At 56.3% G+C, this 140,713-nt stretch overlaps 2 protein-coding genes across 3 annotated transcripts; one reads left to right on the forward strand and one right to left on the reverse strand.

Moving 5' to 3' along the window:
- Positions 1 to 13,709: 13,709 nt before the first annotated feature.
- KCNH1 (potassium voltage-gated channel subfamily H member 1) lies at positions 13,710 to 82,196 on the forward strand. Of its 2 annotated transcripts, none has more exons than XM_056110500.1 (11): positions 13,710 to 13,891; positions 27,635 to 27,758; positions 30,036 to 30,142; positions 32,565 to 32,693; positions 33,467 to 33,585; positions 41,925 to 42,398; positions 63,646 to 64,075; positions 71,532 to 71,731; positions 72,578 to 72,830; positions 76,599 to 76,795; positions 80,947 to 82,196. In XM_056110500.1, exons 1-11 carry the CDS (start codon positions 13,813 to 13,815, stop codon positions 81,802 to 81,804), a joined length of 2,970 nt encoding a protein of 989 aa, XP_055966475.1. In that variant the 5' UTR covers positions 13,710 to 13,812; the 3' UTR covers positions 81,805 to 82,196. The 2 variants fall into 2 exon arrangements, with proteins under 2 accessions (XP_055966475.1, XP_055966476.1); XM_056110501.1 differs by having other exon boundaries at positions 41,925 to 42,317.
- A 2,214-nt stretch (positions 82,197 to 84,410) lies between these two features.
- HHAT (hedgehog acyltransferase) lies at positions 84,411 to 100,330 on the reverse strand. Its single transcript, XM_056110504.1, has 11 exons — positions 100,235 to 100,330; positions 99,540 to 99,607; positions 99,360 to 99,473; positions 98,661 to 98,859; positions 98,129 to 98,337; positions 95,896 to 96,067; positions 94,944 to 95,094; positions 94,146 to 94,181; positions 90,111 to 90,312; positions 86,129 to 86,273; positions 84,411 to 84,716 (listed from the first exon to the last, which is right to left on the reverse strand). The coding sequence occupies exons 1-11, from the start codon at positions 100,323 to 100,325 to the stop codon at positions 84,625 to 84,627; spliced, it is 1,479 nt and encodes a 492-aa protein (XP_055966479.1). The 5' UTR covers positions 100,326 to 100,330; the 3' UTR covers positions 84,411 to 84,624.
- Positions 100,331 to 140,713: the final 40,383 nt, after the last annotated feature.

Raw genomic sequence — 140,713 nt, forward strand, 5'->3', positions numbered from 1 at the left:
ATGATGTCGCTTGGCTGCAGTAGTGGCCACACGATTTTGAAATTTCAAAATTGTAACACTTAAATCTGGAGGGATTTCTGCCAAAACCTGCTGGGTTCCGAGATTTGCTCCTGAGTCTCTGGGATCATGGCCGTTAAGCAGCTTGATCAGGAGCCAGAAAGGCCGTTCGTGGGCGATGACTTGGGGTCTTGTTGGGGTGGGGAGGACAGGGTCGGCTCCACCTCCATCCCATGAGGCCCAACATGTCTTGTCACTGCAGGCTCAAACCTGACTGTCCAATGGCCTCTGGAGGATGACAGCCTCCGAGACACCAAGGGGGAGCAGGTGGAGGGACAACACCCTTTCCCCCCTAGGGTGGCCTAGCGACAGTAACCTACTTCGTGGTCTGAACGCATTTCTGCAAAAAGCTGCTGGGTTTCAAGATTTGTTTCTGAGTCTCTGGGATCATGGCCATTAAGCAGCTTGATCAGGAGCAAGAGAGGCCATTCGTGGGCGATGACTTGGGGTCTCGTTGGGGTGGGGAGGACAGGACCATCTCCACCCCCATCCCATGAGGCCCAACATGTCTCGTCACTGTGGGCCCAAACCTGACTGTCCAATGGCCTCTGGAGGATGGCGGCAACCGAGCCACCAAGGGGGAGCAGGCGTGGATAGTTTACTTTAGAGCAATGTCCTTTTTGTATAGACACAGGAAGACTGTTAATGCTATGCTTTTGTAACTTGGGAGTTAATTGATTTCAAATAATATTTACTCCTGGGCATCTGTCATATTTACTCTACTTAAGCCTAAGTTGCCCTTAGCACCTAGCACCCCAAAAGGAGGGTCCCGATGAAAGGACTTGGATGGACCCAGGGCAAGCTGTAAGCTACCCTGGCATCGAAACAGAACAGGCCAAGTGCCATAAAACTTTTTAAAAAAATTTTTATTAGTGAAACACCATGAGGTTCAGTTGTAGACTTACAAATTTTTGCGCTTGGGTTTCAGTTATACAGTGATCGAGTACCCATCCCTCCACCAGTGCCCAATGCCATAAAACTTAAGACAACAGTCATGGACAAATTCTGTCATGACCCAAAGAGAAATGACTGGATAAGGACCCTGCTGGAGTTAGGAAGGACTAATCTTCTGAGGACTGTAGTCTGGGATCTATAGCGAGATGTCCCCAGGAGAGCCACCCTTTAAGCTTAATATATCTCTTACTGTGTCCATACAAAATGACTAATATTATTAAGAAGTAAAGTTAAGATGACCATTTAAATGTATTTGGACTAAGGAAAGGAGAAATAGGCCCTTAGGTGGTATTTTGCCCTTAAGCTGATCTCCTAGCAAGATCAGGCCTTAGAAGAACTACCCAAAGGAAGGGCTTTATGTGTTGATTGTGCTCTCTGACCTACGTGAAGTTGCTACCCCTAACCCGGGAGGCTGGGCTCTGGACGAAGGCTGTGAGACAGCACAGGGAGACTAGCATGAGAGAAAGCAGGAGACGGGAATGAGGAGCAATGTGAGACTGAAATGGGGCGCTCAGTGAGATTGGAATAGCACATGGGGAGAGTGTGGAATAAACGGTGGGATGGAGATGGGAATACACGGTGATGGGTCACCGGCGAGCTTGGCGGCCCTGTTCCCTCACTAATGCATGATGATGTTGGTGATGATCACAGGCCAGGGTGGGGAAGCGGCTCGTGTCTGCTGAATGTATGTGGTGAGCCCCCCACATTAAGGAGATGGAAACAATGTAGCTTTAATTAACACTGCTACAAAAAAAAACACAACACACCATTATAGAAAGTATAAGGCACTATAGAAAAAATATTGGAAAAAAAAATAAAACTGCTTTAGGAAACATGACACAAAATTGAGATAGAAATTATATTCCATATTTACTCATAGAAATCTTAAGTTTTGAGTGGTCAATTTCTCTGGAAATGAGTGATAGCTTCAAATAAATAATATTAAAAGCACTGGTAATATTGTTGCCTATTTTCACCATCATTTATCTATTTATTGTTACTTGGGTAACATTTTACAGCAGTGTCTGCCTTTCTGTTTTAAAACAGTCACCACACACTGCGGCTTGCTTCCCCATGCTGTCTTCTGGTGGCTTCTGGTCAGCCACTTCCTCCCCATCTTCAAGTTTCTAATTAAGAGCCAAGGATTTGTCCTCACCCATCACTGTTTGCTTCTTGCTTTCTCTATACCACAGATGAGTGACATCTGCTGGCATTTGTTCCTCCCCCCTCTGGCTTTCTTCACTTCACACAAGTGAAGCCCTCCAGTCCAGTCCAGCCAGCTTGCTGCCAGTTCAAGATTCCGTTTGTTGGGGGTATAGTGCTGCCAACAGGTCAACCTGTACCTGTGGGGTGAGTGCATCAGCAGCCTGATGGTGTCTTCAGGCTTACTGATACCCCCAAATAGCTGCTGTTCCTTTTGCTGGATCCCAACAACTTGGGACCAAGTTTACCAAGAAATTAAACTGCCAGAAGTTAGGAATGTGGGAGCTATGCCCACAAACCACCTCTGGTGCAGCTATACAAGCTCATATTTTGGCCTTATTTCAGAGATCCATAGATAAATCTCGAAAGAGATCAAAAGCCACAGTTAATCTCAGCACATGGCTGAACAGACTGGGGTAAATCAAATAGGGGCGAGTTGGCCTGGGGCCCGCCCAAACGAGCCCCCGGCAGCCGTTTGCTTCTACAATCCCAAATCACTGCTGTACCCCTGGCCTAACTCCACTGTCTCAGAATGGACCCCACCAAGATATAATCTGCTGAAAATTCTGGTATGCAGGTTTTGTGACTGAAATCTCCAGGCTTTCTTGGAGTTGGGGTGGGCTATCTCCCCCCCTTCCCAATACTCCTGGAAGCACTGGCCATGAACCAACTCCAGTGCCACCCTGTAAGTTCTACTGCCGGCCTTGCTTCTTTAGAGACCCATAGGTAAGTCTCGAAAGAGATCAAAAGCCACAGTTAAGCTCATACCCGTGCATAGCTGAACAGACCAGGATAAATCGGAGAGGGGTGGGTTGGCCTCTGTGTGCCCTAGCAGAGCCCCCAGCAGCCACTTGCTTTCACAATCCAAAATATCCGTCATACCCCCCACCTGACTCCAACATTTCAGGATGGACTTCACCAAGATATAAAAATATATTTGCTGAAAATTCTGGCATGTGGGTTTTGTGACTGAAATCTCCAGGCTTTCTTGGGGTTGGGATGGGCTGCTGCCTCCCCCCACCTCCCTGTACTTCCAGAAGCCTTGGCAGTCACGTCCACACCCCAAAGCTGCCACCCAATTGAAAAGCTGCTCCAGCCTTACTGTCCTTATAACCCTTATAACAATACTGAATGCCCTGAACAAACACCAGGACCTCTTAGCACCTGTATTGCAAACCATAATGCATAAAAGGAAACAGAGAGAGAGAGAGAGAGAGAGAGAGAGAGAGAGAGAGAGAGAGAGAGAGAGAGAAAGAAAGAAAAGTGCCTTCCATAAAGGGAGGCTGGGGGTAGGGGTTGGGGATATGGGGGATGGTAGTGGGAAAACAGGGGACATTGGAGGTGGGAAATGTATACTGGTGGAAGGATGGGTGCTGGATCATCGTATAACTGAAACCCAATTATGAACAGCTTTGTAATGGTCTCTCACGGATGTCCAATTAAAAAAATTTTTTTTAAAGTAATGTGGAGTTTAGAGCCCAGCAAGCTACCGAGAGTATCCCGCCCATACGGCAAAGCCTGGCAAGCCCTCCGTGACGTATTCAATATGCCAAACACAGTAACAAGTCTCATGATGGAGACGTTACTGGGCCCACTCGAGTAAATCAATGAACAACGGGAGGACAGTGACAGTGACAGTGGACTTTATGCCCAATTCAATCAGCTTAATCAATGGCTGAATAAATAGCAGTACTCCTACATTAAACAAAAAGATTCCATTTGTTTTTATTTGTTTGGGGGACACACCAGAAGTACTCAGGGCTGACTCCTGGCTCTGCACTCAGGAACCAGTACTGGGGCTCAGGGGGCCATATGAGGTACCAGGGATTGAACCTGGGTTGACTACATGCAAGACAAGCACCTTGCCTACTCTACTATGGCTCCAGCCATAGTAGAAAGATTCTGCCTTTCGTTGCTGAACCTTCCCCGTATAGAGGAGTGGGAGAGCCAGCTTGCACTGGCATTTCTGCTGTATTTAGAATTCTCCTCTGACTCTGCACTTCCAGCAGTGGACACTGTCCTGTCCTAGCTCATGGAGCGGTCTGCCCTGCTCTTTCCTGGACCTACAGTATCTCATCCAGTTGTGTATGTGTGTGTATGTGTGTGTGTGTGTGTGCACGCAACTTGGGGCTTACTAAACATCTTAAATGTATGTATAAGTACACTATTCATAATATTTTTGTGTACTCTTAGTCACTGTTTCTTTAAACGAGCAAAAAATGTTTCTTCCATGCACTCTCTCCTCCTGGGATTCCAATGATAAACATTACACCATCTCACTTCTTTAAAAAACATATTATTGAGGGCTGGAACCATAGTGCAGAGGGTAAGGCTCTTGTCTTGCGTGCAGCTGACCGGAGCTCAATCCCCAACACCACATATGGTCTTCGAGTCTTGCCAGGAGTGATCCCTGAGCACAGAGCCAGGAGTAAACCATAAGCACTGCTGGGTGTCGCCTGAAAACAAAACAAAAACAACAACCATCAAAAGTTATGGGAATGTATTTAGAGGGTGAAGAATTTTTGTAAATTTAATCGCAAGCCTGTAATCTCAGTTTTTACCTTCTGAAGCTGGAATGAATAAAAGGACAAATTAAAGAATGTACAAAAAAAAAACAAAGAGCTGAAACCAAAAGAATAGAAAGTGCTCCAGAGACAGATTGATGTGGGAAGGCGGCTTTCTGAAAGTGGCACGAGAATGGACAGAGCGGGAGAGCAGGAGAGCGAAGACCAGGAGCGCGGGCATCACGCTGAGGCCCCGGGATGGGGGCCTGCCCCGCTGCGGTAGCTGTTTCTCAGGATCACTTGAATCGAGTCCTTATGCGTTTCACCATGAGCAACTTGGACTACCATTAAACCCAGTTAACTTGAACAGGCGCATGCTGAACTTTGAGCCATGGATATTCTGGGCCACATCCACACGGCGAGCAGTGGGGTGCCCCTGACCCCACATGCTGCTTGGATAAGCGTGGTCCTGTGGAAATACCAAACATACAGCAGGCTGGACCATGCACTCAGCTGGGTTCTTTCTTCCATTCTGTGCAGTTTCATGCAAACCAGAGTTTAAGTGACACAGACCCCCTGATTGCAGATGTCACTATTCAGCTCCCTGGTCTGGAAATCGCAGGCCCTGTGTTCTTGCTTCTGGAGAGGTCAGATCTCTGCACGATCTGTTCCCAGGGCCTCTCTCGGCAGCATGCGCTTAGTGGGTGTTTAACAGTATTTCTCCACTTCAGCCTTTGCTTGCAATCAAAGTCAGCAGTGCCCAGTCTGAAAGGGAGGGCACGACACTCAGGACTGCAAGTGTGAAGGGGCTTGTGCCTGCATTCTCTCGCCTCTGGGGTGTGTATGCCTGGAGCTCTCTGCACCCAGAGGCTTTTTCTTTTGGGCATTGTGATAATAAAGTCTTCTTGCCTCTAACTGGCCTGAGAATGTACCTTTTTATAAAAGCCATTGCATAAAGTGGGAGCTCTCTGGAACAGACTTTTCAGGTCCTTCCTTAAGGACAAAAAAACTAAAGCCCTAGAGGATATGCTCTCTGCCTGATGGAGAACCAGTAGTGAGGGCAATTTCAGGGTAAAGATTATCCAACTCTACCACTGACCCAACCCTAACCATATGCCTAACCAAACCTAAGCCAACCCTAACCATAATACTGCCTTGACCTCTAACCCTACCAAGTCCTTCCCCTAATCGAACCCTAATCCTAACCCAACCCTACTCCTAATGGAACTCTACCCCTAATCAAATCCAAACCCTAAGCCAACCCTACCCCTAACCCAACCCTAACCCTAACCCTAACCCAACCCCTACACAACTCTATCCCTAACCCAACACTAACCCAACCTTAACACTAATCCAAGCCTAACCATAACCCAACCCTACCCATAACCCTAATCCTACCACTTAACCCAACCTTAATCCTTGCAAAATCCTTACCTCTAACCCTACCCCAAACCTACCCACATCCCTACCCCTACCCCTAATCCAACCCTAATCCAATCCTAACCCAACCCAACCACTACCCCCTACCCCTAACCCTAACCCAGTCCTGACCTGGAGGATCCTGGTACCATGCCCAACCTCGGGAAGTCTGGGCTTCATGGAGGGGCAGGGTTGGGTCATGGGTTTTTGTTTCTGAACAGGTGGGTGACTTTTTTTTTTTTGCTTTTTGGGTCACACCCAGTGATGCTCAGGGGTAACTCCTGGCTCTGCACTCAGGAATTACTCCTGGCGGTGCTCAGGGGACCATATGGGATGCTGGGAATCGAACCTGGGCCTTCTGCATGCAAGGCAAACATCCTATCCACTATGCTATTACTTCAGCCCCTGACTTTCTATCTTGGGATTCAAGTGCCCTTTCTAGGGCTTGTGCCTGGTTGCGGGTTCCTAGGAGGGAGGGGGCATCTCTAGGACATGCATGTCTGAGTTCATACATACTTGATACTGATGTTCTGGGATCCTAGCACAGGCCTGGGCCTGGGAGTCCCGAGCATGACTCTGGGAATCCAGGGGTGCTCCTGGGGCGATAGCCACAGTGGTCCAGGGTGGTCTGTTCACCCTGAGTTCCTGAGACTAAAACCCATCACTCACTGGTGCCCCAGAATCAAAGGGTCATGTCTGAGAGCCGGAAAGTCACAAGCCACCTCTGCTCGCATCCCTTACTGTGCCCTGGCCGGCAAGCTTCAGGGAGAGGAGATCAGGGGCCTGTCAGCCAGGCCCCTCACATCCCAGAAAGCCCAAGTACCTGCATGCTTGCTTGCTCCCTTGCACATGGGACCTAGAAGGAAGATTCTGGTCTAAGCGATCCCTGATCCTCCACTTCCTGCATGCCACATGGCTCTCACCTGCACCTGCCACTTTCCTAGTCTGGACAGTGACTTAAGATCATCTCAACAGTGATTACCTGGCCACAGGGGACTCTTCTGTCCCACTTAGCAATGCTTTCCTGTATGGCTTCAGTCCAGCCTGAGCATGACCTGTCAAATGTATTGTTTGTTCCTGAATCTCAGGAATATTACTGCAACTTTTACTTCTGACACCAACTTGCCCCAAATTGCAGTCAAATTTTAAAGGAAACTGATGATTTCACCTTTGTTTTCCTTTTGTCATTTATTTTTTCAATCTTTGAAGTGGTGCTCAGGTGGTCGGGGGGTTCCACCAGGGACTGGGCCCGAAGAGGCAGTGCTGCGTGCTGGGATGCTGGCCCCCGGGGTGCAGCGAGACTGTGGCATGGGGTAGAACCCAGACTGGTCCATTTTTTCTTACTAAAGTCACTGCTTTATTGCCTGCAGAGTTTGAGGGGTGCAGCAGAATTTGAGGTCCATGTAGGCCTGTGATGCCACGACCTTCAGAGTCAGGTTTCCACCCTCCACTGCATGGCCTACCCCTTCTGCTGGGTGCTCCTGTGCCCCTCAAATCTGCATGCTTGGAAAGGTCAGTGGGATCCCTTGGGTGTACCTTCTTTCTGGAGGTTGTGAGAAGCCGGGCCACCTGGGCAAGGGACGTGGGGGGCAGCATGCGGCACCCTGCAGCCCTGCTCAGGACTAGTCCTGCATGGATGATAGCAGACTGGTGATGACGACCCCACACCTCGGTCAGCTGGGAAGGAAGTCACCTGCCCTGAGACCATCCAGACCAGTCAGCTCATGTCTCCTAGGGTCCCTCTCAGTGATGCATTGTCTCTGGCACCATGGGCAGTGCTCAGGTTTCCATCCTGATGCTGACACCTCACTGGCTCTGCTGGGTCCTTGGTTAGTCGATCTAGGATGTGCCTGTTTCCCAGCAAGTCGTTCCTGCTGATTGGCAGGAGGCTGTCTGGGCATCAGCCTGCTTCTCTGTAGCGCTCCTCTTGAAGCCTGCCTCCATCCCTCTGCCACCCACCAGCCCGTGCCCCTCCTCCTTCCACACTGATGGGGACACAGTGTCTTCTGGCCATGGAATCAGGAACGCTCTGCACTGTTATCGATGGCTAATGTTTTCATTCCCATGCAGTGCCCTAGACTCTGATCACAAAATCCCAGGAACACTGGCCAAACCGGACACCGCGTTGTGATCACACTGCCCTTCTTGGAGAAAGGTCGGCGTCAAGTCAGTGATAATAATGCAAAAAGATGCAGTACATGGTTTTCTTTGGCTCGTGTGGCCATTCTGAGCTTTGGTAAGCGTTTCCAGCCAACAGGGCGCATTCTGATCTGGCTTGCATCTGTGCAGGAGGCTGTGCAGGTCCCTCTTCTGCTGGTGACTCATTTGTTTCTGCTTGTTATTGCTGAGTCACTGGGAATTGGGCAGGGCAGCAAAGCACTTGGATTTGATTTAGGGACTCAAATTTAGTTGCATTTATGGACGGATATGAATTCTGGATTCCAAATAATGTATATAATCTTTAATCTTTTGGAGGCAGAGTTATAAGTATTCTAACAAAATTTGTTTTCTTTTCCAGAATGATATGCATTTCCACACCTGTATCTGGATGTGAAGGTGTACAGGTACAAAGATATGCACACATGTGATAGGAATAAGGATATAGATTCCTCATGAATTCTACAGTGCTCTGTAGAATGAATTCCCACGCAGTGCGGGAGGTTGAGTCATAACAGACAGTGCTCAGGGAGGCAACTCTCAACTCTGTGCACCAGGTCACTCCTGGCAGTGCTCAGAGCACCATGCAGTGCCAGGGTTAGAACTCAAGCCACCCACATGTTATGCCTGTGCCCAGTCCTCTGAGTGACCCCTTTGACCTAAATTCTACAGTCTTTAATTGAAATGTAGAGGTGATCAATTTTGTCTTTGTTTTTGTGCCACACCCAGTGATGCTCCGGGGTAACTCCTGGATCTGTGCTCAGGAATTCCTCCTGGCAGTGCTTGGGGGACCATATGGGATGCCAGCATCCAACCCGCTGCACTATCACTCCGGACCCAAGTGACCAATATTTTTTAAACAAAATCATTTTTTTCCCAGGAGTGTGGATGGATGATGTATTTAAGAATTATTCTTCCAGAAACAGAAGAACCAGTACACGAGTGTGTGCGTGCATGTGCGCATGTGCGTATGTGTGCGTGTGTATGTGTGCATGTGTGTATGTGCATGTGTGTGTGCATGTATGCATGTGTCCCAGTGTGCATGTGTGTGTGCATATCTGTGCATTCGTGTGTGTTCATACATGTGCGTACATGTGTATGTGTACGTGTCTGTGTGAGTGCATGTGTGCGTGTGCGTGCATATGTGCATATGTATATGTGTGCGTGTGTGTGTGCTTGTGTGTGGTGTGAGCATGCATACAAGCACCTATACAGTATTGCAGAGTAAATTTATTTGAAAAGACTCTGTGATGCTTCCTGAATTTGTGTGCCATTCTGTGCCGTCCAATGCCCACGCTGACCCTCCCTGTGCCATTCCATGCGCTGTTGAAGAGAGCATAATCCACTTCCTTTTGTTTAAGATGTGATGATTAACTTTCATGGTAATGCCTGAAAATCACGATCAAGTTACTTCAAACTAAAAAAAAAAATTAGAGGAAAACATGCTTGTACCATTAGTGACTGATTCCAATAATAACCTGGAAAACATGTAGACTTCAGCAACAGGCTTTAAGCCACACTGTTCGCCTAAGCTCTTGTTTTCCTGAGACTTCTCCGACGTGAAGCTCAGTCTTCCCAGAAGGAAGCGCCCCCTTTATCAGTGCTGATGGTGTGGGTGGTCCCTGGAGGGCACGTTGTCCTGTCTGGATAGTCCACCAGCTGGTCAGTGAAGGCTCAGCCCATTTTATGTACATACAAATGTATATGGGCATGCATGTATAGAAGAGTCAGCAGTGCTCCTGGAGGGAGCAGGCACTTGGTGGTGGGTGTAGTGTGCATGAGACTATCACTGACCAAGAGTGCTGTAAATCACAGCACCTTCATGAAATGTTGTATAAGTAATTTCAAATATTTGAAAATGAAACAGAGAGGAGAATCAGGATTTGGGGACCTGACACGCGTGTGCGCATGCAGGGCTTATGTTCTGGAGGTGGTGAGGGTCCCTGCAACACCCACCCTACCCAGCTCCCTCAGGGCTTTCCCTGGCCTGTGCTGAGTCATAATGGGAGTTTTCCTCTGCAGGGAGGAAGCCCAGAGGCCCTCACAGGCAGGCACAGTTCCTGAAGCGACTTAGTTCCTCAGGAGTGCAGCGCTTCGGGCAAAAGGAGCAGCCATTTCCAGTGGTGTCTGTGCTCTGGGAGCAGAGAAGGCCACTGCATCCTCTGGGCTCTCAGGGTACAAACAGGTCCTGCATCACAGGGACAGGCAAGTGCCCTGCAGGGCCTCATGGTGGCCTCCAAGCTGAGAGCCAAGGTTCTGGGAGGTCCAGCGATGCCTCAGCAACCTGTGCCCAACTGCCAGACCAACCTCTTGCTTGGTTCCTGCCTTCTGCAAAGGTCTAAGCAGCACTGTTTCTGGGAGTTCTTGCATGGGGCAGTTTGCTGCACTGTCAGATCCCCAAATCCTGATTCTCCTCTCTGTTTCATTTTCAAATATTCAAAATTACTGATACAACACTTAATGGAGGTGCTGTGATTCATAGTCCTGTTGGTCAGTGATAGTTTCATGCACACCATACTCGCCACCAAGTGCCTGCTCCCTCCACAAGCACTGCTGACTCTCCTGGACTCTTCTCGATTCTTGACTCTCTTGCCTTTTGCCATTAGTCGCTTCCTGACCCTGTTGCCTTATACGAGAGCCGCCCTCTGACTGACTTCACTCAGCATGGTACCCTTTAGTTCCATCCAGAGAGTGGCAAAAATGCATAAATTCGCCATTTTTATAGTTGCATAGTATTCTGTTGTGTAAATATACCACTTCTTGATCCATTCCCCTCATGGTTGGGCATTTGGATTGCTTCCAAATCCTGGCTATTGTACTGAGTGCTCCAATGAATGCGGTGTGCACCTATCCTCTAGAAAAAAATTGTGTGTGTGTGTGTGTGTGTGTGTGTGTGTGTGTGTGTTTGGAGTGGATGCCCAGAAGTGGAATCACCAGGTAATAAGGGAGTTTCTTATTTGAGAAACCTCCACATTGCTTCAGTGAAGGCTGAACCAGCCAACACTCCCACCAACAGTGGATGAGCAACTTCTCTTTAAAAACCCTTCCCGTGCTTTCTGTGGCTTGGCTGGGGTGCACCTCTGAAGGGCGTGGCAGGAGTTAAGGTGGCCTTGTCCTCAGATTGCCCACCTGGCATCTCCGCTTCTGGGCAGTGGGAGAAAGTTTCCTTGGCGACCAGCCCCCTGCAAACCCTGTGCCTCTCCCGCTCTCCTTGGGCACCTCCAGTTCTGCCCCAGTATTGGCGGAGCACACAGGCTTCCAGAAAGATCCAGGACAATCCCGGGAAGTGGTTGCGGTGCAGGCAACCACTCAGTCCCTTGTTAGTCTCGTCAGACACGCTACGTCTTCAGGTTAAAGACACAGGCGTAGCCCTTTCTCCTGGGCCTGCTTCTTGTGGGGCTGGGAGAAAAGGCATGTGAGCACTTCAGGTCGGGTCCTGTCCTCTCAGCTAACTAAGGTGACATCTTCCAGTGTGATGGCCAATAAAGACCCTGACAAGCATGTTCAAGGGCTCCTTTCTGGTGGGGGGAAAATTCTTAATGGAGAGGGTGGTGGCAAGAAACTGGCACCCAAAAGATAGGGTGATTTCTGAATAGATGCTGTCTTTGCCAGGAATCAGAGACCCTGGCCTCAATCCCACAGGCAGGCAGGCTCGAGGGCTGCCCAGCAGGCGTGGGTGCTGAAAAGATTCCCCAGTCTCTCTGTGGCACCCAGAGTTAGGGGTTCCACCTCCCTCCATCCACTCGTCTCTGTCAAGCCTACTAAGCCCAGGCGCATCTCCACCACCCATCCCCTTTCCTTTCCTCTCAGCCACTGCTACAGGACGTGACACTCTGGAAGCCTGCACCCATGCAGGACTAGGGGGCTCCCCTGGGCATGTCTGTGCAGAAAGAGCATCACTCAAGAACGGCAAGTCTCTCAGCACCCCACTCCATCTACGCTAGGATGGGCAGGACCACAGGGTTGGTTGTAGGGATGGAGCCTCAGTTGGCGGTGGCCGTGCTGGGCTCTGCTCCCTCAGACCCAGGATGGACCCTGCGCATCCCCCCGCCCTCCCGGAGACTGTGCTGCCTCACCTGTCTCACACGATCTTGGCGCCCACCCAGAGGCCAAGCTCCTGTGGCTCCCTGTGTGGGGACAGCACGTAGCCATCCTGCTGCCCCGTGGAACCTGCCAGGATCTGCCTGTAAGCGGAGAAGTGGTACCAGGACAAAGTTTCTGCCCTTGGGACCATCTGCACGATGGGGCTCAGCACATGGGGATACCCCAGGAGGTTTTGCCTATGATGTTGGGGGGCAGAGGCTGAGCTGTCTGGAAGAAACAAGAGAAGGGTCTACTCAGTTCCCCTGTGGCTCCCTGATGGGGTACAAACTGGGAAAAGCCAGCCCGGAAGCATGCAGAGAGAGGTAGAGAGCCTGCGAATAAACACTGAGGGAAAGGACCCTCGTGAGACCAGGAGGCTGGAAGTACCTCCATGGGGTCTAAGGTTGACCTTGGGCGGGGTGGTGGGCATTGTGCCTCACTCAGAGACAACTTCTGGTTTTGCATTTGTTTTGGGAGACAACTCTGAGCTGTTGTCTCTGCTCAGAAGTCAGTACCTGCACTCAGCCCACGGGGCTCAGTCTGCTCCTTTTTGCAGCCTGACCTGGTGGGATCACCCATATTAGCACCTACAGGTGCTCCTGTTGCATCCAAGGTATTACCGAAGGACAGATTTGCATGGGAAAGCTAAGAGAAGGAAGACTGGGTTTCAGCCATTTGCAGGGAAACGGCTGAGTGTTCCCAGCCTTCCAATATCACACTGAAGCGTGCCCTAAAGCACATGGCACAAAGGTGGGGTACCCCGAGATGACTCCTACACCTGTGAGAAGGATGCCCCTGGTGACTGTCTGCGATCCCCATCCCTGGAAAAGTGGGTTTTCCCGGGTTCCAAACAGGGACTAAAGCAGAGAGCCAGGTGGCGACGTGGGCTTCTGGAAACCTCAGTTTCCTATTTTTTCAGGAGTGAGCCAGGCGTGCCAGGCCATGGGCTGCCTTACCTATGCTGCTCGGCTGAAGCTGAATCAGGGCCCGACTTCATGAACTGGCAAGGGTACCCCGAGTCTTGGGGGTCCTGGGGCTCTGCTTGGAACAGGAGAGAAAGGCGGCTCATCGTGCCGGCCCCTGGGTGAAAGGCAGTGGAAAGGATGCGCGCCAAACCCCGCACACGGACGCCCCCCTGCCGGGCCGAAACGCCCCGGGGTGGGGTGGGGGGGCCTCGCCCAGCCCTGGGCGCGCTTCCTCGGCGTGGCCAGGCGGGGGCGCTGCCCGCCGGCTGGCGCCTCCCCGGGCGCCCCGGGTGCTCCGGCGGCCGCGCCCGGCAGGGGGCACCCCGGCCGCGCCGCGGTCCCTCCACCCACCCAGGCGCCTGCGGCGGGCGCGGCGGCCGGAGGCGGCGGCGGGCCCGGGCGGAGGAGCGGGGGGCGCATGGGGCGCGAGCAGCCGGCAGCGCCCAGCGCCCGGGAGCCCCGCCGCGACCATGACGGTGGCCGGGGGCCGGCGGGGGCTCGTGGCCCCGCAGAACACGTTCCTGGAGAACATCGTGCGCCGCTCCAACGGTGAGGGGGCGGCGGGCGGCCTGGCGAGTCCCGGGAAAGTGCGGGCGCGGGGCGCGGGGGCGCGGGGGTCGTGGGGCGCGGGGTGCGAGGGTGAGGGGAGCAGGGGCGCGGGGCGCGAGGAACGCGGGGGTCGTGGGGCGCGGGGGCGCGGGGTGCGAGGGTGAGGGGAGCGGGGGCGCGGGGCGCGCGGAACGCGGGGGTCGGGTCGTGGGGCGCGGGGTGCGGGGGTGCGGGGCGCGGGGGCACGGGGCGCGGGGTGCGGTGGGTCGGGTAGCGCGGGGGTCTTGGGACGCGGGGGCGCGGGGCTCGGGGTCGTGGGGCGCGGGGGTCGGGGGCCGCGGGGGGCGCAGGGAGCCGGCGCCGGCCACAGCACGGACCTGCCCGCGCCGTGACCGCGCTCGCCCGGCGCGCGGGGGTCCGAGGACGCGGGGAGGGGGTGCAGCATCCCGGGCGCGGGGCCCAGCGCGCGGGCGCGGCCGGGCAGGTCCGGCGCGGGAGCGGGAGCCCAAGGCGCTGCCCGGGGCGCGCGGACCGGGCCGGTCTGCGTGTGCGGAGCCCCGCGCACCGCCGCCCGGATGCCTCGGAGCCGGCCGCCCCTCACCGCTGCCGGGGGCGGGGGGAAGGGGCTGCAGGTACTTGGGACCCGCGTCTGTCTCGGCAGCCTGTCCGCCGGCACCGAGTGTGCTGGCATGGCTCCCGCACGCTCCCAGGAAGAAGCCTGCGTGCCGGGCTCTTGGCAGGGGTGCTGGAGGTTTGCCCCCGCCCTTCTTGACTCTGGTCTCTGCGTGCACAGGAGACAGGGAGGCAGGTAGGGAGACCCTGCGCACAGGGAGGCGGGTAGGGATGCCTGAACGCAGCATCCCTCTCCCACAGGAGGTGCCGGCGGCCTGGACTCTGTCCTGTGGGTCGGACGCCACGGCCAGAGGCACGTTTTGAGGAAATGACCGGAAACTATGACCTGGGGGCTTTGCATGAAGTTCAGTGCGTTAGAGGGACCCTTGTCTGTGTGGTCAGGATTGCAGGGGCCCCTAACATGTTTGCGTCACTGTGGGTGTCTCCGTTCGCGGGGCAGGAACGGATTGTGACCATCTCGAGAGCCTGGGCAGGCAGGAGGGTCTTCGTCATCTAAGAGCTGATTCCAAGCAGAAGGTGGGGGGGCACCGGCTCTCTCTGGGAGCCACCCCAAACACCATTCCTGGCACCACATGGGCCCCTGAGCGGGTCATGGTAGCCCCTCAGTAGCTCTGATGTGTTGACCGAGTTCAGGGACACAACACAAACAGAGGAACAACTAACCTAATAAATGCAGAAGAGGGTCTTGGCTGACAGCCTTCTGGTATCGCCTGCATTGGAATGAATGTCTGGCTGGCACATCTGGGCGACCTGGTCTCTACCGGGGCTCCTGCTCCTCTGAGAGGACCTGGCGCATACCCCACAGGAGAAGGAGACTTCTGGGCCCAGAAGAGCGCACTGCCCCCTTGGGCTGGGCCGAGAGCCTCCCCATGCAGCAAAGAAAGTCAGTGAAAGGAGGAAATTGGGCTATTTTTAGTGCAATACTTTGATTTCGGCCACCAGCAGCCTGACTTCCGTTAGCCAGTCACCCCTCCTTCAGAACATCAAAAAGCTACTCCCTCCCAGTTAGCCCCCACTGAGGCCCATACACCGTGCTGGAGGTGGGAGCATTTCCCCACTGCCCGTCCTCGGAGGCAGGCATTCATTCCAGTCTGACACTCAGCTTTTATGAATCCCTTTTGTGATAGCGCCTGGCTTAAGTAGGAGAACGATGGGACTGGGAAGCACCCCACGATTGCCATTATTTTGCTGTGATGGAAAAAACCCTATTGAAAAATATTGATTGTCTCCTGCTAAAATCCACTAGCATTGGTTCGGGACGTCCCAAAGTAAATAGTGCTTTCCTCTAAATAGAATCCACGAGCTCATGTCTCTGCAGGTGCTCGTCTCTATTGCTCAGGAAACCCAGTCCTTGGGACGTTTTGCGACTGGGCCATCACTCATCTTCTCCAGCCCTGGGACAGTTTCTTTTCTCCTTCAAGAGTGGCTCTGGGCTGGAGTGATAGCTCAGCGGGTAGGGTGTTTGCTTTGCATGCGGCCGACCCGGGTTCAATTCCCAGCATCCCATACGGTCTCCTGAGCACTGCCAGGAGTGATTTCTGATGCAAAGCCAGGAGTAACCCCTGAGCATCGCCAGGTGTGACCCAAAAAGCATAGGAACCGGGCTGTCGAGGCTGGGTGTGGAGTGTGGCGGCTGGAGCGTCAGGCACGGGCTGCCCTGGGCCCTTGCTTCCTCTCTGTGTGCTCACTGTCCTCATCCTGCCATAGGGAAGCAGAGCCAGGCCTTCCCTCAAAGGTCTGGTGAGACCCAGATCTGGTGAGACCCCGGCCCCTGCCCCGTCCCCACACACCGTAGGGCACACCAGGCCCGGCATGCATCGGCCTGGTTCAACACACAGTGCCACACGGCCTCCTGAGCTCTGCTGGGGGTGTCTGGGTGGCCCCTCGTACCTTTGGGGACCATGCCCCGTCAGAGTAATACGGCAGAAGGGAAGTGGATTTTCTCTGTACAGAAGCATGGAATTTCTCTGACGCGCGCTGAGTTCTCACCAGGTTTGCCAGGTCCTGTTCTCAAGTGCTCGGGTGTCTCAGATCTGCGCAAGGCAGTGGGGTGGGCTGTGTCATCAGGTTCTGCCCCCAGGCTAAGGCCTCCACCTTTGCAGATCAGGGAGGCTGCCATGGGGTTTGCGGCCTGGAGCTCGGGGACCCAACAGGTTAGGAGGCCTCGTTGCCACTAAGCCTCGCTCTCATGACTTGCCTGGAAGTCCCCCAGACCTCCCACCACTACACAACACCTTTGCTTTCCAGGATGTCCAAAGGACACAAGACTTAAGCCTCTTTCATGGACCCCCTCTGAGCCCAGTGACTACTGACGGTGGCCCCACTGTTTGCGGCTTGATAGCGGTCGTGGCACACGTGATCAGATTTGATGTGGCTGGTGGTCATACTGGGCATTGTGTCCTATTTTTAGCCTTGTGGCCACCGACCGAGACCTGCTCTGTCTGTGTCTGCACATGTGGGAGGGTGGTGGCCGACTGGTGTTCGAAGCTCAGACTCACAGCTCTTGCTGTCAGGTGCCTGCCGAAGTTGGGAAGGCCGGCAGCTCTGCTCGCCAGGAAGCTGGAGAAATTCTGGCTGAAACAGCCCTGGCGGCACCATGCCCGCCCAAGGGGCCTGAGGAACCCACCCTGGCGAGCAGGAGGGAAACACCACACATTTTGGTACAAACTCATGTAGATGTCTAACTTGCAGATTGCTAAATCAGCTGTGTTTTTGTAGCATGCTGAGTTGGTTGTTGATATAACGAATTAGCAAACAGGATGAGAGGCCCTGGAATCTGTCCTGGGATGTGTGGTAGCACGGTGGTATTTACGCAACAGAACCTGCTTCTGGTCGGCAGCTGCTCTGACGTTGGCTGTACCATGATGTCCAGCCCGAGTTTTTCGTGACGTACTTTGAGATAGCCTCCACCCCAGGCTGTATTTCTGTGTCAGAAAGTCACACCCTGTGGCCGAGGTCAGCAGGGCACAGCCTGTCCGTGTCTGAAATCTCTGTAGCATCTTCACAAGAGCAGAGGCAGGGAAGAGCCCCTAGATCAGGGGCCTGGGGCTCCCTCTCCCACATACCCCCTGCCCCCCAGTACACACACCGGGCACCTGGAGCCCTTTGGCGCCGCCCCCTTCATTTGTGGTTTGCAGTGAGCTGTAAACAGACTTAAACTGTGACTGTTTGAATGAATCTACAGCTTGGTTGTTCAGCCTCCACACAACACGTGTCAGATCACGCTTGTGGTTTTGTTGTTCTGTTTTAAGTGGCTTCGCCTCTGCTGGGAAAGTGAATCAGGTTCCTGGGGCCTATGTTACAACCCAAACACCTCTGGGGTGTCCTCCCTGGAACCGTGTTAGCAGAGGCGAGCGCGTTCTTCTAGAATGTTCCATTGCCAGCAACTGTCATGAGAATTCTTTGTCTTCTCATTTCTCCCTACCTCCCCACTCTCTGTCTTTTCTTCATGTTGCTTTTGTTTGGTTTTCCTAAGCCTCTGCTCTCCTAACCGCTCATTCTGAGAGACCTAGGAGCTGTGCTGTCCCTGCATGGGAAGATCATGGCCGACTTCTAGGACTTGCTGAGAAGAGAGACATATGTGAGGATCACTTCACCTTGTGCAAAAGTGATCGATCATGTGGTGTAAAACTGTGATCCACGTGATCCAAAACTTGCATCGGTGTGTGCCATTTCCGCTTGAGCAAGATACCCCAACGACTGAGGCATGAGAGCAGGACACCTGGCTCATGGATCTGTTGGCCTACTTTTCAGTCATAGGTCATGGAAATGGGGGGGTTTCCAGTGACCCCACGTGCTGTTCTCCTTGTGGGTTACGTAAGGGCTCATTGAGCTGCCAGCAGTCTTATTCTCACCCAGTTTCATGCCTGTTCTCATTCCCCTTCCAGCCTCTGCCTGCGATTGCTGGGCTCTCATTGTTTTCAAATCCTTTAATTTGGTGCTAAGCAAAGATGGGCTCATACTTTGAAACCAGCTGTTTAGGAGAGATGCCGGAGTTTGCTTTGGAAATTGAAGTATATTTTTCAGCTATAATTTATTAGCTTAATGTTTTAAAGAAAAAGTATTTCTGGGGCCAGAAAGATAGCACCGTGGCAAGGCACTTGCTATGTGCATGGCTGACCCCTAGATTCTAGCTACAATATTACCTCTGGGTTCCCACGCCCTGCCAGGAGTGACCCCTGCACACTGAGCCAGGGGTCCACCTGAGCACCGCTGGGTATGCAAAACCCGTCCCTTCCCCCAAAGCTTTTCTGTAGGACATTAAAATTAGAGACAAAACAACTGCCAACTGGATCTCTGGGGAGTTCAGCCTCTGTTTTGCAGAGGGTCCTGATAGTGGAGAACACTGTAATGATTCTTGTTCTAATGGATCGAATCATGGAAAAACACCATTTGGCCCAATGACTTTGGCTGGTCCTGAGCTGGAGCTGAGATGTGTCAGCTGACTTAGCTTCTGGCTCCTTACCCTCCCACTCCATCCCCACCCCCCATCTTACCAAATCATGATCCATCTTTTAAAAAATTAATTTTGAATATGGATTTTCTTTAGATTCAGGTAAATCAAACTATGTTTCTGGGTCTTGCTCTAGTGCTTATAAACAACTTCCTGTTCTTATCATTTATCTTTGGATAAGATAAATGATTGGGGGGGGGTGTCTTTGAAAGACAGAAAAAAGCCTCACTCGGCGATGTCCTGAGTGTCTGGGGCATGTGTGCGTGCACACCTGGGGATCGGGGAGCAGGTTGTGGGATATTTACGGTAGCCCCCTAAATAACCTGCGTTGGCAGAAAGCGTTGGGTGCATGTGCGCCGCGGCTGAAAGCAGCTTCTATCTGTGTAATTGCCCACACTGAGTCACTTCTCTAAGTCATTGTGCTAGTTACTTTTCCCTTTGTTATTTGCGGTAATTATGATGAAAAGCAATTTTCTAATAATTTCTCTTTTGGACTCTCTGCATTGTGCTTTCTGGGCAAATGGTTGGGTGGATTAATTTGATAGGTGTGGGGACATTGGTGGGGCTTGGCCGTGGTCCTGTCAGCTGGTGAAGTGACATGGGGGTGCAGGGGAATCCTTCCAGGCTCCTGAGAAGGTTTGTTTTCTTGTACGAACTCCAGCCAGAAAAACTGTGTGGGCTGAAACTGGAAAACTTTCCATTTAATTACAAGTCCTCTAGCAGCTAAAGACCCTTGGGGGGCACTGAGACGGAGATTTCAACGCTCATCTGCATCGAAAACTGCACGGGGAGCTTTCAGATGACAGCCAGTGAGTCTAGCCTGGCCGGGAGAGCTGTGCAGGAGGCCCCACAGCCCAGCCGTGGGTGCAGATAGCCTGCTTGGGGGGCTTGTTATCCCCCCCTACTCCAGGGCGGCTTCCAGTCAGAAGGGCGCCGCACCCTCCATTAGTGTCCATGTCCCTCCACTATCGTCCTAGGGTCCTGTCCCCCACCCACCGATGGCCAGTCCTCCTCTCAGCTCCTGATGTCTTTGGGCATCTGTAACCCCCTTCTCTGTTCTGTTTCTTTGTGTCCCACACACGGAAGTGATCATCCTGGGCCTGTCCTTCTCTCCCTGACGGCTTCACTCAGCGGGGTCTCTCCAGACCCCCCCAGGGGCAGTGCCTCATGGTTGCCTCTCTCCTGCAGCCAAGCAGCCTTCCCGTGTGCAGGTCCCAGTCTCTTCATCTGTCATCTATCCTCAGATGCTCGTGCTGTTCCGGATTCTGCCTGTGGTAAACAGCTGCAGCGAGCACGGGTGGGCTGATGTTTCTTCTGAGGAGGGTTCTGGGCCCTCGATGTGGATGCCAAGAAGTAGAATTTCTGGATGAGGTGAAAGCTAGTTTTTTGAGAAGTGTCCATATTGTTTTCTTGACTGAACCTCTAGAGCTTACTGCCAGAGTGTGGTTATTTTTTATGATTGATTTGTATTGGGGATTGGTCTGACAGTGCTCAAATCTGACAGTGCTCAGGGCTGACTCCTGGTTCTACACTCAGAGTCACCCCTGGTGGGCTTGGGAGACAATAAGGTCAGCCACTGTAAGGCGATCGGCCTACGCATTGTCCTCTCTCTGGCCCTGTTCACAGGTCTTAGTGAACACGCAACTCTGCCTAGTACCATGTTAGCTGTCCTGCTGATGTGGGATGTGGCTGTCAGTCCTCATGGTAATGACAAAGATGGGTTAGTCCTCATGTCGCCCACCTCATAGGATAGGAGCTAGTGAATTTTGAATATGTGTATTCCTGATGATGGTTAATTGGGTCATAGGGATGATGGTGGTTCTGATGATGATTAGTGGTGCTGTCAAGTGATGGCTGTGATGGTGGTGCTATCAGTGATCCTATGATGGTAGTTACAAAATGGCGACGGTGGTGCTGTCAGTGATGGTTGTGATGATCAAGGTGATGGTGATGCTGGTGGTGCCATAAGTGATGGTTGTGATGATGATGGTGATGATGCTGCTGCTGGTGGTGGTGGTGTGGTTAGTGATGGTTGTGATGGTGATGGTGATGGTGGTAGTGGTGATGGTGCCATCAGTGATGGTTGTGATGATGATGGTGATGATGCTATCTACCCTCTTTATTGTTGAGGAATAATAGATATTCTATAGTTTCTCAATTTGCTTTCTAAATATCTTGTATCTACGTCAGGCCAGTTCAGAGGCAATCTTGAGAGATTATGGTCTTGTTGCTTAAAAAATATCAGTTATGGGGCTATGCCTGGTAGTGCTTAGGGCTTACTTCTGGCACTGCTGGGGGACTTTGTGTTGCCAGAGATTGACCAGGTCAGCTGCAAGCAAAGCAAGTGATTACCTGCTGGACTATCTCTCTGGCCCTGTCTTTGCTTTTCTGAAGATCATTTTGTTCACATGGTGACTTTTCTAGTTCAGTTCTGCTTGGCTGCCAAGTCAGTCTGCAGGAAGTAGTAGGTAATGCAGCTGTTTGTGTTTGGACGGGCACAGATATCTCTCCCTGGGGTCTGGAAGGGCTTGGCACTGCATGAATGCTCTTGCCTGGCATCTTAGTCCCAGGTATGGGGCCAGCCCTGGGGGTACAGGAGGTTCAGCTCAGGAGGCTGCTGCAGTGAGGTCCTGATGCTAGATATCTCCACTTTCTCAGGGGACCCCACATCTGTGCCTGTTCTGGATGCCAGTGGGCAGCTGGCTCAGGTCCCCTCCTCTCACTCGCCTGTTCAGCTTCACAGATCAGCTCCTTCACGAACCTTCATGTCTCAGGGAACTCTGAACCCAGGCCCTGGCCCCTCATGCTCTCAAAGGGAAAGCCCTTCTGGGTGACTCCAACCCTCTGGGTTATGTCAGGGAGCTGAGGGTGAGCCCTGACCTGGCCTCTGGGGCACTTATCGCCCTCCTCTAGTTGCTGGGGTCTCTGGGCAATTGCCCTTGATGGCCGCTGATCTGTAGGGTTCAGTCTGCACTGGGGAGCTGTTGTGTTCTCTGGGTTTCCACACAGCATATCACCAGACCCAGTGACCAGCTGGCCTGCTGCTCCACGCACGTGTGTGTGTGTGTGTGTGTGTGTGTGTGTGTGTGTGTGTGTAGGCTCCTTTTGGGCCTGAGATCCATCCTGTTAGGTCTTGGTCTCTGTCCTCTGGTCCTGGGGTCCCTTTGCTCTGGGTAGTGATGGCTGCCAGAAGCTGTGGGCAGTGGAGGCTTCTGTGTGCCCCTAGAGATCAGTAGGGCATCTTGCCCACCTAGGATCACTTGGGGCTTCAGACTAGTGTCCTTGATTTGTGTCCTCTCTGCCAGGCCTCGCTCAGCTTCCTCATGTGGGGACAGGATCGTCGGAGGAGAGGGCTGGGTGTGAGCGGGCAGAGAAGATGATGGTGAGTGGAATCCAGGGGCTGATGCCCGCGGGCTCTCAGACTTGGTTTCAGGGAGAAAGGGCTGCGCCATGCTGTCCCAGCTGTGCTGAGCCAGCGGTCTGGGCCCCTGTGATACTGTTCTATAGCACGGAGCAGAGAGCAGACGTGCCTGAAGGTTCTTGTAGAAATTGCCCTTATCCGAACCTACTGCAGTCAGCCCCACACAGCCCGAGTCAGCCCCAGCCTGGACACTGTTAACCCGTATCCCTTCGGAGATGCCAGCACTGCCCCGCCAGGTGTCCCAGGCCAAATGTGCCATCGTGGTCCTATATTGGTGACCCCCACACATATAGGATGTTCTCCTGGAAGGTCATTTGTAGGGCACTGATTTGTAGCTTTGAAATGGGAGGAATCTGGAATATTCCCTAGTTTAGGTAAGATGGTTCTAACGGTGCTAAAGTGTGTGCTATTGATGTCCAAAGTCACTGCACACCTCCCTCACCCCCACCAATGTGCCTAGTACTCGCCATTGCTGGCCCCATGTCACGGCCGTTCCCGAGTGACCTCTGATCTGGCTCCCTCCCCACTGGGTAGTCAGTTCTGTGATGCAGGCCCAAGCATCTGTCAGTGTTCGGGGGCTGTCGTGCCTCTGTTTCCCTCCTGTCCCTAGGCCAGAGAGATCAGCCAGGACCTGTCCTTCTCCTCTGACATCTTCCACCTCACCTGATCCCTCGGCTGCGGCCTGCCGAGCCCCAACCTGCCCGTCTTCGCCTCCTCTCAGCGAGAGACTATTCTCGTTCCCCCCGCCCTGCCCCTGCAACCCTTGTTAGGACCCATGTGTGTGCAGAGCTGGGGCAGGCGCTGTGCGCTTATGTTCCTGCAGGAGGCAGGTGGCTTCAGGACGAGGGCGCAGTGAAAGTCCTCAGCTCACCAGGCTTCCAGGCCTTGCCTCCGAGCGGCCCTGCGCCTCGTGCCAGTCACACGGACCGCTCGCATGAGGGATCAGCTCAGAACTGCTAGTTCCGTGGTGACAGTCCTAGAGGGCGGTCACTGAAGAGGGACAGAGCAGAAGACCGTTCGGTCTTCTGTGCCTTGGCTCTGGCTAGAGGAATTGCTGGTCGTCTTTCCCAGGCTCCTGGGCGAAGGGGCACGGCCCCGGGCACAGCAGCGGCTTCAGATGGTGCCTTCCCGAGAAACTGCTTTGATAGCTGTAATTTGAGGTTTATCCTGCATGCTAGATCAAAAATTTAACCAATACATTAATCACTTCTTATTAAATTCATGAAAAATTGAAGATACTTATTTTTGTCCAAGTAATGCATGTTGATGGTTAAAAAATCAAAGTGAAGAGCTAATAACAAAAACCGACCATCCTGTGCCTGGTGTCTGCCCACCCTGTTCACCAGAGGCCACATGTGCTAATTTTAGCCATTTCTTGGGATCATTTCTGCTAGTCTTTAAATAACATGCATTATGGCTATTTCTAGACTGATCAACTTTAGATGTTCTCCATTGACATCTACCTATTGTAACTGCATTTTTAGCTCATTTTATCTGCTTCCCGCTCTCCTCCAAGTGTCATTCTATGGCTTCCTTGTTTATTGTTTGCAACTTAAATACAAATATTTATCCCTTTCTTTCTTATGGATCAGCTCTAGACCTTTAACCTCTCTTATCCTGAGGCTTTTCACTTGCATTTTCAGAACTGAAGAGGCCAAATGAAAGCATTTGGAAAATGAGATGGTTCATGGTTTGACCCTTGGGTGGTACCAAAAACCGGAAACCAATCAGGAGTTTCCTGGTTCTGACAGTGACTGATGGGGTGCGCTCAGTTTCCTTTTTCTGCTACGTCTGTCTTGCTTTGATTTTTTAACTTCTTTCCTGCATCCCTGATTACATCCCTCTACTGACTTTGTGGTACACCAAGCCAGCCTCTCTGGCCCAGCTCTTTCTTGACTTCTCTTTTCAGTCCTTCCTGGTGTCTGCTTCCTCCCTTCCTGTCTCCCTCTCTCTGCTGCAGCCCCCCCCCCCCCCAAGTAACTCCTCCAGAAAGACTGAGCTGTAACCCCTGGGTCTTTCATGCCTGAGACTGGCTTTATTCTGCCCTACATTTGACGACAAGTATCTTTATTCTTCCTGTGCCTTTGATTGTTTTAATTGCTGAGAAATGATTTTTGATCTTTCTAATCCCATCCTTTTGCTCCTCCTGTTAGATGCTTGTTGTTCCTTTTTAATCAAATTCTGCATTGTATTATTTTCATGTTTCTTATGTCTCCCTGGAGACTTAATTCATCTTCAACATGTTGAGTGTTTGGGTTTTACCTCTTTTTAGTTTTAGGAGCTCTTTATCTGTTCCCTGTGGTTAAACAAACAGCAGGGTCTGAGCTTTTTTAATGAATGTTACATTGGTGGGGTTTCTGACGGCGCTACTTAGTTTTTGAAAAATGTTCTGGGCTGGGGATGTGCTCAGGGGAGGAGGCCCTGGGTTTAATGCACAGCAATGCATGGGCCCCCAAGCACCAACAGGAGTGCCCTGGTGCTCCAGAGCACTGACATCGAGCATTGCCACCATGATCCCACTTCACTCAACAGTGAAATCATTTTCTTTTTTTTTTATAATTTTATTTATTTATTTTTTCTTCCTATATTTATTTATTGAATCACTGTGGGAAAAGTTACAAAGCTTTCAGGTTTAAGTCTCGGTCATACAATGATCAACCACCTTTCCCTTCACCAGTACTCATGTTTCACCAGCAAGAACCCCAGTATACCCCCCCACCCCTCCAAATGCCTGTGAGGCAGATGATTTCCACTTAATTCTTCTCTACATTGATTACATTCATTATTTCGACAAAAGATGCACCATTATTGTTTAGAATTTCACCCCCCAACAATCAGAATTCCTGAAAAGGCATTGTGAAATATTTTGTTTTCTATAGCTGGTTATGAGAATCATATAATGTCATATAATGATTTTGGATTTCTGCAAAGAGCCAGATCATTACGAGATTGGTTTCTGTGCATCTGGTGTTATGGCTGTGCCGGAGAGCCACTTGTGGGGGGCAACTCGTGACCTCAGTAGGGCGTAAAGGACGAGCCGGTACCGCCCCCCCCCCCTTCCCATGAGATTGCAGTTGTCCCGTCACCGCAGGCTCATACCTGGCTTTCCAATAAGCTCTGAGGCGGTGGCCACCTTATATGTGGGCCAGATGCATTTCTGCCAAAAGCCGCTGGGTTTCGAGATTTGTTTCTGAGTCTCTGGGATCATGGCCGTTAATCAGCTTGATCAGGAGCCAGAGAGGCTGTTTGTAGGAGGCGACTCGGGTTCTTGTTGGGATGGGGAGGAAAAGGCCGGTTCCACCCCCATGTGGTGAGGCCCCACACATCTCGTCACTGCAGACCCAAACCTGACTGTCCAGTGGCCTCTGGAGGATGGCAGTCACCGGGCCGCCAGGGGGAACAGGCCAAGGCATGACACCTATTCTCACCTGGAGTGGCCCAGAGTCAGTAACCTACTGCAGGAACAGGACGCATTTCTGCCAAAAGCCTTTGGGTTCCGAGATTCGTCTCTGAGTCTCTGGTATCATGGCCATTAAGCAGTTCAATCAGGAACCAGAGAGGCCATGCCTCCAATTATATAGCTGAGCTGGAGGTGGTTTGTGGGTGTGTCTCCCACATACCTAACTTTTGGCCGTTTACTTCCTTGGTAAACTTTGCTCCAAGTTTTTGGGGTCTGTTCAAAGGCACAGCAGCAATTTTGGGGTATCTGAAAGTCTGACGGTGCCATCAGGCTGCTGATGCACTCGCCTCACAGGTTCAGATTGACCTGATGGCGGCACCATACCCTCTGTGAAATCATTTTCTGAGTTTTGTTTCTTTCATTATTTTTGCTTCACTGTATCCACTTAATATTTTTGGGGGTGATTTTGCTTCTTTTGGGGGGGTGGTGGGGGGCTTGGCCACACCCAGTGTTGCTCAGGAGTTACCCTGGCTCTGTGCTCAAGGATCATTTCTGGAGGGCATCAGGGATGGCTTGTGGTGCTGGAATCTGCTGTGTGCAGGTCAAGTGCTTTAAACCTGTGCTCTCTTGTCTCTCTGGCCCTGACTTTACCTGTCAAAGGTACATCAGCTTTCATTTTTAGTTTTAGTGGTGACTAGATGGGAAAGCAGATGAGCTCACCCGTGTCCACCGTCCTCCCCAGCAGCTGCTCTCCCCTCTGCATGGGCTCAGTGAGGTGCTGGCCAGGGAAATTTGGTCCTGCTCTCCGTCTCAAAGGAGTCAGCAATGGTGTCAGAGGCCAGCCAGACAAAGGGGTGCGGCTCCCGTGACGTGCGGGAACCCCATGCGTGTGTGCAGATTTGTGAGAAGGGCTTCACCCTGCTTTGCGCTTGCTCAGGCTCCTCAAACTCTGGCACTAGTGGGGAGTGACCCCTCTCTCCGGGCATTTGGCCAGGCACCCCTGTCCCTGCCCTTGGCACTGCCAGAGAGCCTCCCGCAAGGGCAGACAAGTGACCAGCTGAGTGGGGCAGCCCTGGGCACGAGTGGAGGCAGAACCCCAGCATTCCCTGTGCGCCTGTGCGTGTGGGTCCCCTCCCCTGCCCTCGGCAAGGCTTCCCACAGAAACCGTGTTGTAATGCAGTGACTGTTCTTCTGGGAAAACATTTCTGAACCCCTGCCCTCCCGGATCAGTGCATCACGTGATTTTACTGTTTTGGGAGGGGAGGTGGGGGACTTGGAGCACACCCAGCGATGCTCAGGGTTGCTCTTGGCTTTGTGCTCAGGGATCATTCCTGGCGGGGCTCAGGGATCGCATGTGGTGCTAGGACCAAACTGGGGTCCGCCACGTGCATGTCAAGTGCCTTAAAAACCTGCCTTACAAACACACGCGAGGCTGAGCCTGGCACATCCCTGCAGGAGTGAGTGGCAGACTCGGGGCGCCTTGCAATGGGACGGCCTTGGCACTGCGCCTCCTCTCGTCAAGAGATCCAGGATCTTCTGGAGTTCGTTTGGCAAAGCCCCAAAACGGGAACCAACCAGGCCTTCAGCAAAGTCAGGGATGAGGGCAGGCCTTCCCTCAGTGGGGGCCCCCAGTGTCCGCGGAGTGTGTGGCCAACTGGCCATGCAGCGGGGCCTGCAAAGCAGCCACTGTTGGGACCTGCAGCTCTCAGAGTGGATTTGATGTGGGACAGCTGGGCTGGAAGCGAGCGGGTCTGGAGGTGCTGGCTAGCAGTGCCTGCCCCACGGAGTCCCCACCCCCGCTCCTTTCTGACCTGCTCCTCCCTCTGCTTCTGACAGACACAAACTTTGTGCTGGGGAACGCGCAGATAGTGGACTGGCCCATCGTGTACAGCAATGACGGCTTCTGCAAGCTTTCGGGTTACCATCGCGCCGAGGTGATGCAGAGGAGCAGCGCTTGCAGGTGTGTGGCCGGGGAGTGTCCACGCAGTAGCCCGTCCCCGCATGCTTGGTGCTGGGAGGGGCGTGCACACAGGCAGGTGCAGGATCGGGGGACGCGGGGGGGCCCTTGCAGCTATAAAACGGAGACCCAGGGGCTGGAGAGATAGCACAGCGGGTAGGGCGTTTGCTTTGCACGCGGCCAACCCGGGTTCTATTCCCAGCATCCCATATGGTCTCCTGAGCACTGCCAGGAGTAACTCCTGAGTACAGAGCCAGGAGTAACCCCTGTGCATCGCCAGGTGTGACCCCAAAAGCAAAAACAAAAAAAAAACAGGGACCCAGAGGTCGGCACAGAGTCCAGCAGTGAGGGCTCATGCCTGGCATGTGTTCAACCCAGGCTCATCTCCCAGCAGCACCTGGCCTCCCAGGTGTGGTTCTGGGCAGGCTGTTCTCGAGCCACAGGGCCCTTGCACTCATCCGACTGCCTGGTTGGCTGAGAAGCCCCTGTGGGGTGCCTGGACCTCCTGGCTGCCGAGTGCCTTGCATCCCCAGTTTAAGTGCTGGGGAGGCAGTAGATACGGCCGTGTGTGTGGGAGCTGGGATCAAGGGCAGGTGGCACCAAGCTGGAGGGGTGTGCGCGTGTGGGGAGCTGGCACCCCGTGGGGAATGCTGCTCTGTGGCTCTCTGCTCTCTGTGATGCAGCCGTGGGCGGAAGGCCGAGCGAGCCCTCCCTTCCCCTCCCTTCGGTCCTCAGCGCCTGGGGCTGGCTCCCCAGACTAGGCACAAGCCGGGCCCGAACCTTCCGCAGAGTTCTCCCAGAACCTTCCTTCTCCCAGAGCTGGGCCTGGGGCCGTTTCCTGGCGGGACTCAGCCGAGCGACTGAAAAGCATGACACTTTTGGGATTCTGAGCCATTTTCTTGAATTTTTGAGGTGGGAAACGGACTGTTTGAGTTCGCTGCTGCTGCCCCTCTTCTGAAAGGCCCCGAGCTGTTCTCTGAGAGCGGCACCCACTCGCCTCTGATGCTTTTTTTTTTTTTTGCCGGGGGCGGGGAGAGGCACATCCAGAGGTGCTCAGGGGTGACTTCTGGCTCTGTGCTTCAGGTTCTCTCCTGGCAGGGTTCAGTGGACCATGCAGTGCAGGGATGGGACCAGGGTGGGCTGTATGCAAGGCAGATGCCTTCACCCGGTGCTGTTCATCCCCCAGGGCAAGATTCTGATTTCCCTTCTCTGGAGGGGGGTGACCGTGTGCCTTTGTGCCCTCGATTCTCCTGCAGTTCAGGCCTGTCATGGCTGCCTGAGGCCTTGCATGCAGGTGCAGGGCTCTGAGCCCTCCCCTCCCAGCCTGCTCACAGCTGCTGTGCTCTCTGCCGCTGACTCACCTCTCATCTGCATGGGGCACCGCAGCTTCAGCAAGCAGCCCCCCCCCCCATGAACCCCCTCCCCTCCTCCCTTCCCTGCTCTCTGTTTATGTCTCTGTGTCTCTGGTCTCTGCTTCCTGTCCCCTCCCCTGCTGCTCCTCCCGTCAGCCCTTCCCGCCTGGCCTGCAGCTCCCTTGCCCCCAGGCCTGTCGGGCCCTTGGGCCCAGCTGCTGCCCACTGGGCCCTCAGGGGTCCTGCTTTTATTCTTGACAGCACGAGTTGTAAGGGTATGTGTGTGTTCATGTGTGTATGTGATATACACATGTGAGCATACGTATGGTGTCGTGTGCTTCTGTGTATGTGGTATATGTGCATGCCTCTGTGTGTGTGTGTGTGTGTGTGTGTGTTTCTGTTGGTTTGTGTGTGTATGTGGTATGAGTGTAGCATACTGATTTGTGCTTATATGCATGTGACAAATGTGTGTGAGTGTATGTATGCTACACGCATGTAGATGGTCATATGTAGTGTATGTGTGTTTGTGTGTTTCGTGTGTATAGAATAGGTATGAGAACGCTTATACACTTATGTGAGAGTGTGTATGTGAGTATGTGTTTACGTGCCTGCATGTCATGGGCATGCTTATGTGCATGTACACTTGTTTGAACCCACAAGGTGCCAAGCACAGTATGCACATGTGCTTGTCTGTGTGACTGTTTGCCTTTTGTGTATGCATGTAAGCGCATTTACGTGTGTGAGCATGTGCACACATGTCTGTGTATGTGTGCGTGTTTGTGTGTTCCTGTTCATGTGTGGGAGTGTGTGCATGGCAGTGCCGCAGCCCAGCAGACAGATGATCCTTAGTTGGGGAAGTGTTCGTGTTCCAGGGCAGTGTCCCCACACTGTGCCCGTCCCTGTGCTGATCGGCTCTGTTGCTCCTCAGCTTCATGTACGGGGAACTCACAGACAAGGACACCGTGGAGAAGGTGCGGCGGACGTTCGAGAACTATGAGATGAATTCCTTTGAGATCCTCATGTACAAGAAGAACAGTGAGTAGCAGCCAACACTCTAGGCCCTGGCTTCCTCCTGAGGTTCCCATGTGTTGACTCCCCGCTCGCCGTACCCCTGCACACTCCTCACCTCACCCCTGCACATCCCTAACCCGCCCCTCACCCCAACCTCCAGTCCTCACCCCAGCCCTCGCCCTAACCCTCACCCCACCCTTTCCTCACACCACCCCTGCACACCCCCTCACCACACCCCTGCACATCCCCCACCCCAATCCTTCATATCCCTTCATCCCAGTCCTCCAACCACCCCATCCCTGCAGTCCCTCACCCCGCCCTCTACACCCGCTCATCCCAACCCTCCACACCTTCTCACCCCAACTCTGTACCTCCCCATTACCCCAGCCCTCCATGCCCCCAGTCTTCCGACCCTGTCTCCCAGAACATTGGCACACTCGATTTTGGGTAGCATCTGCCTGCACTGGTCCAGACTTCTCCCTGTACTGAGGGGACTGGCATCTGCACTTGCCTGTCCAGAAGGCACTGGACGGAGACTGGTGCAGACCCTGGGGTCAAGGAGCAGAGGGGAATGAGCTCTGCTGGAGGACAGCAATCCCTTCAGGAAGAGAGGGAAAAGGAGGTGAGGGCCCCAGGGAGGAGTCAGAGTGCTTTCCTCCCAGAGGAACCCGCTGCCCGGAGTCTGGGAAAGGGCTGCCTCAGGACAGGAGACTGGGCCCTTCCCAGGTGAGAGCCCAGGAATTGGCAGACGTGCAATCAGACCCTGGGACCCAGACCCAGTCTGAGAGGTAGATGGAGATTGGACCAGCTGGGGACCGAGAGATTGTGTGCAGCTGACTTGGGTTCGGAACCCTCCGTCACATATGGTCCCCCACCTCCACCAGTGGTTATCCCTGACCATTGCTGGGCGTGGCCACCAAACAAAAGCAAAGCCAGTAGATTGGATGCAGCAGACCTGACCCAGCTGAAGGGGACAGGAGGTGCCCACATGGGGCTCCCGTGTCAGACCCGCCCGTGAGTGGACTTCGAAGCTTCCAAGCTGAGGGGCATCTTCTGGTCTCACTTCAGGACAAAATCCTCTCTTTGGGGTGAAAGGGCAGCCTTGCCTTCTGTCCCCCCAGACCCTCCAGTGGCCAGGGCGTGGTGTGTCCTGTCACGTCCTGCTGCTCCTTGCATATAGGCTGTCAGGCAGAGCCTGGGCAGCTCCGCCCCTGCTGCTCACTGTGGTCCTGGAAGTGGCTCTTTTTCCAAACACCTTTGCTCCGGGAGACACTGGGATGTTTGTACTGCAGCTGGAAACCCCAGGAAGAAGCCGGACAGCGGCTGTGGCTGCTTCTGGAGGGATCTCAGAGGGCTAGGACTGAGGGGGAACCTGACCCCCTTCCTTCTGTACCCCCAAAGTGCTCCATGTGACCCTCTGAATGAGAGGCCCGGAGTCTCACTGCGGAGAGGGGTCTGCACCCTCTCACGTCTGTGAGGGCCCAGGGGAGAGCCCCAGGTGCTGTTGGGGGGCTCTTCCCAGGACTGAGACCCGGACTTTGTGATGCTGTGACTCCTGGGTTAAAGGAACATGGCAGGAGTGGCACCCGCCCGCACTCTGGGAGCCAGGCTCCCCCACGTGCCCCTGGAGGGGACTCTGAGGCCCTGCCTCAGCTGTGAGTCCAGCATGACTGTGAGTCCAGCACGAGCCCAGGCCGAGGAGAATGTCCCTGCTACATGCTGTTTGGCCTCAGGGGCGGCCGTGGCCCTATGTCTGGGCTGAATGATCGAGGCGGTCCTGGGAGCATTCAGCCTGCCCTCCCTCTGGCCAGGGGCCCTGCATGACCTGCCCCTCTCCTCTGTGTGTCCTGTCTGTTCTCCCAGGCCTGGGAGGGTGCCGGCACCCTCCTGCGGGCCATGCAGGGGCCCCTGGATGGGGCGCTGTTTGGACCCTGTAGTACTCGGGCTACTCAGCCTCCCAGCATGTGCTTGGCACCTCTCGAACCACAGCCCAGACTGCACCTGGTAGTGCTCTGGGCCGTTCTGTGCCGAGCACAGGAGCAGTGTGGCCTTGACCTCTTCACCGTCCGTCCAGCTCTGGTTACACATCAGTCTAGCAACAGGGGTGGGCAGCCGGCAGGCGCCAGGGAGCTGCAGGGCCCCCCGCGCTGTGCCTTGGTGGGCGCTCTGCTGGGAGGCCACTGCCTTCTCGTCCTCCTTCCTGGCCTCTCTTTGTGTTTTTCTTTAGGGGGGGCACTTTCTGCTCCGAATGGGGGTCTGACCGCCGTCTCCAGGGCTGTGGGGGTTTGGCCATGGGTGCTGGTAGGCCTGGCTGCCTTTCCTGTTCCCACAGGCCTAACTCCAGCCAGAAGAGTCTGGTGGTACAGGCGTGCCCAGGTGTGCGGGGCCTCTGTGCCAGTCTCCCCACCCTGAGCGTGCAGGGCTGACCCTCTTCCTCTCTCCTCAGGGACCCCTGTGTGGTTCTTTGTGAAAATTGCCCCAATTCGCAATGAGCAGGACAAAGTGGTCTTATTTCTCTGCACGTTCAGTGACATCACGGCATTCAAGCAGCCCATCGAGGACGACTCATGCAAAGGTATTTGGGAGGGCCAGGGCTGCCCCTCCATGTACGGTCCCTCTCTCCGTGTGCTGCAATTAGGACTCCCTTGGGGGCCTCAGAGGGGAGCACGAGGCTCTCACTGGACACACCCAATGTTGGGTTGTCCCTTGGGCACCAGGCCACCCCACATGGTCAGCTTCCAGCCCTGTGCAGGGACAGGAAGGGCGACCTTCTTGCTGGTCTGTGGCAGAGCCTGCTGCTGGCCATGGCCACTCCACTTTGCAGTGGGTCACCGAGGCGCAGGCATGCCGCGTGGGCGGCCGGCGCGCCCTCTGGGGGCAGAGAGGCCAGGCTCTCGAGCCTCCAGCTTTTGCAAGAGCAGACCTGTCCCCACAGGCACCCCAAATCCAGTCTGGCCCTGAGTCCTAAATCTGGGGCGGCTGCTGGGGCTGATGGGGAGGCACCCTGAACCCCCGAGTCAGAGACTGCACAGCAGGGACTGCCTGGCTAGGCTGGAGCTGGCAGGAGAGAGCAGGTTCTGACTCTGTGCCTTGGTTTCCCTGTCTGAGTAGTGGGACTAGCCTGCCCAGCTCTGTCCAGAGCCCCACGAGGATGTGTGTGTGTGTGTGTGTCTGTGTCTGTGTCTGTGTGTGCATGTGTGGGTGCTGAGGGCAGCTGTGTCTGTGTCTGAACAGTGGGTTCCAGTGGGTGCCCTGGACTTGCTCCCAGGACCCAGTGGCGCTGTCTGGGGTCAGGGTGGGTGTGTGCCTCAACTCTGCCTCTGACCTGCGGTGCCCTTGTCCCTGCAGGCTGGGGGAAGTTTGCCCGGCTGACCAGAGCGCTGACTAGCAGCCGGGGCGTCCTGCAGCAGCTGGCGCCGAGCGTGCAGCGGGGAGAGAATGTGCACAAACACTCCCGCCTGGCCGAGGTGAGCCCCAGCTCGGGGGAGATGCAGTCCTGCCTTCTCTGCCTGTCCCAGGGAGGCCACTCTGGGGCTGGTGCCCTCTGCGGGACACGTTCAGACTGGCCTCAGCGCATTTCTGTCAGTGGGGCCAGGCATGCTCCAGCAGGAACGGCCACTCTAGGGTGTGCGAGGGATCAGGTGGAGCTGACCAGGAGTGCCAGAAGTGTGGACCCCCATCTCAAGGGACCCCTCTGAGATGCCACCCCTCCTCCATGTGCTCAGCAGCCAGTGCTCAGTGGCCGTCTGGATTTCTCCTTTCAGTTCTTTCCCTCCCTGTTGGTGTTCAGAAGGATTCAGAAACAGATTCTGGGGGCTGGAGTGATAGCACAGTGAGTAGGGCATTTGCCTTGCATGCGGCTGACCCGGGTTCGATCCCCGGCATCCCATATGGTCCCCCGAGCACTGCCAGGAGTAACTCCTGAGTGCAGAGTCAGGAGTAACCCCTGAGCATCACTGGGTGTGACCGAAAAAGCCAGAAAAAAAAAAAGAAAAAAAAAGAAAAGAAAAAGAAAAAGCGATTCTGTGGCTCCCAGAGCAGAGTGACGTGGCATAGACCGCTGTGTGGGTTCAGGTGTTCAGATCAGCCAGGCAGCCACCACTGCAGCCTGCATTCTCACAGAACATCCTGGTTCCCTCTTTGTGGTCTAAAAGTTTGGTTTGGTTTTCATTTGTAAAATTAGTTCTTCACCAGATCTTCAAGTGTAGAGGAATACAGTGAAAAAAGTGAAGTGTTCACCGTTCCTCAGGTTTGCACCATACCCTGCAATCTTAGGGATGACTCTTGGTTCAGTGCTCAGGGAACACCCCACAGTGCTCAGGGTTGACTACTGATCACTCCTGTTGGGGCTTAGAGGAACTCTTTGTGGTGCCGGGGAGTGAGCCAGGGTCAGCCACTTGCTTAATATACTTTTCTAAAACAAAGATGTAGACATCCTGTATGATATATCCCAATTTCCTTTTTTTATTACATTTAAATCTGTTTGGGAATTTTCCTTGAGGTGCTTTGAGAGAAGAAACTCATTTTTCCTTCAAAGCTGCTGTGTCTGTCTGGGTGGCAGACCGCACCAGGTCCTGGAGGAGTCTGGATCTCAGGAATCCGGCAGGTCAGACCCGGCCCACGAAGCCTCCTTGCGGGCATCTTTTTTGGTTTTTCCTTTTGGCTTTTATTATTTTTTTGCGGGGGGCACACCTGCAATGCTCAGGGGTTCCTCCTGGGTCTGCACTCAGGAATCACTCCTGGTGGGCTTGGGCTGGTATTTTTGGCCTTAATTTAGAATTCCTCCAGAACATCAGAGAGGTTTCATCTGTCATAAAATAAGCATTTGTGTTTTCATGCTGTTTCCTTCCTCAGTCAGTTCCCAGTTTCTTCCTTTCACAGGCAGCAGTTTTACAAGTCAAGCTCAGAGCTCTGGAGAGTTCAAGCCCGGAACTTGTTTCTCTGCTGCTGGCGGTTGTGCGGTTTCGTCCTGTGGTTCTGTCCACAGGCACGCGTTGCTGTGTGCTTGTGGCTGTGCACACGTGGTCGCACGGTGCCAGTTTCCCACTGGCATCTTATCCTGGTTTTCTTCCGGAAGTGAGGAGAGCTTTTCAGAGTTGTAGAACCAGTCAGGTGGCTGTCCTCACTGTAAACACCTTACATAAGCGCAGCCGGCAGCCAGTCAGGACCCAGCCGAGAGCCGAGAGCCGCCCCTGTGCTGCTCCCATCCCCGAGGAGAGGCTCCCGCCTGGGTGTGCTGGCCGCAGTGGCTTCTCTGACAGGTCTGAGGAGCTGCCTGCCATCCCCCCAAGTGTCCTGCTCCATGTGTCCACCTTCCACGTGGCCCTCCTCCACGTGACCTTCCCCACAAATTCCTCCTCCACGTAGCCCTCCGCGTGGCCCTCCTCTACGTGTCTCCTCCACGTATTTACCTTGCACATGGCCTCGCGGGGCCCCCCTCCGCATGTCCACCCTCCGGTCCATTTTTGCTATCTGAGTCTCAGCCCCTCCTGCCTCCGGTGGCTCCTTTCTGTTGGCCCCAAGTGCTCCTGCGGCCGGGAGCAGGAAGGACGGCGTGTGTGGCGAGGAGGGGAAGGGGGCGGACACCCAGGGGGAAGAAACGGTCTGGCTCCCCTGCACCTTCGCTCTGTCCACACCGTAGCCAGGCCGCTCGGCTGGCTCTGCTCAGGTGCCGACCCCTTGTGCGTTCTTGTGGGGCTCAGAGGAACTCTGTGTGGTGCCGGGGAGTGAGCCAGGGTCAGCCACTTGGTCTGGTGGCACATGTTGAGCTTATGGTGGACTCACATGTCTGCTGCTTCTTTGGGCAGCCCCAGGTGCCTGTCATCTCCGGCTACTCCCAGATCATTGAGCCCTGACCTGCTCTGCTCACCACCCCCATCGGCCGACAGCTGGACTTTGCCTCATGAGGCATTCCAGGGGCCACCTCCCTTCTAGTACCTTCCTTGCCACGGGCCAGGGGCACTGAGCATTCTTGCTGCGGGGGATGTTCTTGATGTATGCAGTCTCTGACCACAGTCTTCCAGGAGGGCTGGGAGCCTCCAGGCTACACTTCCCTCGGACCACTGGCACCACACAAGGCCCAGATGGTGCTGCCGGGCATCCACGCAGCCAGTGAGGGAGAAGGTCTTGGTGGCCACTTCCTCGTGGCCCCCAGGAGTGGTGAGTCGCGCCCCCCGCCCCGTCTCTTCTCTATAACAGGCCTGCACTAGGGGCTGAAGTGTTCCCCAGAAGAGGGAAGGGGTCCAGGGGAAGGAGACTCCCCTCCCCACCGCTGCCCCAGGGGCGGTGCCCAAGACGGGGCCATGGTGTCGAGGCTGAGGGTTCGCAGCCCTGGTTGTTGTTATCTTCTGCAGAAGATCAAATACATCATGGAAAACGGCCTATAAATAGGTGGGACAGAGCCAGCAGGCGGTGGGGGTGCAGTCTTGTGGGTCAGTCAGAGGCTGACCCACACCCGAGCCTGTGCCTGCAGCCCTGGTGACCGGCCATGCCTCCTGCTCAGTTTCTGCCCAGCACTGTCCTCTCCTCCTGGCCACCAGTGCCTCGTTTCTAGGGGGTGTCTGGGTGCCGTGCTTGGAGGAGGGGAGGGCTCAGCGCCGAAGGGGTGCGCAAGGGCCGAAGGCAGCAGGGACGGGTCTGTGGGGGCTCAGGAGCCTGGTGGTGGGAAAGTGGAGAGGCCCTGGACCCCGCTCAGAGCAGCTCTTGTGCCACGGTGGTTGGAGGGGACAGCAGACAGGCCCCTGGGTCTGGGCCCCGCTGGCCAGCAGCACCTGCAGACGCCGAGTGTGTCCTCGGTTCTGGGGTGCCATCTTCCCACAGAGCAGCTGTGCCAGGGATCCCAGTGCGGTTTGCAAAAGAGCCCCCCGAGATGTCCCGTCCCCCTCGCCTGGGACGTTATTGCCCGTTTGACCTTCTTCGCACCCCCACAGGACACCCGCCGGACGTTAGAGCCCCTCTGGGTTTCCCCGGCCCCACAGCTTCGCTGCTGGCCCAGGTGGGCTCCTCCCCCACCCACGGGCCTACTGCAGTGGACGCCCCGCAGGGTCCTGCCTGCTCTCCCCGGCCTTCGCCCCCTCCTCTGCCTGGGCGTGGAGAGCTTGGGGACTGCGTCCTGGGGTCCCAGAGTCCCTAGAAGTGCCGGGCGTGTGGCTCCCTGCTGCTCCCCCGGCAGATGGTGCCTTCGTGCTTCTGCCCTCCTCTCACTCCTGTTCCCGATGCTTTTTTTCTTGTTTGCTTCTGGTGCCCCTCCTGGTGGGGCTCTGGGATTGAACTGGGGTTGGTGGTCTGCGAGGCAACCGCCTTCCCCGAGCTGGTCCTCTGCCCACTCCCTGACCATGCTAACCTTGGGAGGGAGCCCCGATCGCAAGCTGCTTGCTGGAGCTTCCCTCTTCCCACCAGAACCTTCACAACCTGCCTGTTCCTTTCGTCGCCCAGAACCCCGCCTGCTGGCCGGCTGGGCCTTTCTGGGGTTGACAGTGCACATATGCACACAGATCTGTCATCGAACTCCCTCCGCTCCTCCTGGGCAGCCTTCCTTTGCCTGTGGGCCTGTTCCACTCCCCTCTGAGCCGATCTGCAGGGGCTCAGCTTAGTGCCAGGAGGGCCCAACTCAACCCTGCCACTGCCCCACGGCTAGAGCCTGCCAAGTCCGTCCCCACCCCCAGCCCTGCTTGTGCCGCTCACGTGCTCACGCACCCACACATGCGTGCACTCTTGCCTGGAGCTGGTGGCCCGGCCTCCTGCCTGCGCTCAGCGTCGCTCCTGCTCCAGCTCTTGCCCCTCACTGGGACCCAGGGCATGGCACCGTGCAGGCCTCTGAAGCTGGGGGTCCCCGCCTGCCTGGCAGTGCCCAGGGGGGCCTGAACCTGAGCCCGGCAGCCGTGAGGCCAGTCCCTGCTGCCCTTCTGCTTTCGGGCTCCTCTCCAGGTGGGCCGTGACATGCCTGTCGTGGCCCGTGGGTAAAATACCCTCTTCTTCCACCGCGGGCCTCGTGTCCCCTTTGCAGGGCTGGCACGGTCTGGGCAGCCGCGCTGAGGGTCTGGGCCGGGAACTGGTCCCTCTGCCTCTGTCCCTGGGGCCGCCGCTCATGGACTCCGGAACGCCCACACGTGCCTGCCGTCTCAGTCCCAGTGCTGAGGCCCGGGCCCTCACGCACTGAGCCGTCTTCCCTGCTCGGAACATCTTGATCTCCGTTTCCAGCATCTCACGGTGTCCACTGTCTGCGCCCCGCGGTTTCCCACACCATAGCCTGAGTACTGCCGGGGGCTGCTGCCGGTGGGGCCGCGTGATTTGGGTGTTCACTGTAAAGAGGAAAGTGTAGTGGCAGGCCACGTGTCCCGGTGCAGTCACTCAGCTGTGGAAAGGATCCCAGGCACTCCCCAGGGATGTCTTGTGGAGACCATTGTGTGGTTCGCATACAGAAATAGCTTTTTATCTTTCTTCCTGATCTGGATGCCTTCCCTTCTATTTCCCTCCTGTACTGCAGTGTTAGAATCACACAGAAGAAGTGTAGCGTAGGCTTTTTCTTGATCACAGGGGCAAAATTTTCACCATTAAATCTGATTTTATTGGGATGGTATCTTTAGTAGTTGCTATTTGTCACATTGAAGGTCTCCACTCCTGTATTTTTTTTTCTGAGTTTTTATCACGAATGGGTGTTGGATTTTGTCGAAGGTTATCTCTACGTCACTTGATAGGGTTGCCGGGTTTGCCGCTGCGGTGAATGGCACTGATCACTTCTGGAGTATGGAACCAAGCGGTGGGCATATACCGCTCTCGTCATTCTCTTGACATAGCGTGCGATCCTGTTGGCCATTGTTGGTGAAGGAACCTTGCGTCTGTGGGAGAGACTGGTGTGTGGCTTCCTCCTCTCTCCTTTTGTTGCTCTGTCTTTGCCTGACTCACGCTTCCGAGTAGTGTGCTCGCTAACACAAAGAGCGGAGAAGCTCTCCCTCTGCCACTTTTGGGTGAGGATCATGGGAATTTGCTGCTAATTCTCCTCTTAAGTTCTCCTTCCCTCTCCCCCCCTCTGCTCTTTATCTTTATTACCTGTTAAAAGCACCTGCGCCTGCAGACTTCTGTGTGGGCAGTTTCAGAGTGATTCACTGAGTCTTCTGCTGCATTTTCTGAGCGCCATTTCCTCTGTGTTGTCAGATCCACGCAGTTGGTTGGACCTTCCACTGTTGCTGTTGAGTATCTAAAATGGACCTAGAGTTGTGTATTTTTCATTCATCAGATGGGTGACTTGAGTCTCTGCCTTCTCTTTTTTACAGTCTCGATGCAGATTTTCAGTTTTATTCTTGATATTTGTCCCCCAAAAGTGATCTCTGAGCACAGAACCAGGAGTAACCCCTGAACATTTTTTTTTGTTTTATTGATTCTTCAAAGACCACCTGTTCTCTTTCTTTCCCTCTTTCATTCTCTCTCCCTCTCTCCCCCATCTCCCTTTCTCCTTCTCTCTCCCTCTCTCCTCTTCTTTCTCTCTCCCTCTCTCGCCCTCCTTCCTTCTCTTTCTCTTTCTCTCCCTTCCTCTCCCCCTCTCTCCTTCTGTCCCTCTCTCTATTTCTCTCTCCTTCCCTCTCTCCCTCTCTCTCCCTCTCTCTCTCTCTCCCTCTCCCTCTCTCGTTTCAATGTTAGCAGCTTCTGCTCTTTATCATTTCCTCTTATCCTCACCTCGTTCTATTTTGACCTCTCCTCTGAGGTCCCTCGAGTGGGACTCACACTGCAGATCCAAGACTTCCCCCTTCCCTTGAGTAAACATTTTTTTTATTGTTTGTTTTTTGAGTCACACCCAGTGGTGCTCAGGGCTGACTCCTGGCTCTGTGCTCAGTCATCACTCCTGTTGGGGCTTGGGGGACCCTAGGGAGTGCTGGGGACTGACCCTGGCCGAGTAAATGCGAGGCGAGTGCCCTCCCCCGTCCTCTCTCTCCAGCCCTCCTTAAGAAAATATTTCTTGAGAATTTGCCTTTCATTGGCATTCCCCCCAATTTTGATCTGCGGTTTGACTTGCCCTGAGTTTACTGTGATCTAGGCCCCCATCCCCCAGCCCTTCTCCTTGGCCCACAGAGGGTTTGGCAGCGTGGCTTGGACTCGAGGCTTCTTGCTCCCTGTTGTCTCTTCCTGGGAGCAGTCGCTCTGAAGCTCGGTGCTGGTGTGTGTGTGAGGTTTGGGGGCACCGCCCGGTCTGCGCGGATCACCCCAGCTCCTCAGGGTGGTGAGTCTTTCAATCGTGGCCAGTGCTCCAGATTCTCCTTGCTTGTTTTGCGTTCTTGCAGAGTCGGGGAGAGGGGTTCCAGTGATTTATCAGACCCTGGCCTTCGGCTGCGCTCTCTGCGGTGCTTGCCCTCAGGCTGCCACCACTTCTCACCCGACTGCACATTCCACACTCCTGCTCAGAGCTGACCATTGCTCCTGTTTGGTCCTGCCTGCTCTGGCCCTGCCCTCTGCATCCTCCTGGGCCAGCCCTGGGGGCTCACCCCACCCCGCAGTGCTCTGAGTCGGGCCGGGATGTGGGGCCCATGTTGCTGGGCCAGCCCGATGGGCAGTGGAGGGCATTGCGCCTGCCTGTTGTGGTGATCATCAAGGCCACAGGGTTCGTAAGTGTGTCAGTGTTGGGAGAGTCCCTGACACCGTTGCCCCCAGCAGGTAAGAAGCACCTGCTGTTGTTTGTGATATCTTTTCAATTTGATTTTCCTCTTTTCATTTGGGCACCAGAACCGACAAATCTGCTGCTAACAGGGTTCCTGGCATTCAGTACCCCCATGCCAAACACCTGACCCTGTCAGCATTATCTACCAGGGACCCCTGACTCTCTCCTTGCCATCACCTCCGTGGCAGACAGTCTCGCTGGTCTGGGTGGTGTGCTCCATGACTCAGTGCCCCCATTCCTGAGCTGTCTGGATCCATCTCCAGTGCCAGCCTCATCCTGGAGTCTTGTCCTGGTCACATGGGCCCTGGGCTTCGCCATCATTCACCTTCCATGCCCCTGTCCTCTCGCTGTGCCCCCGACCCCAGTATGTGAGCTCCTCCAGTGTCTCTCTTTCTCCTGCCACTGACTTGGCTTAGCAACCCCGTCCCTCCAACCCAGCCATCACAGGCATGTGGTTTCCGAGCAGAAGCCTGGCCCATTGTGCCAGCAGATGGTCATGCCACATGCCACTTCTCGGCGTGTGCCCCCCAGACAGAAGCCTTTAAGGCAAAGATAGACGTAGAGCGGGGCTGGAGGGCAGGGCAGTTAGCGCAGCCGGCAATGCACATCGCTGACCTGGGTTTGATTCTTGCCATCCCATAGGGTCCCATGAGCACTGCCAAGAGTGATTCCTGATGGGGCTGGAGTGATAGCACAGCGGGTAGGGCGTTTGCTTTGTATGCGGCCGACCCAGGTTTGATTCCCAGCATCCGATATGGTCCCCCGAGCACCGCCAGGAATAATTCCTGAGTGCATGAGCCAGGAGTAACCCCTGAGCATCGCCGGGTATGACCCAAAAAGCAAAAAAAAAAAAAAAAAAAGTGATTCCTGAGTGCAGAGCCAGGAGTAACCCCTGAGCATCGCCAGGTGTGACCCAAACACAAACAGAGTAGATCACCACGTTCGCTGCGGCGCTCAGTCCCACGGCCAGGCCAGAGGAGCCACGGGACTCCGTGGATGATGGAGAAAGGGGCTGTAGCTTGTGTGCCCGGGGGTGGGCTGCAGCGTGGGTAGAGGAGCCACTAGCCTTGGTGCCCTGGGCTCACCCAGTCCTCTGAGCCGGGGACTCCCGGGAGCGTCGTGGTGCCTGACCGCTCTCTCTGGCCTGCTCGCGGACAGGTGCTGCAGCTGGGCTCCGACATCCTCCCCCAGTACAAGCAGGAGGCGCCCAAGACTCCGCCCCACATCATCCTGCACTACTGCGTGTTCAAGACCACGTGGGACTGGGTCATCCTCATCCTCACCTTCTACACGGCCATCCTGGTCCCTTACAACGTCTCCTTCAAGACCAGGCAGAACAACGTGGCCTGGCTGGTGGTGGACAGCATCGTGGATGTCATCTTCCTGGTGGATATTGTGCTTAACTTCCACACCACCTTTGTGGGGCCAGCGGGGGAGGTCATCTCTGACCCCAAGCTCATCCGCATGAACTACCTGAAGACGTGGTTTGTCATCGACCTCCTGTCCTGCCTGCCCTACGATGTCATCAATGCCTTCGAGAATGTGGACGAGGTTAGTGGCTCTGTGGGTGGCCTCGGGAAGAGTGGCTTTGCTGAGCAGACCCCGACACCCCTGGAGGGGAGAGAAAGCCAGGTACATGCCACCAGCCTCGAGCGAATGCCGTGGGAGACGGGCGGGGCATGCAGGGTGCAGGGCCTGCTGGCCATGGCCTGTCTGGGGCGGTTGCACGGGCCACAGCGGGTGGGGACGTGGCTGCTAGTGTCTGCCTGCTGGTGGCCCCTGTGTGGCTGACCTGGCTGTTTCCAGAGCTCACCTGGGCATCAATGCTGTCTACTCCTGTCCCCCACATGCCCTGCACTCCTGCCCTGTCCCATGCCCCACTCCTGTTTGGTTGTAAATGCTCAAAGCTTGAGTCGTTTGTTGGAGGGCTCCCCAATGTTGCTCTGGAGGGCCAGGATCCCAGTCTCCCGGCCGTGGCTTTTGCATAGGGGCCCACGGGTGCTGCTTGGGCTTCGCGGGGCCAGGGACCCCCAGGCTGTCCCAGGAGTCCCCAGAACCTTTGGGAATGGAAACTGCTCAGAGGCTGAACTGTTTCCCAGTCCCACGAGTCAGTTCTTGTGGTGAACAGCGGTGTTCAGGGTGGGGTGCCTGCCCCCCAGGCACAGACAGGGTCCTTCTGGGTCCTACTGCCTTGGGAGTGGGGTGTGGCCGGGGTGCTTAGGGCATGCTCAGACAGTTTGGACCGGGGCATGTAGTGACAGTCCTGCTGAGCCATGGCCAGCTCCCAGGTCGGCACGGCTGCTGAGTCACGGCAGGAGAGTCCGACTTGGCCTCCTCCCATATTCTATGGCCAGAGCAAACACTTAGTTCTGCTCTGCAGGGCTCTGCATGTGGCAGAGCCCGGCAACCGGTGCCCCGGGCTGCACACCCTGCAGGACCTGGGTCAGCCCCAGCAGGTCAGCCAGATCCTCTGGAATCAAGACAAGACACGCACAGAGAGTGGGCAGGACAGCTGGCCAGGGCCCTCAGCTTCCCCAGCTGAGGCAGGTGGCGGCCCTGGCCCTGGGCTTGACCTGGCGTGGCAGCTTGTGGACACCTTGTCTGTGGACCAGGGTAGATGCATCATTTGTGATCGTTGCTCTGTGGCCCAAGTCTCCCTGCGTGCGGCCAGTACACTGTGGGGTGGCACTGCCTGTGGTTTAGATGGATCTGTTGGGAGCCTCCTAGACCCACGTGGTTTCCGAGCAGAGGCCCGGCCCATTGTGCCAGCAGATGGTCAGGTTATGGTGGCCGACTGTGTGTGTGTGTGTGTGTACGTGACAGGTGGGTGGGTCAGGGCTGTCAGGGGCTCTACAAGCACAGGGACCCTGCCTGACAGCCCCCAGCACGCAGGTGGAAACCTCAGGAGCCTGCGTGGAGGCTCACAGAGCAGCCCCGGGCTGCCTCCCTGGCTCTGCTGTGTTGGGGACAGCAAACTCGGGTCCGTGTCCAGAGCGTGCTTCTGGAGACACTCCCAGCTGCCTGTGTGCGAGGGTGGGGGCGCCTGTATCTCTGTCTGCCCTTCCCTGCTGAACCCTAGCTCTGGCAAAGACGAGGCTTGGACGGGGGCACGGATGGCGGGAGGGGGTACATGTCCTCATGTCTCACTGCAGGCCTGTCTGTGCCCTCTAGGTGAGGTCTCTGGGAAGAGTGGGTACTGTGTGAACTCAGCAGCTCCCCCATTTCCCAGCGACCCCAAAACCACAGAGGGGGAGGGTGAGGTCATGAGCAACAGGGGGCGCTAGGGAGGTCAGTGGCTGGGCTTGCCCCGGTCTGGTCCCTGAGGCCCACAGCTCATGTCCGGAGAGGCCGAGAGCTGGGATGTCACCCCATTCTGACCCTGAGTCATGTGCTGCCTGGGTGTGTGTGTGTGGGAGCAGGAGCGGGTGGGTGGCCATTTCTTACCATGGGCTGTTGCTGATCTTGGGTGGCTTCCAGGAGGAGGTGACTCTCCACAGAGAGACGGGATTGTAGAGCTGGAGCATGTGGGCCTTAGGCTGAGGGTCACCCTCTGGCACCAGACAGGCTCAGTGGCTGCGTTGGAGCCCTGTCCCCTCTCTTCCAATCCTCTCCAGCTTTTCAGCTTTTCGGTGGTGACTTCTTAAAAGCAGCCTCTCCTCCTTTCCTTGCTCCTCGCCCATGGGGGTGAGGGTGGGGGAGTCTTTGCACAGGGCAGAGCCTGAGAACTGGAAGGGCTCCTATCTGCCGTCAGCTCAGGGGGTCTTCCCTGATCAGGAATCAAGAGGCCCAGGTATGCTTTCTGGAGGGAATGCTTGGGAAAGGACCCTGAGGCGTGTGGAGACTGTGCCCTGAGCTGAGCCACCTTGGTTGAAGCAATCAGAGGTGGGGGCCCCTCTTCTTCTCTGTCTTCTCTGCCTCCCTGCCCAGCTGGACTTGTCAGATAGTGCTCCTGCAGGAGGGCACTTGGAGTCTTATTTGCTCTGTCACTCCTGGCTCTGTGCTCAGGGTCTCTCTCAGAGGTGCTCGGGAGACTGTGTGGTCCCTGGTGGCACTGGGGTAGACTGCAGGTAGCGTGGGCGCTGGCCACTGCACTCTCTTGGGTCCCTGTCCTGGACTCAGCGTCAGTGGCTTCTTGGCCGGTTTCCTGGCCAAGTCCTGCTGTCCTTTTTGGCACGGCCTGGCGGCTGGCTCAAACGTGGTTGGTCCATCTCTGCCCAGCAGCAGTGCAGGCCTGACTTCTCTGCACACTTGGCCCGTGGCCCACCCCCAGCGTGGCCTCCGCCCCCCTCACCACATTTCTGGGCCTCTTGCCGGGTCCTTGGTGCCTCTGCTGGAAACTGCTTCTGTTTCTCGTGCCTGCCTCTGGCCCCTCTGTTCTTCCCACTTCTATTTCCCCCACGACATTCCATTGTTTATTGTTCCTTTAATCTTCTCTCTAGCTTTTTGGCTGTGTTATTCTTTTCGTTCTTATCCTAAGGAGATTACAGTCAGATCTCCCATATTAAAGACTACATTTTTGCCACTTTTCAAAGAGTAGGTTTACAACAGTTCTTTCTAAATGCCTTCTGTACCACCATGTCTGATACAACCCTATAAGCCTTCGTTACTATTGCTTTAACTTGCCAGTATTTTCATATTCATTTGCTTTTACTCTCTTCCCTTGGTTTTCTTTAGTTTTCTTTCAGACTGAAATTGTCCTTGAGTTTTCATCACCGTATGAAAGTCCTCCCGTTCTGCCTGTGTCTTTCTGGCGGGCCGGCCTTCACACTGTCTTTCAGCTGTCCAGCTGTGATCTTGCTGCTGGGATCAGCTGGTGTTTGCCGCAGGTCTCTTGTGCCACTGTCTGTGGCCCCCCAGCGCGCCCTCTTTGCTTTTTTTTTTTCAGTTTTGACTGAGTAAGCAGCATTGTTTATGTTTCTTTCTTCCCATTTGCTGAACTTCAGGATTTTGTGGCTGATGACTCTGAGTTTTGGGCGAATCCCAGCCCATGCCTGCTTGCTCCTTCCTCGGGCCCACGTGGGGTAGCAGCTGCGCCGGTTGTTCTCGGGTGCCCTGTCTCTCCTCTCACAGAGAGGAGGTCTTTGTCGCTTTCTGTCAGGGTGCCTGCGAGCCCTGGGGGCCCTCAGTGGTGCCCGCGTTCCTTCTCTGCGTGCACAGACTGTCTACATCCTTCTGAGAAGCTGTTTCTGCCACCACAGGCAGGTGCCTAGTCCTGCCTTGGGTCTTGTTTGCAGTTGTTTCCCGGGTGCTGAACTTCTGGCTCTGGCTCTGTGAAGGGGCTCAGGGTCACATTCCTGAAGTACAGAGCCGGGGGACAGGCATGGGATGGTGGGTGGGCGGGGGAATGCGGGGTGCTCCTGACCTCCTACTGTGCCGGGTTGGGGGGGTCCTGGCTTCCTGTTGTGCCGGGGGGGGCATCCTGGCCTCCTGCTGTACTGGGTGGGGTGGGTCTCCGATCTCCTGCTGTTCCCAGTTGGTCCCAGTGCTGTGACAGCTCAAGTCCAAGGCCGCAGCCTGGAGCCAGCTGCTGGGGTGGGGGAGAACAGGCCTGGCTGTTCGAAGTCCCCCATCTGTGTGCCCCATCTTGTGCTCTCTGGAGCACAAGGAGGAGACCCCTGCCTGTCGCAAGGACGCTGAGGCTCAGAGACCAGCCTGACAGCCAGACCTTGACGGCCAGGCCTTTGCCTTCCTCTCCCAGAAAATCTCTCTGAGCACTTTCTCGGGCTCTTGTGGGGAGCCCCGGTGCCTCCCTCCGCGGGCCCTTCAGAGCAAGGCTGCGGAGCTGAGAGTACAGGGGTGAAGGTTCGAAGGTGCTCACCTTGCAGCTGTCCTACCCAGGTCCGCTACCCCCCACCATCTAAAGAGCACTGCCAGCCAGGTTGGCTGAGAATCCCCCAGCACCCCCGGGAAGCAAGGGTGCCCAGGGTGGGATTTGGAACCTTCACCCCCCCCCCCCCCCACGGTGCACAGTCTCTCCTGACAGGGTTGCTGAGTAGATGGCCACAGGGGGGCCCTGTTTGGGCCTCTCCTGCCTGTGGCCCTGCAGTCCCCCAGTGGGTCAGTGGAAAGCCCGAAAACCCGGCCTCTGTGCTGCAGACGGGTGGCCATGGGAGGGGCACTGAGTGCGTCTTGCACTCTGCTTGTCCCTCGAGGCGGAGGGAGGTTTTGTTCTTGAACTCCGAAGCAGCCCCTCTGAGTAGCTGCTGCCTGAACCCGCCCAGCCCCGGGACTCATCCGCTGCCCTCGGTGACGTGGTACTTCCTGCCCATTTGCTTCATGTCCCCCTTCGTGTCCCCCCCCCGCACCCCTTCTTCCTTGCTTCCTGGTTCTCCTTCTCCCTCACTTTTTCTCTGCTCTGGGGATCGATGATTCTGCCTTATCCCGCTCCTGCTAGTTCTCCTTTGTGGTTGTCTGTGGTTGCTGACGTCAGAGACCTGGGAACGAGGGAAGCAGCTCCCGTGGAGTGAGCCATGCCCCCTGCACCATGCGCTGCAGTCCTTGTCCCCCTACCCTGGGCTGGGATGTGTCCAGGGTCTCAGAGTGTGACATGGACACAGATGGTCCTGCTGCTCCCAAGTTCCCCCATCTCCACTCAGGAACTAGGGTCTTTTTTTTTTTTTTTGCTTTTTGGGTCACACCCGGCGATGCTCAGGGGTTACTCCTGGCTCTGCACTCAGGAATTACTCCTGGCGGTGCTCAGGGGACCATATGGGATGCTGGGAATCGAACCCGGGTCAGCTTTGTGCAAGGCAAACGCCCTACCCACTGTGCTATCACTCCAGCCCATGAACCAGGGCCTTGAGCTGGAGTCAGAGCAGCTCCTTCAGGCCAGATCCTGGTTTATTCCACCCAAGATCCATGGCCAGCTCTGCCTGAGTGTCCTGGCAATGTGACGTGTCCGTCCGGCTCTGCTGTGCGCCCGCGCCTCTTCCAGATGCCTCAGTCACTGTCAGGTGTGGTGTTCGCTGCCCCAGTGAGCCTCGCACATCTGCGACCTCTGCGTCCCTGACCCCTCCTGCCCGGTCCTGGCTGCCGGCCACTCCTCCTCCGCCTGCCTGGGGAACATCCTTTAGTGTTTAAGTTCTCCGCTGCTGATGAATGCCCTCCAGTTTTGTTTGTCTGTAAATATCTTTATTTCACTTTAATTCATGAAAGATGCATGCACTGGATATTGAATTCTAGGTTGGAAATTATTCTACTGTTTTTTGGACATACTTTCTCCATAATCATCTGATTTCTATTACTTCTTTGAGAATTCAGCTTGTGGGCTAATTTCCATGGTAAGAATTTCTTTTCCCTGTATCTGTTTTTTGCAAAGATACTTTCTTTGCTTCCTTTGTTTCTTTTCCTCCGCCTTTTTCTGGCAAGTTTTTCCTGATTTGCCTGACTGGCCACTCCGTGGTCAGGCCCTTGTGGGTCAGAGATGAATGAAGGGAGGAATTATCTTTAGCCAATTCTAGTAAACGCTGAATTCTCCACAACCCACATCTGAGACCTCACACTGTACAGAGCTGGACATATCTACTTCACGAGCCGGGCTGGTCATTCACAGTGAGAGGGCCTGGGCTGCAGTGTCTGACCTGTGCTTGTCTGGTTTGGGCTTGGTGTCATACCCACCAGAGCCTGGGGCTCACTCCTGACTCTGTGCTCAGGGCTCAATCCTGGCTTTGTGCTCAGGGCTCACTCCTGACTCTGCTCAGGGCTCACTCCTGACTCTGTGCTCAGGGCTCAATCCTGGCTTTGTGCTCAGGGCTCACTCCTGACTCTGTGCTCAGGGCTCAATCCTGTTGGGGCTCAGAGGACTGTTCAGTGCTGGGGACTAGACCTGGGTCAGCCACATGCAAGGCAAGCATCGTCCCTTGCTCTCCAGCCCTTTGCTGCCTCTAACTGTGCTCTGCAGGTTCTGGGGTCAGTGCCTACAGCCTGGGTAGGCACCGTGTTGTGGTGCTCAGGAGGTGCGAGGCTCTGGGGCTCCGAGGCCTCTGCATTGTCTTTGGTTTCCATCTGGCTTGATGCCTTGGGCTCTTCTCATACCTGAGCTTTCCAGCAAGAGCTTGGGAAGGGCCGATCAACAGAGCCTCTGCTCTCCCATGCCCACAGAACTGCACAGCCCCACTCTCCTCACCCCTGCTCTCCCATGCCCACAGATCTGCACAGCCCTCCTCTCCTCACCCCTGCTCTCCCCATGCCCACAGATCTGCACAGCCCCCCTCTCCTCACCCCTGCTCTCCCCATGCCCACAGATCTGCACAGCCCTCCTCTCCTCACCCCTGCTCTCCCCATGCCCACAGATCTGCACAGCCCCCCTCTCCTCACCCCTGCTCTCCCCATGCCCACAGATCTGCACAGCCCCCCTCTCCTCACCCCTGCTCTCCCCATGCCCACAGATCTGCACAGCCCCCCTCTCCTCACCCCTGCTCTCTGCATGCCCACAGGTCTGCACACCCCTCCTCTCCTCACCCCTGCTCTCTGCATGCCCACAGATCTGCACAGCCCCCCTCTCACAGATCTGCACAGCCCTCCTCTCCTCACCCCTCCTCTCCCCATGCCCACAGATCTGCACAGCCCCCCTCTCCTCACCCCTTCTCTCTTCATGCCCACAGGTCTGCACAGCCCTCCTCTCCTCACCCCTGCTCTCTGCATGCCCACAGGTCTGCACAGCCCTCCTCTCCTCACCCCTGCTCTCTGCATGCCCACAGATCTGCACAGCCCCCCTCTCCTCACCCCTGTTCTCCCCATGCCCACAGATCTGTACAGCCCTCCTCTCCTCACCCCTTCTCTCTCCATGCCCACAGGTCTGCACAGCCCTCCTCTCCTCCCCCCTTCTCTCTTCATGCCCACAGGTCTGCACAGCCCTCCTCTCCTCACCCCTGCTCTCCTCATGCCCACAGATCGTTACAGCTCTCCCCCCTCCGCCCCACCTCCTGCTTCCTATGCTCACAGCATCTGCACATGCTCCCTGCCCCTCATAGAACTTCTCACAGCACTGTGAGTCTGGCTGGAGGGGAGGGACTGGGCCTTGTTTCTTTGGAGCCTGCAGACCTCGGATGGTGCAGTGAAGCTAGAGAGCAGGCGAGGGGCAAGGCACTGCAGTCTGCTTATATTATAGCTCAGATGTGCAGCTGGCAGCGGGTCACCACATGGCCACAACCCAGCTATGCCTGTGCCGGACTTGGGACATTCCCAGGGTCATTCTGGCACTTCTGGCTTCGAGTTCATGGCAATTTGCTTTTAACTGTTTGATTGCCTTGGAAAGCTTAAAGACTGTCCCTCATGCTTCAGCGGCCATGCTCCCCTCTGCCCTCACATGCTCTCTGCTTTCACATCCTGTCCCTCTTCAACTCTCATTATCTGTGATCACAGGTTTGCACATATGTGATCTCTGACTGCGTGTGGACATTTGCATGTATTTTCCACGTGTATCACCTCCTGGCTCCCAGAGTCCGAGGCACTATGGAGGTCACAGAACCTTCTCTCCTTCTCCACCGAGACTCAGAATTCATTGTGGCTGTAGGGCCGTTGAATGTGTGTTCACCAGGAGGGACGGGTTTAGCTCAGAAAACCCAGACTTCTGGAACCGCTCAGTGCACAGGACAGCAGCCAGCCGTGATCACAGCTGGGGCCTGGGACACAGACTATTGAAGGGACTTTGGGAGCGGATTCCCCGGGAACTGGCGTCCAGCCTCTCCTGCTGGTGCAGGGAACAGGCAGGGGCCACCGGTGCCAGGAGGAGACAGAGCATGAGCTGTTTGAAGGCAGAGGCTTTGCTGGGACAGAGTCACTTTTGCTGGCGGCTGTGGTGTTTGTGCCATGCTTTCCTTAGAGGCAGAAGGTTCTGGAAGGCAGGAGCTCGCGAGTGTGCCCAGAAGGCAAAGCGTCTTGACCACCACTTTTGGTTGACCAGGGAGCTCCCCTGCAGAGGGACAGGTGGTTGGGAGGTGTTCCCCAGGAGCCTTGTGTTTGGGGTGGCGTCGCCCTGAGGACTGTGGGCCTGATGCAGGCTTGGGGGAGGGGAGGAACGGCCACCGTTGGGGAGAGAGAGGAAGGGGCATGGGGGTGCTGAGGAGATGCCCATCCCATAGAGCCCGGCGGGTGGCATGGGCGAGGAGAGCCAGAATGAAGAGAAGCGTCTGAACTGGAATGGCCTCTGAGCAGTGGCCTTCAGGGCGCTTTCCCGAGAGCAGGATAACAGGGAGGGCCCTTGTCAGGCCCCATCTATAGTACCAAGAGGATCCCCGGCCCAAGCCCCTTCCCCCTCAGGCTCCGAGAGCATCAGTCGGGGACATAGGTACGTGTAGCTACTCCTTGTTCTCCCACAAAGGTCCCTCAGTGCTGGAGCCCCCGAGCGTGGGAGGGACGTGACTCCATGCTCGCCCTCAGGCAGGGGTTCAGCTGGGGTGGGGTGGAGCCAGGTTGCAGGGAAGCGTCGGCAGTGTCTGCTGTGGAGCTGCCAACTCCCGTGTCCCGTGGCCCAGCAGGGCAAGGGACACAGGGTCTGTGAGGCAGACTGCTGGGGGCAAGAAAGGCCCTGTGTCTGCTGGAATCGGGCATGTCTCTGAGCTCTCAGCACAGAGAAGCTTGCAATGCTTTGAAGTCTTCACGATGTCAGGGAGGCCGAACTGGGAGTGTGGAACATGGACGGGACCCGTGGACAAAGGCGGGGCCTCAGAGGTCAGTTGGGGTCCAGGCCTGGGCCAGGCCTGGCCACTGAGAGGTGCTGTGGGGGAGCTTGGCTGGGGCTCTGGGGGCTACTCAAAGTTGCAGGTGACCTCCAGGTGATAGAGCCCACAGGTGTCAGGGTCTGGCCCTCCAGGAGAGAGCCCCCGAGCTGGCCGTGCAGGGCTGACTGGAGGTGAGTCAGGGAGTGGTCCAGCTGCCTGCTGACTGGGTGGGAGGCTGGGCTGCCGTCGCCCAGGCCAGCAGGTGCCTGGACAGCGCCTCCCCTCTAACACCTGTGTTTCTTGCTCCTGTAACTGATATTGCTTCCTGCTGAGTCTCCTGCTCCTCACAGACAAGCTCCTGGGTTTCCAGAACCCGACTCCAAGCTTTTGTTCCTGGAATCAGTCACCGTGGCGTGTGCTATATCTTGGGCTTTCTCTGCAATATTTCCTGCCCGGCAGTGCTGCCTGCCCGAGCCCCTGGGGCTGGAGGCCAGTGTGCACACCCCTTCCCCGTCTGTCCTTGGGCCTCAGGGGACAGGCACACCAGGGCAGAATGCAGAGGCTGGTCCCGAGCCTTCTTGCTGCAGGCCTGATGCCCAGGCAACCCGTCTCCTCAGCTGGCTTCTAACTGCTGCCCGATGGTTCCAGAATGTCACTCTCTGTTTGCTCCGGCCTCTGCCTTTGGCATTCCCTCTCCGAACACACCACCGCACCCCACTCCCCACCTGTCCATGTGCCTGCACTGTCCTGTGACTGTCCAGGATGGGCCCCCGCCTCCCCCCACCTCCATCCTCCTCTGCTACCACTGTCTAACACTGTCTGCCTGTCGAGATCTGACTAGGGACAGAGGCTGCTGGAGCTAAGGGGACAACCCCAGTGTTGGGAGACAGGCCCCGAAGTTTCTGAAGTTTCTCAGAGGCCAGAGGGTGGGGCCTGGTTCCGCCTGGCTTTGGCAGACCACACAGGCAGCTGGCACAGGGTGGAGGTGTGGGACTGTGGGCTGGCCACTGTTGTGCAGACCCAGAAGGCTTCCTGGGGGAGGGTCCTTAATGCCGGCCCCGCAGCCTCCTCGGCCTGCAGGCAGCTCAGTGTGGGGGTGGACTCGGGCTGTTTCTGCACTGACTCCCTCATGCTGGTGTCCAGGTGTCCCCTGCAGCAGGGAGTGGACCTCTGCCCTGGCAGCCTGTCCCAGCATATGGCCCTGCACAGGCGGGGAGGCGGCCGAGATGGGACTGGCCCCCTGCCTGTCCCCATCTGGCCTTGGGCTGCAGTCAGCCATCAGGCCTGCACAGGGACACGTGGGTGGCCGCCACTGAACGACTCTAGCACATGTGGCCCATTCATGGAAAGGATTTGTTCCAGAGCCAGCAAGGGCACAGGCATTCCTGTGGAGTGTGGGTGTGTGTGTGGGGGGGGGGGGGAGGAATCTGCCCACCCAGGGGAGTCAGGAGAGCCCTTAGTTTCAAGGAGCCTGGTTAGGACCCCAAAAGTTGTCCCCGTAGGAAATTCACAGACCCCAGAACTAGAGGATCAGGCTGAGATCCACAAGTGCTCTGATTCCTTGGTTGTTTTTGCGGGTTGCCTTGCAGTGCCAGGGATGGAATCCAGGGCCTCAGGCATGCAAGGTGGGTGCTCCTCGCTGAGCTCCTCCCAGCCTCAACCCTTGGTCCTCGCTGCGTGAAACATAGGGATGTGGGAAGCAGTGCCTGCCATGTCTGAAGTGTGTGTGTGTGTGTGCGCGCGCGCGCGCACGTGTGTACATGTGCATTCTGCACATACACACATGCCTGATAGACAGTGCCATTTCTCTGATGTTTGCCTTGCTGGGTCTCAAGATTCATGGGGCTGCGTTTTCCAGTTGAGGGGCTGGGGCCAGGTATGGCAACACTGCCTCCTTCCCGGCAGAGACATTCGCTCCACCTGGGAATGTCTCCCCAGGCCCGGGGCAGCGCCGTCTCCCCAACCTCAGAGAACTTTCTGGAAGGTGCTCTTCTCTGATCATGGGTCCCTCTGGTCCTCCTATACCCTCTGTAGCACCCACCTTCCTCCCCAACTCCGATAGCAGCTGCTTTCAGTGACCACCAGGAGCAAACGTACAGAGAAGAAAGTGGCTCGTCCTGGGCACAGTGAAGGGCAGAGGGCGCACAGGTGTCGTACAGGCATTCAAGTTCTCGCTCAGGCGACAGGTGTCTTCATGGCTTGATCGGCATTCTGGCCTCCCAGCAAGTCGGCAGGGACGGAGCCACAGCTGAGACAGGGATGCTGTCTGTACTCTTCCTCTGCCTCACCCTGGGTCTGAGCACCAAATGTTAGCGTCCATTCCCGTGTCAGCTGCTTCCCTGAGCTCTGGACACTGCTGTGTGGATGAGCTGGAGCATGGCCCTGGAGGCAGGAGTAGCCCCGGGGGCTGTAAGTTGAGCACAAGAAGAGCAGAGAAGGGAGCTGAGGTCTGGGCCGAGGCTCAGCATTGCCGTGTGCTCGTGAGAGCCCAGTTCTAAGCAGGAAAACACTCCGGGAGATGCCAATAGACGGAGCCTGACCAGGGGCGGAGTGTGAGGCTGCCCAGAGCACAGGCCAGGGGAAGCCCTGAGCACTGTCATGTACTGACCTCCCGTGTCTCCCCAGACACGTGACGGTCATGCATTGCCGAGAAAGACATTGTGGCGAACATGACAATAGCAGCACAGGAGGACAGTAGACCTAGTGGCAGACGACCCCCCAGACTCTGCAGGGCAGTGTTTGAGTGACAGACAACATGCCAGGATGACACAAAGGACCTTAACAAAATGCTAACAAACCCAGTCTGACAACACATAAAAAGACTTTCTCACCAAGACCAAAGGAGTTTATGCCAGGAATGCATGGTTATGTTAACAGGCAAGAATAAATTAATCAAACTGATAAAGGCCATAGACCACCTGGTCATCGTGATAGATGCAGAAAATGCATCAACCGAATCAATACTCTGCATCAATCAAGTCCAACACCCTCCATCAGCGAAATCATCTCCCCTCCATCAGATCTAGTCCCCCCACCAACCAGATCCTGTGTCTTCCGTCAACCACACGGAGTAGCCCTCTGTCCATCTGCTCCAGTGCCTTCCACCAATCAGATCTGTACCTCTCCATCAATCGGATCAGACACCCTTCCATGAAGGCTCTCAGCAAAATAGGAACAGAAGGAACTTGGTAAAGGGCATCTGTGAAACACAGCTGCTGTGGTGGTGAAGATGGAAATCTCCATCCCTAAGATCTGGAAGAAAGGAGAAAAGGAAAGAAAGAGAAGGAATAGAGGGGAAAGGGATGGGAAGGCAGGTAGGAAGGAGAGAAAAAAGGGAGGAAGGGAGGGAAGGAAGGCAAGAGTTATTGGCATCCAGGTGGGAGAGAAATAAACAAATGAAGTGATTCTATGTATAAAATATTTCTAGGACATTTCCAGGCCATGTAACTACTGATCAGCATTGAGAGTGACCCTAAAAAAACCCCAAACATTGCCAGGAGTGTCCCTGCTAAAACAAATGACCAAAAATGACAACAAGGATCGGCAAATAAAGATCAATCCTGTTCCTTTACACTAGCTGCAAAAACTTTAAAGTCTGGAGTTAGGGAGATGATGGCATTTACAGAGCTGTCAGACTAAACAGTGAGTGGCTCAGACTGACTCCAAACCCCCTCATCACCCTTTCACGTCTGATCCAGAGAGTGTGACCAGAGCACCGCTGGGCCCACCGGTTGTGGAACATGGGCTGGAAACTGATCTTTCTTCTATGGCGAGCCGCTCTCATGCATACAGCTTTGACAGTGAGTCTGGTGGGAAGGCCTTTCCACAGACGGCTGAGACAGGTCTTTTCATTCCTCTCGAAACACACCTCAGAGTCAATTGCTATGAAATCACGGATCTAAAATTTCTGGAGAAAAGAAGAAACTCTCTCTCTCCCCTCCCTTTCTCTCCCTCTTCCCCTCTCTCCCCCCTTCTTTCCCTCTCTCCCCCCTTCTTTCCCTCTCTCCCCCCTTCTTTCCCTCTCTCTCCCTCTCCCGCTCTCCCTCTCTCTTCCTCTCTCCTCCTCCCTCTTTCTCCGTCTTCCTCCTTCTCCCTTTCTCTCTCCCTCTCTCCCTCTCATGCACCCTCTCTCCCCTGTCTACCTCCCTCACTCTCTCCCTCCACCCCCCCCTCTCAGATGGCTAAAAAGTTCTTAGCTGCAATATCAAAGGATCGCTACATGAAGGAAAAAATGGAACAATGTAACTCAGAATCAAAGACATTTTCCAGAGACACTATCAAGAAAGCAGCAATGAAAGCCATAGACTGGGAGGAAATATCTGCAGATCATGTACCCATTTGAATATCTGAGTCTCAGGTGCATCAGGAGCTCTTAGCGGTCAATGGGAATGCAGTTCCGCTCTGCTGAGGCACCAGGAAAGGCTCTTAGCATCGAGTATCACGGGGAGCTGCAGGAGAAGAGTGAGCCAGAAATGTACTTGCTTACTCGCCCTCATCAAAGGATGTTATCTGGTGGGTGCGGGGGTGGATGGGGTGGGGCATACTTGGAAAACAGTCAGCAGGTCCCATGTTGCAGGAGGGAGACCTCCTCACCAGGCTGCCTCCTGGGACGTGGGGAGACAAAGGAAACGCATGTGAAGATGGTCTTGGCAGTCCATCCCCAGCAGAGCCTGAAGCTGCACTCACCCATGACCGGTGGGTCAGCACAGGAGAAGCCAGAAACGCACAGAGCCTGCATGCTGACCACACGGCCTTAGACCCGTGCCAAGAGGTGGCGGCGGTGGCCCGCAGGCTCTGTCCACGTGCTCACTCCTGGGGTGGGCATGGCTCAGTGCAGACTCACACTTTGAAAATAGATATGAAAATTACAAATTGAAGATATCAGGGAAAAGAGCGTCACTAGGGAGGTGGCAGGAAAATTTGCGACATGAATGTGGACGTTTGGACTTAACTCACCCTTCAAATATACCATTGGAAATAACTTTAAGGATTTAAAAATCCGCCGCTTGCCCATCTCTCCTGGTGCTGCCTGTGTTCACGGACCACTGGAAGTGACCTCACAGTCTCATCAGTCAAGTGTCTGTCTGAGTAAAACCTGATGTTTTCATTTAAACATAGCTACAAAGACCATGGGCTTTGTATTTATGTCTGTGATGATAAATATGTATCATATTCTCAGAATCAAAGGAGATGGGCTTTAAAGATTATACCTTTGCTATAATTAGATCATGTAAAATTGTGTTTTCTGGGTCCGCTGTCAGGGAATTAAGCTACATGTTGATGACAAGACAGCATTTAAAGAAAGTTTATATTCTTGCTATATAATTGTTAAAAGAAAGTAAAAATGTGGCTCAGTGCAGGGAAAATCATGACAGAGAAGGACAGGCAGAAGACTGGATCGGAGATTTGTTTTTGGGGTCAAGTCGACACAGTTTGGCAATTGTTGAGGCTTCGGTGGTTCCTGAGGCTGCATTGCGGCTGCAGACTCCTTTCACAGAGGCAGACATAATCATGAGCAAGAGGCCGGGCCAGGCTTTCCCATCACTGCGGTGTCCTTGGGGCATGCTATGAAGTAAAGGAAGGCCGCTGTGCTGTGCTGTCCCTCTCAGAGGGCCGCCAGACTGGAGCACTCACTGGGCATGTGGAAGTCTGGACTCTGTCCCGAGCATCCCTGGGTGTGGCCCCAGATGCCTCCCACCGGAGAAATACTTACCATGGTCAGGCTTTGTGTGACATTAAACATGGCCATGTGACTTCCAGGGAGATGCGTGGACAAGGGGCAGCTGTGGGAGCTGGGACACCACCCAAAGCAGGCTGTGGGGGACAGAGGGGTCACGCGGGGGTGAGGCATGGCAGACCGTGCATGTGGCCAGCGTGAGCTCAGTCTCTGGCCTAGCCAGAAGGGAATCACTGAGCACCGCTGGGCGTGGCCCCCAACCAAAAGCTAAATGAAAAATAAAAACCTGGATTTGGGAGCACCGGGCAGGTGGGTGTCAGAGAGCCAGGAGGGCACGGGGCCTAGAGCCTGGAGCCTGTCCTCGGGATGGCAGCAGACGCAGACGCAGAGGGCGCGAGCCTGCCGTGGCGACTACAGGCCTTTCCTGCCCAGGCTGGCCAGAGGGCCCCTGCAGTTTTCAGGACACAGGATCTCTCCTGCTGTGGAGGTCAGCTTCCTGGCTTCTTGGGCCCATTGCCTGGTGGGTTGAGGCTGAACCCTGCAGAGCGAACCCAGCCACAGTGTTTCCCGGAAAAGGCCCTTCTCAAAGCCTGTTTCTCCTTTCAGCGCTTCTCACTGGGCCTAGTGTGCCTTTTGCCAGCCGTGTTCAAAGCTGGCCTCTGCTTCCCTCCTCTCCCAGGGCACGAATAGGCCTTTTTTTTTCCTTTTTGGGTCACACCTGGCGATGTACAGGGGTTACTCCTGGCTCTGCACTCAGGAGTTACTCTTGGCGGTACTCAGGGGACCATATGGGATGCTGGGAATCGAACCCGGGTTGGCTGCGTGCAAGGGCAAGGCAAACGCCCTACCCGCTGTGCTATCTCTCCAGCCCCCATGAATAAGCCTTTTTAACGAGTTCCCTCATCACGGGTGAATGCTGACAAAGGTCGGGAAGTATCCTGCGGCGGGCCAGCCACCAGAAGCGAACCCGGGAGTAGTGCTCGTAGGCGCAGTCAGAGGGCCCAGGCGCGCCCACACGCGCAGGGGCCCACAGCCTGCTCCGAGCCTCAGGCCCCAGACTGGGGGCCTCCTTGAGGCACGCCTCCCCACCAGACGGGAGCGTGCCGGATAGAGAGAGCTAAAACACAACCCGTTGAGATTGTTCAAATGTGTGAAGTTATTATTAGAGTGTGGTGGGTAGTCGTGGGAGATGAAGCAGCACCAGAGAGAAGAGAGCAGCACAGCTGGTGCCTGGCCGTCAGCGCCGTCCCCGAGAGCCCGGGGAACCAACTGGGAAAGAAGAGCAGACAGGCACGATCCCCTGACAGGCGGCCATGAGGGGCCATGGGCAAGTAAACCTCATTAGCTGGAAAGGGATTATTTGGGGCATTCATGTTCCAACTCCGGCAGTTATATGAGGTGCGTTTGTCTCCAGCCAACAAATGAAGCCCAAGGAAAAGTCAAGCAAAACAGCATATTATTGAGCCAGACCTAAGATCTGGTCGGGTTCTGCTAGTACTTCAGAGAGCAGGGCACAAAGGTGTGAGAGGCATGTCCAAGGAATGGCATCCCAACGCTCGGGATAGTGGTGGCTTAGGGACACCCAGTGTCTGTTTTAGGGCAGACTGTCCCAATCAGCTTCAAACAGGAGAATGAGGGCATCAGGGGGATCCGAGCAAACAAGACCCGACTGTGACTTGAAACCAGTTCACAGTTGGCAGTCCTGGGTCTGAGAGGTGAGGAGACTCAGGGGGCAGGAGTGGGTTTTGAGAGGCAGAGACCTGCAAGCTCCTGCCAAAACGGGTAGACCGTCTCAGCACAAGCAGGCCAGGACATGGGAGAGTGGGCGACTCCTCACATCTGATTCAGTGTTCCCCAGGGCCCACACAGAGGGAGAGGCATACCCAGAAAACATGTGGATTTTAAAGAGACTGTTTAGGGGGGCTGCTTTTGGGTCCCCCAGCAACTCTCAGGTCTTCCTCCTGGCTCTGTGCTCAGGGCTCACTCCTGGTGGGACTCAGGGGTCCCTAAGGATCATTGGGGATCAAACTAGGATAGGCTGCATGAAAGACATGGTCCAGAACCTCGGTGTCATCTCTGAAATTCTAAGAGAATGAGAAGACAAGCCACATGCTGGGGGAGGGGAGCTTACCTATTAGTTCTCTCACTCATAAAGGCTTTGCCCCCAAACGTCCCAAGGGCTCTGGGAATGGAATGACAAGAAAGAGTCGTTGTGGGCCAGCAGCATGTGAGCACCACGAATGTCAACATCGCGGCTAGATGCAGGAACACGTGCAGCCCATCGTCTGACACTGGGGAGCCCTGCCAGGGTGGTCAGATCAGATTGAGGGCAGCAGCACTGGGCTCTGCTGTGGGCACAGCCCACTGCTGTAGGGGATACCAAGGGCAGTGGTCACTTTGGTGAAACCATTGGGAGATTTCTTTTCTGTGTGGGGGTTCTGGGGCCACTCCTGGTGATACTTGGCCCACTTGGGGGAACATCCAAATGCTAACACCCGGAGGAGACACTGTGACAGCGCCACGTGCAGGGGACCTGACTCCCAGGTGCTGGGACTTGGGGTGCTGTGCATACAAAGACGGCACCCCTGACCTCTGTGCTCTCTCCCCGGCCCTGAAAGAGTGAATTGCAGTTACTCAGCTTGCTTTTGCCAAGGAGAAAAGACAGCCGCAATCATGCAGAGATTGGGGTTCGGCTCCGGAGAGGTTCACCAGGAGCTCCTGGGTTTCCATGGCAGCAGGACAGATGGGGCCGTGCCCCCACAGTCGCACGCAGGAGCCCTGCGGAGCTTTGCTTCGTGAAAGAAGCCAGTTTACACAAGATGGTTGGTGAATATGAAGGTTCCAAGAAATGAAGTGAAGTGAGCGACTGTGGTGCCTGCCCATAGGGAGCAGGGGGCGCAGAGGGCGGACATGCTGGGTGAGGGGGAATTGCTGTGATAAAGCCATGGGAGCTAGGGCTGAGCAGTAGTACAGCGGGCATGGCACCAACCCGGGTTCAATCTCAGATGGTTCCGTAAGCACTGCCAGCAGTGATTCCTGAGTGCAGAACCAGGAGTGTTGCTGGGTGGCCCCCAAACCAAAAATAAAATAAAGCCATGTTGACTTAATGGAGTGACTGAGGGTAGATGGAGGTGATCTCCCCTCACTGACTGGCGTGATCTCCCCTCAGTAACTGGAGTGATCTCTCACTAACTGGGGTGATCTCCCCTCACTGACTGGGGTGATCTCCTCTCACTAACTGGGGTGATCTCCTCTCACTGACTGGCGTGATCTCCCCTCACTAACTGGAGTGATCTCTCACTAAGTGGGGTGATCTCCCCTCACTGACTGGGGTGACTGGTGTGATCTCTTCTCTCTAACTGGGGTGATCTCCCCTCACTAAATGGGGTGATCTCCTCTCACTGACTGGGGTGACCTCCCCTCACGGACTGGGATGACTGACATGATCTCCCCTCACTGACTGGGATGACTGGCATGATCTCCCCTCACTAAATGGGGTGATCTCCTCTCACTGACTGGGGTGATCTTCCCTCACTGACCGGGGTGATTTCCTCTTACTGACTGGAGTGATCTCCCCTCATTGACTGGCGTAATCTCCCCTTAGTGACCGGGGTGATCGTCCCTCACTGACTAGGGTGATCTTCCCTTACTAACTGGAGTGATCTCTCACTAACTGGGGTGATCTCCTCTCACTGACTGGGGTTACTGGTGTGATCTCTTCTCTCTAACTGGGTTGATCTCCTCTCACTGACTGGGGTGATCTCCTCTCACTGACTGGGGTGATCTCCCCTCACTGACTGGGGTGATCTCCCCTCACTAACTGGGGTGACTCGGGAGCACTGTGATGGGTACAATCTGATAAACCCATCAGATTGCACTGGAGCGATAGCACAGCGGGTAGGGCGTTCGCCTTACAAGCGGCCAACATGGCCGACCCGAGTTCGATTCCTCCGCCCCTCTCGGAGAGCCCGGCAAGCTACTGAGAGTATTCGATATGCCAGACACAGTAACAACAAAGTCTCCAATGGAGACGTTACTGGGCCCGCTCGAGCAAATCGACGATCAACGGGAGGGCCTTTACCTTTACCTTTACCTTTAATTGGGGTGATCTCTCACGGACTGGCGTGATCTCTTTGACTGGTGACTCAGATACCTGCTGTCAGGGCGGTGAGGAGCGCCAAACAATGGTCCCTCTGGGTGTGGGGACAGATGTGTGTGTCCCTGTCTCTGCTCAGTAGCGGATGGCTCTGCCTGGCTCCCCTATCCCTGGGGACACAGTTCAGAAAGTTTGGAGGCTGACTGCCACCTTCTGCTGTTTCCCAACAAAAGGACGGGCCAACCATCTGGGTCCCAACTATCCTGGTACCTTTACTGCAGGATGGGCAGGACTTTCTGAGAGGATGCAGAGCCTGTGGGAGCTCAGGGAAGGGCCAGCAGTGAAGGGGGGACCCGGAGACAGACTCGACCTTGGTGCATAGGTCACATAGTTGTGTCCACCCCTGGGAGCAGCTCGTCCATTTCCCTGGAAAGACATCCTCCCCCACACTGAGAGCACTGAATTTCCAGAAGCTTCTTTCTGGGCATGTGGATGGGATTTCTGTTTCCTTGCACATCCTAGTCCAGAATGATGACAAATTCTCCAGAAGGTTCTGTGACTCAAGGCAGGGTTCTGGAAGTGCCCTGGGAGCAACTTGTTCTTGGCATGAGATCTCAGGAAGCAAAGTATGCAGTGCTGGAGGGAGGCAGACACCAGGCTCCTGGTGCATCTGGGCTGGGCAGGGCGACCTTCCCTAGCTTCGAGGAGTAGCTGCCCATCCCCTCGGACTCCAGAAGTGACTTGCAGAAGTGTGCCTACATCCCCCACACAGAAGTGCCTCTCTGGCTCCCTGTCGGCGCTCAGTTGCCTGGCTACACTTCTCCTGATCCTTGCCAGAAAGATGCTGTTCTGAGATTCTGTGAGGGTGTGATTTCAGGGGGACGTGGGACATCTGTCCTCAGAGGTGTGGTTCCTTCTGTAGTTGAAGAATTGCACCCCCACCCCACCTGTGGTCTATGCCCTAGCACCCCCACAGCCTAGCTGGGCATGCAGTTAAGCCTTGTGCCAGGAGGGGGCTGCTGACATGGTGTCCTCTCTGCACCTGTCCCTGTGGGCATCCCAGGTGGCCAGGACGGGATGATTCTGGGTGAGGTGCCACCACTGTGGGGGCTCTGCTCTGGGAGGGGGCCAAGATCAGTGCCAGATGGAGCCACATGTCCTCATGCTAGTGGATTTGCCTCTGGGGATTTGGGGACTGGGCTTCCCTAGCAAAGGGGCATGAGGGCCACATCTGAGGGCGGGGTGTGAGGGGCACATGCGTATCAGGGCTCTGCCTGTCATTCTCTGGTGCCAGGCTGGCCGCTGGGGAGACAGATGCGCCAGTTACTGTCCACACAGGGACAGACTCCTCTGGAGACACATTATAGGGGCGCCTGGCAGCATTGACCTTCCAGGGTCCAGTCCGCCCTTTCCATGCTCCCGTGTGCTTTCCTCTTGAGAACCTCTGTGGCTGCCCTGCAGGAGCAGGGGAGGCGGGAGCCCCTGAAGAGCAAACAGCTAGACGAGCACCCCAAGACCCTCATTTCTAGCAAAGGCTCTGAGTGTTGTTCCCCTGCCCTCAGCAGCGTCGGCAGGTCCCTTCCCTCTTGGTGAGCCAGTGCAGGCTTTCAGGTGTGCTCTTTCAGGCCCAGAGCTAGCCGCCTGGACTTGAGGGAATCAGGGCATCTGCTGCTGTGGACACTCTTGGTGTGATGATGGGTGTGATGACAGGAGTGAACAGTCACAGTGTGATGGTGGGCGCGAACACTTGCAACGTGACAACGATTTGATGATGGTGTGAACACCCACAGTGTGGTGATGGGTGTGAACACTCTTGGTGTGATGGTGGTGTGATAACGGGTGTGAACACTCAGAATATGATGATGGATGTGCTGACAGGTATGAACAGTTGAAGTGTGGTGACAGATGTGATGACGGTCTCCTTGGCCAGTGTGGCGACTGCCCTTCAGCATTCCCCCTGCCTTCCCTGTGCCTCCCTGACACTTGCTCAGTGTGTGAAGCTGTGTGTGTGCACGTGCAAGGGGATGGACCCCATGCTCTGTGGGGGAGATCCACATACAACCCTCCAGTATTTTGTATTGCCTAATATGAAATACAGCATGAGTCTGAAAAATCCTGTTAAAGTCAGCCCTGACCCTGGGGAAGGTGCCTCTGCATTTGTAGGTGCGTGCCCAGCACCATCTGCTGTGAGACTTCGGGGTGTCATTGGGTGTTTGGGGGAAGCGGATCGGCACGTCTCTTACTCGGGGAGAGCTCAGATGGCGTGTGTGCATGCCCTTGCTTGTCCTGGCCTTTCTCACATCACAACCCCTAACAATGCTTTTGGAGGGCTGCTTCACCTGCATCTCAGATGCACAGCCCGTGCTGGGTGGGGTCAGGGGAGCATGTGTGGTCATGCCTGATGCTGCGCCCCCCTCCTCATCTGATGCTGTGCCCCCCCTCCAGGGCATCAGCAGCCTGTTCAGTTCCCTGAAGGTGGTGCGACTGCTCCGGCTGGGCCGCGTGGCCCGGAAGTTGGACCACTACATTGAGTACGGGGCAGCTGTCCTGGTACTGCTGGTGTGTGTGTTCGGGCTGGCCGCGCACTGGATGGCCTGCATCTGGTACAGCATCGGCGACTATGAGATTTTCGATGAGGACACCAAGACCATCCGCAACAACAGCTGGCTCTACCAGCTGGCTCTGGACATCGGCAGCCCCTACCAGTTCAATGGGTCGGGCTCCGGGAAGTGGGAAGGTGGGCCGAGCAAGAACTCTGTGTACATCTCGTCCTTGTACTTCACCATGACCAGCCTCACGAGTGTGGGCTTCGGCAACATCGCCCCCTCCACAGACATCGAGAAGATCTTCGCCGTGGCCATCATGATGATCGGCTGTGAGTAAGAGGGGCACTGGGCTGGGGGTAGGGGGCTCGTGCACTTGGGCCATCCAGGGGGCTGCAGGGTTGGGAGGTTGTCTTCGAGAACAAGGGGTGTGACTTCCTTGTCAGTTTCTCTGTGACTGGAGCAGAATCTCACGGAATTGTCTCGCACACTTCGCTCATGGCAGAGAAGTACGCGTTCCGGGGAGCTGGGGAGGGAGAGGAGCCTCCCAGAGGGGTCTTCCTGCTGGTGTCTGCAAATGGGAGAGGGATTTCCAGAAAGTTCCATGAACTTAGGCCTTGCAGTGCGGATAAAGGAGAGGTCCTGGGCAGGGAGTGTGCCCCTCCAAGTCCCCTCGCCCACTCTTGGCCACAGGCCAGCACTGCAGGAGGTGAGAGTGGCAGATGGGGCGTTGGCGTGGGGTGTGGATCAGTGAGGGAGACGAGCTGGCAGTGGTGGATGGTCAGGGACAGCCAGAGCGGGCTGGAGGGTTCTGGTACAGTGAGTGTCTCCTGCCCCTTGTGGCGTTCTCCACGTGGCTCCTAAGAAAACGTAAAGCGTGGCTTGTATTGCACCACGCTGGTCTAGGGTCCCATGTCTCACGCGTTGACCACAGGGCCCCTGGGCATCCCCAGCATGTTCCTGTGGCAGTCAGGGTCACAGCTTGAGACTGGAGGGCCCAGGGAGGAAGCTTGGCTGGAAGGGGCCACACTTGGGAAAGGCTGAGGGACCTGGTCAAGAGGAATGCGTGTCCTGTTTGACTTATTTGGGGTGAGGAGCCAGGCCCATCGGTGCAGGGAGGGGACTCAGGGCTGGCGTGGGCAAGGCTGGTCTCTGCCCCTTGATCACTGCCCCTGCTGTTTGCTAGAGAGCCGAGGCTTCACGAAGGCTGCACTCAGGTGGGAGGGACGGGGTGGGTGGAGGGGCTGGGCCTGATGGGAAGCAAACAGCCCTGCTGTGGGGGCCCTGTGTGGTGGGGCGGGGCGGGCAGGGCAGATCCGCACTGGTGGAGACTGAGACGCAGGGTGACGGGGGGAGGGGGGCAGGAATGGCCCTAGGGACCAGCAGGTCCCTGTGAGTGCCGGAGTATTGGACTGATGGTCCCCTCTGTGGCCACTGGGGCCAGGCCTGGGTGCTGTCAGCAGACATGGTGGCTTTGCGCTAGGAGCCCAGGGGCTGTTCTGCCCGCCTTCTTGGGCTGGTGCCGCTGCCCTTCCCTTCTGCCCACGGCAGCAGCCAGGACCACAGGGTCTCCTTGGAGCCAGTCTGCAGGGCTCGGTTTGGGGAGCAGTGGCTGCTGGCACGTTTGGCCTTTTCCTGAGCAGCCTGCGTGCCTGTGGGTGGCTGAGTGCTTTGCTGAGTCAGACTGGAGCGGCAGCCCCAGTCCTGTCACTTTTCTAGAATCATCTCAGAATTGCTTGGCTCACATCCCTGTGTGCCTGGGGAGATGCTCAGACCGTTCCTGGCGTCCCTGTGGATGAATTTGGGGAAGGTGCTGCACTCACCTGGAACTCGGAGCCCAGGCCAGGCTCAGGGCCTGGCCTGTGACCTTTCACCCGGAAGAGGAAGCAAACCCATGTCTGTGGTTCAGAGAAAGACTGGGTTTGTCCTTGTTTTTCCAAAGCAGCTTCCCTGGGGGCATCTCGAGAAAACTCAAGGAGCCTGGCCTTCCTCCCAGCTGGCATGGCCATTCCGTGTGAACGTGCACTCCCTCCCCGCAACTGTCCAAACGCATGTCCCCCTAGCTATTTTCTCTTTCAGGGCAAAGGCCAGGGGCAGGAGAGTGGGCACTGCCAGGGCTCCCTGCCCAGGGCCACTGTGGGGCCAGACAGCTGGGCCGCACCTGCCACAGGGACCGTGTTTGTGGCTGCTTCCATCCGAAAACAAGACGAGGGCAGGCAGGGGCCCAGGTGCCCCTCAGACACCAACACAGCTGTCCCTCTGTGGGGGACATGGCCATGTCCTTGTCCTGGGTCATATGCCATGGCCACTGGCCGCTCTGCTTAGATGAACGGGTGCAGCCGTGGGATTCCAGGTGCTTCTCTGAGCACCCACTGAGCAGGGGACCAGGCTCTGCTGCCTCAACTGCTTCTGCATATGGACAAAGCAGGCTGATGGATGTGTGTGCACCCTGGGTCCCCTCTGAGCACCGAAGGTCATTTCCAGCAGGATGTGGACTCTGCTTCCCGTAGCTCTTGGTAGAAGTGCCCAGTGCTTTTGCTCCAGGTGGCTGCTGGGGCATCCCGCTGTGGAGCAGTGAGAAGGCTCCAGGGGGCCAGAAGATCTTGATGGGGACTCACACTCGGACCCAGTGCACATGTGTGGGCAAACTGCCACGGTGAAGCTGGGAAGCCCAGAGAAGGGGAGAGGAGAGACGGGGTCTGCAGGCCCTTTACCCTAACAGGCTCGTGGTTGCTGACGCCCGCCCCGGGCTCCCCTCTCCGCATCTCCCCCCAACTTCGGCATGTGCCCAGCCCCGGAGAGCAGGAGGAGGGGCAGGAAGGAGGCTGGACACGGCGCAACCGTGACTAGTGAGCCCTGTGGATCGTCCTTGTCCTGTTCGCTCGAGCTAGACTTGGTGACCTGCCCCCAAACCCCCAATGGCTGAGGGGCTGGGAGGGGCTGTTTCAGGCTCTTGTGCCCTTGTGGAGAGAGCTGTGGGCCCTCCACCCAGCTGCGGCTCCCCCTTTATCCCTCCTGAGTCCCTGGGCATGTCACCTCCCTCTGGGCTCAGAGCAGTTCTGGGCTGGGGCTGCCCCTTCCCAGGGCGTGGGGGGTAGTTCTCGTCCGTGGGAGCCAAACGGGACCAATGCGGGACGGAGCCCGTCAGAGCCCCCCTTCACGTGGTCCCTGTAACTGCAGAGACGGTGCCCTGCGCCCTTCCCATCCTTGCGTCCTATTCTTAGAGAGAAGGAGGATTGTAATTGCTGCTTCTACCCTGCCGGGGGCCGCTCTTTTTCTTGGGGGCTGTGTTTATTTTGGGAGCTGGGCAGTGTCCAGGATGCCAGGGAAGAAATAACTCTTGGGTCCTCGTTTATTCTTAGAGTTCTCCTTCCTCGCCACAGACCAGCTGGCCGGTTGCAGAGCACCATTCTGTCTCTGTGCAGTGCTCTTCAGTGGGGACCCCACTGCACACCCACCTGGGCTGCCCCTCACCCCCAGAAACCCCCCACCTCCCTGCTGTCCCCTGGCGTTGTCTACACCACCAGCTCCTGCTCTGAGGCCATGGTCAGGGTTCCCCTCACGGTGTGGTCACTGCCCTCACGTCTCTGCCCTTGGACTGCCTTTCAGGTCCATCTAAGTGGGCAGCACCCAGCTCCCCCCCCCACACACACACACCTCTGTTGCAGACAAAGACTCTCAGGGACCTTCCTGAGACGGCTCAGCCACCATGACCCCATAATGGGGAGACTGAGGATGCCCACAATGGTGGGCTTCTCTCGAACCCGCTCTGACCTCTCTCAAGCACTGTCTGTCCGGGGTCAGAAGGTGCTGGTGCTTGGTGGCCTGGTCAGTCTGCCCTTATGTCCTTTCCTCGGGCAGAACTGCACACAAACCTTGAGCCTTGCTACAGCCCAGTCCTACCAGAGCAGGGATGGAGGACCATGTGGTGCGGGGCCTCATGGGGCTGAGGAATCAGGGTATCCAAGAGAGAAGGCTGTGCTTGTGTGTCTGCACCTGGACTCAGCAATCAGTACCTGAAGTCTGTCCCGTACCTCGACCCAGCACCTGGACCCCCTGCCTGTCCTGCCTTGCCTCCAGATTCCCTGGAAACCAGCGCTCCAGGCCTCTCAGGGGTCAGGGCTGAGCAGGACCCTGATGTTGAAGGCTACCAACTCGATGGTCCCCACGGTTAGAGTGGAGGGCTTCCTCAGCACCCAGTGGTTAGAGTGGAGGGCTCCCTCTGGAGCTGCGTCCCTGTGGGCCCCGCCTGGGGACTGGGGGCTGTGGAGAACACTGGAGGAGGTGCTGGGGGGCTTTGGGGGACTCTAGGGCTGTGTGCAGCCTCATGCTGACCCCTCCTGCCCGTCCCTGGCTCCCGGGGCTTCTCACATCTTCCAGGGCCAGGGCTGCCCAGGCCATGACCTAGGCGCCGCATCTGAGGATTTTGTGTCAGGGCTGTGGGTTGCCCACTGGAGTGTCGGCATTACTACTGCGGGAAGGGAGTGCACAGGACAAGTCCTGTGTGCCTCTGGAACCTTCTTCAGCTAGCGCTTGCAGTGTACAGTGCCTGGACCACAGGTCCTCCACTCCACCTGTGGGGTGGGATGGTGAGGAGAGTCAGGGCTACCCCTCCTGGCTCCACGGTGGGTGGGCGCGCGCTCTATGGGGCCCCCTGGCTCCCTCCTCTGCAGTCATCTCATGACTGAATCACCACCCAGCGTCGCACATTCATAAGCTAATGACCTTAATTGTGCACACCTCAGCAGGCATTTGGCAGGGCTGTGAGCTGCCTCTTCACAGTGGCAACTGGGTATGCCTGTCCTCCCCAGTCCGGGGCAGGGGGTGGGGGGGATGCAGACTGCATCTCTGGCCCTCCAGAGCCCCCCGGAGGAGGGTCCTTTGCCCAGGCACCTCCAGACCTCTCAGCCGCGTTGCTGACTCCAGCTGCCCGAGTCCCCACAGACCGTGCCAGGAGCCTGGGAACCTTGTGGGACAGGCCTGGAGCTTGTCCCTTCCCGCCGAGCCCCCAGCTGGGCTGGAACCTGAAAACCACATGTGGCTAGCAGTAGCCAGACTCTGTTAGAGTCAGGCCAGACACTTGCAGGGGCCCAGAGAGGGTACTGTCAGAGAGAGGGGGCCGTGGGAGGCTTGCAGGATCTGGCTGAGCAGGGGGTGATGTGCTGCTTTGGGGCCAAGACTGTCAGACCCTTCCATCTCTCGCAGCCTCCTGCTGGTCTGCTCTGCTGGGTTGAGGCATTGACGAGGCACGTCCCCCAGATTCCTTCCCAGGTGCCTCCTGCCCTGCCCTGCCCTGCCCTGCCCTTCCGGCTTTGGCGCGTGCTGGAGGCACCCAGAGTCCCGGCGAGCCAGATGCCAGCGCTGGCGGAAGAGGTGGGGGAAGGCCCCCACTTTCCATGCGCCTCCGCCAGCATGTGTTTGCCGGCGCCACGGCTCCCATCACGCACCCACACCCTCTCGTCTTTCCTCCACTCTGGCTCCTGGGTCCCGGGCTCCGTAGCTGTCAGGGCCCTGGGAATGAGGCCTGCAGGCCCTGTCTGCCAGAGAGGGGAGTGGCCCCGCACCATGTGATGCCCCTACATCGCGGAGTCCCCTGCCGGCTCCTGCGGCCGCAACACGAACTACAGCCTCGCCAGGCCTGTCCCTGCCCTGTCTGGCCAGGGTGCCCGTCTCCAGGCTTCCGTCCTCCCGCTCCACCTCCTCACCTGAGCCCAGCCCAGGAGCATCTAGCTGTGGACCCCACTCTTCTCTCTTCCACCCCTTTCCTAGGCACCAGTCCTCCACTGTGGACAGGGGGCCACGGGAAAGGTGAGGGTGGGACTGGGCCCATGGGGTGCAGGGTGCTTGAGCTGGGTCATGCATGCCCCCTCACGGTGCTCCGGGCTGTTCCCCCTCCCACTCACAAGGGGAGAATCTGGATGAGAGCCAGACTCCTGTTTTCCCCAGCAGTGGGGTCTCAGTCCTTGGGGGGCGGGGACATGGCAGCCACGGGAAGAATCGCTGAGGGTGTGTGTCTGGAGGAGCTGGAGAAAGTGGACTCATCTTTACAGACCTGGGTCAGACGCACAGGATGGAGCCCATTTTCCAGCCTGGGAATAGGGGAATGCGTCCAGTCTCCGAGTTCCCGTGGCTGGACTGAGGCTGCCATGCCCGCTGACTAGCTCCCGACCATGCTCTGTGCCGACGTGCCTCCCACAGGGACTAATGCCACATTAGCTGTGCCTGGTGTCTGTCGGTGCTCACTGAAGTGCTGTTTGCTCAGACCCCAGCCCGGTGCTCGGCGGCGGCACTGCCGTGTGGTACACGGCCTATTTCAGAGCATCGCCATGGCCTGGGCTTGTCTGTCAGCATGCGCTGGTCATCCATGAGAAGGCTGGCAGGATGCAGGGGCCCAAGGCTCGAGCAGCCCTCAGGCCCCATCGGTGGCCTCAGAGCCCCCCGAGGGTGGACACTCCGCTCTCTTACTGGGTCTGGATGAGTTGCAGATTGAGGTGGACGGGGTAAGGTGTGTGTGGGGGGAGGAGGGGGAGGAACAGTTGGTCACGATGAAATGTGGAGTCTCCGGAACTGGCAGTAACATTAGCATCCCCAGGGATTCTGGCCTCCGGGCCATGGGCAGCTCTTGGTGTGACTGGCTTTGGGTGGCCATGGCTGTCACCAAGAGACTGTGAGCAAACAGAGCTGCTTCCCTGCCCCCCACTGCTTTAGAAATACAGGGTGAAATGAGGCGCCCCCACGTGCTGCTAGCCGCCCCGAGTGGGAGACAAGACAGCACTGAGAATAACGTCTCTGTGGCAGGAATCTGGCTTAAGTGACGGGGGCCAAATCCACACTATTTTTAGCAGCACGTCTTCAGGCTTGTTATGAAATCAGGGCCAGAGGTGTTTGAGTCCCTGCTGTGGGCGCGTGGTGTGCCATTTGGGGTGAGCAGTGCCCAGGCCATGGCTGGCAGGGGCTCAGAGCTGAGCATTTGCCTGCCCACACTGTGACCCAGTGCCAGGGTCATGCCCTTCGCACCCCCAACTCCACATCCGCTCCCCTACCTGCTGGCCAGGTCAGCAGCCTCCATGCCTATTCTTCCCCAACACGTTTTTCTCTGCCTGTGGGAAGATCACCTTGACATTAAGGTGACCTTGTAATCAAGCATTTAGGGCTTTTATACTTTGGGATTAAGTACTTTATGATCGAGGACCTAGGGATCAAGTACCCTAGCACTGTAGCACTGTCCTCCCGTTGTTCATTGATTTGTTCGAGTAGGCACCAGTAATGTCTCTGTTGTGAGACTTGTTACTGTGTTTGGCATATCGAATATGCCACGGGCAGCTTGCCAGGCTCTGCCGTGCGGGCGGGATACTCTCGGTAGCTTGCTGGGCTCTCCGAGAGGGATGTAGGAATCAAACCCGGGTTGGCCGCGTGCAAAGCAAATGCCTTGCCCGCTGTGCTATTGCTCTAGCCCTCAAGTGGGAGGAGAGACTGCTTCTCCCAGATCACACATGAGTTGTGAGCGTGCATTTCTGGGTGCGCCCTGAGGTGGGTCCAGTGGTCCTAGGGGAGCCTGAGGTCAGCTTTTCTCCCACACACCCAGGCTGGACACTTGGAGAAGCCCCAGATCTCTCAGAGGGCACAGTGCCGGGACCCCCTGTCTGATAAAGAGGCAGGACTGGGGAGGGAACAGAGATGCAGGTGAGGCTGTGCGGGCCGCAGACGGTCACCCTCTGCTGTCCCCTGTGCAGCTGTGCAGGGCCGCAGATGGTCACCCCCTGCTGACCCCTGCTGTCCCCCGTGCAGCCCTCCTGTATGCCACCATCTTTGGGAATGTGACGACCATCTTTCAGCAGATGTATGCCAACACCAACCGCTACCACGAGATGCTCAACAGCGTTCGTGACTTCCTCAAGCTCTACCAGGTGCCCAAGGGCCTGAGCGAGCGCGTCATGGACTACATCGTTTCCACCTGGTCCATGTCCAGGGGCATTGACACCGAGAAGGTGGGCATGTGGTCCCCCGGAGCCCCCGTTCACCATTGTTCCCACAGCAGCCTGAGCCAGGAGTCAGCCGTTAGCACTGCCGGAGTGACTCAACCCCCTTAACTTCCTGTAAGAACAGCCACTTCTGTGACAGCTCAGATTCAGCATATGACCATAGAACCATCCAGAAAACTCGAATCTCACAGGAAGATGCCAAGTCCCGACTTCACAGAAAGACACTGGGGAAAAGGGCTCTGGGTGTCTCCTTCAGATGCCACTTTTTGGCTACCTCAGAATCGAGTCCCCCTGAAGCATGTAGGGCCTGCTCTCGGCCAGTCTGCTCTCCTCATCGGGACCCAAACCCTGGTCACCATCCCCCCCCGAAACGATGTTGGCACTGCCCCTCCATGTTCCCAGTGTCCCCAGGATACCCCAGGCATTGCATTAAAACCAAACCCTCAGGGCCAGAGCTAGATCACAGGGGCAGGGCCCGGACCCAGCACTGAGTCACGCGGGCTCTGATCTTCCAGCACCATATGTGGTCCCCAAGCCCTGCCAGGAGCACCCCTGAGCACGGACAGGAGCCTCCTCCCTGAGGCCCCCCAGGAGGAGCCAAACAAACAGAAAGGCCAGAAGGATTTCCCCCAGGTCTCAGCCTCTGGACCCCCTCCCCCTCCACACTCCGTGCTCAGCTCCCCTGACCTGCAGCCTTTGCTGTTCATCTAGGATGTTCTTTCCCTGCTTGCCTGACAGCCACAGGCAGCACCCATCGGGGACCCTGCCCCCAGCTTTGTGGGTGGGGTGGTTATGGCCCCGTTGTCCCTCCCACAGGAAGAGGACAGACCCTGAGGTTTCTCTCGCATGCAGGTCCTGCAGATCTGCCCCAAGGACATGCGTGCGGACATCTGTGTGCACCTGAACCGCAGGGTGTTTAAGGAGCACCCTGCCTTCCGGCTGGCGAGCGACGGCTGCCTGCGGGCTCTGGCCATGGAGTTCCAGACCGTGCACTGTGCGCCGGGCGACCTGATCTACCACGCAGGCGAGAGCATCGACAGCCTCTGCTTTGTGGTGTCCGGCTCACTGGAGGTGATCCAGGATGACGAGGTGGTGGCCATCCTGGGTGCGTGCCCCTTGCTGCCGCCCGGGCTCCTGTGCTTGGGGCAAGCAGAAGGGGGTGTTCCCCCACTGCCCCAGGGGAAGGGCCAGGATTGGGGGAAGTTAAGGCCAGAGCTGAGTCTCCTTGGGATGTGAAATGTAGATCTTAGTGTTGGGTGAGTGCTCCATCCCTCCTGAGGAGTTCCTCACACAGTGGTCAGGAGCACAGGTAACTCTGAGGCATCCTGTGAAAGCTGGAAGGGCTTCCTGGAGGAGGTGGAGGGACCCGGGGGAATCTGGGGTCTCGAGGCGGGAGGGTAGGGGGCACATTCAGGACCCGCGAGTATAGGAGTCCCACGGAGATGCAGCTGCTTCTTGGCCCAGCCCAGCCCTCCCTGCAAGGGCACGAGCATCTGCCTTCTCAGAATATCCTCCCCCCACCCCAGGGCATGAGTGACTGCAGTCACTGGGTGGTTGGCCAACGGAAGTGGGGCTGTGGGAGCTGGGTCCACGAGGCCCTGGGCCTCACCATGGACCCTGCTGGTTCCAGCTACAGCCCGGAGCAGCTGCAGGGGGAGGCCCCAGGACTTGGGGGTGGCTAGTTGGTGGGCCGGGATCGGGGATGTGTGTGGAGCCAGGTTGGGGGCAGAAGCACAAGGCTGGTCTCATACCCAGAGCCCAGGGGAACAAAAGGTGTGGGGAGGCCACTGGGGCCCCGTGGACATGACCGATGCCCAGCTCAGGGAGGTGGGTAAGTGGGTTTCCGCAGAGATGAGAGAAGCCAACCCTGGGCAGAGTGACTGCAGATAAACCCGAGATCCAACGTGAGCTGTGAGCCCATGGGGACGGTGGCTGAGCTGGAGCCTGAGGACTTCCTGAGTGGCCAAGAGAGGGCTGGGGCAAAGGACTCACCTTTCAGGGCCAAGGCCCTGATTCTACCTCTGGCCCTGCATGCCCCGCACCCATGGCCCGGGGGCCTTGGATCCCCTGGAGGTTCGAACTCGAGCTTGACCGGGTCCTGTACTGCCTGCCCACTGCGCCTGTCTCTGGTCACCGCAGAAGGCACGGGTAGGATGCAGAGCAGGTGGGACAGGCAGGCGTGTCTGAGTGGGCTCCATGGGCCACAGCTTATTCTCACAACCTGATTGGTCAACACTCTATGGGCCACACCTTACTCACACAACCTGATTGGTCACACTCTGGGCCATGCCTTATTCTCACAACCTGATTGGTTACACCACATCAACCATGGCTTGTCCTCAATTCCTGACAGATTACGCCTGGCTGCAGCCAGGCGGTGGTCTGTGAACGTTATCCTGAGCCCCTCCATTGTGCCTTGCTTGCACCTATGCTCTCAGCAGTCTCTGTCTTTGTCCCTGGGGCAGGTAGGAAGAGCAGAGCTTGAATGCTGGCGGAGGAGGAGTTCCAAGTGGAGAGGCCACTGCTCCCGCAGTTTATTAAACAGCCCCCCCTACCCCCCGTGGGTCCTTCAGACAGAGACACTTCCTTGTAACCTGGGAACGCTGCACTGCCAGCCTGAAACAAGCCTCAGTAGTTTCTTCGAGCCTCTGCCAAGCTCACACACTCATGGGGTATCCCAGCACCCCATTCGTTGACAGCTCCCCAGCAAGAGGAAAAAAGCAGACCCTGGGATCAGCACAAATATTTCTGCTTGGGAGTCTCCTAACTAAGGGAGGGAAACCACGTTCTTGCCTAAGTCTGTTTCTGCTGAAGCAATTAAAAGAACAACTTGTCGTTGACCCCAAAGCCACGTGGGAGTAAGTCTTTGTGGAAGAAACTCTCCACCCCCTCAGGGACTAGGGAAAACGTTTGGTTCTGTAGGGAATTAGCTTCAATCAGGGTGGAGGTTACCATGACGATAAGGAGAAGTTGGGTTGGCATGCAATATATTTCAAATACAAGGGGGAAAAAACACCGCAGAACCTGGACGTGTATACAGTGTATACAGTGATCTCAGCGACATAAAAGTGGCATATTTGAAGGCTGGAGAGAGAGCGTAGGAGCTAAGACACTTACCTCGCATGCAGCCAACCCAGGTTCAATCCCTAGCACCACATAGGAGTCTCCAAACCCACCAGAACTGATCACTGAAACACCACTGGGATGGCCCCCCAAACAAAAGGTACATATTCAAGTAGACAGGAAGACACCCCCAAGCTCACAGGGTGATCTCTGGGGGACACCTGGAGGGCGGTCTGCTGCTGTGGCTCAGTGCATCTCCCATAGTTTCACCAAAGCTCTCAAACCCTTTCGTAGACTGGAGGGCATGAGAAAGCCCATGCTCACTTCTGCTCCAGGGCGATCTTGGGGACAGCGCCCTGCACTTGGGGGTCCTGGGTGGGGTTCTACTGGAGAGACATCAGCTCTGGGAGGGGGAGTCCATGTGGCTGGGGGGGGGGGGCAGGAGCAGCATCCATTTCCCCAGGGACCAGGGCTGGGTGCAGGTCTGGGAGGGGCAGACGCCGGCTTCCCTCCTGCAGAGGCAGGGCACAAGGGCCAAAGGTAACCGTACAGGCCAGAACCTGCCTCTCCCACTGCCGGGCCCTGTCTCTGCTATCACCCAGACCCAGAGCCACTGCACAATCAAAGCCTGGAGGGGCCCAGGGAGGACACCCTTCTGCACCCAGCCAGTTTCCTTGGCCACTGCTGGACTGTGAGGAGCTGGGGTCCAGCAGCAGAGAGCAGGGCTTGGGGCAGCAGGTCGCTCAGGACACAGTGCCTGAGTCGGGGTTCGGTCAATGCTGAGGGCATGCCTGGCCCCCACATGCTGATGCGGCCCCCGTTTCTGAGCCCTAGTAGCTTAAAGGGGAAGCAGGAGGTGGGGGCAGAGCTGTCCCTGTGCCCAGGTCCTCCACTTGTTCTGTGACTGTTCTTTACCCATGAAGACGGGGACTTGGGGGGGGGGCAAGCTGATACCCTGTGTCACGCACCAACTGGAACACTCTGTCCCTGGCAGGCATCCGGGAAGCACCAGATCAGTGAGCTCAGCGAGTCCATTGCCAAGTGGTGCCGGCACCTTCTGTTCTTGGGAGGGGGGGAGAGGGAAACTCACGGACCAGTCCTGTCCCTCCCTCCCTCCCTCTCCCAGCTTACAGTGCCCCACATACGCCTACCAGGCTGGGGGGAGGAGGGGTCCCACCAGGCCCTCACCCCACGGACCAGATCATTCCCCCAAAACACCCTGCACAGGAGGGAAGGGAAGGAACATGGGTTGGGCTGAAGGTCTAAGTTCTCCCCCTCCCCATTTTTTGGTTTCGGGGCTAAACCCAGCAGTGCTCAGGGCTTACTCCTGGCACTGTACCGTATGTGGTGCCGGAGATCAAACCCTGGTCGCTGCTTTCCCATCTCTCCAGCCCAGGTACACGTTCTGACAGACGAGTGTCCCCACAAATGCCCCAGGAACCCTGATGTTCTTACCACGAATCGCTTTTCAGGAGGGAGCTGTTTGCCCCCATTCTGTGTGTCTGAGCTCTTGCCGTGCCCAGGGTCCCAGGCACACTTGCTCACTGTGGCTGGTGGCGGCCAGGGGTGGCACAGCAGAGGCTTTCCTGCTACACCCTGATGCTAGCAAATCTCTGTCCTGGTACAGCACCTCCGTGTCCAGGCTCAGACGTCTCAGAGACTGGAGTGGAGGGGAGGATGCAGTGAGTGGTCCACACTCAGTTGGTTGGAGAAGACTCGGAGTTGGTGGAGGTGTCTGCCCGCGGGGGTGGGGTTGGGGCCTCATTGGCCTTTTCTGGGTGGTTGCCAGACTCACCTCTGTCTCTCACAGGGAAGGGGGATGTGTTCGGAGATGTGTTCTGGAAGGAGGCTGCTCTGGCCCAGTCGTGCGCCAATGTCCGTGCCCTCACCTACTGCGACCTGCATGTTATCAAGCGCGATGCACTGCAGAAGGTTCTGGAATTCTACACTGCCTTCTCACACTCCTTCTCCCGAAACCTCGTGCTCACCTACAATCTGCGGAAGCGGGTGAGCCATGGGGGTGCGGGGTAGTTTTGAAGGGCAGGGCGGAGGCACCGGAGAGCCTCGAGGGGAGGCTGGTGGGTACGAGCACCTGGGGCTCCATCAGGGTGTTCTGCAGAAGGACCTCATGGCGCACCCCTGTCGTGTCTGCTACATCCTGGGCTCTGCCCAGGGGCCCAGGTCAGAGAACACAGGACTCCATGCTGAGCACCCCGCACAGTAGGGCCTCAGTGCTAAGTTCACCCGGGAAAGCCGCAAAGTGCTGACGCTAGATCCTTGGCACAGGGAGAGGTGTGGTGCTTGCTGCTGAGTACCCCACATGGGGAGGGCAAGTGGTGCTGGTACTGAATACTTCATCTGGGGAGATGCACAGTCCTCGGTGCCCAGTGTGGCTGGGACACTGTCAGCATCAGGGAAGGGGTGGGGTCAGATGAGCCGTGTCTTCAAGAATGACTTTCCAGCAGGGAGCAGGGCTCCACCTCTGTCCTCCACGTCCCTGCATGGAGCCCATCCCTGAGCCCAGCAGTCAGGCCCGGGTCACTGGGCCACCAATCTCGGCTCCTGCAGGCCTGATGCAGGGCGGGGGACAGTCATGCGGCTCTCTTGGGTCCAGGGCAGCCAGTGACCGCTCTGGTCACTGCTGGAGAGGACATATTTGGCACAGGTGGGTCTCTTGTGAAGAGGACACTTTCCCCTCACAGTCCCTTTTGACCACCCAGAACATACTGTGCGCAGCTGTCTCGCGGCTGCACCGCCTTCTGTCTGCCTCCTGCAGCGGGTTCTTGGCGCAGCCTGCAGATGGCGCCATGAAACTGGGCTGTGTGGGGAGGCGGCTGGCCCTGCAGGGGCCTTGAGCCTGGCAGAAGCGGGGGGGCCATCAGGTAACCATGTGCAAAGACCTTGGAGCTGGTGAGTGACAGCAGGACAGGAATGGTCACCTCCCCACCTCAGCCTCCTATGCCTGCCTATCCCAAGCCCACCCCCGGCATTTGGACCCCACCAGGACTGACCCTACCCCTGGCAAGCTGAGATAGATGGGTGGGAAATGTGGAGCAGGATGGGCTGGGGGATGCCTCTGCCCTGGCCCTAAGAATATCCCATTGTGGGGCTGGAGCAACAGCACAGCGATAGCACAGCAGGCAGGGCGACCCGGGTTCTATTCCGAGCATCCCATATGGTCCCTCGAGCACCGCCAGGAGTGATTCTTGAGTGCAGAGCCAGGAGTAACCTGAGCATCACCAGGTGTAACCCAAAAAGCAAAAACAAAACAAAACGAACCCCCCAAAAATAGCCCATTGTTCGGAGACTAAAGTCCAGTTGTGCCGGGGCAGGAAGACAGCGCCATAGGCAGGTTGGGACAGGGTGGACAGCTGGCCTTTTGGGGGCGGCACTTCCTGGGGTGCCATGGTACCCAGGCTCCCTGTCTGATGCCCTTCCTCTGTCTCTCCAGGAAGCTTCGTTTGTTTGGCTCCTGCTCATTGGCCACAGACCCTCTGGAGTCTCCAGGCTGTGTGTGTGTGTGGCGGGGGGTCGGGGGTGGGCACTGCTCCCCTGAGGCCCATCCTAGGCTCAGCACCCACTAGTGGTGGGACAGTGATTCTCGGGAGCCACTATCCACAGTGCTGAGCAACGCTGCTGCTCAGGTCGACTTGGATCCCGAATCTGATTTATTTTGTGGTGAGGGAGATCAGCGATCACTCCTGGCTCTGTGCTCAGGGATCACTCGTGACAGGTCTCAGGGGATCCTGTGCAGTGCTGGGGGTGGAACCCAGCTCCCGTGCAAGGTGAAAATGCTGTGTCTGCACTGAGTCTGGCTGAAGCGCAAGGCAGCTTCCAGCATTTTCCACAGCACATGACAGGTATGGGTGGCCCCCAGGCCAGGCTGTCCTCCTTCCTCCCTGTCGCGGCCAATGGGCGAAAATGAGAGTGAGCCTGGCACGGGCTCAGTCTCCCATGGGTGGACGGGTCTGCCCACATCAGTTATGTCTGAGGGTTTCCTGTGACCAGAGGTGGGTAGGGACAGGGTGCCCTGGAGGTCCCCACTGTCGCTGGGGGCTGATTCAGCCTCCACCACAGTGTGTAAGAGGTCAATCCCGGGCTGCAGGTGGGTGCCACCTGACCTCTGACCTTGAGGCTGGGCAGGGGTGTATGAAATCAACTAACCATCACGCTGCTTTTCATTGGCCACCAGCTGCGTCCTTGACTCCACAGGTTCCGCAGGATGGAGGGCCCCATTTCAACCCCGTCGCACACGGGGGGCTGCCGCTCACTTCACAGGCTCGTGGGGGTGGGCAGCAGGGACTTGCTGCTGAGTGTTTTAGGGGGCCGGGAGAGATCATTCTCAGTCTGCGCCCCACTGCCCTGCAGCCATGCCCCCCATGCCCTTGGCCGGGGGCTGAGCTCCCGGTACCTGTGGCGTCTTGTGCCTGCCTGTGGGGACATGCCGAGTCACTGAGGCAGATCTGTGAGGCACCTGCTGAGGGATGGGACATCTGACTGTCTCAGCACCGCACCTGCAGCAGCCGCCGCCGCAGGATGGGGACCTGGAGAGGCACGGGGACGCGCGACACTCCGGCTGCAGATGCTGGTGCCCCATGGACCCCGCAGCACCTTCAGCCTCAGCTGGGCCTCCCCGGCCTTTGCCTTCTCACGGTGGGGCCGGTGCTGGCTTTGAGGCTCTGCCCCTTGGCTGGGCAGCTGAGCCTGTTGCCAGCGAGACCCGTGCCTGCCTGCTCATTGCTCGAGCTATGTGTGAGCCCAGCTGAGGCCCAGCCTGGACACATGCTCACACGTGTCTGTACATGTCCATGCCCATGTGTGCTGCGTGTACCTGCACGCACCTCTGTGCTGCTCCAGAAGCGCCCACAGAACCAGGGAGAAAAACTTCATTTCCTTTCAGTGCTGTGGCGGCTGCTGCCAACCCCTGCTTTCTCCTCAGCCGCCTTCCTCCTCTGTCTCCTGACCTCCTGAATGACCCCTAGGGTGCAGCCTGGGTATAATAGAAAGTGGGCACCAGGCTCAAGGCCATAAATGGGCTAGGCCTAGGGATGTGGGGCAGAGGCCTGTGGGCCTGTGTCCAGCTCTGGGCACCCAGCCCGTAGCTCCCTGCAGTGGCGAGACTAGCCTCATACTGGGCGGCACCTGTGCCCGCCGCTGCAGAGGCTGGTGATGGGTTCCAACTGGGCACCTGCTCCTTGTACCTCAGTGGACACTGGGCCCTGTGAGATGGCACTTTCACCTGTCCCAGGGCTCCGGGCCAGCACTAAGTGCCAGCAGGGACATTGGGGACCGTCCCTAAGAAGTGAGCAGGGATCCCAGCAACACATGGTCCACCAGGCCAGTGCCAGGGCTGGGAACCACAGTGCGGGTCACACTTGGGCTTCCAGGTGCAAGGCCTGTGTCAGTGCCTGTGTCCCAGCGCCCCGAGGGACACACTTGGAGCCTCGCCCCCGCCTGGGTGAACTGCTCAGTCCCGTGCCGTGCCTGTGACTCTGCCGCTCCCAGGGCGAAGTCTCCATGCATGCCGTCTCCAGGTGCCGAGCCAGGCATTTGCCGTCCATCTGGGTTTCAGCACTCCAGGACGGAGCGTGGACACACAGTCCCTGTCTGTCCCTGCACCCAGTACATGAGCTCCCCTGCCCACACTGCACCCCCATGCACTCAGTGCCCTCCCCCACACGGCTGCTCACGGAAGGCAGCCCAGGTGGACTCCTGCTCCCAAGCCCGCAGTGGGTGCTCAGGGCCTTCCTGGGCAGCAGTGCAGAGCCTGTCGGTCTGCGCTTCCCAGTGGGCACCGCCCTGCCCCACCCGACTGCACCTTCCTTGCTGCGGCTGGGGTGCGTGGCATAATGACCCGGGTTGGTCAGGACATGATGGAGCTTCCAGGAGGTCACGGGCAGTTGGGCTGGGGTGCACGACAGCCGTGACAACACGGGTTCAGGAGTTCAGGAAAGGCTGGGTCTGGCCTCACACAGTCGGGGTGTGGGCAGTGGCTGCACTTCACTGTCCCTGTGGTGTCCCCCCTCGGCCCTGCTGCTCCCGGGGGCGGTGGGGGGGGGGTCCAGCCCGGCTCCCAGCAAGCTGCGTGGACAGCAGGGAGGCTCCGGTTAGACCCCTGACCCCGCGTGTCCTTCCTCTGCTCCCCCCCCGCCCCCCAGATCGTGTTCCGCAAGATCAGTGACGTGAAGCGGGAGGAGGAGGAGCGTAGGAAGCGCAAAGACGAGGCGCCCCTGGTGCTGCCCCCCGACCACCCGGTCCGCCGGCTCTTCCAGCGGTTTCGGCAGCAGAAGGAGGCCCGGCTAGCCGCCGAGCGCGGGGGCCGCGACCCCGAAGATGTGGACGTGGAGAAGGGCGGCCGCACAGCCCCCGAGTCCTGCGTGGTGCAGGCCAGCGTGGTGACCGTGCGCGAGAGCCCCGCCACACCTGTGGCCTTCCAGGCTGCCCTGCCGGGCGCCTCCGACCAGGCCCGGCTGCAGGCACCGGGGGCTGAGGGCCTGGGCCCCAAGGCCGCCGGCGTGGAGGGCGCCAAGCGCCGGGGTTGGGCCCGCTTCCGGGACGCGGCAGGCGGGAGGGCTGAGGACTGGGACAAGGTGTCCAAGGCCGAGTCCATGGAGACGTTGCGGGAGCGGGGCAAGGCCGCGTGCGAGGCCACGCTGAAGAAGACGGACTCGTGTGACAGCGGCATCACCAGGAGCGACCTGCGCCTGGACAGTGTGGGCGAGGCCCGCAGCCCGCAGGACCGCAGCCCCGTGCTGCCCGAGGCCAAGCACCCCTTCTACCCCATCCCCGAGCAGACGCTGCAGGCCGCCGTGCTGGAGGTGAAGCTGGAGCTCAAGGAGGACCTGCAGGCGCTGGGCGCACAGGTGGCCCGGCTGGAGCAGCAGCTGGGCCAGGTGCTGCGCCTGCTGGCTGCCCGCCGGCCCGCTCAGTCCCCACAGGAGCTCTTCGACGTCTCAGGGCCCCCATCCCCGGCGGTGGCCGCAGAGGAGGACCAGGACGACTTCAGAGCCAGCTGAGGCTGGGACGAGCCGGGTGGCGCCCTGCGGTGTCCAGGGACTGCGGGCTGGGGAGGACAGTGTCTTGTGGCATCCCTGGGCCTTGAGCTCAGGTCCTGCTGAGCAGAAACCGCCCCGGGTCAGGGGGGCTTGGGTATGTAACAGGCATTGACTCACGTAGGTACATACGTGTAAATACTCATGTACATACGTGTATACTCATGTACGTGCACACATGTGCACTCGTGTATGTACTCGAGATGGCTCCTCAGCAGGCCCCCGGGCCCCCACATGGCTCAGTTCTCCTCTGCACAGACTTTGGGGTGCTGGTATTTGCCCCTGGGCTCCTTGGGTACTGGGCTCTGTTTGCAATGTCCCCCTTTCCTTGGGGCTCAGGGCCCTTGGGGAGAAAAGCAGAGGAAAAAAGGGAGGGAAGGTGGGAGGGAAGGAAGGAGAGAAGGAAGGAAGGAGGGGGAGAGGGAGAGAGGGAGGGAGGGAGGGAGGAAGGAAGGAAGGAAGGAAGGAAGGAAGGAAGGAAGGAAGGTACCCTACAGCCAAGAGGCGGTGACTTGGGTCCTGAGGTCTGGCCACCCACCTGAGGCCTTTCCCATGGCAGATCCGAGTCCTATGGGGCACCTGCCTGACCCCGTGTATAGGGGAGGGGGGACTCATGCACTGGCTCAGTGAGCAGAGGAGGGACAAGTCGAGAGCAGGCTGCGGGATGCTGCCTGGGCATGAGCCAGCTTTGGACATGCCCCCTTGCTGCTCTGAGCAGGACCGGTCCCCAGACAGGCTGGCGTGGAGCTGCGGGACAAGCCTTCGCCAGCCCCCGGGCTGACGATGGAGGCCGCTGCTGCCTGCCCTGTGCCTGCAAGGGTCCTTCTGGCTGGCTGGGCCCAAGGGCAGTCTCCTGTCACTTTCTCAGAAACCAGCCAGACCATCAGGTGTGCAGCTGCTCTGCTCGGCTGCCCAGGAGCGCAGGACCCAGTCACAAGCACTGCGCTGCCCTTTCCAGGCACAGGGGACGGGGTTCTCGGTGTCTGTCGGGAGGTCCCTGGCGGGACGGGCTGTCACATTAGCCCCCTTGGCTGCCCCCTGAGTCCCAGAGGTCAGCTGGAGCCTGCCTGGTGCCCAGCCCTGAGGGTTCAGAGCTGGCTCTACAACTGGCTCCCCTTCTCATCCTCACCCTGGGTGGGCGCTCTCCTGGCTGCAGACCTCCGTGTCCCCCAGACTGCCTGGGGCCACCCAGATCACTGGAGATTTCACAATAACAGTGCTTCAGCCTCCAGGACCATGAGTGGGTCTCCTGTCCCCCTCCCCCGTCACACAGGGGTCCCCTGTGCCATCACCACAGCAGCTGTGGGAGAAAGGTATCAGGCCTCAAGGCACCCAGTTCTAGCAAAGAATGTGAATTTACAGCTTCTGTTTTCCCTCATATCCCCGGGGGACCCGAGTGGCGTTCCCCGTCGCTCCCCAGCCCCATCTCTGGGACTCACCACCCTCCGGGGCGGGGCTGGCACTGGGGCCCCAGGTTGGGGGAGTTGCTTCTGCAGGAAGAGCCCCCAGCTGGGCCCCCTGGCTCTGCGAGAACCCCACCCTGAGCAGCCACCCCTAAGGGCCCCCCCAGGAACTGCACCCCAAATGCTGCAGCAGCAGCCCAATGTATGAAAGGCGTCATCTCCACCTTTTTCAACAAGCACAAGGATATTTGTAAAACAGAAAAGTCTACTTTTATTTATTACAATAATAAACTATTTTACACAGACCCTCACATTCACCCGTCTGTTCCCCTCACACAGTTACAGAGAGGCCCGAGAGGGGCTGAAGGGGCTGGAGGGTCTGCCCAGGGGCTGATGGGAGTTGCAGCCCCATGTTCCTGGGCTGCAGACAGAGGCACCTCCAGATGGGAGCCAAACCTCGGTCAGCGCCCGCTGAACCCCCGAACACCAGTTTCTTGGGATGAGCAATTCCCATGGAGACCCACAGTTCACAGTGCTCCAGAGTTTGCAGGTGGAGTGTGGGGGCCCAGAGACAGCCCTGAAGCTGAGGCACTGGCCTGACACATGGCTGACCCAGGTTGGATTCCCGACACCCTACAGGGCCTCCTGAGCCCCCCGTGAGTGATCCTTGGGCACTGCCAGGTGTGGCCCTAAAAAAATAATTTTTTTTCAAAAAGCATGAGGAACACCTTGGGACAAGCATGAGTATCCAAATGCTCAGTGCTGACCACCTCTCCGAAGGGGCAGGTCCCTGCCAGCCCCAAGGACAGACCTACTGTCCCAGAACAGTGTCCAGCAAGCTGGACCGGCCCCAGGGCTACAGTGCCCGGGGCAGGAGGCCTAGCTTCTGCCCCACGGCCCGGCGGGGCCCCAACCTAGTGAAATCCATAAGGGCTCAGAGCAAATCAGGACTTTCTGTACCCTAGAAAGGCTCCTCTGTACTGACCACAGTCATGTGACTGGCTGGCGGGGAGTGGGGGGGAGGAGAGGAGCATCCCCCACCCGGCCATGCCTGCAGGCGCTGGTTCTGTGAGTCATGGGCTGTGGCTTGTGGCAGGTGCGAGCTAGAGTTCTCAGGCCCAGGGGGGCTGTCCCCCATTCCAGATTGAGGCTGAGCTCCCCAGACACTGGGGCTCTCCCAGGCCACTTCTGGGCTGCCACCAAGAACTGCCTGCCCCATAAAGACAGAGGACCAGGGCGTGAGCTCCCGACAGAACGAGGTTCTGGGACCTCCAAAGGTGAGGCATCATGTCCTCATGCCTGGACCCTGCTCCCTCGCCCAAGGCCCCATCAGATAAACAGGGAGCATGTGCTGGAGCTGTCTCGGGGTGCAGGACTGGGGTCAGTCCAGCGAGCATGTGTGGGCCCAGGCGATGCCCACGTGAGCGTAACAGTACAGAAATCCCAGCACCGACAGAGTCACCCAGGGCCAGCCTGCGGGAACGAGAGAAGAGCTGTGAGCAACATGGTCCCCAGAGGGCACCCTGCCCATCTGTCACTTCACTCCTGTCTCCCCCGCACTCCCGCCACCCCTGGCACCTGAGAGGGCACCCCCCTCCAACTGTTCTCCCGCACCCGGTGTGGGACAGGGCGTGATGAGGTGTGAACAGGGTGCAAACGGGGCTGTCAGCAGTCTGGGTCTTTGAGCCCTGGAGTGACATGAGCACAGGCCCGGACACCCCCAGCTTGGCTGGGGCCCTTCTGGGTCAAGTCAAACAAGAGCAGGCTAGGGTGCTGGGCAGCACTGTGAGATGTGGCTGACCCCAGTGACCCGGGAACAGGGGAGTCTGGCTGTGCCACCACTGCGGGCCCCTGCAGGAAGTGGCCCTCTCCCAGCTCTGAAGGGCACGGACAGCAGGCAGGGCCCGAGAGGCGCAGGCCTGCGGCAGAACCCTGGGAGTTGCCGGTGCCTGAGCACCCACCCCCAAGGCTGGGGTGAGAAGTGGGAGGAAGCGAGGGGTGTTATGGGAGCTCAGCAGGCACTGGGAGCCCACGCAACTGCGGGCAGGGTGTGGGTAAGGGTTCCAGAGCCTCCTGCCTTTCCCATGGCATCTGGAGGGCTCAAGATGAGCTGGATCCCCACCCAACCTTGGAGGCACTAGACATGCACCCCCAGAGGCTGGGGCCCCTCCCCCTCCGCAAGCCTCTCCAGCTGCATACTGAATGCGTCTGGGTTCCTTAGATCCGCGAGACCCCCTGTGGCTTCTGCACAAGGTCCTGCACCAGCTGCATCTACAAAGACCCTTGGGAGGAACCAAAGGCGAGGGGGTCATGTGGATCTGGGGGTGCAGTCACCACAAGCCGAGTCCCTCTGGAGGTGCCTGCCCGGGACTCAGGGCCTTGTGGGTGCTCCTGGAGCAGCCATGCTTAGGGCAAGATCTCAGCAGGTGTTTGGTTTTTGTTTTACTTTTTTTTGCTCTTTGGATCACACCCATCGATGCTCAGGGGTTCCTCCTGGCTCTGCACTCAGGAATCACTCCCGGCGGTGCTTGGGGGACCATATGGGGATGCTGGGAATTGAACCAGGGTCGGCTGCATGCAAGGCAAACGCCATACCTGCTGTGCTATCGCTCCCTCAGCTGGTGTTTGGTAAATGGGGGCGGCACAGGGCTAGCCCGGGGGTGGGGGCAGGTTGGGGGACCCAGGGTGCACAGAGCTGGGCGACAGGCACTCAGGGCAGAGAGAGGAAGGGGCTGCACTCCGCCATGCCAGACCACAGCCACCCTGGTGTCAGGTCACACTGTTGTCCACAGACAAGCATCACGCCATGCCAAGACCAAGCCGTGCCACCTGCCCGTGCCCTCCTCCCCTGCACAAGCCTCCCCTCACTCTGTCCCCTCCTGTACCTTGGACGAAGATCCGGTCCCAGTAGATCTGGCCCACCTGGCTGCCACCCAGGAAGACCAGGTTGGACAGGATGAGAGCGGCCGTGGCACAGGAGGCCAGTGCGGCATGCAGTCGGCGGCGAGCGGGGGCTGACAGCAGCCGGGCCTGCAGGGAAAGCAGGTCTCAATGGGGGACCCAACCCCCAACCTCCAGGAGAGTGTGGGCCACATGGTCCTTGCTGCTGCTGGAGCTCCCCGAGCCTGAACCCTGCATGTAGGTGCAGATTTGTAAGGGGGGGGGGGGGCTGCCATAGCTACCAGGCACAGATGCTGTTGAAACTGCTCCTAGCCTGGAAGTCTGTGGAGAAGGCTAAGATTAGAACAAAGTCATGCCAAGGTCAGCTTCTGAGCCCGCACATCTATGGGGCCCACAACCAGGAGTGCTGTGGAGGGGGCAGGAGAATCCATAAGGTCCCCGTGACCTGGGCAGAGCGCAGTGTGCCAGTGACCACCAACCCCCTCCAAGTACGAGAACACAGCTGCACCTGGAACCGGACCCCCAGAGGGGTCGAGCACCAGGACAAGAGCCCGCTCACCCCTCATAATTTCGGCTGCACTGAACTTGTGTCAAACCAGCTGGCTTTTCTGGGCAGGCATTTATTCCCATCTCCATGGCAACCCCAGCCTGGAAATCACGTGACCATAGGCTTGAGAAAGCTGTGGGGTGATGGTAGCCAGTGTGTGTGTGTGTGTGTGTGTGTGTGTGTGTGTGTGTGTGTGTGGTGTGGGGGGCCCCTTGTCCATGGTGGGCTGGAGAGCCTGGAGCATATGGGCGGTGGCTGCACCCACATGCTCCCATATACCTGACATGGCTCACAGGGAGCTGCTGACGTTTTTCTAAGTGGGAAGAAGCTAAAAACGGACAGGGGTGCTGAAACAGAGGGAAAGTTTCCATGGACCTTCTGGAAGCTTCCTTGAGAGGCTACACCCTATCCTACCCCAGAGCAAGAGATGAACAGGGTGGCAACTGTGGGACACAGCAGGAGGGTCAGAAGGGGGACCACGAAGAGGCGCCCCTGGCTGTGCACAAGAAGAGGGGCTAGGGCCAGAGAGAGCACAGCAGGGAGGGCACTGGCCTTCCACGCAGCCGACTCCGATTCCGTCCCCAGCACCCAGACGGTCCCACGAGCCTGGCAGGAGTGAGCACAGTCAAGGCATCCCCAAACAAACACAAAATCTAAACAGAAGAGCTGCGCAGCTTCCTAGAGAGGCTCCTTAAGAGTCATTCCAGCATCTGTGGCCTCTCCCCTGCACCCACCCTCCCCACCCTCACTCATTCCTGCACCTGCAGCCTCACCCCTATATTCATCCTCCCTACTGTCTCTGAAGCCACCTTCCCCCACACTCACCCTCCCCTGCCCTCACTCATCCTTGCAACCACCCTCCCCTGCCCTCACCCTTCCTTGTACCCACCTTCTCCTGCCCTCACCCACCCCTGCACTTCCCTGCCTTCACCCCTTCCAGAGTCCCTGCACTCGTTCCTGCATTCACTCCCAGATTCACTCATTACTTTAGTCACTGTTTAATCATCAATGTGCTCCATCCATCCATTCATTGCTAACTTAGTCCCTCATTCATCTGCTCCATCGCTCACTCACTGTCTCATTCATTCATCGGTCCATCATCTCACAGTGGCTGCTGTTGATTCCCGAGTAGATGGGACAGGATCCCCGGTTCCAGCCTCAGGGCCTGAACAAACATGGGTAAATGACTCTCCAAAGAAGGCCCTGCACTGAGCGGGAGTGGACAGACATTCTGGGCAAACCCAGTTTCTCAAACACCAGAGCTCTACTCTGTTCTCCCAAATGCTTGAACACCTGTCTCCACACATCTGGACTTGCCAGATTCTTCATGCTGCACGTAGAGGTTGAGGGGTCTGGACTCTCTGGAACCCAAACAAGCCCACAGAATGAAGGCCTTGGAGACCCAAGACTCATGGAAAAGCTGGTGAACCTGAGATGCAGGATCCTAGGCCCAGAGCATGCCTGGACGAGGCCCCACCTGACAAAACAGCAACTGGACCATCCACATCTCCAAGCTTCCCCTGTTGTCAACTCCCAGGCAATGGACTGGGGCAGGAGGGCAGTTTGGAAAAACTGTATGGAAACTAACTCAGCAGAGGAGAAGAGGTACATTTCCCCATCCCGGGGGTGCCACTTCTCTATGAGATGTGGGTGCATTTCCCCATCCTGGGGGTACCATCTCTCTGCTCAGATGTGAACTTTCTTCCTTTTACTTTCTTTTCTCCATCGTGGGAATTTGCAGGATGGGGAAATGTACCCCACATCTCATTTGTTGATCCTCCCAACCACTTTCTACCCTCATTAGAAACTGAGATGTGGTGTAGACATTTTATCACAAGTGGCTTATGTGAAGTCGGGGGAGACCTCGACTCTACTTGGGATGTGTAGTTGGCTCTATGTAGTCAGGAGAAGCCAGCGCTCTCTCAAGTGCTAATTCCCTTTCTCCTTCCTCTTGTTTCCCAGTTGAATATATTTTCACTATTTGCTTTCCGCCAGTCTCTCAGGTGATGCGAGCTGTGGGCTAGCAGCTTGTGGAGTCAGAGCTGAGCTTCGAAGAATCAAGCCACCCTGGATACATAAAACTCTCAGCAAACAGGGAAGGACCTGCTGGGGGGTTCGGTGGCCTCAGAGTGCAGACAGGCCATGATCACAAGAAACTGTCTGGGAACCAATTCATTTGTCTCCATTCCTGTTGCATGGGAAAGAACTACCCAAACACACGGAAGCCTAACCACTAAGACACAATGTATCTGTGTGCTTTTCTGAAAGACAGCCCTCCTGTAAGTGAGCATCATTTCAGAAAAAGAGCTGCTAGAACAAAGCCCATCACTGCAGGAATGTGACTAAGCCCAGATCATCACACACCATCCAGGTCAGTGTCACTGCCTGCAGTGGGACGAGCCCTCAGTGGCAGCCAAGATTCTGGGGTCTCTAATGGGTGAGGTGTCCCCAGAAAGGGAAGGTAGGGTTGGTAGAACCTCAGAGGTTCTGCTCTCCACTATCCCCCAGGCCAGCAACGCTCTCCTGCCAGGAGCACACGCTCTATCTCTAGAACAGGCCCCACACCTTGAACCTGAGGTCTGGCATGAGCCCAGCTGGGGCAAGACTCTCATCTGAGTCCTAACATGCTAGAATAAAAGGGAGGAAAGGTGCTTAACTGGTTGTGAGGCTTTTTGTTAAATAAGAAGGTGACATTTGGAGAAAAAGAAAAAACTAAACAAGGGGTGACCTGCACCAAGCTCGGTATACTCAAATTTGGGATAAGACAAACTAAGGTGGAGGTGGCAGCAGCTCCGTGTCTCAGGAACACTGCTCTAGATGTCACAAGTATGCACACAGGAAACGTGAGAGTCAGCTGTGGACAATGCTGAGCCACGAGGGTCTGGTCTGAATAGCTGAACTTCAGGGGCGGAACTTCCCCCCGCCCCACCGAAGTCCACTTGTATATTTATCTCATCCTCCATGGGCCATAATGATACAGGGATCCAGGCAACCAAGGTGCAATTACAGGCAGCACCATCTCCTTTTACACGCTAAGCTCGCCCCAAGTTCACACTCCAGGCCCAGCTCCACCCTGTGTGCTAAGCCCCGCCCCGTCCATTATACTAAGCCCGGACTATTTGCATACTAAGCCCCACCCCACACACTAAACTGTTATTTGCATACTAAGCCCCACCCCACCCACATACTAAGCCAAACCTATTTGCATGCTAAGCTCCGCCCCATCCCACATGCCAATCCCAACTATTTGCATGCTAAGCCCCGCCCCACGTGCTGTGCCAGCCCCGCCTGTTCTGCAGGCGGTGCCCAGTCTTACTCTATGTCTGGGCTCGTGGAGACTTGAATGGCCATGCTGGGGTCCACTCGTGACCACCTTCCTCTACCTTTCTCCCACCCAGTCTCGCAGGGTCCAAGCTCACCAGGCTGTCCCGCACACGCGGGGTCTCTGCCAGTCTCCGCACTGCGCCCTCCACGGTGACGCCCAGCCAGTTGAGCGCTGCCCAGCACCATAGATCATCGTGTCCGCCATGCCAGAAACTCACGAAGGCAAAGGTCAGTGCTGTGGACAGCAGTGTTCCCAGCAGGCCGTGCCGAGACCCGCCGGCGGGGATGTACACGTACCTAGAGAGAAGCCAGACGACTTCTGCAATTCTGCAGTGTTTGGTCCCGGCCCGTTGCCACCCCTTCTGCCTGGTCACCTCCTTGGAGGCGCCCAGCACCACAGGGGCAGCGCGATCAGGCCAGGACCGTAACTCAGCAGCCACTTGGGAATCAGGCCCTCCAGCCTGGTGCGGCTGGTCTGCTTCCCAGGCGGGCTGCCCACTAGCAGCCCATCCCAGCTCCACACCAGGGGCCACAACAACCCAAAGCGAACGTGACCCCAGGCACTGCGCAGCACCCACACTCCCACCCTCATTCTGTGTGTGGGGGTGCAGGGGGAGTATCTGAGGTGGGAGGTGGGTGCTGGCAGCAGAACCCCAGCAAGCTAAGGGAACACACTGCTCCTGCCCACTACTGCACGGGGGTGTCAGGGCACAGGGCAGGGGCCAAACCTGTCCCCACCTGCGACCACGCAATGTGGCGAGGAGGCCCACGGCCAGGCCTGGAAAACCGCTTCTCTGCCGGAAATGCCTGGACAGCAGCAGGCCCCTCTCCCTCCTGGGAGCCTGACCATCCTGGTTCCATGGCGCTACTGGGCCCCCAGCCCCCTCTACTACAGAACAGCCTGGGAACCTTCTGCAGCCAGGGCAGAGGGGGCCGAGTCTCCGCGGGCCTGAGTGGCTGCCCAGCCCTGCCCTAACCCGAGTTTCCTGGCCGCTAGCCCGTGTCCCCACCACCTACCCTGAGGATGCTAAGAGTGCTTTTGAGCACGGGCAAGGCAGGGGACACGAGGGCAGCTGGACCGGGGGGGGGGGGGGGTCAGATGCATATTACGGTGGGAAGACTCCTCTCACACGGTGGGTGAGGGGCGTGGACTCCAGGCTTCCTCCTCCCTCCTCATGCCTGAGCAGCCCACTGAGGAGTTTCAGGGCTGTGGAAGGGCTGCCGAGGAGGGGTCAGAGGCTGAGCTTGGACAGTCTCAGAGAAGCCACGATCACTCACACGGGCCAGAGTTGCCTGTGGGGCCAATCCAGGAGGGTAGAGATGCAGGGAGACCGAAGCGCAGTGCACAGGCAGCACTTAGTACTCAGTACTCCACGGGTCCCCAGAAACACCCTGCTGCTGGGTTAGGACCCTGGGGCTGCAGGAAGTTGTGACCACAGCAGAGGGTGTGGGAGCTACAGGGGCTATGAGGGATGGGCAGCGGAGGGGAGGCTGCGGGGGTACACGGGGGGGCATCAGGGGGAGGGGGTTTCAGGGCACATGGGGGCAGCAGGGGGAAGGGCTGCGGGGGACACAGAGGGCAGCAGGGGAGGGGCTGCGGGGTACCGGGGGCCGGCAGCAGTGCCAGTGACTGCAGCCTGCAGATCAGAGCTTGGCCATCCTGTGGGAGATGTGTCTAAAGCACTTCCATGTGAGCCTGGGCACCTGGGCAGCTCTGGGGCACCCATGTATTAGCAGGGCCTGGGGAAGCCAGTGGGACCTTGGGGGAGGGGCAGCGTCCCCATGTCCACAGCAGAGGGGCCAGGGCAGCGTGGGCAGCCCTCCCACTCCATGCACCTGCCCTGCATGAGGCCGCAGTCCCACCCCCCAGCAGGAGCACAGGGAGCATCCAAGAGCCAAGAGCAGGGTTCTCTGAGTGCAGGCATGGCCCCGGGGTGCTTAATACATTCAGCACCAGACACTGAGGGGCTGGGGCCCTCCCCTGGAGGAGAGGCTCAAGCCTTGGGGGTCTGTGGGGTGGGATGCAGAGATGGGGGGATCCAGCATACAGCCGGCAGTGTGGGGTCCAGGGGTCCACACTGAGAGCCCACCTGGATGCCTCAGGCCCAGCTCCTATGTCTACTGTGTGTCAAGCTCAGGGACAGGTGGCACTTTCTAGAAGGACAGCATGGGAGATGACACCCAGCTGATTTGGGACCGTGTACAGAGGAGCACTCACCAAGCACTTGCTTTTGGGGTGCAAATCTGCCCCCAGGGTACCAGAGGGGAAAGGGATGGAAAATTCCAGACCCAAGGCACTTTAGAGCCGTGCTTCCTCTTCCCTGTCCCCATGGCAACAGGACAGGCTGTCCCGGAAATGCAAATGGGGGTCACCAAGACTGCAGGTGAGAGCAGCATGTCTCCTTGGCCAGGTCTGAACCACCTCTGGGGGCCCAGGAGTGGGGACAGACATGACCCCTGACTCATCCCAGTCCCAGGAGTGCCTCTTGGCCCTGACACAAGGCAAGACCATGGGGCCTCCCATACCTTATCTCCCAGCAGCCCTCTCCCACTGTGCACGGGTCTTCCCCGGGGTCCATGGTCACCCCGCACCACCTCACACAGCAATCTGGACAGAGTCTTGGAGTCCGCAACTCCTGGGGGCTGGCCACAGAGTCAGGCAGCTCTGACCCCGGTCTGCTTCTGGTTTCAATACGCCCTGCTGTGCCCACCCACATCAGCTTCCCTGCCTGATCCAGACACCCATGAGGCAGGCTGGGGGCCAGCCCTGTGGGGACCCAAATTTGCACTTCCCTACCATCAGGGGCCCAAAGCTCATTGCCCGCCGCCCCCTTTTCAGAAACAAGATCGCCCAGTCCTCCTGAAATCTACCTTCTTAAAGTGAATGAGCAGAAAGTCCCGCCGTGTACCACACTGCAGATGCCACTTTTGGCACGTGGGAAGCTCAGGGACCACAGCTCCTGATGCCTTTGTGATTCCCCAGCAAGAAACATAAAAGTGGGAGCGAGCGTGTTCAGTCCTGCAACCCTGCAGAGACCCTCAGCATAAGCGAGAAATAAAGAGGTGGGGTGAGGGCCAAAGCCCAGACCCGTCAGGAACCTGCCTGGCCGGAGACCTGCCAACATGGGGCAGAGTCCTGAGCAGACGCCACCGGTTCCAACTCAGAGACCTCCTGGCCAATGGGAGCAGCCCCAGGGGCTTGTGCAGAGTGGGCACAGGTGTGGGCATGTGCACCCCACTTTCCATCACCGTAGCCCCCCACGGTAGGTCCCATCGCCTTCCCTGCTACCCAGGCGCTCTGGACTCGGCTTCGTGGGACATGGAGGGACAAGCTGACCACACACTGCAGGTAAGAAAAGTGGCCCAAGAGGAGCATGAAGGGGAGCACAGAAGTGTCAGGAGTCTCAGTTACCAGGGTCCGACAAGCTGGTGTCAGACCAGCCAGTGGCCTGCACAGGGTTGGCCTGAGTCTTCACACCAGAGAAGCTGCTGGGGCTGACCCACCACTGACAGGTCAAAGCTGAGGTCAGGCCGGTGTTGACAGTAAGGCCCCACAGAAGGGGTCAAGTGACGGGAAACGCTCCATCATCTCCAGCTCAGCTGAAGAGCCGACCTCTGCCCCCAGCCCTGCAGCACTCACAGGGACCCACAAAGCCCCGGCCAGTGCGTGGGGAGCCGGCCCAGTGCACCAGATCCCCACGTGTGCCCACATGGACCACAGATGGCTGGTCCCTGGCAGAGGGGGCCAATCTGGTCAGACAAACGGGGTTCATGAAACCTGGGGCTGGGGGCTACAGCTAGGGTGACCCCCAGGAAGGGATCCACTGAGGGGGGGAGGGAGACTGCGTGAAAGGCCTAAGTGTCCCCAGTGCCCTGAGCTTGGAGCTTTTTCTAGGCTCACAGCTGTGGAGCCCAGAGCTGCTGGAGTTCTGCCATTCCGGTGCCCTTTAAAGCAACACGCTCCCAGGCAAAACCAGCCCGGCCCCCACTGCGAGGGTTCAGAGAGGGGCCCCGCTCCAGGGACCACGGCAGGGACCATCACAGGGACTTGGGCAGGGACCACCACAGTGACAGCTCAGTGGGGCTGTGTCCCTCCCAGCTTCCCCGCGTAACCCCCCGCCGCTGCTTACCTGATGAGGAACTCGTGCAGTCCGACATCGAAAGTCCTGGTGGAGAAGATGCATCAGCCGGACGCTGGAGCCCGGGATGGGGCTTCTCGAGGCACGGGGCCCTGTCACACCCTATCCTCTGGGAGAAGAGGGCTCCCTGGGCCTGCCACCCACCTCCCCTCCAGTACTAGACCCCTTAGCACTGTCCCTCTGGTGGGAAACAGTGCAGGCAACAAAGGCCTCTGGTGGTTTTTTTTTGTACTTTTTTGTATTTTGTTATGTAACGTCTGTTGATTCCCATACCCGGCCATGCCCAGGGCTGCTCCCAGCTTGCATCTAGGTACTCACGCCCCACTCAGTGCTCTGGGGATCAGGCAGGGTTGGGATCAAACCAGGGCCTCCACCAGGCTGAGGCCCTTCTGGGGCCTGCTTCCTCCCTCTCACATGCAACAGGCTCTGGCCACACCCCCAGCTGCAGGCACCCGGGGCTCCCCTGGCCCTGAGCCCCCACCATCGCGGGCCCGTCAGTTCCTTTGTGCCCAAAAAGCAGACAGCCACGAAGGCCCGAGAGAGCAGCCCGCTACAGCGAGCGGTGAGGTCACAGCCATCTGCATGTGTGTGCTCGTGTGTCAGTACCTGCATACGTGTGCACGTGTGTTGGTGCATGCATGTGTGCGCACGTATGTGTGTGCAGGAGTGTGCACTGTGTGACACATGTACATGTTTGGCTTTCCTCACTTATCTTGCAACCGGATTCCATTTCCAAGAGATTCCCTGGTGTGGCTGACCTGCACAGCCCCTCCCCGGCCGAGCACTGACCTCCACATGCCCGTGAAGCTGAACGTGGTGCTGACACAGCGTGGCAGGGGCGGTGCCGTGAGCCCATCAAGGCGCATGAGCAGAGCAGGGACCCCAAAGAGCACCAGGTACTTCACATAGAAGAAGAGCACCTGGGCCAACGCTAGTCCTCCTGGAAGACAGAGGGACCCCAGGAAGTAGGATGCGCTGTCCTGGGACAGCTCCCTGCAGACAGGCACCCCTGGGCTCACAGACACTAGATCTCCCGTGTAACAGCCAGGCTCTGGAGCTTCCGGGGAAGGGCGCACTCACAGTGCGGTAGGGAATTCAGAACCCGAGCCGAGGGCCCGGGTGATAGAGTGGGGTTAAGTATGCGGCCAACATGGGTTCAATCACCAACACTACATATGATCTCCCGAACACTGCCAGGAGTAAGGCCTGAGAGCAGAGACTAAATCCTGGGCACTCTCTGGTGTGGCACCAAAGTAAAAAAAAAAATTAGTCTATGCCCATAGGGAAACGAGAACCAAAGAGGTGAGCTGAGGGGAGCAGGCTGCTGGGCTGAGGCAAACGGGGTGGGTGTGTGACCTTCTGCGCTGCCCATGCTACCAGCTCTTCACCCCACAGACACGGCCTCTCATCCACGCCAGATCTGGGTTTACAGTCTTCAAGAAAAGCTGGCTGGGTCTGCACTGGCTCTTCCCCCCAAGGAGGGAGCCTGCGATGTGCTTCCCTTCAGGTCCAGAACACCGAAGAGCCCCACGACTGGACCCAATGCTCAGAGGTGTCTGTCCACCTCGTCCACTTGGTGCCAGGAGAAGCAAGACGGAAAAGGTGTGACAACGGCCCGTGGCCCTGCCCCTTGTCGCTCCTCCCATTTCCCTGCCCCCAGCCCTGCCCTGTGCCCCGTGGCCCCCACCAGCGTCCACCCCGCCCCCTCGCCCCAGGCCAGCACAGCTCTAGGGATGGTTACCTAAGGTCCAAGCGGACACAGCACTCAGCAGGGGTGTGCTGCTGCAGATGGCGTGTGTGTACATGAGGTGTACCATGAGCTCCGCGAGCCCCCACCAGCACAGCAGGCGGCCCAGCCCCGCCGCTAGGGCCAGCAGGCCCACCCTCGGGGGTCCTGGCTCCTGCTGCTGCATCTGCAGGGGAGACAGGTATTAGACGGACACCCACCCCTTCCTTCTAGAAACTTCCAAACAGTCCCTGTGGCGTATGTAATCGACTTCCCACAACTCTGCCAGGGCCAGGAGAGGAAGGCAGGCAGGTGGCTGGGCACAAGGTCAGAGCAGACGAGGCAAAGTTCAGTACGAACTGGCTGCAGGCCCAAGTCTGCCCAGTGCCAAGCGCCAAGGCAGGCTCTGAGTCCCCTGCCCCTGCCAGCCACCAGCCCCCCTCCCTGCCACTGCCACGGGGTCCTTCCCAGGCTGCAAATTTGTCCTAGACAAAAATGCCCACAGCAATGCCCCCAGACTGTGGCTATTTTCTTATTGGGGTGGGGGGTGGGGGGCGGGAGGGGGTTAAACCAGCATTTGTGTCAGACTGCCACCATAAGGCAAAGTGGGCCAGAACCAGATTCTGCTTCCAGTTCCCGTCCAGAAACAGAGTATGGCCACACTGGGCTTGTCTGTCTGGCTCCTTCTCCAGGACATGAAATCAGCAGGACGGCCTCTTCCACTGCACACACCCCGTGGCCACCTCTCTGGACAGCACTCTCCAGCTGGTCTGAAACTTCCCCTGAAGCACCACACGCTGGGTTCAGCGTGAGGAGAGATGGTCGCAGTGGGCTCTGTCCTCCAGGCGAGCACTGCCCAGCCAGAGGCCTGGCCCAGGAACAGCGGGAGGGAGGGAAGCTGAGTCACGGGCGTTCCTTCACCCAAACCCCTGCAGCCTGGACTCAGCCTTGCAGCAGGGCTGGCTCCCAGTCTGCTGAAGCAGTTTGCGGGACCAGGCCCCCCCCCAGGGGGAAGCTGGCCTCGAGCTGGCCCCAAGGCCTCGGGGCTGCTCTGGGCCATGCACAGGGTGCGAGGCTCTTGTTTCTGGGGGTGGGAGTCATCCCAGAGGCCCTGGGGCTGTCAGACCACTGTGGGGCTCTGCTGCCCCCTGCTGGACTCCGAGGACCTTGCCGTGCACAAAGATCCTTACATCCCGATGTTCCTGCCTATTGCTCCTGCTGCCATCCTTCTTTCAGAGGTCAGGCCGAGTGAATGTCCCAGCTGAGGCTCTCCCGGGAATGAGGACACTCTCAGCCCCAGACTCCTATTCACGTCTAGTCCCCACTGCTCTTTTTCTTCCAGGAAAGTGGCTGCAGACTCGCCCGTCGGCACCGGCCCTGCAGCTTCCCGGCCTCCGCTCACAAGCTCTGCCCCAGACAATGTATCAGGGCCCTCCCTGGACACCCCCGGTCTCGGCCGGACCTGTGTGTGCACATGTATGTTCATGTGCTGGGTGTGTAAACACAGCCACATGTGTACAGTGTGGCAGTGACAAGTCTGTGTGCATGGACTGTGCATGAGACATGTATATGAATCATATATGTGTTCATGTGTCACATTGCTATTTAGACACCACTATGTGTGGTGGGTACAAGTGTAGACATGCCACGTGCGCAGGTGTGTTCTTGTGCAGTGTGCATGGACTGAGTTATGCACGTACATGTGTGGGGGTCTGCAGACATGTGCACCCATGGGCCTGCATTTACAAACATGGGTGCTGTGTATATGCAGATGTGTGTTCTGTGGGCCCAAATCTGGCCCATGTGTGCACAGCTCCCTCTGTACACACACATCCATGTGTGCATCAGGATGGGGGGGCTGAGCTCTCAGAACCAAAACCTACATCATGGCCACAGGGCAGGACATGAGAATGGAGGCTGGGGAGAGGATGTGTGAGACAGTGGAGGGGGCCCCGGCTTCACCCCAGGTGTCCCGACAGGCCCCTGCACCCACGACAGAGCTGATGCAGCTTGTGAAAGTCAGAGACCGTTCACAGGAGTCACCCGTAGTGGCCTGTGCAAAGCTCATCAAGTGCCCCAGCTTCCCAGGCCCCTCCCATCACACTAGATACCTGGGCTCTGTGGACACGGGACAGATTCAGGCCACACACAGGCAGGGAAGAGCCAGGGCTCAGGCCCGGGGCAGGCAGGGGAGAGCAGGGACCCAAGGCCCAGGACAGGCAGGGGAGAGCCGGGGCAGGCAGCCTACCTGGCGGAGGAAGCGCGGAAAGCTGAGGAAGGGGCCATTGTGGAAAGCCGGGTAGTAGAAGACGTAGGCCAGCACCCAGGGGAAGCAGTGAGCGCGGGGTCCAGTGGGCGGCCGCCAGCAGAGCTCCAGGCTGCAGCCGGTGCAGTGCAGGCAGCGCACGGCCAGCGTGAACTGCAGCAGGTAGAACTCGTCCTCAGAGCCATACCAGCCTCGCTGCAAAGGCACACGCAGGTCAGGCCTGCCAGCCAGGCCCTCGCAGCGTCCCGTGCCCCGCAGAGGTGGGGGAGGGGGTACTGCCTGGGGACTGGATGTCGGCGCCATCCATGTCACCAGGCTGGGAGAAAGGGGCCCTCCCACCCTGGGCAGCCCCAAGACAAACCACACAGGCCTGTACCACCCCACGTGGCCACCAGAGAGAGCCCATCATGGTTCCTGCATCCACCTTGCATGGCCACCAGGAGACCCCACTGCTGGCTCCTCCAGCACCTGTGCCCCCAATGTCAGCAGGTCCAGCTCCCCTGGAAGGAGACACTTGCCTTGACCTGATCCACATGCTCCAGCCGTAGTGAGGACAGCAGCAGCAGAGCACTGAGCCAGGACAGGAGAGGTGAGTGCAGCTGGGCCACGCAGAAGGCCACACTGGCATACAGGACCACCATGGCCAGCCCCGCGGCACCCAGCACGCACCAGCAGGCCCAGGCTCCGTAGGTGGCAAGTACCCAGGGCCGGAGCTGGGGGACAGAAGGGAGAGATGGGGACAGAGCCAGGCACACCCCCCCCAAGGGCCCCTCACTATCCAGCATGTGGACATGACATCCACAGGCCCCCTGGCACCCAATAACAGCAGCTGGACTGGACCCAGAAGGATCCTCTCTCAAAGTTAAAATGACTGCAGATGCTACTGTGACAGTGACCGCTGCCTCATGGACAGTCACCATAGTCCCAGACAATTACCACAGCCTCTTGGAGAATGACCACAGCCCACAGACAGTGACAACAGCCTCACAGTGACCACAGCCCCACGAACAGTGACCACAGCTCATGACAGTGGCCACAGTCCCACGGTGACCATGGCCCCACAGACAGCGACCACAATCCTGCAGATAGTGATAGTGACCACAGCCCCACATATTCCCCTGCCCCACCAACCACACTACCCTCGATGCACCCCCCTCACCTCCCCCTGCCGGGGGACACACTGCAGCCCCGAGTCCTGCTGGCACCGGCCTACCTTTGGGATAAGCCAGCTGGCGAGCTGGGACGTGGCCATGTGGCCCAGCAGCAGCCAGGCAAGCCGCCGCCGCCCCCACTCCATCCAGAAGCTCCACTCAAAGTCAGTGGGGTCCTGAGCAGGAAGACGAGTCAGGGGCAGCCCCGCTGGGGCCCCACCCCCCCGCCCCGCCCATCGTACCCTCTTGAATCCTCCAAACAAGGTGCCCGGCTCCAGCTCAAACTCCAGGTCCAGCTCGGCGGCGTATTCTGTGGAGGCAGATTCCATGAGGGCAGAGAGGCAGGCAGAGGCATGGCCAGGCACTGCCCACCAGAGCAACTGTCCACCCCGCAGCACTCCATCTCCTGGGAAGGTTTCCTGGGGCCCAAGCTCCCAGACAGACACACGTATACGTATACATTGTTGGGTGTTAGGTGGGGTGCTTTGGGGATTGCCCCTCTCACAAAGAGGTCAGGGAGACGCAACCAAGGGGAGCCAAGGGTGAGGGCCAGCGCCCCCTGCTGACAAGATGCTGCAGAGCAGAGTGGGTGCCCCTGGGAAGGGGCTGGCGGCTGAAGAACTCCCACAGGGCAGCCGAGCGGGCGGGTGGGCAGGTGGGCGGGGGTGTGCAAGGCACAGCCGCAGCTGAGCAGCCTGGCTCCACCCTCCAGGTTACCCAGAGATGGGCCAGACAGACTGATGGACCAGAAGCAGCTGGTGGCAGGTGCAGTGGGCAGCAGTGCTGGCTGAAGGAGCTGTGTCCCAGGGACGGTGGGCGGCCACCTCCTCTCTTCCCACTGCCCGAGCACCACAGGTAAGACAAGACCCACAAACTACAAGCCTGAGGCCCATGATCCTGCACCAAGACCAGGCCATGGGAGAGCGACCTTCCTCACCTCTGGAGACTTTGTACACCTCCCGGAAGGAGTAGAGGTGGAAGCCAAGCGAGGCCAGCAGGTACAGGCCCAGCTCCCAGCGGGGCACCATGGCTGCCCCACCTGCAAAAGAGAGGTTGACATCAGCAGTAGCCACCGATGACCCCTCCTCTGGACAGAGTCAGGTCACATGTGCCATGTCAGCAGGCCTTGCCCCATGGACATATGCATGAGTGTAATGCACACACATGTATGTGTGCAGGGGCCAGTACAGTGATATCCCACTGTTAAGACAGTACAGTGGGACGGGCACTTCCCGACATCCCATATGGTCCACCAAGCACCACCAGGAATGATCCCTGAGCAGAGAGCCAAAACTCAGCCCTGAGCACTGCTGGCCCTTCCCTCCTAATGTTTTTAAACATGTATGCACACATATACATGTCTATACAGAAGGAGCACTGCATACAGAACTGTGCATATTCAAACATGTACACATGCACAAGTGAGCACAGCACACACTCATACATGCATGCCCACAAGTGTACATATGACCACATGTACATGCAAGTGTACACATAAGCTTTGGTGTGTGTGCATATACATGTACATGCATGTGTTCACGTGTGCATGCACATACACATGTGTTCATCGCTGCCTCCTGGCCCCACCAGCATAACCAGACAGCCCAGGCTCACCCAGACCTCACCTGGCTGAAGGGCCTGGGACAGCAGGGCCTGCAGGCCAGCCCCGGGCATGGGTGTCCCCCACTTCAGCCCACAGCCATCACCTCCTCTCCAGTCCCCTCTACCTGCTGGCTCCGCATTCTGGGCAGGTGTGGCAAGGGGCTGGCTCAGGGCTGTGGCCTGGCTCCACCTCACCTGTGAAACCTGCATAGAACTCCGGCCCCAACTCCGTGTATCCCTGGAGCTCCCCTGGGTACAGCTCTGGGTACCCTCAAGCTCCATGGCTACTACCAGGATCACCTGCCCAGGAGTCCCCCAGGCCCTGCACTAAAGCCAGCCCAGATGGCCAAGAACCTCAGAGCCCCTCAGATCTTCCCGCCACTGGGAAGATCCCCAAAATCGACTTCCCAGGAGAACACAAACAGTAGCTAAAGCCTGGGGAAGCAGAGGCCAGCTGGAGGCTTGGCCTTCCCTTTCTGGAACCTTCCTTCATTCTGTCACCGAAAGACAGATTGTTGAACCCAGAGCTAGTGGAGGGGGGAAAAGGGTGCGACAGGCGGTAGTGCCCGTCTAGCATCAGCTAGAACTAGAGGACTCGGCTCCACTGCCACTAAGGCTACCAGGGCAAGGGGGAGAGAAACTGTTCACGTTCTAGCTCTCAGGGAGGGACACCTCCAAACTGCTGCTGCTGCCACTCACAGGCTGAGCCCCCGACCGGGATACCAGGGGGCAGGACAAGCGGGACGGCCCCCGCCCGGCGCCGCTCCCTGCTTCGGGAGACTGGGGGTGGGGGGATGGGGGGTGGGAGCTGAGAACTTTTCCCCATAAACACTGATGCCTCCCTGTGGGCGAGGCTTAGAAGAAAGGAGACACCGAGAAAGGAGAGAAACCAAGTCCCCAAGACAGGAAGCGCCAACTTGGGCTGGTCCAGCTCCCCGCACCCGACCGCAGCTGACTGACCATAAGCGCCCACCGCAGACTGCCCACCGCAGCCAACCCCGCCTGCCCAAAACATCCCGCCCGCCAGGCGCCGCAAGCCCAGGCCTCGCCCCGCGGCCCCGCCCCGACGGCCCACAGTCCCGCCCCGCCCCCTGCCCCGCCCGGCCAGGCCCACAAGCCCCGCCCCCACCCGCCCGGCTCAGCCTACAAGCCCCGCCACTTTCCCTCCAGACCCACAGGCCAGCCCCGCCCCTTACCCCGCCCCCTGCCCCGCCCCACCTGGCCCACAAGCCCCGCCCCCACCCCGCCCCGCTAGGTCCACAGGCCCGCCCCGCCTCTTACCCCGCCCCTGCCCCGGCCCACCAGGTCTACAAGCCCCGCCCCTACCCGCTCGGCCCGGCCTACAAACCCCGCCACCGTCCCTCCAGGTCCACAGGCCAGCCCCGCCCCCCTACCCCGCCCCTGCCCGCCCCACAAGGCCCGCCCCCGCCCCGTCAGGCCCACAAGCCACGCCCCCTCCCCGCCCCGCCAGGCCCACAGGCCCGCCCCGCCTCTTACCCCGCCCCGCCCCGCCAGGCCCACAAGCCCGCCCCTACCCCGCCCCGTCCACAAGCCCCGCCCCTACCCCATCCCACCAGCCCCACCAGCCCCGCCCCTACCCCGCCCCGCCTACAAGCCCCGCCCCCGCCCCATCACACCAGGCCCACAAGCCCCGCCCCCGCCCCATCCCACCAGCCCCACAAGCCCCGCCCCTACCCCGCCCGGCCTACAAGCCCCGCCCCCGCCCCGCCCCGCCAGGCCCCGCCTGGGCCCCGCCGCCCCTTCCCAGAGCCGAGCTGCGTGGGGGGGGGGGCGCACGTAGAAGCCGGCGGAAGCGGAAGGCGCGCGCTTCCCCGCGGCCCGCGTGGCCCCGGCCCGCACGAACCCGGTCCGCGCCCGCCTCGGCCGCGCAGCCGCGCCTTCACTCCTCCCGCCCCCGCCCCCACCCTCACCCGCGCCCCCCCTCCCGCACGCACTTCGCGGCTCCCGGACGCACCTCACGGCCTCCTCGCAGCGGCCCGCGCGCGCCCCCGGAGCGCGGCCCCGGCCAGGCCCCTCCCCGGATCCCCGAGGCCGGCGCGGGGGGCGGTCCCGGCCCGGGTAGCGCGCGGAGGCTCCGCCGCCCCGGGGTCGCGACCTGCCCGGGTCTCCGCGCTGCGCCCTTCCGAGTCGCAAGGGGTCCGCAGCCGCAGGCGTGAACACCGCACCCTGGACGCCGCACGCCACACCCGCCGTCCGAGGGGTCTGGCGGTTCCGGCGGAGCGAGGGCGCCCAGATCTCCCTGGTGGCCCGAGCTCGATGCGCCCCTGCCTGCGCTGCCCCGCTCATCCGGGACCTGGGTGTGGGTCAGAAGCACCCGTGGGTGCGCCAGGTTGCCCCGGCAGACGCGCAGGTGCTGAGCAATGTCGAATTTCTCAGTCACAGTCACAGACTCGCCCCAGGACCATCCAGTAAGGTGCAGGTGCCCCCCGAGGCCGAATTTCAGAGAAGCCACCGGGAGGCTTTTAGCCCGAAACAGTAAAAGCGTGCTGGCCTCGGGCGTGGGGCTTCCGAGTCCACGTTCTAAGCTCTTGTCGGTGCTTCCAAATCAACCCATTCTCTTGGTAGAATCTTCTGGTTGCAGCCCAGTGCACCCCGAGAGGGCCGCATCCGAGTGCTGTGTACACAGCACCCTGCGAGGGCCACCAAACTGCTGCCAGGCCCCCCGAAGGCGAACCCTGTTCTGTGTTCCCAAGAAAGTCCGGCAATGCTGGGTTGAGCATCCGGTGGGAACGGAGGGGCATAGGAGGCCACTGTCCAGGGCGTGCAAGGCTGTGCGGGGAGGGGGGGACGGCCGGCACTGGACATGTCCGGACTCGTGCAGCCCCACGGCACCGCTGCGGGCGGGTGAAGGGTCCGGGTCCGGCCACACCCTGGCAGCGAGGTGCGGTCGCTGAGCTGCACACACTCAGGGATTCGTGATGGTGGGAAGCTCCCGAGTCCCATCCGGGCTGCAGCTCCACCTCCCCACGTCCCCAGCCTCGCTCCCAAGGGCCGCTGTGGAAGGAAGGCGAATGGCAACTGGGAGTGGAGGCGGGCTAGCACCTCTCTACCCGGGAACAAGGTCCTCTGTGTCTGTCCCGCGGGCGCTGGGCCAGGGTCACCGCGGAGCCGAGGAGGCCTTGACATCACTTCCTCTGCGGGCAGCCCCGAACCCCTAACGCCTCCACCCACCCATTCTCCACCCTGCCTGCTCCGGGGCGGCCCCCCCACCCCTCCTCTCCTGTCCTGCAGCCTCCTCCAGCGCCACTAGGGGACAGCACAGACCTGTAGAGCCCAGAGGCTTCAGCCAGTGTCACTCACTGTGGGTCAGAGACACACATAGGAGGCAAGCACTTCATAGCATCCTCCCCACAGCTGTGTCGGCCCCTTCCCCAGACTCCGTGTCCTATACTCTGGCCCACTGCACACACAGGGTCAGGCAGGGCACAGTCTCCTGGGGGAGCTGTCAGGGGAGAGTCCCCCTGCTCCACCTCGTGATGCAAGGCTGGAGGGACCCACCAGAAAGACATGCTGTCCCTTCACCTCCGCTGAGGGCATCACTCCGCCACAGCTCAGCGCCTCGTAGGGCCCGGGGTTTGCTGCTGTTTGGCAGTACCCTCAGCATCAGTCTGGACCCGTACGAGTTCTGCCAGCACATCTTTCAAGGACTGGCCAGGACATGTTGGGTAGCGGCCCCTTCTGGGGACATGCAAGCTCAGATGAGGAGACTGAGACAGGCTATGGGCCAGCAAGTTCTTAGGATCCTCCTAGAATCAGCACCCAGGGAGCACCTTGTCCAGTGCTCAGCACCCAGGGGGGAGTGGTTTGGGGACCGGTGGGGAATGATCACACCACAAATCCCATGGGGAAGTGGCATTGGGAGCCCCTTAAGGGCAACACCTTGGAGTCTGTTGTCTTTCTCACAGGGTGCCCAATCTTCCTGGCACTCCAACAACGCTGCTTAATAAACCTGCAACTTTCACCTGTCCCTAAGGAAGAACAAAAGCAGCCGCTGGAGGCCAGTTGAGTCTCAGCCGCGCTGCCATGGGCGGCCTGTTGGTGGGTTCTCTCAGAAGTTTATGCAAAGTACCGCTGACACAAGGGCCTGTTGATACTGACCGTCCTCAGTCCCAAGGGACACACGCTACTGCCAGAACTGTCCCCGACACCCCTCTTTGTACCCCAAGTGCCCCCAGAGCCACGGCCTGGACCCATAGGCCCCCTCAAAGAACACACTGTTGCAGCATCCAGCACCAGTGGGTGGGACATAGAAACAACCTCACCTGGAGCCTCAGCCACAGCCCCTGGGCCAAGAGTAAGTCAGACAAAGATCTGGGCTCCCCAAGTGTGGGCCCCGCAGAGATTAGCTGGGAGTCAAACCAGTGGCTCAGTCTCAGTGACAAGCAGCCTTGACAACTCTGCCAAGGGCCTGGGCCATCTGGGCTGCTGGAGTGGACAGGTCTAAACAGACCCTGGCCTTCAAAAGCAGGACTTTGGTGTCTGGATTTCATTGATGTGACTTGAGAGAAAGGGCCTGGGGTGAGTGGGGCATCAAAGCATGGGTCCTTCTAGAATATTCTTGGGACCTTTGCATGGATGTTGCTGAAAGGCAGATGAATGCTCTGGAACCGCCTCCCACGAACAAGCTTCCTGTGCTGGGTTAGCACAGGCCTGGCCACTGGGACTGTTGACAAGGAGCATCCTCAGGGCCTGCCTGGGGCACTGGTCCTATGGCAAGGCAGGAGTCTCAGATAAGTCGGGTCAGAGCAGTAACCAGACTAGAGATATGGGGAGCCCAGACCAACGAGTGGGAGTAGCAAGCAGGACTCAGCGCTTCAGGGTTGCTGTTTCAAGGGCAGTGTGAGGCCGGGATTCTGCCTTGTTCTTGTACCAGGCAGAATCTGATGCCGATGACCAGGTAGAGGGCCCGGAGACTCGCCCTCCCCACAGCGGGAATATGGGGCAGCAGAGAGCCTGGGGGGGTGGGGGACTGTGAGCTGAGAGGCGCCTCACTGCAGGCTTTAGGACTTGGGGGTGCCCAGAGACGCGAGTGGGGGCGTGGGGGGATGGGTGTGTCTACCTGAGCTGCAGAGTTCACCCTGCTGTCTCTTCCACTCTCTGGGGCCAGACACTCCGTGCAGACCACGAGGACCAGTGACTCCACAAGGCAGGCGCATGGCTGGAGTTTGAAACTGGCTCAGGGGCCAGAGTGAGAGGGTGCTTGGCTCACAAGTGGCTGACCAGGGTTCAAGCTCCGGAGTATTCAAAAAAGGAGAAAGTTTTAAAAAGGAAAGAAGAGAGAAAGCAGAAACTGGGGCTGGAAGCTGCAGCCTGCCCTGTGGGCCCAGCGACTGAACCATGCTCTGTCCACAGCCATGGAACCTCCGTGGCAGCGCCCTCTGCTCTTCTGGCTCTTCAGGGTCTGGAGTGAACAGGGGACACCCTGTTCAGGCCACAGGAGGTGGGAGTGGACTTCCCCCATCCCATGTCCCCTCACAATTGACCTTTCCCTAACAGGTGATAAAAATGAACAGAAAGATGCACTCTTTTTCCGCAGGGACTGAGCATAGGTTTTGCATGTGGGCGCCCTGGGGTCCCTCCTGACACCACGTGGGAGCTGCAGGAGTCCCAGAGCACTGCCAGGCGTGGGCCCAATAAAATACCGAACAGCAGCTGAAAGCCAGGGGATGCAAGTTTGACTCCGCTCATGGTGCCCAGCCCGTGTGTCCATCCCACCTTGGCCACAGGACCCAGCAGAGCTCTCTCAGAAAGGAGCCCCAGCCCTGCAGAGATTAAGCGATGGCCAGACATGGTCCCTGATGACTCAGTGGCCAGAACAAGGCCTAGAGTTGGATGCCTGGCTCCACTCACGTGGTTCTGTGCGCTTAGCTGCCACAGTCCCATTGGGTCACAGCTGATTGAGGGAACAAGAACAGAACAGATCTGTGCATCTCTAAATTTTTTTTCTTTTTGGGTCACACCCAGAGATGCTCAGGGGTTACTTCTGGCTCTGCACTCAGGAATTACTCCTGGCAGTGCTTGGGGGACCATATGGCATGCTGAGGATTGAATTCGGGTTGGCCACGTGCATGGCAAACGCCCTCCCCTCTGTACTATCGCTCCGGGCCCAGCTTTGTGCATCTCTAGATGTTGCATTTATTCCCATCTCCATGGCAACACCCTGCCTGGAAATCACGTGACCACAGGCTTGAGAAAGCTGTGGGGTGATGGCAGCCAGTGTGTGTGTGTGGTGTGGGGGCCACTTGTCCATGGTGGGCTGGGGAGCCTGGAGCGCATGGGCGGTGGCGGCACCCACATGCTCCCATATACCTGACATGGCTCACAGGGAGCTGCTGACGTTTGTCTAAGTGGGAAGAAGCTAAAAACGGACAGCGGTGCTGAAACAGATGGAAAGTTTCCATGGACCTTCTGGAAGCTTCCTTGAGCGGCCACACCCCACCCCCACCCCAGAACAAGAGATGAACAGGGTGGCAACTGTGGGACACAGCAGGAGGGTCAGAAGGGGGACCACGAAGAGGCGCCCCTGGCTGTGCACAAGAAGAGGGGCTAGGGCCAGAGAGAGCACAGCAGGGAGGGCACTGGCCTTCCACGCAGCCGACTCCGATTCCGTCCCCAGCACCCCAGACGGCCCCAGGAGCCTGGCAGGAGTGATCCCTGAGCACAGTCAAGGGATCCCCAAACAAACACAAAATCTAAACCTCAGAGCAGCGCAGCTTCCTAGAGAGGCTCCCGAAGAGTCATCAGCAAGGTCACTGGCAGAACGCTGCCCCGGCTCCCACCGGCACTGGTGGCAGGTGAGTTGCTGTTTTATTCGATAACCAGAACTGAACAGTGGAAACCAGATCGGGAAGTTACACTTGATCTGTTTACAGCAGGTTGGGGAGCACTGCTGGGCATGGGGGTGCAGACGCCGCTGGTAGAAGTGGGCAGGGTGTGTGTATGTATGTGTGATGGAGGGTGTGCACATGTGTGGTGTGTGCATGTGTGATGGAGGGTGTGCATGTGTGCGACCTGCATGTATGTGTCCACGTTTTCTCACCTTCTCTCCATCAGCCTGGAGCTCTGCAGCGGTGGATGACGACGATGCCTCCTCCCTCAGACTCACAGATCCCTGGGTTGCTGTTTGCACTTACCCCATTGATCAAGAGACACGCCAGATCTCAGGCTGGGGGCCTCTCTGAGCCTCCTCAGGGACAGTGGGGGAGGGGGGAGGAGCATTTCCAGTGATCCCAGGACAGAGTCAGCAGATGACAACCAACCCCTGGAGCTTGACCACTCTGGAGTAGTAACTGCTCTGAGGAAGAGGGGCTGCTGTTTGGCAGGGAATGACTGGACGAGAAAGCACCTTGTCCCTGCAGGGGCGGCAGGTCATGTTCCCCTCTGGCGTCTGCTTCCACCACTTTTTAGCAATGACATCCCAGTAAGAGTGGCTTGGGCTGTGTGGGAGCACTTAGGACCTCGGAGAATGAGGCTTTCTCTGAGGACCCACCCCAGCTCCCTAGGAGCTGTTTCTTGATTTTCCAAAGATCCAGCCCTGGGCGGGAGTGGTCCAGCTGCCAGACTTTCCTGAGACCCTGCTTGGGGCAGGTGAGGAGGAATGAAGAGCCGCACACAGCTCTGTAGCCTCTGGGAATAGACGGACATGGGGAACCTCCTCCTCAGCTGCACCTGAACCGAGCAAGTGGAACCTGAGGGCAATTTCTTAGGGGGATCTGTGAAAATTTGGGGCTCCCTCATTGGGGAGGGACTCTGGGGGCTTTAAAGGGCCCCAAGCCAGGAAGTGCTGCTGGTCCCCCACTGGGAAAGACCCGGAGAAGATGCCCCTTTACCCATACAGGGGTTTACTGGCCTTGGGGTGACCTTGACATTTCGGAGACAGACCTTGGCTGGTGCACCCGTGGGGATCAGGTTGCCCCGTAGAGGAGCAAACCAGTGTGACAGTGTGAAAGTGTCTCCTGGACCCAGTGAGGGGGCGAGGGGGCTCAGAGTGGAGGGGCAGAGAGACTCTGGCGGAGACATGCGGTGAGGAGATGGGGATGCAGGACCTGCTGGGGTCAGCTTAGGAGGTCTGGAGCTTCACATCCCAGTTCATGTCTTCCCCCATACCCCATGCAAAGCTGGGAAGCAGGAAGAAGAGAGGAAGTGTGGGTTCCCCGTGCTGGACAGGGTAGGAGTAGAGGTGACTTGGTGGCTCGAGGCCACAAAGCTGTGCATCCCACAGGAAGTGCGATTGGTACAGCTATGCCTGGGCCCAGCCAGCACGGAAAAGAGCCCCCAGGGCCAGCCCTGGGGAACAGGGACAGGAGGAGCTTGACTCAGCCCACAGCTTGCTCAGGAACTTAAGCTTGGGTGGGAGAGTGTGAGGGCCCCCCATGTCCTGTTTGCTAGTCTCTCCGCATCCCATCTTGCTGCTCTGGTCTCTCTCTCTCTCTCTCTCTCTCTCTCTCTCTCTCTCTCTCTCTCTCTCTCTCCAACTCTCGTCTCTCCGCAACTCTCCACATTGGGGGTACAAACCACACCCCATCCAGTAGCAAAATCAATATATCAAAAGGGCTCAAGGGTGGAAATACTCCCTAGGGTTATTTCTCCTCTCCTTAGTCCAATAACTTAAATAATATCTTAATTCTACTTAATATTAGTTATTTTGTATGGATACAGTAAGAGATCCATTTTTTTTACTGGATTTATTACTGTTCTTCCTGCATTAACATACGCCTCAGAGACCTGGGCCCTACGCAAACAGGATGAGAATGCTATTCGGGTCTCTCAAAGAGGAATCGAAAGAGCTATGCTTGGAGTATCACGCTTCACTCAAATGAGAGATAGAATCCGGAGTTCTGACCTCCATCAACGCTCAAGAATCAGGGACGCTGTCTTGTTTGCCAAGGCATCAAAAATCAGATGGGCTGGACACGTAATGAGATTTAGAGACGACTGCTGGACTAGAGCCATTACCGATTGGATTCCACGGGACGTCAAAAGATCACGTGGAAGCCCACCTGCGAGATGGTCAGACTTCTTCGTCAAGACCCTGAATGATCGGTTTGAGGCTCTGCATGTTCCTAGAACGAACAGATACCACTGGGCTACGCTAGCACACAACAGGGATGAATGGAAACGTTACTGGCGCCTGCCCAAGCAAATCAATGAGTAACGGGGTATCAAGTGATCAAGTGACAGTAAGAGATACATTGAGCTTGTAGGGTGGCTCTCCTGGGGACATCTTACCACAGACTCAGACTACAGTGCTCAGCCTGGATTAATCTTTCCTAACCCTAGCAAGGTCCGAATCTAGTCATTGCTTTTTGGATCATGACAGCATTTGTCCATGACCATGCTCTTAACTTATAGTTAAGCATTATGGCACTTTGGCCAGACTCATTTCAACATCAGGGTAGCACACAGCTCACAGCTTGCCCTGGGTCCATCCAGTCCCTTGTCAGGACCCTGCTTTGGGGGATCTAGGAAATCCCTATTAAGTCCCTACAACTGAGGTTTAAGTTGAGAGAACAGATGCCCCAAAGTGAGTATCCTTCAGAGTCAAGCATTAACTGTCTTCCTGTGTCCATACAAAAAGGACGTTGCTCTGAATTAACTACGTAAAGGACTTAGGAGAAGAGGAAAGCAATATTTACAATTTAAACAGAGCACAAAGAAGAGGTTACAAATAAACACAAAGGGATGGGGGCACCGTGATGGGAGTAACCCAATAAACCTAAGCTCCCTGCGGGAAGGCAGAAAGGACAAACCAATGAAGAAGTGCAGGTGCAGGGGGCAGCAGGTGGAGGGCTCAGCAGAGAGTGGGGCACCGCTGCCACCAGCTGAGGGGTGCAGAGAGTAGCAGGTGAAGCGGGACCCAGGAGATGCTGGGGTGTGGATGGTGCAGAGGGCAGGAGCAGACGAGGCGGGGATTCTGTGTAGTGTGTGTAGAGAGGTGGAGAGAGGTAAAGGGAGGGGCAGAAGGGGAGGGGGCGCCGGGGACAAGGAGTGCCGAGGAAGTGGACGAGAGGCACAGGTGAAGGGTGCGGACGGCAACATACGAAGGGGTGAGGAGATGAAACGGTGATGGTTGGGGGGAGTCAGGGGCAGGGGGGAGGTGCGGCCAGCCCAGCTCCCAGGTCTGCAGGAGCCTGAGGGTCTGTGGGACGCATTCCTGGAGCAGCTCGGAGTTGAGGCTGGTGGGCGCCCGCAGTTGGCCTGGGGCGAACCCAGGCAGAGGCTGGAGAGGGTGCTGAGGCGCCCGCTCAGCGTGGGCAGGTTCCTGGGTCCCAGACGGGTGACGAGGAGAGGGTTGTGCATTGTCAGCTCAGGCTGTTGGCACAGAAAGGGGAAGAGCGAGTATCAGAATCACAGGGTCCTGCAGAGGGTTGGCATAAAACTCAGCCCCTTTGCGTGCAGGAGGACCCATGACTCGGAGCCAGGGAACAGGGTCTGAGGAGCCCAGAGGCGAGATGGGTGTCCCCAGATGCCCTGCAGGTCTGTGTGTGTGTCCCCTGTCTCCTGCCTCTCGTGGATGGACGCTGTTGAAGCCGGGAGTCCCTGCACTCCCCCTCCCTGCATTCGCTCTCCGGTTGTTGCTCTCTGCTCAGTCCACCACCAGGGAGCTGGGAAGTTTTCAGGGACGGAGATCTGAGGTGTTGGCATTTCGGGAGGGGGGGGATTGGGGGGGAGACCCCACCCATGGCTGGGACAGGCCAGCTCCTTCCTGTGCTTGGGCACCCAGAAAAGTCATTCGGTCCATGCCGGCTTCCTCTGACCTTCTCCACCACCCCTCGGGGTGAGCCCTGTTGCTGGGAGTGGACACAGGCTGGCCTCAATCTTCTTGAAAGGACACAAGGGTGGACAGAGGCCAGCGGTGATCTCCCTCTACTGTGGGTCGAACACCAGGCCATTCCAGGTGCATGCTGGGTACAGACACAGGGGGTGGCTAGCAACCAATCTCCTGGCTTCTCTCCAACAGTGACATCCAATGTGACTTATAGGGTCCATCCTGCCCACTGGCCCCTTTCGGGAGGGTGGGGTGCCCTTGGAGGTGACTGTGCTGAGGGCACATAGCTCAGAAGAATCACAACTGGGGCGGGGGCAGGGAAGGGTGCCCTGGACCAGGGAGCCAGGCACAGATTCCCAGGGGTCCTGGTGGCCGTCCTGGGCCACCTGGATGTGAGGCTGTCAGTTGGCCCCTCTACTGTGTGGTTTGGCTAGAAGTGGGGGGTGAATGGCCCTCCTGGGGTGTGCAGGACAGCAAGAGCCTGAGGCTGTGCATCCCTGCAGGGAAGCCTGGCAGGTGGCTCAGGAGAGCAGGGTGTGGCCTTGCTGACCCTGGTGGGGGGGTGTCCTGAGCACCCGACAGCGGGCAGTGCCACGGGCTGTGCCGCCCCCTAGTGGTTTCTGCCTCCTACTGCAGCTCCGAGGGGCACATTCCCTCTCTAGCAATAGGGAGAGGCGTGTGTGTGTGTGTGTGTGTGTGTGTGTGTGTGTGTGTGTGTGTGAAGGGTCCCTGATCACTAACTAGCCCTGGTGGGGGTGGGTGGGGAACTGGCTGTGTTCAGTCACGGAAGATTTCCAGGGGGACTCTGAGTGACTCAGGGGCTGCCTGGCCAGATACTGTATTTCATCGCAGAATTGGGCAGATTTCTTTTCGCCAACCAAAGCAGGGCTGGATGGTTGTGTGTAAATGTCCCCACACTCGAGGAGCTGTGTAAGCCCCTCACACGCGCGGGGATTACATGTGAAAGGTTGTTCTTGGTTCTCTGGGCGCTTCTCTCTTGCTGCCCACGTTTGGTGCTCTCGGGCCGCTTCTCCACGGGGACGGCTGTTGCCTTGGATGGACAAAGGAAGAACGAAGGCCAAGCTGGTTGCTGATTGGTTGTCATTTATTCAATCTCTCGTCTCTCCCAGCTGTCTTTAACTCTCTCTCTCTCTCTCTCTATTTCTCCCTAACCGCACAATTCTTTCTTCCCGCTGTATCCATCCCCCCACCGCTGTCTCCTTCACCGTCTCTCCTTCAATCAATCAATTCCTTCATCCATCCAACAATCCATCCATCCATTTCTCCAACCATCAATCCATCTCCCCAACAACCCCCTTCTCCCCGCAGCCGCTCTTTATTTATTTATTTATTTATTTATTTATTTATTTTTGCTTTTTGGGTCATACCTGGCGATGCTCAGGGGTTACTCCTGGCTCTGCACTCAGGAATTACTCCTGGCGGTGCTCAGGGGACCATATGGGATGCTGGGAATAGAACCTGGGTCGACCGCATGCAAGGCAAACGCCCTACCTGCTGTGCTATTGCTCCAGCCCCTGCAGCCACTCTTTTTTAATCCTCTCACCACGCCTCCCCAACCACACCTCCCCATGGGAAGCGCGATCAAAAATGTTTTTCCAGACTTCCGGACCACCTGTAGCCCACAGGGGCAAAACGGCCCTTAATGTGTTTCTCCTCTCCTTAGACCAGCCACTTACTTAGCATCTTTAATTCTCCTTCCTAATATTTACCATTCACACGCTACCTGTCTGAATGCAAGGTTCCATCCCAATGGAAAACCAGCAGGACTGTACTACTATACAAGAAAGGAGACATCCACGACATTGGCAACTATCGCCCAATCTGCCTATTGTCTGTCATCTACAAACTCTTCACTCGAGTCATCCTGAATAGGATTAGCAGAACACTAGATGAAGGACAACCATGTGAACAAGCTGGATTCCGAAAAGGATTCAGTACCATCGACCATATCCACACAGTAACCAAGCTCATTGAGGTATCTCGGGAGTTCAAGATGCCACTCTGTCTAACGTTCATTGATTTAAAGAAGGCCTTTGATTCTGTTGAGACGGAAGCGGTCATAGAAGCCCTAGCCAATCAGGGCGTACAAACTCAATACATCAGGATCCTTCGTGAGCTCTATTGCGGATTCACTACCAAGATCTCACCATTCTACAAAGAAGTAATCATCCATATCAAGAGAGGGGTTCGGCAGGGTGATACCATTTCACCAAAACTCTTCAGTGCCACCCTCGAGAACATCATGCGACAGCTGGAATGGGAAAACATGGGAGTGAAGATAGATGGTCGGCAACTACACCACCTCCGCTTTGCTGATGACATCGTTCTAATAACACCAAACATCAGCCAAGCGGCACAAATGCTGAACGACTTTGACCGTGAATGTGGAAAGGTCGGACTACAGCTGAATCTTGCGAAGACAATGTTTATGAGAAACAGCCTTGTTCCTGACGCTCCATTCGCTCTCAACGGAACCACCATCTCCGAATGCAACAGTTATATATACTTAGGTCGAGAAATCAACATGATGAATGACCTGGCACCTGAGTTGCGCAGGAGGAAGAGAGCGGCTTGGAATGCCTTCAAGAGCATTGAAGAAATAACTAAAAGGACAAAGAACCTCCAGCTACGAGCACATCTCTTTGATTCCACTATTCTTCCTGCATTAACATATGCCTCAGAGACCTGAACCCTACGAAAACAGGATGAGAACACTATTCGGGTCTCTCAAAGAGGAATCGAAAGAACTATGCTTGGAATATCACGATTCACTCAAATGAGAGATAGAATCCGGAGTTCTGATCTTCGTCAACGCTCAAGAATCAGGGACGCTGTCTCATTTGCCAAGACATCAAAAATCAGATGGGCTGGACACGTAATGAGGTTTACAGACAACCGCTGGACTAGAGCCATTACTGATTGGATTCCACGAGACATCAAAAGATCACGTGGACGCCCACCTATAAGATGGTCAGACTTCTTCGTCAAGACCCTAAATGATCGGTTTGAGGCTCTACATGTTCCTAAAACGAACAGATACCATTGGGCTACGCTAGCACGCAACCGGGATGAATGGAGACGTTACTGGCACCCGCTCGAATAAATCGATGAATAACGGGGATTAAGTGATTAAGTGATTAAGTGATAAGTGAATATTTACCATTCTGTATAGACACAGTAATAGACACTTTTAGGCTTGTAGGGTGACTCTCCTGGGGGCATCTTACCACAGACTCAGATTACAGTGCTCAGGCCGGATAAATGATTCCTAACCCAGCAGTGTCCAAATCTAGTTATTACTTTTAGATCATGACAGATTTTGTCCATGACCAAGCTCTTAACTTAGAGTTAAGCATTATGGCACTTCGGCCAGCTGTTAGCAGTTATGATTCTAAGAATTCCTCGATTTCTTCTGGGTTCACTAGCTTAATGGCCTCAAACCGTTCCTGTACACCTCTTAGGAGACAGTTTTGCACTTCAGGAGTGTTTGTTGTAGCTTTTCCCTTTTCATCATCATTTTTTGTCTTCGCAAGTCTAAGTGGTTTTCAATCCTGTGTGCTCTCTGAGACACCGAGCTCCTGATTTCATTTTATCATTTGTGCTGCGTTCTTAATTTGTGTATCACTGATTTCTGCTCTAATTTTTATTATTCCCCACCCCCCGGGATTCACTTGTTCTCTAGCTCTCGAGCCGCGAACTTAGTTACTTAGTCCCGTGTGTTCATGGTTCCGTGTAAGCCCGGATAGCTACACACTCCCTGTCGTACTGCTTCTGTGGTAGCCACGTTGGTCCTCATGGTTTGCTTTCCTGCTCATTTGTTTCGAAGCATCTTCTTGCTTCTTCACTGGCTCCCACCCTGATTCAGCAACTGTTTGACCATACCGTGTTGTCGTCCCCCGTGTGGGTCCCAGCCTCTCTAACCACGTGTGGGGTGGCCTGATGACAGGTCAGGTCACCCTGCGGGCACTGGGGCACCCTGGGTGGTGCTGGCGATGGAGCAGGACCCCAGAAGGTAAATGCCCCCCGGTCTGCCTGTCCGGGCCTGGTCATGCTTTTTTGAGGACCAAGATTTTGGCCCTTGTGAACTTGCCGAGCAGCTGTGAAGCGGGAATGGGACCCCCTCTCCTTCTGCACTGCCCCGACCCCTTGCCAAGTCTGGCCCTTCTGGGCAGTCCGACACACAGAGCTGAGCGGAATGGCCCCTAGATGGCGCCCTTGCCACTCTCGCCCAGCAGTAGAGCCAAGTGCGGGTGGGGTGTCTGGGCAGCACCATGTCCAGCAAAAGGCGTTTTGGATGCCCCCAACAGGGGGCCAGTCAGGCCACGCTGATGCATGAGTGGCCCGTTTACATCTGTGTACACATTCTTACACACGCGTTCTTTCCTTGAGTCCACGTCTGCAAACTTGTCTTCATACATATTTTCAGACACGGGTCGGTATGACTGTGCGTGAGTCTTGCACACACATGTTCATGTGCATTGCTGATGTCGTGCAGTGACTGAGGCATCAAGACCACCAGGCCCCGTGGCTGGGCTTTTGGGGAGCTGCATGTCCAGCGGGCACCACACACACTTTTCTGGAGTATAGCCTGCCTGTGTTGGGCTGGAGCAATAATACAGCAGGTAGGGTACCTACCTTGTATGCAGTTCACCTGGGATTGGTTTCTGGCATCCCATATGGTTCCCCAAGCCCCCCAGCAATGATCCCAGAGTGCAGAGTCAGGAGTAAGCCCTGAGCATCGCCGGGTGTGGCCCAAAACCTATAAGTGAATATTCCTGCATCATTTATAAACACAGAACCCTCCCTCAGCTCATTCTTGAAGACCCTTCATCTGCCACCTCAGCCCTTCCAGTGGACACCTCTGCTCAGGTTACATATGGATGCCCATGACTCCCAGCTATGATGTCTTGTGCCAGGCCAGACTGTTTCTTTCAACAGTGAAATCTGCAGAACTTGGGCTCTATCATGTGGTTGGTTTCTGAGAGGTTGGTGGGATGAACTGGAGGACTTTTCTGACCTTCTGCACCCAGTTTTTAATTTTCATATGAAAAGGTGTGGACACAGACACACAGGAGTGGAGTGAGACACTCAGTGCAGCTCACTGAGCAATGCTTGCTGCTGGCGGCAGGTCTGTGCAGGCACAGCCTGTCACTGTTGCTGGTGCTATTTCTGCACAACCCCAGCCCTGGTCACTGTTCATCTGTCTTTTGTCTTTCCCTCGGTGCATCCTGGGATGTGTGGATGAAGGAGGCCGGGATCATCTGGCCAACCACGGTGCACTGCACCTGGGCCCCACAGTGCAGACCAGGACTACCGCAGCAAGGTTCTCTTCTGGGACAATGCCTGTGAGTTCCACCTCAGTGCCCGCAAGTGAGTGTGGTGTTGAGCGCAGGGCCTCTGGGACAGGTGACTGGGAGAGAGTCGCTTGCTCCTCTCACACTGCACTGGAATTGGGTCTGTGGTGCTTTTAAGTTCTCTGTGTGAATATGTGCATACCTGTTGGGATCAAGAGGGACCTGCTTTCCAGTCCTGGTGGGACGGAAGCCCACAGAGTATGGGGCTTCCACTGCTCAGGAGAACCTTGTTGCGTTGGCATCTACACATGAAATTGTCACAGTCACCACTTAGACTTGCAGTGCCTTGTTAGATCTTCAATTCTATTATAAAACGATGAACATGGGGATGGAGAGACAATGCAGTGGGTAGGGCATTTGCCTTGTATGTGCCACACCTGGGTTTGATCCCTGACATCCCAGAACTGCCAGGAGTGACCCAAAAGCAAAAATAAAGAAATGAAATTTAAAAGAGAGAGAGAGACGTGCACTTGGATAAGAGTAGCCAATCATGTGAACACTCAGATCACAAAAGATTAAAGGTCACCAATATGTATCAGACTGCAGTGTCAGTCATACTTGGAACATAATATAAAATCAGTGCTGTTTTGCCCATGAAACCAGCAGGGACTTAAAATGGATCCTGTACCACAGAGCTGAGGTGTGGGGCCTTTCCATGAATATCTAGGTATCATCTTCAGAGCCTGTGGCTGGGTTTTGCCACAGGGCATGTTCTTTTTCCCATACCCACAGCCCTGGAAGAGCTGCCTGTTGTGTGCTTAATGCAATTTCTGTCAGTGAACTGTTGTACCCAGTTGCTTTCAGGAATGTCTGATGATGCTATAGTGTTATGTATTGGAAGGACAGACACAAGCTCTTTATACAGAATGGCTCATAGTCTTCCTGCACAAAAATGTGTTCTGGGGCCAGAGAGCTAGCACAGCGGGGAGGGCATCTGCCTTGCACGTGAGCGACTCAGATTTTGTCCCTGACACTAAATATGGTCCTCTGAGCCCACCAGGACTGATTCCTGAGTTCAGAGCAGGAGAAGCCTTAGAGCTCCACATGATGTACTCCATCCCCACCCCCAATCTTTCTCAGTAAGAGACCTAGGACAGTGGGCAAGGTTCTGGCTTTGCGTGGGGCTGACTCTGAGCATAACGTGGTTTTTCTATCCATTGCTTTCTGGATGTGCTCAACCGGAAGTTCCCAGAGGGAAACCCATCTGCATGTGGTCCTGGGGTTTTAGAAGCAGATTCTAAAATCACTCACCCTCCCACTGAGACGGTGGGGCCACACACACAGTACGACTTTGGGGGAGAATAATGGTTATAAAAATGCTGAGACGTATGGAAAAACTAAATTCTTGCCTTTTTGGCTATTCCAAATTCTCGGAATATCATTTTTATCACAAGAATATTGAAAATCAGTAAATATGTAAGAATCTGTAAAATATATTTGATTGGCACTGGAGCGATAGCACAGCGGGTAGGGCGTTTGCCTTACACGTGGCCGACCCAGGTTCGATTCCCAGCATCCCATATGGTCCCCGAGCACTGCCAGGAGTGATTTCTGAGTGTAGGAACCAGGAGCAACTCCTGTGCATTGCTGGGTGTGACCCAAAAAAGCCAAAAATATATATTTGATTTGTTATATCTGAGTTACTCTAGCTTTTAGTATTTGGAACATTTCTGTGGACAATGAGAAATCTTGCTGGGTAATGTGGGGTTGGCTCAGCATGTGGGATAAGGCTCTAGACCCTGTGTGTGGGGCCACCTGGCTGGGATGCTTTCTGTCTGCTGTGTTTGTTAGTGCTGCTGTTGAGTGACTCCAAACAGGGTGATTCTGGGGCCTCCAGAAGTCCATAAGCAGATTCTAAAACCAAAGGCACCATACCCTAACTAATAATGGCAGATGTGGTGACTATTGCTTTAAAATGTCATACACTTATACTTCTGCCCTGGAGGCCCAGGTGGCATTACCCTGGCATGACCCTGGGCCTCATAAGATGTGGATATTTATAGTAAGAGCCACAAGTTTAGCAATCAAGGAGTTCTTTTCGAGCCCAAATGTTTTGAAGCCTGAAGACTGTCTCTCTGACCCATCCACGTACTTCAGTTGGACATGAGGACTATGCAGATCGCTGATCTGGAGGTAAGCAAAGAGGACGGCTTCCTTGCACACCAGTGGCCCAGTCATGCCCCGTTTAGACACATTCATGGGTCTTTTCACTGTTGATTTCCAGTCCAGTCTCTCTTGTATTTACTGTCCTTCTTGCTTTTCTCTTTCAGTAGTCATTTTGGTGATGTCTGGCATCAAACCCATCACCTCACAGACATGCAAGGTAGTGAGTCACATTCCCAGTACCAATGTTTTCTTACATTTTATTTTTGTTTTGGGGCCCCACCCAGTAGAGTACGGGGCTTACTCTTTGGTCTGTATTCAGGGATCACTCCTGCAGTGCTCTGGGGACCATATGGAATAACAGGGATTGAACCTGGGTTGGTCACATGCAAGGCAAGTGCCCTGCCTACTATACTGTTGTTCGAGCCCCTTGCCGAGGTTGTCTTTTTCTTAAAGCTTCTCATTATATTATTTATAGTTATCCCCTAAAACATCGTTGGTTATTTTTGGTTAATCTTGAGTGTTTGCACTACCTTCAGATTCAAACAATTGTTTTTAATTGTGCAATTTGAATAGATTATTCCCTAAGATGCTTTAGCTCTATTGATGACAACATTCTTTTTTTTTTAAAATTTTTATTAGTGAGACATCATGAGGTACAGTTGTAGACTTACAAATTTTTGTGCTTGGGTTTCAATTATACAATGATCAAATACCCATCCCTCCACCAGTGCCCATTTCCCACCACCACGGATCCCAGTATCCCTCCCACCCCCCAACCCCCCCATCTCACCCTGCCTCTGTGGCAGGGCATTCCCTTTTGTTCTCTCTCTCTCTTATTGGGTGCTGTGGTTTGCAAAAGAGGCATTGAGTGGCAATCATATTCAGTCTATAGTCTACTTTCAGCATGCTTCTCCCATCCTGGGAGGATCCTCCCAACACCTTTTATTTGGTGCTCCCTTCTCTATCTGAGCTCCCTTTTCCCTAGCATATGTGGCTGGCCTCCAAGCCATGGAGTAAAATTCCTGGTACTAATCTTGGCCATTCTTGGGTGTTAGTCTCCTGTTTTGCTACTTTATGGTCCCCAGATGAATGCAATCTTTCCATGTCTATCCCTTTCTTTCTGAGTCATTTCGCTTAACTTGATACTTTCTATGTAGTACCGCTTGTATGTAAATTTCATGACTTCCTCTTTTCTAACAGCTACATAGTACTCCATTGTGTAAATGTACCAAAGTTTCTTTAACCAGGATGACAACATTCTTAAAATACCTGATTGCTCTCCATTTGCCACCAGTTGGCTAGTGGCTTCAGGAGCCCCCAATTAGAGCTGTGCTCCAAGGAGGAGTTGAGGTCACACCTGATGGATGGCCAATCCTGGAACTTTATATATATATGTGAGAATTGTGTACAGAAAGTTTTCTGCAGTACTTCAGAACAGGAAAAATCATGCAAATGAGTCCAAGATGTTTGAAAACGGTGTTTTTTAAAATTTTATTTTCTGCAACATTTGCATTTAATGGTTCAAGTTGTAACATATTTACTTTCCCTCGGAGAATTTTTCATTTCTTCATGTGGTTGGTGAAACCAGCATCTATAGGTTGGTGCCACTATTGCTGCATTATTATTGCTGAAGATGGCGTGGCTGTCACATAGAGGAGGGTTTTTTTTCTTGCTCGCAGACCCATTGGCCTCAGGTCACCTGCACATGGAATCCATGACTGTTTCTGGTTTCTCTGCCTGCACACAGATGTTGAAAGGTGAGCTGTGCTTTGATATCCAGAAAGCTGGCACTCTGCATGAACTCACAGCCTGGTTTAGTGTTCACTTTCAGAACCTGGAGGAGGATGAGCCACAGCTGGTGGTGAGCACAGGCTCCTTTCACGCGTGAGTGTGACGTGGGGTGGAAAGAGATCCTCCACAGCTTCACAGGGCCCCGGGGTGTCCACCAGAAAGAGGGTGGTGGGGCCAGAGTGACAGTACAACGGGTAGTACGTTTGCCTTGTATATAGCCAACTCAAGGTTCAATCCTTGGCATCCCATATGGTCCCCAGAACACCTCCAGGAGCAATTCCTGGGTGCAGAGCCACGAGTCCTCCCTGAACATTGCCGGTGTGATTAAAAAAGAAATAAATAAATAAACAGAAAGAGGGTGGTAAGCCTGGTGTGCAGCCATGGACGAAATCAAGGGGTGGTTCCTGGGAGGGCTGTCTGTGTCAGGGGACACTGGCCAGGGCTGTGTGTGTGTGAGGGATCATGGGGCAGGACTGTCTGTGAGGGGCTACCGGGCAGAACTGTCTGTCTGTGTGAGGGGGCCACAGGGCAGGGTTGCGTGAGGGGGCATGGCACAGAGCTGTGTGAGGGGTCATAAGGCAGGGCTGTGTGTGAGACCATGGAGCAGGGCTGCCTCTGAGTCGGAAGGGGCAGGGCTGTTTGTGGGAGCGTTCTGGACAGGACTGCGAGGGGTATGGGACAGAGCTGTGTGTTGTAGGTATAAGGCAGGGCTGTGTTGGGCTAGACGGGGTCTCATGTTCCAGTACTTGTTCCTCAGTGCTCATGGGTGGGGGTGAGAAGCTTGGAAGTAGGAGAACCAACCTTGTTTTTTTCATTCGCTTGAACACTGCCAAAGCTTTCCAAGCTCTTACTCAGAGAAGTCAGCAGATTGTAGGTGCTTCTGTCAGACTCGCCTGGGGGGGTGGGGACGGGGGCAAATGCTGTGAGACAGACTTCTTGTGGGGGTGATGCTTTGTGGCTGTAGACTTGTGCCTATGGGGGAGCCTGACGTGTCAGTGCCAGACATAGTATTTCCTCGGGAGTCCCCAATTCTCTTCTTTTTGTTGTTTTTATTTTTGTTTGTTTGTTTGTTTTTGTTTTGGGGTCACACTCTGTGATGCTCATTGGTCATTCCTGACTCTGCGCTCTCAGGAATTACTGCTGGCGGTGCTCAGGGGATGCTGGAAATCAAACCCAAATGCCTTGCATCCAGCCCACCTGTTGTGCTATCTCTGTCTGGCCTAAAGTTCTATCTCTGAAATGCCCCTGGATCCCCTTGTACCTGGACGCCAGTTCCAGTGAAGGGTGCATGGAAGAGTCCTACAGTGTGGGTCAGACGTTGGCTGTGGCATCTAGGCCAGAAGCAAGGAGGTGGGGCTGCTGGTCACACTGTCCGGTGACTTGGCACCATCTGGCTTTCCATGGCCATGGATCAGATGTGTGCTGTCCCCCAGGACAATGAATATTGTCTGCATATCTTCAGAGGGGTCCACATGGGACCCCTGCAACTGGGGCGGGAGGATGACTGGAGTGGCCTGTCCAGTAAAGGGCCAGGCTGTGCAGGAGGTGATTGGCAAGACAGCTGTGGTGCTTCCTGTGGGGATGTGGCTGTGAGGCTCCTCCAGGCCTATTGGTGGCCAGAGCCACCTGAGTCAGGAAACCCCAGGCGCCATTGTCTCCTGACTATCACCGTCATCCTGCTTACATTCTAACTGACTTTCAGAGACATCATGACTCTCTGTGTAGTGTAGATTGTGCTTTAAACGGGCCAGCCACAGCTTAGAGAGTAGAGTGGCTTTGGGGCACACTTCAGTGTAGCCAGAGAGGGTCTCCCTGGGACAGGACGAGGAAATAGGCACATTTCAGGAACTGTCTCAGTAATCGGGGTCCTCATGGATAGCCACTCTTGGGTTGGGTGGAGTCAGCCCCTACAGGGCTGTGACCCCACATCCAATGTGGGATTGCCCACGGGTTGGGGTGGGCCCCTGATGGAGCAGCAGTTCCCGACACGCATCCCTTGTCACACAGAGCTGCTGACCGGAAGCGGTGCTGTTCCTGATGGATGAGCCCGTGGCCGTCTGCACAGGAGGAGCGCTCACAGGCCCTGTTGTGCCGCAGAGAAACACAGTGTGGAGGAGGCACATGTCTGTGTCCCCTCCAGACAAGATCCTCACGGCACGGAAGGTAAGGGATCACCTGAACTGTGTGCCATGGTGCTGGTTGGGGACTGGGTCATGCCTTGTCTTTCTCCGGCCCACTGACAGGAAGTGGGAACAGTGCAGAGGTGACTCGGGCTGCTGTGAGAGCAGAGACCCTCGGCCTCTCATTCTGCTTCCCGGTGGAGGGTGGTGTGATGATGTTCTGACTGATTACACCTAGACAAAGGCTGAGACCCCATGCAGTGGGTCGGGACCACATCGTACAGAGGCTGCTGAAACGGGCTCTACTCTAGACTCTGGGAAGAAAAGGACCAGATAGCTGCTCTTTATTTCATTTTCTTGTCCTCAGGCTGTATCTGGTGGCATGCAGGTGCTACTCCTGGCTTTGTCCCTCTCCCCACCGCCCCCCTTCGTCACTGGTGGTGCTCAGGGGACAGTATTCAGTGCCAGCATTCAAAGAGGGCCGGTGAGTTGCAAGCACCTGCCTCAGCCTTGTGATGTTTTTCTGTCCCTCCCTTTGTTTTAGCTACTTGTTTCATGCTGTGCTTTGCCCTTTTTATTTTGGTGGGGGTTGGGGCAACACCCAGTGGTACTCAGGGCTTACTCTTGACTTTGCACTTAAGGTCTCTTATGTGGTGCTTGGTATTGAACTTGGGTCATCCGTGTGCCGGGCAAGTGTCCCACCCACTGTAGTATTTCTCCAGCCCTGTTTTATAATCTTTCAGTTTTAAGAGTAGAAGTGTTGGCCAGGGAGATAACTCAAAGGGCTGCAGGGCATGCTTTAAATGTGGACTGCCCAGGTCCTCTGGGCACTGCTGGAATGAGCCTTAAGTATACAGCCAGAAGTGAGCCTTGAATAGTGCCACTTGTGACCTAGAAACAAACAAAACCCCCAAACATTTCTGTATTTGGGGGATGGCTGGATAACACAGGGGTTAAGGGAATCCAGTTCTGCCACTGACACTGTGTATCTCCCGTCCCACATTGAGTGTGGACATGGTGGTCCTGGCACTGCAGAGTCTGAGCAGCACCATCCGGGCAGGTTTTTGCAGAACCATCAGGCCCAGTTGGCCGAATATTGTGGGAGTGAACCCAAGGCCTCTGAGTATTGCTGGAGAGCCGTGACCCCCGTTCCCCCAATTCTGTACCTGAGTGCCATTTGTTTGTCTGATGGTAAATCATTAGGAAATACTGGGTAAATCTACCTAAGAGGGGTTGTAATTGATTGGGTTATCTTTGGTTTCTTTCAAGCTGGAGAAAAAGTCTTTCCAATCTGGAGAAGACAGGCCAAGTTGTGCCAGGAAGAATGAGTGTGAGTGGGTGGGGACATTTCCTGGACACCACGACATCTCCTGTTTGCGTATGCACGGCTGGACTGGCCACCGATTCACCTGGCAGCCTGGCCTCCTGAACATCGCCTGGTCACCGACTGGTCTGGCAGCCCAGTCGACTGACAAAGGCCTGGCCTGGCGGACTGGGTGTCTGGTTACCACCAGGCTACCGCCTACCCTGGCTGACTGGCCACAGCTTGGTCACCCATTGGCCCTGCAGCCCGGCCACCTGACCACTACATGGCCACTGCTTTGCCTGGCAGCCCAGCTGCCTTTCCACTGCTTGGCCACCACCGGGTCATGTAGCCCGGCCTCCTGGCCACCGCCTGTCCATCACCTGGCCACCGCCTTGTCTGCCGGCTCAGCCACCTAGCTACTGCCTAGCACCGCCTGACCATTGACTGGCCTGTCATCCTGGCTGCCTGGCCACCACCTGGCATCACCTGACCACCGCCTGAACTGGATGCTCAGCCACCTGACCACCGCATGGCCACCGCCTGACCTGGCAGCCCAGCCACCTGGACATGAACTGACCTGGTGGCCTGGCCGTCTTGCCAACTCCTGACCACCGCGGGGCCCTGCGGCACGGCCACCTGGCTACTGCCTGACCATTGCCTGGTCTAGTGGTCCGGCAGCCTTACCACATCCTGGCCAACTCCTGACCTGTTGGCCCGGCCGCCTTGTCAGTCCATGACAACCTGGATGCCAAACCACACCCTGTTTACAGCCTGGCCTGGCAGCCCCTCTAACTGTCAACCACTTGGCACCTCCTGACCACCATCTGGCCTAGTGGTCAGGCTGCCTGGTTATCACCTGGCCACTGCCTGGTCTGGTGGCCTGGCCATCTGGCCACTGCCTAGTCTGGTGGCCTGGCCATCTGGCCACTGCCTGGTCTGGTGGCCTGGCCATCTGGCCACCTCTGGGCCACCGCCGGTCCTGGAAGCCCAGGTGCCTGGCCATGCATCGCCACCACCTGGTCTGTCGCCCTGATGGCCTTGCCACCGCCTGCCAAATGCCTGTCCAGGTGACCCAGCTGCTTAGCCACTGCCTGGCCACCACCTCGCTTGGTGGCCCAGCAGTTTGGTCACTGTCTGGCCTTGAGGTCCGGCTGCCAAGCCACCGGCTGGCCATGGCCTGGCCTGGTGGCCCTGCTGCCTGTCCACCGCCTGGCAAATCCTGACCAACCCCTGGCCTTGCGGCCCAGCAGCCTGACCAAGGACTGGCTACCGCCTCGCCTGGCAGTCTGGCTGCCTGGCCACAGCCTTGCCACCGCCTGGTCAGGTGGCCTGGGTGCCTTATCACTGCCTGGCCACCAACTGGCCTGGCGGCCTGGCCGCCTAGCCAAGCCTGGCCACCGCCTGGCTACTGCCTGACCTGGTGGCCCGGCTGCCTGGCCACCACCTGGCCACTGTTTAGACTGGTGGCCAGGATGCCTGGCCGCCGCATGTCCTGGAAGCCCGGCCACCTAGCCACAAGTTGTCCACCGACTGGTCTGGCAACCCAGCTGTCTGGCAACCACCTGGAGACTGCCTCGCCTGGCCACCTGGCCACACCTGGCCACCGCCTTGTCTGACGTCCTGGCCGCCTGACCAATGCCTGACCTGGAGAACTGGCCGTCTGGTCTCCTGTCTGGCCAGTGCCAAACCTTGCCGCCTGGCCCAGCTGCCTGGCCACGCAGCCTGGCAGTCAAGCCACCGCCTGGCCTGGCGGCCCAGCTGCCTCTCCACTGCCTGGCACCTTGTTTCCACTGCCTTGTCTGGTTTCCTGGTCGCCTGCCTTGTCTGATGGCCTGGTGTGTGTGTTTTCAGAAGGGTCTGGTGGCGCTCTATCTCTCCCGCCACTCATGTTCGGTAGTCTCGAGCCGTCTCCCCCACTTCAGGGAGGTCGATGGCGATGGGCAGGTGAACCAATGAACAAGGGCCAGGCTGGTCGGTATCAATTGTAGTTTATTCCAATCTTGAGCCTCTGCCCGAGCCTCCGTCTGAGCCTCAGTCTCTGCTCTCTCGAGCCCCAAGCCCCCTTCAGGCTTACAGTCTTAGTTTATATAGCAATCATGTAGGGTGGTGACACAAATGTGGGTTGAACATTAACAAATCAGCAAAGAGAGGTAAGACCACTCCTCGAGGAGATTAGCTCAAGGATTAAATCTCATCTAAAGAGATTTATTCCAGATTACTAGGAGATCTGCTCAAGGGTGGGATCCCAACAAGGGTGTGTTCTTTCCTCAGCTAGTAGTCTACTTAAATAGTTGTAGTAAGTCTACTTCTAATATTTCTAGCAATGTCATTCTGCATTAGCACAGTAAGAGATAAACTTACAGTTTGGTTCTTCCTGAGGAAATCTCACTATATACTTCGCTATATATATATATATATATATATATATATATATATATATATAATATATATATATATATATATATCAGTCCTCAGGCCAGGTTAGTCTTCCTAGCCCAGCAGGGTCCTAGTCTTGTCGTTACTTACTTTTGGATCGTGACAGCATTTGTCCATGATCAAGCCCTCAACTTATAGTTGAGTATTGTGGCGCTTTGGCCTGGCCCATTTCGATGCCAGGGTAGCTCACAGTTTGCCCTGGGTCCATTCAGTCCCTCGTCGGGACCCTGCTTTTGAGGTGCTAGGAACTAAAGGCAACTGAGTCGAGAAAGCAGATGTTCGAGAATGAATATTATTCGAAGTCAATTAACTCCCAAGTTTCAAAAGCATAATGTTAACTGTCTTCTTGTGTCCATACAGAAAGGACACTGCTTTAAGGTAAACTATGCAAAGGACATAACTTACAATACAAGTTCAGTGTCCCTAGAAGGATCTGATCTTACAAGCTAACAGAATCTGATTAGGGAGAAAAGGTGATTAACTGGCTGGGGAGGAGAGCAAAGAGAAGAGTTTACAGATAAACAGAGAAATGGGAGTGACTCAGGAGCACTGTGATGGGTATAACCTGAGCTCCTTGTGGCAATGTTATTCTACACTGGCGGACAGGCCATCTGGTCACCGCCTGGTCACTGCCTACCCTGGCTGCCTGGCCAATGCCTGGCCACCACCTCACATGGCAGCACTGTGATGGTGGTAGCACTGAGCTCCTTGTGGTAATGTTATTCTACATCTCCCCCTTTTCTGTTTACAAAAACACAAAAATTTGAATTAGAGGAACAATTCCAAATCACAATACAGTCTTATTGGTTGTACTAAGATTTCAGTCCAACCCTTCACCCAGAGCAGTGCTTGTAATAAAGCGTCCAATTGTCCTGCACTGTCCAGGATGATGAGAATCACTTTTCTGCATTTTGATGGTATCACAGGTCTCGATGAGGTTTGAAGAGCTCTTCCACCAACAGCAATGGTATTGGTCATATCATTGAGTCTCTGAAGAACTTCAATCAGAAGTCTAACAAATTGTCAGACAGTCTTGTAAAGAAGCTAGAAAACTTTTTTGCACTTTTTCTGTTGCTGACTCCTCCAATTTCCTTGTGACTTCCAGCTGAAATCAGTTTGGCTGAATGGAGTTTAGAGGGTTAAGTAGTCTCTGATGGTTTGAGGGTTGAATTTGGTGAATCAATTCGACTTCTGATGAGATTTAATGAGACCCAAAGTTTCTTTGTGGGTCTGTTACCTGTGATAATACAAGCATAGACTTTTCCCCTACAAGGAGTTTCTCTAATACATTCAAGTGGGGAAATACCTCCTTTTTTTGTTTTTTACTTAACATGCCACATATCCACTGAATATGGAGAGGTGGTGGGCTTAAAGCCACAGTGTTCCATTAATAGTCAAACTGCTTTCCCTAAGAGTAGGCCCATAGTGCCTGGTGGAATAGGTCCTTACACCAGAGTTTAATTTGTAGGGACACTGGGCAGGGGTTATAGTAACCATATCAGGGCAGAAGATATCAAAAACTGTGCTTCCTGTCGTGGCTGGTTGCAGTGAATCTATTGGCTGGAGTTCTGAAACTCCACATTGGGGAAAAGGGTCACTGCTGGGAATGTCTCCTGATTCTGCGATGGGAATGCCCCCTGATTTTGCGGGGCCTGGGGCTGGCCCCACTGCACATTTCCCGAATTTGAATCACCCGACATGCCAAGATTGGAGGGACAATCTCTGGCCCAATGGTCTCCCCTTTTACACTTGGGACAGGGCCCAGGAGGTGCAATTATGGCTCTGCAGTCTCTGGCCCAGTGGTTTCCCATGCGGCATTGTGGACAAGGTCCAGGTAGTGCTCTCACAGTGGCATGGTTAGGATGTGCCCTGCAGTCCTTACCGAAGTGGCTTGATTTCCCACAATTAAAGCATTTGCCCTGACCTTGCCTCTGTACTGCATAAGCCTCAATAGCATTAATACGGGTGGGGGGCCCCCGCCAGACCACTCTCTGGCCCGCGGAGGTGGCCCTAGGGTCCGTAGGTGCAGGGAGGAACCGACTGAATGAACACAAGACACAAGAGACATAATGCAGAGAAAACAGGACAGAGCAGACAGGACAGCAGACAGGATAGGACAGGACAGGACTTTATTCAGGGCAGCAGGGGTATTATATACTTTGTGATGCAGGAAACTATGCTTACATCACGGAAGGCAATTACATCACTAGGTCATATCATATATGGTTAGGAGAGTTACAAAAACTACATGTTTCATATGCTTGATTAGTCAGTGTCAGTTACTTCTTATTCTTGGGCTAGCTGTGACAAATGTTTTCTTTTAGATAACCATACATAGCTCAGGATATGCATAGGCTGCGGCGAGAGCAGACGCAGTGCCAGATTTGCGCTAGTCAGGACCCGCTTGTTCAGGGTCATGTAGGCCAAGATAACCATACATAGCACAGGCACGTAGGCCCTTTGTCAGTTAGGCCCTTGGTCAGTTAAAGCGCCAGCTTCCCACATCTCCCCCTTCCTTTATTATAAAAGACACCAGCTAGGGGGAGCATTGACTAACTGGACCCCTCCAGGATATCAAGAAGACCTCTGTTTTGCGGATGGGAGGAGAGTAAACAGAGCCCGTTTCCCCTGCTCACCCTACTAGCAGAGGGGAGCCGCGGAATAAGGCCAGGCTAGGCAGAGGAAACCTCCATGCAGGCCCAGTGTACTCCACAGGGAGTCGGAAGCAGCCATGAGGCCTCCCTGGCAGTGCTTTGCCAGACACCTAGCGACTGAACAAAATTGGAATATGGTAAAGTCCGACTCTTTCATACCCAGATGTCAGATCAGAGAGGGGCGGGGGAGCTGGCCATAAACAACTCAAGCTTGGGTCCAACCAACCACGACCCGTGAACCATCCTCTGCAGCAGCAGATTTTGCGGCCGCATAGTCCAGGGAAGCTTCTTCCATTGCCAGGCGGTGGTAATGCACTTGTATGGGGTTGGCAGATAGAGAAGCTATCTGTTGTCTAACAAAAGCACTAAGTCTAGTAAAAATGCATGGGACAATAGTGGCAAATAATAAAAGAGCAGTAAGCGGTCCTAATAGGGGTGATAAGTAGGGTAACAGGGAATGGAGGCCCCATCCTGCAATGGAGGACTCACGCTCCCTTTTTCTCTGCTCCAAACCTTCTCGAAGCTTGCGCATGGAGTCTTTAATCACGCCACTGTGGTCAACATAAAAGCAACATTCCTCCCCCAGGGCTGCGCATAATCCCCCCTCCCTCATAAATAGCAACTCCAGTCCCCGGCGATTCTGGAGAGCTACTTCCGACAGGGAAGTCAAGGAATCCTCAAGTTGTGAGATGGACTGTTCGAGCCGCTCCAAATCAGCGTCCACCGCGGCACGAAGTGTAGCTAAACTAGAGTGCTGTGAGGTCAGGGCGGTGATGCCCATACCGGCGCCCGCAAGGCCAAGGGTGAACAGGGCAGCGACGGTGAGGGCCGTTATAGTCTCACGTCGGGACCGGTGGGGCAAAGTGATGTCGCGTGGGAACCAGTAATCATAGAGGGTAGAAGGAGGGTGGTATAAAACACGTGGGAGCACCAAAACCGTCATACAGAATTCCAAAGAGGAGTTAAAAGCAGAGGCAGCAAGATGAGGAGTCAGGCCCGTCACTGAGCAAAGCCACCAGGCATCGTCAGTTGGGGTGACCCAAGAGGCGGGGGAGAAATGTGGGTCGGGAGTAATCACGGCACAGCGGCTAAAATAGGCTGGAGGAACGGAACCAATGCAGTTGCCGGAGCCAGAAGTCGAGGACAAGGAAAGGCGGGGATACCGAGATCCCCAAGCTGGTCCCCAGTTTGAGGGGGACAAAGAGGAGATAAGATAGGAAACATTGTGACCGATGGCATCAAAAAAGGGAGGGGCTGGCTGAAGGCAAAGCCAGCAGGATTCAGTAAGCTCGGGGGAGGTTCGATTCAAGGAGTCGAAGGTGGCCGACACGAGCTGAAGCAGTGCAGTTGAAGAATCATGAAGGGCCAAGTCAGCAGGGGAGGGTGAGGAGGTGGGCCCCAGGGGAGGAGTCGGTACCAGGGTGGCAGGAGTCAAGGTAGGGGGTCTAAAAGTGAAGGGGGGCTGCGCCTTCGAATTGGAACTCGCAGGTAAGGACCGGGGGAAGGTCCGGCGAATACCGAAAAGAAGGCCAGGGGCCGATAAAACATACAGGCGCAATCCCCAAAGAAGTCCGTCTCCAGTCCATTGCAGTGGCGGGAGCGTCCTGCCAGCAGTGGTGAATGAAAAGCGAAGGAGCTTACAGTAGCGATCACCAGCAGGGGGCTGGCATGGAATAGTGCCAGGATACCTCTGTGCCGAAGAAAGAGTAATCAGGTCGGATGTGGAGGCACGAACCCAATAAGCCGTACCAGCGGTCTCGCAGCCCCAGTGCTTGCAGAAAAAATCAGTGGCATCTCCACATCCTGAGATCTTCTTATGGCCGGGGCAGATGTAGTTCTCCGATTCCCATTTAGCTTGACAGGAGGGTTGCCATGACAGGGGAATGAGAGAGCAGAAGTCCACCTCTAAGTCAGGAAACCAGGAAAGGGTTTGTAAGGCGCACTGAGAAAGAACACTCCGGTCTCCATCTGCCTCTCGCACGAAGACTTGCCAGCAGACAGGAATTGCCCGATGGGGTTCAGCAGGCAGGGCGTAGGACTTATGAAGGTTCGATGGGGTCAGCAGAATCAGAATCAGAGGCAAAAGGACGTTCCTTGGGGCTGACATCTGAAAGAGAGGGAGAATGTTTTTCAGGGCCTTCAAGATCCCTGGAAGGAATTATAAGATCTGTTTGCCAGAGCAGTCTCTCTGGGAGTCAACGTGCAGCCCCCTCACAGGTGTCATAGACACAGGCATGTCCCCTGCCCCAGATCAGGAACGGGTCTGGGCCATGTCACTGTGCAGTGAGGGGGTCCTTCCATTTAGCCATAGCATAGGAGTTTTTGGAGTCAGAATGCCAGAAACGGTCCGCAGAACTGCGGCCATCCTTATCCAGGCTCAAGAAATTGAGCACAAACTGCACGTGGGATCGCAGTGTCTTAGGAGAACTAGCGACAGCATACAGGTCCCTTTCCTTCATCAATTTGAAGATATACATTTTAAGGGTAGAGTGGGCTCTTTCCACAATGCCCCGGCCTTGCGGATTATAGGGGATACCAGTGGAGTGTTGAATTTGAAACTTCCTACAGAAGTTCTGGAATTTCTTTCCCATATAACCTGGGCCATTATCTGTTTTAATGTACTGCGGCTTCCCAAGTATCGACAGGCAGTGAAGAACATGAGTAATGACATTCTTAGAAGCCTCGCCCATGTGCACAGAAGCACATATATATCCTCTGAAGGTATCAATTACCACATGGACATACTTAAGCAGTCCAAAGGAGGAGACGTGGGTGATGTCCATTTGCCACAGGGCATTAGGCACCAATCCTCTGGGGTTGACCCCCAGGTGGGTGCTGGCAAAAAGGTGACACACGACTGGCTTTGCTTCACAATTTGCCAGGCCTGATCTCGAGAGATTTTAAACATCATTCTTAAAGTATTAGCATTAAGGTGATGAAGTGCATGAGCCTTAGTGGCCTCGGATACGGGGTCTGGTAGTAGAGGCTGCAATCAGCCGAGTAGCCCGATCAGCCCTGTCATTGCCTTCGGATAGTGGGCCGGGGAGCCCAGAGTGGGCTCTCAGGTGGCCTACAAAAAAGGGGAGATGGCGGGAGCGGATGCACTGTTGGATCTGTAAGAACAAACGGGTCGCCTGAGAGGATTCCTCAATATAGCTGACAGTCTCAAGGAGCGGAACGGAAAAGGCTACATAGGCACTATCTGTGTATAGATTAAAGACTGTCTGGGGGAAGTCCTGAAAGACTTTACAGACGGCTGACAGCTTCACCAACTGGGCGGATGTATAGTCCGTGTGAGAGGAGATAATGTTCTCTCATGCGAGAGGAGACAACATTCTCTGGGTGCACATAAGCTGCCACACCATTAGACGATCCCTCGGTAAAAAGATAGTGGGAGCCCCGGGAATGGGGTTCTTTCTAGTGACCGTGGGGAAGGTCCATCTGTGGATCTTGCAGAATTGAATCAGTCTGTCTGGAGGTAATGATTATCTATGAGTCCCTCGAAAGAGACACAGGCTATGGACCAGTCATCGGAATTCTGGAGTAGCCAGGTTACCTGGTCCCGGTTGTAGGGCTGAATAATGGTGGTAGGCTCCAAGCCGAAGTATTTTCTGCAAAATTCCCTCCCTTGCCTAATCAATGAGGAAACAAGAAAGTAATAGGGAGTGAGGACTCGTCTGGGGGTCGAGGGCAGAGACAACCAGGAGACGGGATGGGTCTGCCAAACAAGACCTGTAGGAGAGTGTGGGGTCGCAAAAATTATCAGAGAAAAGGGGAGCTCATAGTTCAGGGCAATGATAAACTGTTCATCAATGGTGCGCTCTACGAGAGCAAGGGCGTGTCGGGCATCATCCGTGAGTGTCCGGGGAGAGCTAGGATCAGGATCACCCCAAAGAGTGTCAAACAGGGGCTTGAGGTCATCCTGTGTCAGCTTAAGGCAGGGTCGGAGCCAGTTAATATTGCCTAGCAGCTGCTGAAAGTCATTTAAAGTCCTCAATTTGGAAGTCATGAGCTGAGCCCTGTGGACTCTGACCCTGGATCGATTGATCTGAAAGCCTAAGAAGGAGTAGGGGTCACTCATCTGAATTTTGTCTTGAGCTATGGAAAACCCCGCGTGAGTCAAGGTGTCAATCATATGTCCGCAGCAACGCATAACTTCATCTGGGTGCGGGCCAGCAAGCAGAATATCATCCATGTAATGGACGACACAAAGATCTGGCCATTGTTCCCTAATTGGGGCCAGAACACTCGCAACATACTTCTGACACAAGGTAGGGCTGTTGGCCATTCCTTGGGGCAGCACTTTCCACTGAAAATGCTTCATGGGGCCTCTAAAATTAGTTACCGGAACACTAAAAGCAAACCTGGGGCGATCATCGGGGTGGAGAAGTATAGAGAAAAAGCAATTCTTTAGGTCTATAAAGATCTTGTGCCATAGGGCGGGGATGGCTACGGGGGATGGCAAGCCAGGCTGTAATGCTCCAAAGACCACCATGGTCTTGTTTACTGCCTTCAGATCTTGGAGCAGGCACCACTTCCCCGATTTCTTCTTGATCAAAAAAATGGGTGTATTCCAGGGGGAATTGGTTGGTTCTATGTGTCCAGCAGCGAGCTGCTCCTGCACTAGCGCCTCCGCTGCGGCCAGTTTTTCTGAGGACAGGGCCATTGATCTACTCACACAGGGTCATCTGATCACCAGATGATCTTGTCAGTGTGGGGTACAGGCAAGTCAACAGCCATTATGGTAAATTTCCCAGTCCTAGTCATCCCACAGAGGGGGAAGGCATCACGGGTTCAGTGAGACCTTGGGAGTGCCTTCCCAGACCTTGGCCGGAAAGATAGCCTTGCTGAAGCAAAATATCTAGGCCTTTGGTATCTACTAGGATCAGGTCCATTTGGGACAGCACATCCCTCCCCCACAGATTAACAGGCAGGTCGGGGAGGACATAGGGGCGGACGTGGCCTTCCTTTCCTTCGGGGGGTCCACCACTTGAGCTCAGCCAAACTTAACATCAGGTTTTTTTGAATGGCCAATCCTCTGGAGGTGTGTTAAAGAGGGGGAGAGTGGCCATTCAGGTGGCCAGTCCCTGGTAGTAATGATGGTAGTATCAGCTCTAGTATTTATAAGGCCAGTAAAGGGTCTGCCTAAGACGGCGAGGGTCAGGAGCGGCTTACACTCCTTTGTAGCCTGAGCCCAAAACACCCCCGGTGGCGGGGGGGCCAGTGGCACTAGGGGCGGCACCGGGTGGGATGAGGAGCAATTCAGCAATGCGGGCACCCAGATCTATACTCAGGAATGAGGACGTAGAAACAGCCATAACACTAAGCTGGTCAGTGAGAGTATCGTCTATAGTGCTGGGGAGGACCTGGAATCCTTCCAATATAAGATTCCCCCTCCTGATAATGAGGCCAACCATTCCGGCAGGCAGGGGCCCCTGGAAATTGACGGGATGGGCTAAGGTCCCTGCGCCTGGGTTAAGATTGTGGGGGAGGTGGTACAGAGGTCCAATTTGGAGCTGCCTGGGATGGCACGCAGGAAGGAATCGAAGCTGGAGGTGGAACAATGGCCGGAGGCGTCAGAGTTTGGGGAGGAAGAAACGGGAGTGCCCCCGCTGCCTGTTGCATTACGGGACCCTGGGGTGGCCCTGCGACAAGTTTCCTGGGCGAGGGGCAACTCCAATCTGGCACTCGGATGCCCAGTGGTACCCTCTCACACTTGGGCTTAATGTCTGAGGCACATGCGGCCACCCCTGCTCTGGGCAGTTGCGCCGGAGATGACTAGGCTTGTTGCAGCCAAAGCAGACTCTAGGGTCGGTCAGACTGGTCACGGGAGTATTGGTCAAACCTTTAAAGGCCGCCCTGATAGCCAGTCCAATTGTGTGAGACATGGGGTCTACGTTGGTGCACAGAGAGGGTCTTGCCTCGTTTGTGAGGGCGAAGGACGCCCTGGCAGATAGAATTGGCATTTTCATAGGCTAGGTGGTGAATGAGCTCATTATCAGTATTTCCTCCCCCCAGGAGGCGTTCAGCAGCCTCCATCAGGAGGCCGACAAAGTTATTGTAGGGTTCGTTAGGGCCATGGCGGACCTTGGCAAGAGAGGTGACAACGGAACTCTTGGTTGGGAGACCCTTCCAAGCCTTCAAGGCTGCCGCCTGAATCTGCGTGAGAAGGTTGGGAAGGAACTGAGCCTGAACCTCGTTAGAGGAGAAGGGAGCATTACCCAGGAATTTGCTCAGTACCCAGGAGAAGGAGGACTCTCCCGCAGCGAGATTCCACCGGGCCATGTCCTGACAGTGATCATGATAATCCGCCTTCCAGAGCAGATAGTCTCCACGACTTAAAACGGCATGGGTTAGGGAAAACCAATCATTAGGGGTGAGCCAGACCTCTCTAAGGGACTCTAAAAGGCTCAGAAAAAAGGGGGCGGTCGGACCACAGGAGGCAACAGCATCCTTAAGATCTTTGATATCACTAAACTTCAGTCGGCCATAGCGCTGTCGCCCATGAACTTCCGTGTGGGTCTCCGTGGGCTCGGGGTCCCCCGGGGCCCCGCCTGGATCAGGAGCCTCCTCGAGGCCCTCGAGGTCTTCCAGGGAGTCTGCCTCCTGGGCTGCTCCCTCCCGATCCTCCCCTGAGGGGGCGCGGGACCCCGCACGGGGTGAGGGGCGTCTACCAAACTGGAGAACAGGGAAGTTCTGAGGGGCTTGTGGCTGAGCCTCAAGCGGCAGGCTTTGTGAATCAGGCGGGGCATTGGGGGACAGATCAAATTGCCTGATCTGCCCTAGGAGGTCTAAGAATTCCTTCTTTTGTTGCAAGAAGGAGCAGAACATCTGTCCATCCTGCGCCAAGTGCTGAGCGGCAAGATGAAAGGCGGAGTCCACAAGGGGTGGGGAATGATAATTGCCCACCCCAATAGACTTCAGGATTGTACGGAGGGGGGCAGCGAGGGGAGGCAAGGGGGGCCACTGGGGGCCTCTCAGATGCACGAAAGCGTGCGGCCGCATCCCCAAGGTCAGCAACGTTCTCAGGGGGAAGGGCGTCAGAGTCCGAGGAATGCACAGGGGAGTGTTTGGGGAGGGGATCCCTGATAACTGGATATAAGCGTGGCATCAAACACTCAGAGGGCTCAAACCGATAGTCTGCAAGAGGTTTCTTGGGTGGCTCCTCAGGGGGCATAGGGATGGACACAGAGAGATATGGGGACCTATGAGTTTCCTCTGGCTCCACGTGGGGGGGTGGGGGGGTGGGGGAACAGAAGGTGGGTGAGAAGGCACATGAGGGTTAGAAGGGCGATAGTCTTTAAGGAAGGTCTCAGAGTCTTGGACTATCTGGTGGGTGTCCGACTGAACATGTTGGACGCGAAGGACCTCATTGATGAGATTCCAATAAGAGAAAGTTGGAACAGGGATCCTCTCGGGACCAAACATCCTGTAATAGTCTTTAAGACAGTCTCCCACACGGCCCCAACGTTTCTCATCGATGGTTCCTCCTTGAGGGAACCAGGGACAAATCTCCTCAATAAGAAGGTAGAAATCTATGAGGTCCTTTTTCTTGACCCGGATTCCCCAGTGTTTAAGGGAGGTCTTTAAACCACGAACAAACAATTCTTTCTTGCTTAAACTCTGACCCATATTCAGAGGTCAGGCAAAACAGCATTCAAAGATACAGATACACACAAATATACAGGCCACGAAACAAAACATGAGAAATATAGGAAGGAGAGAGGGAGTAAGACAGACGAAAAGAATAGAAGACAGACAAGACATGAAAAGAATAGAGCGAAGAGAGACGAGACAGAAGATGGGTCACTGGAAGGCTATCCCCCATGTGAATACCCGGGGAAAACAAATGCAAGACACGGGGAAGGCCCGACAAAGGGGCCCACTCAGGTACTCGTCTGGCCAATGGGAAACTTAGCCGTAGTGGATCAGTCAAAGGTGACTTGCGGCCGACGTCTAAGTCAGCACCACCATAGACCATATGTTTCCTGTGGAATCGCAGACGGCCCATTGGATTCCATAGCCTTTAGGGGACCTTAAGGGGGCCCAGCCGTGGAATCACAGACTCGAATCAGAGGCAAGGACGCCTCTGACTGCTCATGCACTCACACAAACATTTCACAGAGGACCCGACAAAGGGGTGCGGGGGGGGGGGGCCTTATCCAACCCAGTGACTGTCTCATACACCTACTATGAGACTGAACACTCAATTCTCCCCTGATGCTGCCCTTCTCGTCCTTGATCAAGAGACAGGGACTTCCAGATTAGGTGCGCATTTACCTCCAGTGCGTCCCAACGGCCGCCACTTCCTGAAGGGGAGTTTGGAGGTTGTCTCCCAGACACTGCCCCGCGTGGCCGCCATTTGTGGGAGGCCCCCACCAGACCACTCTCCGGCCCACGGAGGTGGCCCTAGGGTCCGTAGGTGCAGGGAGGGACCGACTGAATGAACAAGCCACAAGAGAAATAATGCAGAGAAAACAGGACAGAGCAGACAGGACAGCAGACAGGATAGGACAGGACAGGACTTTATTCAGGGCAGCAGGGGTATTATATACTTTGCGATGCAGGAAACTATGCTTACATCACGGAAGGCAATTACATCACTAGGTCATATCATATATGGTTAGGAGAGTTACAAAAACTACATGTTTCATATGCTTGATTAGTCAGTGTCAGTTACTTCTTATTCTTGGGCTAGCTGTGACAAATGTTTTCTTTTAGATAACCATACATAGCTCAGGATATGCATAGGCTGCGGCGAGAGCAGACGCAGTGCCAGATTTGCGCTAGTCAGGACCCGCTTGTTCAGGGTCATGTAGGCCAAGATAACCATACATAGCACAGGCATGTAGGCCCTTGTCAGTTAAAGGGCCAGCTTCCCACAAAAACGTGCCTGATGTTTGATAGAACCAACATTCCGACATGCCTTCAAGTACCCCATTATGTCCTCCTTCTCCTTAATGGGAAGCAAAATAGCTTGGCAATCCTCATTAGCATTTTCAACAGCCAATTGTTTGGACAAAAGCTCCTGGGTTTCCTTACCCTAACCTGCCTTTCGATGGCGTCCATCAACCTCCCTATGAAGTCTGCATAAGGTTCTGTGGCACCCTGACCAATCTTTGTGTAGCTTCCCTTAAATTCAGCATCTCCATCAATCCTCTCTCAGGCCCACAGAGCAGCGTCACGGACATGAGAAAAAACATCACGAGGCATGGTGACTTGCTTTTTAGGGTCATGGCATTCCCCTTCACCTATTAACATCTCATAAGTCAATTTAATCCCTGAAAATTTCTGTCCAGCATGGCCTAGGGTCTGAAGTTTTGCCTTGGCCTCATCACTGAACCACATCCACCACTGTAAGTACTGAGAAGGGCTTAAACACGTCTTAGCGACCACATGAAAATCTTGAAGTACCCAATGAGCCTTTTAGATACTCCATGCAGTATGGAGATGTAGGTCCGTACGAGGCACAGGCCTTTTTGAAATTACTGAGTGAATCCTTTCTTAACCTTTCATAAGACGGAGACTGATTCTCCTCCAGTTGGATGGGAAAAAAGAGACAGAGCTCATGGGGTCTGGGTGGGATTGACCACTTATGGTCGAGAGGTTTCAGCTGTAAGTTTCTATCGGGAGCTTGTGCCGAGCAGCCCGGAGGCTGCTTGACTGAGGAGCGGTGGTTCCTTTGAGAAACCTCATCTACGAAGCTGCTCTCAGACTCAAATTCTGAGGAAGTGGTAGCTGGCTCTTCATACCCATCACTTTCTTCTGATGTACTGGAAGTGGACTCATACAGAGGAAGTGGGGGTCTCTCTGGTTTGATATCAGTAGCGAATGATAATTCATCAATGGCAGAGAGATTTTTACTTTGAGAACATGTTTCCACTGGAAACACATTGAGCTTCTTTTGGGGTTTGGGTATGGGAGTAGCCAAGCATTGAGCATCAGGCTCCTTCCAAGGCTTAGGCATGGGAGGAGCCGAGGATATGGCTCTCTCAGTAGTTGGAACTTCCTTCATTTCATCCTTGAATTTAAGACCCTTTCTGATTAACTCCTGAGGAAAGCCTACCATAGTATATTTAATGACCTCCTCCTCGGAGGTACCTTTCAAGGTTTTAAGAATGGAGTTAACAATTTCCCAAGTTAACCAGAATTGTTGGAGAACCCGAGCCCCTTCTTTAAATTCCCTGAAGATGTTTTCCTTATTCCTTTCCCAAACCTTAGGCTCCAAAGTACCCTTATCTGGAAACCAAAGATGAAATTTATAGACAGTTTTTAGGCAGGACCTGAGTTGGTCCCGAGAAACTCGATGTCCAGTTCTCTGCACAAAATGCTTAAATCAATTCAATAAAGAACTGGCCACGTTCAGTTTGGCATGAAAGATTTTGAAAGGACTTGACACGGCACTGTTTTTGTCCCATCTTAGTGAGGGAGTTCGGGCTAGTATTCTAATTCACCACACCACAAAATCCTGTTCTCTCACTCACTTTCTACAGTGGGAGAGTACCGAACGCTATTCTTACCTTTAGTTGCTCACTGGTTGGTGGTTTGAGCATGCACAGGGACGCCAGATGTATGTTTTCAGAAGGGTCCGGTGGCGCTCTATCTCTCCCGCCACCCACGTTCGGTAGTCTCAAGCCGTTTCCCCCACCTCAGGGAGGTCGATGGCGATGGGCAGGCGAAGCAATGAATGTGGGCCAGGCTGGTCGGTATCAATTGTAGTTTATTCCAATCTTGAACCTCTGCTCGAGCCTCAGCCTGAGCCTCAGTCTCTGCTCTCTCGAGCCTCAAGCCCCCTTCGAGCTTACAGTCTTAGTTTATATAGCAATCACGTAGGGTGGTGACACAAAGGTGGGTTGAACATTAACAAATCAGCAAAGAGAGGTAAGACCACTTCTGAGGAGATTAGCTCAAGGATTAAATCTCATCTAAAGAGATTTATTCCAGATTACTAGGAGATCTGCTCAAGGGTGGGATCCCAACAAGGGTGTGTTCTTTCCTCAGCTAGTAATCTACTTAAATAGTTGTAGTAAGTCTACTTCTAACATTTCTAGCAATGTCATTCTGCATGAGCACAGTAGGAGATAAACTTACAGTTTGGTTCTTCCTGAGGAAATCCCACTATATACTCCGCTATATCTATCTATCTATCTATCTATCTATCTATCTATCTATCTATATCTTACAGTCCTCAGGCCAGGTTAGTCTCATCGTTAATTTACTTTTGGATTATGACAGCA

Source organism: Sorex fumeus, unplaced genomic scaffold, assembly GCF_029834395.1.
Source record: "Sorex fumeus unplaced genomic scaffold, SorFum_2.1 ptg000010l, whole genome shotgun sequence".
NCBI classification, from domain to species: domain Eukaryota; kingdom Metazoa; phylum Chordata; class Mammalia; order Eulipotyphla; family Soricidae; genus Sorex; species Sorex fumeus.

Coding starts and splice junctions, on each gene's coding strand:
- KCNH1 (XM_056110500.1), top strand. CDS start 13,813: ATGACGGTGGCCGGGGGCCGGCGGGGGCTCGTGGCCCCGCAGAACACG. Junction 13,892..27,634: donor CATCGTGCGCCGCTCCAACG/GTGAGGGGGCGG, acceptor TGCTTCTGACAG/ACACAAACTTTGTGCTGGGG. Junction 76,796..80,946: donor CCTACAATCTGCGGAAGCGG/GTGAGCCATGGG, acceptor CCCGCCCCCCAG/ATCGTGTTCCGCAAGATCAG.
- HHAT (XM_056110504.1), bottom strand. CDS start 100,325: ATGGTGCCCCGCTGGGAGCTGGGCCTGTACCTGCTGGCCTCGCTTGGC. Junction 99,474..99,539: donor TGTTTGGAGGATTCAAGAGG/GTACGATGGGCG, acceptor CTTCCTGCTCAG/GACCCCACTGACTTTGAGTG. Junction 90,313..94,145: donor CTGCACGAGTTCCTCATCAG/GTAAGCAGCGGC, acceptor GCTTCTCTCTAG/GTACGTGTACATCCCCGCCG.